Source organism: Suillus bovinus, assembly GCF_016758785.1.
Source record: "Suillus bovinus strain UH-Sbo-P2 chromosome Unknown EDB93scaffold_103, whole genome shotgun sequence".
NCBI lineage: Eukaryota > Fungi > Basidiomycota > Agaricomycetes > Boletales > Suillaceae > Suillus > Suillus bovinus.
This window is the reverse complement of record NW_024542159.1, coordinates 1-115,794: the sequence shown is the minus strand read 5'-3', so window position 1 is coordinate 115,794 and position 115,794 is coordinate 1. Positions and strand designations below refer to the sequence as shown.

At 46.5% G+C, this 115,794-nt stretch overlaps 35 protein-coding genes across 35 annotated transcripts; 16 read left to right on the top strand and 19 right to left on the bottom strand.

Moving 5' to 3' along the window:
* Positions 1-2,094: 2,094 nt before the first annotated feature.
* EDB93DRAFT_1061373 (uncharacterized protein) lies at positions 2,095-2,619 on the top strand (the record flags this gene model as incomplete). The annotated part of the gene is made up of 1 exon (XM_041444830.1): positions 2,095-2,619. A coding segment is annotated over one exon (525 nt), but the record flags the coding sequence as incomplete, so codon positions are not given.
* Positions 2,620-4,254: 1,635 nt separating this feature from the next.
* EDB93DRAFT_78851 (uncharacterized protein) lies at positions 4,255-4,843 on the bottom strand. Its single transcript, XM_041457477.1, has 2 exons — positions 4,673-4,843; positions 4,255-4,608 (listed from the first exon to the last, which is right to left on the bottom strand). Exons 1-2 carry the CDS (start codon positions 4,761-4,763, stop codon positions 4,322-4,324), a joined length of 378 nt encoding a protein of 125 aa, XP_041302169.1. The 5' UTR covers positions 4,764-4,843; the 3' UTR covers positions 4,255-4,321.
* Positions 4,844-11,895: 7,052 nt separating this feature from the next.
* Positions 11,896-12,552, top strand: EDB93DRAFT_1072793 (uncharacterized protein; the record flags this gene model as incomplete). The annotated part of the gene is made up of 1 exon (XM_041444997.1): positions 11,896-12,552. A coding segment is annotated over one exon (657 nt), but the record flags the coding sequence as incomplete, so codon positions are not given.
* Positions 12,553-13,349: 797 nt separating this feature from the next.
* On the bottom strand, positions 13,350-13,511 carry EDB93DRAFT_1053124 (uncharacterized protein; the record flags this gene model as incomplete). Its single annotated transcript, XM_041444713.1, has 1 exon — positions 13,350-13,511. A coding segment is annotated over one exon (162 nt), but the record flags the coding sequence as incomplete, so codon positions are not given.
* Positions 13,512-17,371: 3,860 nt separating this feature from the next.
* Positions 17,372-17,584, top strand: EDB93DRAFT_1053268 (uncharacterized protein; the record flags this gene model as incomplete). The annotated part of the gene is made up of 1 exon (XM_041444715.1): positions 17,372-17,584. A coding segment is annotated over one exon (213 nt), but the record flags the coding sequence as incomplete, so codon positions are not given.
* A 9,354-nt stretch (positions 17,585-26,938) lies between these two features.
* On the bottom strand, positions 26,939-28,278 carry EDB93DRAFT_1108366 (uncharacterized protein; the record flags this gene model as incomplete). Its single annotated transcript, XM_041447834.1, has 6 exons — positions 26,939-27,001; positions 27,103-27,162; positions 27,342-27,412; positions 27,492-27,596; positions 27,703-27,931; positions 28,129-28,278. 6 exons carry the CDS (start codon positions 28,276-28,278, stop codon positions 26,939-26,941), a joined length of 678 nt encoding a protein of 225 aa, XP_041302165.1.
* Positions 28,279-29,727: 1,449 nt separating this feature from the next.
* On the bottom strand, positions 29,728-31,726 carry EDB93DRAFT_1255833 (uncharacterized protein; the record flags this gene model as incomplete). The annotated part of the gene is made up of 8 exons (XM_041453851.1): positions 29,728-30,029; positions 30,091-30,346; positions 30,406-30,693; positions 30,751-31,167; positions 31,353-31,408; positions 31,468-31,521; positions 31,575-31,612; positions 31,659-31,726. The coding sequence occupies 8 exons, from the start codon at positions 31,724-31,726 to the stop codon at positions 29,728-29,730; spliced, it is 1,479 nt and encodes a 492-aa protein (XP_041302164.1).
* Positions 31,727-34,196: 2,470 nt separating this feature from the next.
* On the top strand, positions 34,197-35,371 carry EDB93DRAFT_1255832 (uncharacterized protein; the record flags this gene model as incomplete). Its single annotated transcript, XM_041453850.1, has 6 exons — positions 34,197-34,223; positions 34,343-34,528; positions 34,600-34,749; positions 34,808-35,002; positions 35,059-35,228; positions 35,284-35,371. 6 exons carry the CDS (start codon positions 34,197-34,199, stop codon positions 35,369-35,371), a joined length of 816 nt encoding a protein of 271 aa, XP_041302163.1.
* A 721-nt stretch (positions 35,372-36,092) lies between these two features.
* Positions 36,093-36,390, bottom strand: EDB93DRAFT_1255831 (uncharacterized protein; the record flags this gene model as incomplete). The annotated part of the gene is made up of 2 exons (XM_041453849.1): positions 36,093-36,235; positions 36,300-36,390. The coding sequence occupies 2 exons, from the start codon at positions 36,388-36,390 to the stop codon at positions 36,093-36,095; spliced, it is 234 nt and encodes a 77-aa protein (XP_041302162.1).
* Positions 36,391-36,739: 349 nt separating this feature from the next.
* On the bottom strand, positions 36,740-39,591 carry EDB93DRAFT_1340432 (uncharacterized protein; the record flags this gene model as incomplete). The annotated part of the gene is made up of 12 exons (XM_041455452.1): positions 36,740-36,820; positions 36,880-37,188; positions 37,427-37,501; positions 37,571-37,606; positions 37,865-37,916; positions 37,987-38,054; positions 38,113-38,265; positions 38,427-38,564; positions 38,667-38,786; positions 38,820-38,830; positions 39,251-39,311; positions 39,369-39,591. The coding sequence occupies 11 exons, from the start codon at positions 39,589-39,591 to the stop codon at positions 36,977-36,979; spliced, it is 1,149 nt and encodes a 382-aa protein (XP_041302161.1). The 3' UTR covers positions 36,740-36,820; positions 36,880-36,976.
* Positions 39,592-41,530: 1,939 nt separating this feature from the next.
* EDB93DRAFT_1255829 (uncharacterized protein) lies at positions 41,531-42,340 on the top strand (the record flags this gene model as incomplete). The annotated part of the gene is made up of 1 exon (XM_041453848.1): positions 41,531-42,340. One exon carries the CDS (start codon positions 41,531-41,533, stop codon positions 42,338-42,340), a length of 810 nt encoding a protein of 269 aa, XP_041302160.1.
* Positions 42,341-42,632: 292 nt separating this feature from the next.
* Positions 42,633-44,436, bottom strand: EDB93DRAFT_1243260 (actin-related protein Arp6; the record flags this gene model as incomplete). Its single annotated transcript, XM_041452120.1, has 10 exons — positions 42,633-42,903; positions 42,956-43,018; positions 43,065-43,200; positions 43,254-43,429; positions 43,479-43,634; positions 43,680-43,821; positions 43,871-43,994; positions 44,045-44,113; positions 44,175-44,301; positions 44,339-44,436. 10 exons carry the CDS (start codon positions 44,434-44,436, stop codon positions 42,633-42,635), a joined length of 1,362 nt encoding a protein of 453 aa, XP_041302159.1.
* A 63-nt stretch (positions 44,437-44,499) lies between these two features.
* EDB93DRAFT_78580 (NRDE protein-domain-containing protein) lies at positions 44,500-46,168 on the top strand. Its single transcript, XM_041457471.1, has 5 exons — positions 44,500-44,703; positions 44,762-44,939; positions 45,009-45,191; positions 45,246-45,653; positions 45,713-46,168. Exons 2-5 carry the CDS (start codon positions 44,896-44,898, stop codon positions 45,957-45,959), a joined length of 882 nt encoding a protein of 293 aa, XP_041302158.1. The 5' UTR covers positions 44,500-44,703; positions 44,762-44,895; the 3' UTR covers positions 45,960-46,168.
* On the bottom strand, positions 45,931-47,949 carry EDB93DRAFT_1179956 (uncharacterized protein). The gene is made up of 6 exons (XM_041450625.1): positions 47,499-47,949; positions 47,403-47,447; positions 47,308-47,348; positions 47,174-47,253; positions 46,443-47,106; positions 45,931-46,370 (listed from the first exon to the last, which is right to left on the bottom strand). Exons 1-6 carry the CDS (start codon positions 47,640-47,642, stop codon positions 46,151-46,153), a joined length of 1,194 nt encoding a protein of 397 aa, XP_041302157.1. The 5' UTR covers positions 47,643-47,949; the 3' UTR covers positions 45,931-46,150.
* Positions 47,950-51,988: 4,039 nt separating this feature from the next.
* On the top strand, positions 51,989-54,330 carry EDB93DRAFT_1179943 (phosphatidyl serine synthase-domain-containing protein). The gene is made up of 14 exons (XM_041450624.1): positions 51,989-52,277; positions 52,332-52,339; positions 52,408-52,472; positions 52,523-52,633; positions 52,693-52,954; positions 53,008-53,091; positions 53,144-53,209; positions 53,274-53,288; positions 53,339-53,384; positions 53,441-53,472; positions 53,528-53,719; positions 53,774-53,886; positions 53,940-54,111; positions 54,174-54,330. Exons 1-14 carry the CDS (start codon positions 52,154-52,156, stop codon positions 54,255-54,257), a joined length of 1,374 nt encoding a protein of 457 aa, XP_041302156.1. The 5' UTR covers positions 51,989-52,153; the 3' UTR covers positions 54,258-54,330.
* EDB93DRAFT_1179932 (uncharacterized protein) lies at positions 54,331-57,711 on the top strand. The gene is made up of 5 exons (XM_041450623.1): positions 54,331-55,159; positions 55,217-55,349; positions 55,434-56,501; positions 56,567-57,433; positions 57,493-57,711. The coding sequence occupies exons 1-4, from the start codon at positions 54,566-54,568 to the stop codon at positions 57,367-57,369; spliced, it is 2,598 nt and encodes an 865-aa protein (XP_041302155.1). The 5' UTR covers positions 54,331-54,565; the 3' UTR covers positions 57,370-57,433; positions 57,493-57,711.
* On the bottom strand, positions 57,712-59,279 carry EDB93DRAFT_1179931 (uncharacterized protein). The gene is made up of 8 exons (XM_041450622.1): positions 59,123-59,279; positions 59,042-59,064; positions 58,843-58,983; positions 58,686-58,787; positions 58,420-58,632; positions 58,223-58,363; positions 58,056-58,170; positions 57,712-58,004 (listed from the first exon to the last, which is right to left on the bottom strand). Exons 1-8 carry the CDS (start codon positions 59,271-59,273, stop codon positions 57,832-57,834), a joined length of 1,059 nt encoding a protein of 352 aa, XP_041302154.1. The 5' UTR covers positions 59,274-59,279; the 3' UTR covers positions 57,712-57,831.
* Positions 59,280-60,665, top strand: EDB93DRAFT_1179924 (uncharacterized protein). The gene is made up of 4 exons (XM_041450621.1): positions 59,280-59,625; positions 59,682-59,878; positions 59,934-60,023; positions 60,168-60,665. Exons 2-4 carry the CDS (start codon positions 59,712-59,714, stop codon positions 60,616-60,618), a joined length of 708 nt encoding a protein of 235 aa, XP_041302153.1. The 5' UTR covers positions 59,280-59,625; positions 59,682-59,711; the 3' UTR covers positions 60,619-60,665.
* Positions 60,666-62,225: 1,560 nt separating this feature from the next.
* EDB93DRAFT_77774 (uncharacterized protein) lies at positions 62,226-63,165 on the bottom strand. Its single transcript, XM_041457435.1, has 4 exons — positions 62,849-63,165; positions 62,675-62,797; positions 62,375-62,624; positions 62,226-62,317 (listed from the first exon to the last, which is right to left on the bottom strand). Exons 1-3 carry the CDS (start codon positions 63,073-63,075, stop codon positions 62,438-62,440), a joined length of 537 nt encoding a protein of 178 aa, XP_041302152.1. The 5' UTR covers positions 63,076-63,165; the 3' UTR covers positions 62,226-62,317; positions 62,375-62,437.
* A 1,809-nt stretch (positions 63,166-64,974) lies between these two features.
* Positions 64,975-65,944, bottom strand: EDB93DRAFT_1255822 (uncharacterized protein; the record flags this gene model as incomplete). Its single annotated transcript, XM_041453847.1, has 2 exons — positions 64,975-65,525; positions 65,590-65,944. 2 exons carry the CDS (start codon positions 65,942-65,944, stop codon positions 64,975-64,977), a joined length of 906 nt encoding a protein of 301 aa, XP_041302151.1.
* Positions 65,945-67,775: 1,831 nt separating this feature from the next.
* EDB93DRAFT_77612 (uncharacterized protein) lies at positions 67,776-70,763 on the top strand. The gene is made up of 4 exons (XM_041457429.1): positions 67,776-67,982; positions 68,032-68,103; positions 68,166-69,639; positions 69,692-70,763. The coding sequence occupies exons 3-4, from the start codon at positions 68,197-68,199 to the stop codon at positions 70,274-70,276; spliced, it is 2,028 nt and encodes a 675-aa protein (XP_041302150.1). The 5' UTR covers positions 67,776-67,982; positions 68,032-68,103; positions 68,166-68,196; the 3' UTR covers positions 70,277-70,763.
* On the bottom strand, positions 70,439-73,618 carry EDB93DRAFT_77605 (uncharacterized protein). The gene is made up of 5 exons (XM_041457428.1): positions 73,458-73,618; positions 73,316-73,393; positions 73,218-73,265; positions 70,822-73,162; positions 70,439-70,763 (listed from the first exon to the last, which is right to left on the bottom strand). The coding sequence occupies exons 1-5, from the start codon at positions 73,527-73,529 to the stop codon at positions 70,741-70,743; spliced, it is 2,562 nt and encodes an 853-aa protein (XP_041302149.1). The 5' UTR covers positions 73,530-73,618; the 3' UTR covers positions 70,439-70,740.
* Positions 73,619-73,648: 30 nt separating this feature from the next.
* EDB93DRAFT_1047185 (uncharacterized protein) lies at positions 73,649-74,095 on the bottom strand (the record flags this gene model as incomplete). Its single annotated transcript, XM_041444640.1, has 1 exon — positions 73,649-74,095. A coding segment is annotated over one exon (447 nt), but the record flags the coding sequence as incomplete, so codon positions are not given.
* Positions 74,096-74,933: 838 nt separating this feature from the next.
* On the top strand, positions 74,934-76,923 carry EDB93DRAFT_1234035 (uncharacterized protein). The gene is made up of 5 exons (XM_041451320.1): positions 74,934-75,180; positions 75,239-76,080; positions 76,134-76,251; positions 76,301-76,695; positions 76,747-76,923. The coding sequence occupies exons 1-5, from the start codon at positions 74,976-74,978 to the stop codon at positions 76,819-76,821; spliced, it is 1,635 nt and encodes a 544-aa protein (XP_041302147.1). The 5' UTR covers positions 74,934-74,975; the 3' UTR covers positions 76,822-76,923.
* Positions 76,924-77,221: 298 nt separating this feature from the next.
* Positions 77,222-80,664, bottom strand: EDB93DRAFT_1179909 (Sodium/hydrogen exchanger family-domain-containing protein). Its single transcript, XM_041450620.1, has 9 exons — positions 80,531-80,664; positions 80,394-80,469; positions 80,249-80,344; positions 79,537-80,193; positions 79,379-79,479; positions 79,284-79,332; positions 79,084-79,222; positions 77,931-79,032; positions 77,222-77,872 (listed from the first exon to the last, which is right to left on the bottom strand). Exons 1-9 carry the CDS (start codon positions 80,597-80,599, stop codon positions 77,447-77,449), a joined length of 2,715 nt encoding a protein of 904 aa, XP_041302146.1. The 5' UTR covers positions 80,600-80,664; the 3' UTR covers positions 77,222-77,446.
* A 284-nt stretch (positions 80,665-80,948) lies between these two features.
* On the bottom strand, positions 80,949-82,409 carry EDB93DRAFT_1179906 (uncharacterized protein). Its single transcript, XM_041450619.1, has 4 exons — positions 81,978-82,409; positions 81,833-81,922; positions 81,247-81,760; positions 80,949-81,195 (listed from the first exon to the last, which is right to left on the bottom strand). Exons 1-3 carry the CDS (start codon positions 82,087-82,089, stop codon positions 81,279-81,281), a joined length of 684 nt encoding a protein of 227 aa, XP_041302145.1. The 5' UTR covers positions 82,090-82,409; the 3' UTR covers positions 80,949-81,195; positions 81,247-81,278.
* Positions 82,410-82,725: 316 nt separating this feature from the next.
* Positions 82,726-85,423, top strand: EDB93DRAFT_1108350 (interferon-inducible GTPase-domain-containing protein; the record flags this gene model as incomplete). Its single annotated transcript, XM_041447833.1, has 7 exons — positions 82,726-82,948; positions 83,052-84,379; positions 84,632-84,660; positions 84,707-84,786; positions 84,861-84,971; positions 85,045-85,252; positions 85,333-85,423. The coding sequence occupies 7 exons, from the start codon at positions 82,726-82,728 to the stop codon at positions 85,421-85,423; spliced, it is 2,070 nt and encodes a 689-aa protein (XP_041302144.1).
* Positions 85,424-90,251: 4,828 nt separating this feature from the next.
* On the top strand, positions 90,252-92,274 carry EDB93DRAFT_1255815 (major facilitator superfamily domain-containing protein; the record flags this gene model as incomplete). Its single annotated transcript, XM_041453846.1, has 14 exons — positions 90,252-90,433; positions 90,486-90,512; positions 90,565-90,593; positions 90,647-90,695; positions 90,745-90,822; positions 90,875-90,959; positions 91,008-91,360; positions 91,409-91,505; positions 91,558-91,750; positions 91,807-91,864; positions 91,916-91,947; positions 92,010-92,027; positions 92,078-92,145; positions 92,203-92,274. 14 exons carry the CDS (start codon positions 90,252-90,254, stop codon positions 92,272-92,274), a joined length of 1,341 nt encoding a protein of 446 aa, XP_041302143.1.
* Positions 92,275-93,111: 837 nt separating this feature from the next.
* On the bottom strand, positions 93,112-96,610 carry EDB93DRAFT_1179875 (PRP1 splicing factor, N-terminal-domain-containing protein). Its single transcript, XM_041450618.1, has 10 exons — positions 96,477-96,610; positions 96,358-96,426; positions 96,136-96,309; positions 95,716-96,067; positions 95,366-95,662; positions 95,190-95,316; positions 94,516-95,140; positions 94,207-94,465; positions 93,501-94,151; positions 93,112-93,451 (listed from the first exon to the last, which is right to left on the bottom strand). The coding sequence occupies exons 1-10, from the start codon at positions 96,551-96,553 to the stop codon at positions 93,308-93,310; spliced, it is 2,775 nt and encodes a 924-aa protein (XP_041302142.1). The 5' UTR covers positions 96,554-96,610; the 3' UTR covers positions 93,112-93,307.
* A 294-nt stretch (positions 96,611-96,904) lies between these two features.
* Positions 96,905-98,193, bottom strand: EDB93DRAFT_77044 (uncharacterized protein). Its single transcript, XM_041457404.1, has 8 exons — positions 98,098-98,193; positions 97,859-98,029; positions 97,793-97,804; positions 97,433-97,739; positions 97,299-97,382; positions 97,219-97,248; positions 97,051-97,170; positions 96,905-97,001 (listed from the first exon to the last, which is right to left on the bottom strand). The coding sequence occupies exons 1-8, from the start codon at positions 98,112-98,114 to the stop codon at positions 96,954-96,956; spliced, it is 789 nt and encodes a 262-aa protein (XP_041302141.1). The 5' UTR covers positions 98,115-98,193; the 3' UTR covers positions 96,905-96,953.
* Positions 98,194-98,536: 343 nt separating this feature from the next.
* EDB93DRAFT_1094823 (uncharacterized protein) lies at positions 98,537-99,296 on the bottom strand (the record flags this gene model as incomplete). Its single annotated transcript, XM_041446638.1, has 2 exons — positions 98,537-99,094; positions 99,150-99,296. The coding sequence occupies 2 exons, from the start codon at positions 99,294-99,296 to the stop codon at positions 98,537-98,539; spliced, it is 705 nt and encodes a 234-aa protein (XP_041302140.1).
* A 1,223-nt stretch (positions 99,297-100,519) lies between these two features.
* Positions 100,520-102,839, top strand: EDB93DRAFT_1094806 (DAHP synthetase; the record flags this gene model as incomplete). Its single annotated transcript, XM_041446637.1, has 16 exons — positions 100,520-100,567; positions 100,626-100,660; positions 100,713-100,761; positions 100,816-100,914; positions 100,964-101,038; positions 101,117-101,205; positions 101,266-101,283; positions 101,330-101,374; positions 101,430-101,549; positions 101,616-101,759; positions 101,782-102,062; positions 102,123-102,184; positions 102,236-102,321; positions 102,375-102,591; positions 102,648-102,687; positions 102,739-102,839. The coding sequence occupies 16 exons, from the start codon at positions 100,520-100,522 to the stop codon at positions 102,837-102,839; spliced, it is 1,509 nt and encodes a 502-aa protein (XP_041302139.1).
* A 110-nt stretch (positions 102,840-102,949) lies between these two features.
* On the bottom strand, positions 102,950-106,712 carry EDB93DRAFT_1255810 (HECT-domain-containing protein; the record flags this gene model as incomplete). The annotated part of the gene is made up of 15 exons (XM_041453845.1): positions 102,950-103,033; positions 103,087-103,183; positions 103,249-103,325; positions 103,381-103,516; positions 103,570-103,750; positions 103,811-103,943; positions 103,997-104,100; positions 104,156-104,295; positions 104,356-104,664; positions 104,722-104,802; positions 104,863-105,148; positions 105,196-105,979; positions 106,029-106,194; positions 106,242-106,344; positions 106,397-106,712. The coding sequence occupies 15 exons, from the start codon at positions 106,710-106,712 to the stop codon at positions 102,950-102,952; spliced, it is 2,997 nt and encodes a 998-aa protein (XP_041302138.1).
* A 238-nt stretch (positions 106,713-106,950) lies between these two features.
* On the top strand, positions 106,951-108,631 carry EDB93DRAFT_1323300 (polysaccharide lyase family 14 protein). The gene is made up of 5 exons (XM_041454984.1): positions 106,951-107,501; positions 107,553-107,640; positions 107,689-107,888; positions 107,935-108,048; positions 108,128-108,631. Exons 1-5 carry the CDS (start codon positions 107,090-107,092, stop codon positions 108,202-108,204), a joined length of 891 nt encoding a protein of 296 aa, XP_041302137.1. The 5' UTR covers positions 106,951-107,089; the 3' UTR covers positions 108,205-108,631.
* On the top strand, positions 108,632-111,847 carry EDB93DRAFT_1243247 (Choline/Carnitine o-acyltransferase-domain-containing protein; the record flags this gene model as incomplete). The annotated part of the gene is made up of 14 exons (XM_041452119.1): positions 108,632-108,882; positions 108,964-108,981; positions 109,048-109,113; positions 109,169-109,349; positions 109,543-109,629; positions 109,684-109,837; positions 109,883-109,947; positions 110,039-110,118; positions 110,169-110,551; positions 110,605-110,708; positions 110,783-110,877; positions 110,931-111,194; positions 111,256-111,498; positions 111,553-111,847. 14 exons carry the CDS (start codon positions 108,632-108,634, stop codon positions 111,845-111,847), a joined length of 2,286 nt encoding a protein of 761 aa, XP_041302136.1.
* Between the last annotated feature and the right edge of the window lie 3,947 nt (positions 111,848-115,794).

Below are 115,794 nucleotides of genomic sequence, written 5' to 3'. Positions count from 1 at the left end.
CTATCTTTTCTGGTTATATCGTTTCCGCTTGTTCAATGCGTTTGTGGCGTCTTGGGCTTTGGATATTATAAGACGAATGACTATTTGTTTGTTGTGGTCTACAATGGGTTATCGACGTCGAGGGGACCAAGTCCCCTTTTTCCTTCATACGCAACGTCTTACATGACACTTGCTGACTCATCGACTCGGGCGACTCCCCACACCACCAACACACTTTCAACAGGCCTGTAGGCTACTCACATCCTACTCTTTGCCTCCTCCAACTTCCAAGTCCCACAGGCGTAGCCGACGAGGAATCCAGCAAGGACATGCTTTTGTAGAAAAATCAGCAGCATGAAAGTCAACAAGGAACTACCTAAGTCATTCGAAATGTCATCAAGACGTTTGAAGGTCATGAAAAAAAATCACATTCTCGGCAATTTTTACAGTCAGCAAGAGAATAACTTGAACATGGGTCTGACGATAATACAATCGAGGCTTGAGGATAGCACAGAATTGAAGTGGGAAGTGAAGGGGGTTAAGTTACTGTAAGCACGCCGGCTTACCTGAGTTCCCATCTATACGGTATACCGTCGCTGATACTAAAAGCTTAGCTTTCAGTATCTCACCTTTTGGTGTAACGGTTATGCGCGGGCGGCGGGCTGACCAATGTTACAGTTACCGCATTGCCATGATCATGCAAAATGGGGAACGCTTGCTGGCAGTCAGTGCTGGCGACAGAACTTTCAATCGTAAGTCCTTCAGACTATCTCACACCAACGTTTTGGATGATTTTTTTGATGCGGCGACATCTGAGTCCTGAGCAGCGGGTCCTGGGTGACAAGTCATATTATGGGATACTAACACCAGAGGAAAGGCGATTCTCTCGTGCAAAATTCATTGCATCCGATTTTCTCCAACTGATTGACTCTACCGTGACGCTGCTGATAAAGATATTTAAATAATGGGACTTGAACCAAATGGTCCCCCGATAGCGTATATCTGAGGCTATCTCGGCAGGCATCAACAATAGTGTCCTCTGCTCTTGGGATATCTCCATCTCTGAAGTCTGGACTATCATCACAAATTTATCTCAAACCCAGTTTGTCCTGGTATCTAGCGACGACAAGGTTTACTTGTTAAAGGCACAGAAGCCGCTCGATATTACTCCTCCTATGGGCTTCAGGTTGCGTTCTCGGCCAATAAACGTTCTGTAATCAGCAGCAGCTATGACACGACAATCTCACGTTAGATGAGATGCCAGAGCACATTCTCACAAGAACGTGCGATGAAAGGATGGAAGGCCGATCCTTCGTGAGGCAGCAATAATTGCGCTTTATGACCTTCATATTTCTGACGCTCAAACAGGATTTACTAGGTCTTGCGTACAAGCCATTCGCTCTAAACTGTCCCGCTGACACAGAAAGCCCTTCACAATCTCGCTTGCTCAATGTCAGCGAGTCGTCATCCGAAAAGAAGAGCAAAGAAATGGAATATTCATTGAAATGGTGGGTGCCACAATCTTGGTCACATTTGAATTTTATTTCATGTATTGTTGACGTGGAAGCTCCTCACATGTTACCGAACGTTGGCCACGTCAAGTATCGCACGATGTATAGTGTCGGTACGATACCTTGAAAATATCGACAACTCGTAATCCAAGTCCACTGGCCCTGACCTGAAAATGTCACACTTGTTTAGGGAAGAGCCGACTGAGCGGACCTACCGAAATGTATAAAACCCTCTTGGATTTTCAGTGTAGTGCACGAACAAAGTATTCACTTCTACTATCCCTCAACATGCAGTTCTCTGTGCTCTTTAGTGCGCTTATATCTTTCGTCATCCTCGCTGCGGCGTCACCCACGCCAGGAGCCATCTCGAAACGTTCCTGTGAGTATCCATGATCATCAGCAGTATCATCCTATCCACTCAGATGCCACAATGTATCACTCAGCCAAGCGAGAGAACCTTGACATCAATTTTCAACGTGATCTCCTAGAAGAGACTAAGAAGCGCGAGGAGCTTGAGACCGACCTCGTGGGATATATTGGATACACCGGAGGCGGTTCAGGCAGCGGCCCAGGGAAGCGCGAGCCCGAGTCAGAGAATGACTACGCACCTGCTGCAAAGAGGAAGGAGCTCGAGGACTACGCACCTGCTGCAAAGAGGGAGGAGCTCGAGGACTACGCACCTGCTGCAAAGAGAAAGGAGCTCGAGGACTACGCACCTGCTGCAAAGAGGGAGGAGCTCGAGGACTACGCACCTGCTGCAAAGAGGAAGGAGCTTGAGGACTACGCACCTGCTGCAAAGAGAAAGGAGCTCGAGGACTACGCACCTGCTGCAAAGAGGGAGGAGCTCGAGGACTACGCACCTGCTGCAAAGAGGAAGGAGCTTGAGGACTACGCACCTGCTGCAAAGAGAAAGGAGCTCGAGGACTACGCACCTGCTGCAAAGAGAAAGGAGCTCGAGGACTACGCACCTGCTGCAAAGAGGGAGGAGCTCGAGGACTACGCACCTGCTGCAAAGAGAAAGGAGCTCGAGGACTACGCACCTGCTGCAAAGAGGGAGGAGCTCGAGGACTACGCACCTGCTGCAAAGAGAAAGGAGCTCGAGGACTACGCACCTGCTGCAAAGAGAAAGGAGCTCGAGGACAGTCAGGATGATCATTGATTACGCAGTTGTGCCTTGATGCGATGGTTGGCATGGCTGTCTTGGAAGTATTTTCCGTTCAAACTGTCACGGGCACTCTACTTACTGAGTATCTGATCCTTACTCGTTGCAAAGTCTTGGGATTCCCTTGAAATCTAACTACTAGGCTGGTATTTGGTACTTGCGCAGGATGCATTACTTTGTGCTGCTACCTCAAGTTCATACGTTGTTTAAATTTCCCTTTGCCTTCTCTTGTAAATAATATCTTTGCTCCCTTGTCAAGTGGTCTGGCTTACCATACTCGACAGTGGCCACCTAAATCATATAACACCTCATAACAACCTATGTTCGCGCGCCCGCGAGTATCAAGAACTTCAAAGAAAGTGATGCGTTTGGAAATCTTATTGGCGCTAACCTCCGGCGGAGGCCCCGGCCTCACGGCTGCGCTTCCCAACTCTCTTGAGTTCCCTTTGACTTCAGTGGGGTGGTTCTCACTGACCGGAAACATCAGTCTGCTCGCTCGTAAGCGGCATAGTCCGTGCGAGTAGCCCTGCTACCGACCTTAGAGTCAAGTATGAAAGTTAAACGCTGTAACAAGTGTCGAACTAGAGGGCAATGTTAACACCCTTGCTGAAAGGACGACAGAGCACGTTACCTTTCAGACAGAGAATGAGCGAAGTGAGATCGCCAGTGACATTGATGACGACGATGACCGTCCATGAACCACCGTAGGCAAAAGCCGCTGTTGCAGGTATAGGTCCGAAACAGTCTTTGTGGGACTCGGCCGAAGTTACTAGTAAGTATTCACCGAGAGGAAATACTTATGCACGCAGTTAAGCAGATGGAACTCTAAGCCTCGATAAGTGATCTGACAATAACATAAACTTTGTCATACAAATCATCAAATTGATCGCATGGCTGGGATCGTCGTCGTATGCTTGGCGTTTGTCATGACACGCAATGTGCCGCACAATGAACTCGAAGGCATTTTGAGAAGTCCCATCCGCGAGTAGAACTGGATCAGAAACAAGTCAGAAAGATACCGCACCAAAAGATAACACTGAATTTACCACATGCACCAAGTGAGAACCTGAGCCAATGATACATTACCCGGACAGTCAAGGAAGATATGATGATTTGATGGTTCAACAACGGCACGTGCAAATCACCGCAAAAATTTACCACTTCACGAGGTCGCTGAGAATCTGCTAGAAATCAAATGCTGTCTCTGGGTCTTGAAGATAGAATCAGTATTGAGGTCATGTTTTCTTCCTTGGTGGAAGGCCATGACAAGAATATACAACCGCAGGAACGACTCGATTTGAACAAGACTGGTGACCCACAGGAGTGTGTAGGTGAACTTGAAGTGACTCGACGAATAACCTGACGTTTATGATACACTTTGTACCAACCCACGTGCTAATCCACAGCCATTCTACTCGAGGGTTGGAGCTGAGAAGCGGGAACGAACCTGTTGTGACGCTATGCTACCAGACATACGTATGTCGCAAGCATTTGCAAGCTGTTGAAAAAATGCTGCCGTTCTGCTCAGTGACTTGAAATAGGTTTGAACTTTGCTAGACGAATACTACCAGCCAGAAACTGCAGAGAATCAGTGAGAAGACAAATATCTGACGACAGTGCCCGTGATAGTTTGAACGGGAATTCCAAGACAGCCATACCAACCGTCGCATCAATCTACGGTATCGTAGTCTTCCTGACCATCCAAGAGCTCCTCTCTCTTATCTACGGCGTCGTAGTCTTCCTGACCGTCCAAGAGCTCCTCCCTCTTATCTACGGCGTCGTAGTCTTCCTGACCGTCCAAGAGCTCCTTCCTCTTTGCAGCAACTTCGTATTCAGAATGACCGTTATTGAGCTCCTTTCTCGTAGCAGCAGATGCGTACTCTGACTCGGGCTCGCGCTTCTTAGTCTCTTCTAGGAGATCACGTTGAAAATTGATGTCAAGGTTCTCTCGCTTGGCTGAGTGATATATTGTGACATCTGAGTGGATAGGATGATACTGCTGATGATCATGGATACTCACAGGAACGTTTCGAGATGGCTCCTGGCGTGGGTGACGCCGCAGCGAGGATGACGAAAGATATAAGCGCACTAAAGAGCACAGAGAGCTGCATGTTGAGGGATAGTAGAAGTGAATACTTTGTTCGTGCACTACACTGAAAATCCAAGAGGGTTTTTATACATTTCAGTAGGTCCGCTCAGTCGGCTTCCCTGAAGAAGTGTGACATTTTCAAGTCAAGGCCAGTGGACTTGAATTACGAGTTGTCGATATTTTCAAGGTATCGTACCGACACTATACATCGTGCGATACTTGACGTAGCCAACGTTCGGTAACATGTGAGGAGTTTCCACGTCAACCATGCATGAAATAAAATTCAAATGTGACCAACATTGCGACACCCATCGTTTCAATGAATATTCCATTCCTTTGCTCGTCTTTTCGGATGACGACTCGCTGACATTGAGCAAGCGAGATTGTGAAGGGCTTTCTGTGTCAGCGGGACAGTTTAGAGCGAATGGCTTGTACGCAAGACCTAGTAAATCCTGTTTGAGCGTCAGAATCCACATATGAAGGTCATAAAGCGCAATTATTTTTGCCTCACGAAGGATCGGCCTTCCATCCTTTCATCGCACGTTGCTGTGAGAATATGCTCTGGCATCGTCATCCAACGCGAGATTATCGTGTCATAGCTGCTGCTGGTTACAGAACGTACATTGACCGAGAATGCAATCCGAACCCCATACTAGTAGGAGGACTAATATCGAGCAACTTCTGTGCCTTCCACAAGTAAACCTTGTCGTCGCTAGATACCAGTACAAACTGGGTTCGAGATAAATCTGTGATGATAGTCCAGACTTCAGGGATGGAGGTATGAGTATCCCAAGAGCAGAGGACACTATTGTTGATGCTGCCGAGATAGGCGCTATTGGGGGACCGTTTGGTTCAATTCCCATTATTTAAATATCTTTATCAGCAGCGTCGAGTCGACCAGTTGGAGAAAATCGGATGCAACCGGGATTTTGCATGAGAGAGAATCGCCTTTCCTCTGGTGTTAGTGTCCCATAATATGACTTGCAATTGTCACCCGCTGCTCAGGACTCGGATGTCGCCGTGCGAAAAAAAAATCATCCAAATCATCCAAAACGTTGGCGTGAGATAGTCTGAAGGACTATTCTGTGGCCAGCACTGACTGCCAGCAAGCGTTTCCCATTTTGCATGACGATAGGTTACGGTCAGGCTCCTTCCCACCACTGTCTACGAGTACGGTAGTTCAATGTTTAGTAAACCGGAAACACGCGCAAATGTTTAAAACCCAGCCCAACCTTATCCACCCAACCTCTCCACCAGCGGCTGGAACAAAACGTTTACAGTGATCCCACGGTCCTTTGTACACAACCACTCTACTGTACAATTAAATTTCCTCGATGAGTTCTTCATCAAGTCCTTGCAAAAACTATATCATAATATTCAGAATATGTTCTGCTATCTAATGGTACCAAAAAATAGTCTTCAAATTTAGAAAATCATCGGAATCTGCAAAACATCACTCCAGAGCAACATGTTAGAATTTCACGAGCATCGAAAACTCATCATTGCACCCAGTTTCACCCCTTCCACTTCATCTGCAAACATTACAAGTGTATTGGAAGTAGTAGAGATGATTTTAGTCAAAGTTTCATTGGTGCTACTACATGTTGTGATCCACGAGTGATGGAACGAGTTTGTTACCCAGACTAAGCTTGGACACGAGGTGCCTTTTTGACTCGGTCTTGCTCAACATCCTTCGTTCACTGCCAGTATTCAACATATACCTTCAAACTACCCATATAGTCTTTCAACATGGTTGGGAGGCCAAAATCGTTGACGAAGAAGGCACAGGTCTAGTGATGCCAGAGTCCGGTTCGGAACTTCGGTTTGAACACGAACCCTTCCGAACCGGACTGTCCGTTCGGTCCGAGGTTCAGCCTACGGTAAGAACCGAACCTATTATTAGGTTCAGCGTTCGGCTGATGCCTCAGATTTGTGAACCCGTCTGGACCCGTTCGAACACATTCGAATGGTTCTTTCCTTCTGTCTATGATCCGCTTGAGGTCCTCAGCTTATTGCTATCCATCTATCCTAATATTTTTTCTGATCACCTGGCAACAAACTCATATGGCCATTGGCAGTTCTGGGAGCATTGATCTCCAGAATGGCTCTTACTTCACGACCAAAAGACTGAATGCATTTCTGTTAGTGACGTCTGACTTCCTCTGTGATCTATTCAACGTTTTGGTAAGCCCTATGTTAATCGTTATTAGGATTATAATTTAATCTATGTTCAGAACATATCTTTGGGATGCTCGTTCAGGTACTTGCTTTTGCTTCAACATCAATCAACTGTTGCAGTCATTGCATGGCAACAATATGTTCAAGGTGCATCGCATTTTTCTAATCTCTAACCACAAATTTTGGTATAAATGAGCTACTACAGGTACAATATTCACCCTTCTGGCTGCGAGAATGTCTTGCGCACTTGGATCCAATGGCCAACTCAAAGACGCTAGCGCCATCGATTGGTACAATGATCCCGACGATGACACCCCCATGCTTGCTCCACCTCCGCCTCCTGCATCCAATGGCAAGCTAACTGCCTTTGTGTCTCGCTCAGGCCGAGCCGTTAAACCGACAGAAAAAATCTGCAATGCTGGCAACACAGCTCCAGCCAAAGCTGCTAAACGAGTGGCTCCAGTGCCTCCCCAAGGACAGCCCACACCCAAGCGAGTGCAATGTGGGTCCCACGATGACAATGACGACGAACCCCCTGCACTAGAAGATTGCTCAGATGATGAAGAAGAGGCCGAAGAAGCTTACGAGCGGACCAAGGTATTTGGAGACAAGGATCGTGAGGATCGCAAGCATAAGAAGAAAGAGGAGCGCAGTGGGGATTTGAAGGCAGTATTTACTCAGGAGAAGGGACACATCAATCCGCACACCCAAGAACCCGAAGATGGCTGGTGGTGCGAGATCTGCAGGTACATTTTTACTTTTACTTTGAATGTCACACGCATAACTAATGTCAATTTAAGAGCCAATGATGTACCCACCAATCACTGCTTTTTCAAAGGCAGTGTTTCGACTCGCCGCACCCATATCGCTCGAAACGCGAAGTGTCACTTTCCAATATACCGCAACTGCTGCAACGAACGAGGTATCAAGATGCATGATCGGGCGATACCTCCTAACTGCAAAGCAACTGACGAAGCGCAGCAAACATTAGATGCCTCCCTTACGGCTAAAATTCCTGAATTCACCAAGACCGGTCTAATGGATTACATTGTCGAGCTTATCGTGTCTGAGGACGAGGTGAGTGTTTTTTTTTTTGTAATTGTGACTTAGGATATTCATGCCATAGATAGGCGTTCCAACTCGTTGACAAGGGACCCTTTCGTCGGCTGCTTCAATACCTCCGGCCTTCCCTTTCAGACAGGGACATTCCTCATCGCACAAAAACTCGAGACGAAATTCTTGAACGGGCGCAGCTTGCTGTTCAATGTGTGAAGGAGAAGCTTAAGGAAGTTGATAGCAAAATTTCGATCACGTTCGACTCATGGACATCCGAACCTGGTGTACCTTTCCTCTCCGTCACCGCACATTACATTGACTCCCCAGCCGGGAAACCTCACGAGTGGGAATTGAAGACAGAGCAACTTGCATTCACCATCATCAACGGCAATCACAGTGGGAGCAACATCGGAAGAATCCTGATTCAAACTATCAATAACTATGGCATCCGCACTAAGGTTGGATGGTTTACAGCTGACAATGCTACAAATAACAACACAGCAATTCAGACCGTTGCTCTTGCTATCGACCCTTCCGGCAAGAAATGGATTGCTGGTGAGCACCGCGTGTGGTAAGTGAACTATTTAATATCGTGATCTATATATGTTGATGTCTATTCAGCTGTATGGAGCATGCCTTGCACTTAGCCGCCAAACACTTTGTCGAGGAGGTCGCACCTACACCAGCAAGCGTTCTCCTCAAGAACATGGCCGATGAAGACGAAGACAAAGAATCAACTGATTTCGAGGTTGCCGACACTGCAGGAAAAGCCCTTGCGCTTGTTACGCAGGTATGTGTGTACCCTCGTCTGACTAACACTATTTAATGAACCCTTTTTTTAGATTCGGAAATCTCCCCAAGCACGCACCTTCTTCCAACAGTGCTGTGTCGAGGTCAATGAGCCGAAGCTGGAGCTTTTGAAATGGATTTGCACGCGATGGGCCTCGCTCTTTGGTATGTTGGAGCGCACCCTTAAGCTACGCAAAGTCAGTTGGTTTCTATTACCATCCCTATGCACAATACTAACTCAATTTTATCTGCTGGCAGGGGGTGAATAGATTCATACAACTGGTGGATGACAGTGACGAAGTCCCAAAGTTGCAGGGCAAGTCGTATGGAGTGTTCAAGCTTTCAGCCGAAGAATGGAAGAAGTTGGAACTGATGCATGACGTGCTTCAGGTATGTGCAAGTGTCCAGTCGAGTCTCAAATGTTGTATTAACCTACTGTATAACCAGGAACCTGCCAATGCTCAACAATCATTTTCGGCGACTCACGAACCTACCGTATGGCGAGCGATTCCAGTCCTCGAGTATCTCCAACAAACTTGGCAAAACATGGCTGGTTTGTCAAAGTTTGACGACTTTTCATCCGCGATCAACTCTGGCCTCGACAATATTCGCAAATGGTACCACAAAATCGACGAAACTGATGTTTATTTCGTTTGCCTCGGTATGTATTTTATTTATTATGATGCCCTATCTAATGTACAATGTAGCGCTCAATCCTAACTATAAGGTGGCATACGCGAAGGGTAAATGGGAGCCTCGCAACTTTGACGAGGGCATGAGAAGCTTGCGGAAGGTTTTCGACAAATATTATCATTGCAATGTCTCGCCTGCCACTGCAGAGCCAGCTGCTGTGGCTCCTTCCTTGCTTGCTCGCCAGGGGTCATACAGCCATAGCTGGATGCGCGATGCTGTCAAAACTTGTGTCGCAAATGACACCGCAAATTGAAGACCTCACCAGGAGCTCGACGAGTACCTTGCTGCCCCATTAGAAGATGTTGAGAATATAGTGGCGTGGTGGGGTGTGAGTTTTTTTGCATCGTGTTTCCTTGCAAGTTGACTTAAAATGCCTTTAGCACCATTCCATTCAATATCCCACCATCTCTCGCATTGCAAAGGATTACCTCGCTATTCAAGGCTCTGCTGTCGCATCTGAACGAGCGTTTTCGAGTGGTGGCATCACTGGGACCACGCGCCATAATCGGTTGTTGCCAACAACATTTGAGGCCCTACAGCTGTTGAAAAGTGGGTACCGTCAAGGCCATATTTCCGCAATGGTTCAAGCTGAGTTTGCTGCTGCTCACGAACACTCTGCCATGGACGAAATTTAGCTACTCATTTACTGTTCATGTATTTCTTGCAATTTTTGTCAATTTATATGTAGCGTTCAAGCGTTCGAACGCATTCTGAACTCGAACTGAATGCTTGTGAACGCGTTCATCAGCGTCCAGTCCAGCGTTCGTCCTCCTTGCCTGAACGCGACCGATGGTCCAGTTCGGCGTTCGCATTTAGAGGCCTAAGAACCGAACCGAACCGGACTTCGGCACCACTACACAGGTCTCACGTGAGGAGAAAGAGAAAGTCATGGCTTGTGCTGTGGCGAAGTACCAAGCTGAACTTGCAAAACCAAGCTCGGAGAAGAAACAAGGCCTTCGTAAAGTGTGTATGGATGTTCAGAAGGCATACCTCAAAGAAACGGGACAATTAATCAGTTTAAATCATAATACTCTGGCAAATCTCGCCAAGGGAGGGATTTGACTTAGTGAATTCAATAGCTCCACAAAAAGCTGGCTCACACCCACAGAAACAGACAAAGTTCTTGAATACATCGTCGAAATGGCTAGACGTGGCTTTCCGCTTAGCCACAAGCGTCTCAAGGAACATGTTGATGAAATCTGTCGAGCTCGACTTGGAGATGCCTTCCCAGAGTCTGGAGTGGGAAAAAACTGGACTCAGTGTTTCGTTGAGAAGCACTCCGACCATCTATGAGCTTACCGAGCACATTCACTTGATGGTGCTCGTGGCCGTGCCGTGAACCCAACAACTAACAATGCATGGTTCAAAATGTTGAAGGATGTCCTGGAGAGTGGTGACAACGGCGAGCCCATGGCACCAGAGTGTATTTGGGGTGTTGATGAGACTGGAATTCAACCAGGAGGTGGAAGCTCGCAAGAACGAGCTCTCGGTGGAGCTGGAAAACAAGTCCAGTATCAGCAGCGAAATGGCAATCGTGAAAATATTACCGTTTTGGTCACAATCTGCGCAGATGGGAGTACAATCACACCCGCAGTGATCTTCAAGGGGAAGGCATATCAATCAAAGTGGAACGAAAAAAATCCACTCAAAGCATCGTGAGTCATGTGTCATCTTATGTCATGATCACACCTATAACATGGTTCCTCGTAGTATTGGTTATTCAAAGAAGGGTTGGACTGACGGCGAGATTGGTGCACTCTGGATCAAGCAATTCGATGAGCAAACACGTGAAAAAGCGAATGGTCGTGCTCGCCTACTTCTCGTCGATGGGCATAATTCTCACTACACTCGTGCATTCCTGGAGTATGCTCGACAGCACCGAATTCATGTCCTTTGCTATCCTGCACACAGTACCCACATCTATCAGGGCCTAGATGTTGCAGTGTTCGGTGTCCTTAAACAGTGTTGGTCAGAAGAACGAGACAAATGGGAGTGCGAGAAAGGAGAGAAAGTTACGAAGAGCAACTTCCTTGCTATCTATGGTGCTGCCCATGTTCGTGCACTCATGCCAGAGACCATTAAATCTGCGTTTCGAAAAACCGGTGTATGGCCTTTCAATCCTAAAGTTGTCACAGATGAGATGTTGGCTCCCGCTCGTGAATCATCTAACCAGGGACACCTCCCAATCACTCCCGAATCACCCGTTCAAGCTGTTTTGGAGCTGTTTAGAGACCTGCAACCCAGGGCAGAAACTCGACATTGTGGTATGCAACTTGCTACAATTGCCGAAGAAGATGGTAGTAGTAATGACGAGACAACTCCAGGTAATTCTCACTGTTTGCGTTCTGAAGATTGGATCAATAATTTATCAATCAGCAGATGAGAACACTTACAAGAAAAGTAATCCTTTTCAGATTAGTGGTAGAACCATTCACAATGTCTTCGCACGACTTGAAGAAACATCTGCTCGATTCCTTATATCATCATCTCCTATCAAATCAAGTTCAAGGTTGCCTACCATGCCACTAGCAATAATCTCGCCCGTTAAACGCACGCCAAAATCAAGGTTGCACTGCAACATGTCCTCAAAGTCAACGAGGGAGAAAAAGCTCGAGGAGACAGTCAAAAATCTCACCAAGCAGGTCACAATGCTCAAAGAGCATGTAAGCGCCCTTCAAGCGACTGTAATTCTCCAGGGACGCTACTGCGATCGAGTTCGCCGTCATCTTGAGACACAAGAGAAGAAAGGCTGTCAGGACAGTGACAACATCAAGTTGAATGGAGATGGTATGCCGAGGCTACTTACCAGTGACGAGGTCTTCGAGAAAGTCGTGCAATACCAGGAGCATCAACAGGCAAAAGCAGCCGAGAAGGAAACAAGGAAAGCAGCATGGGAGGCACGAACACAAGAGATGACAGTGTGGATTCAAGAGGATGAGGCAAGAAAAAATCGAAACAAAGCCAAGACCGAGCAGTGGAAGGTAGCTGTTAAAGAGTGGGAGGCCGAGCAAGTGTTGGCAAAGCAAGAAAAGCAAAAACCACGATGGAAGAAGCCTGTCCGTGGACCACTCGAGAAGCCTTGTCCTAAGCCAAAGAATCCAAGGAGAAATGGTGGAATTGTTGACGAGGAGGATGGGCAAGATCAAGGAGAGTTCATTGACATTCACGAAGGGTCGATTGGTGATGACAGCGAGTACGAGGATGACGACGAGTAGGATGAACAGCGAAATGTGACATGTGTGACATGTTGTAACAGGGTTGTCACACCGACTGTACAAACGAATTGGGAAGGCAAGAAAATGACTTGCTCAACTGCGTGAAGTGCTGCAAACTACACAGGACTCAGGATATTTCAAAAACTTGGTAGAAAGTAGATAAAACCCTGCTCTGTCAGACGTACCAGACCATTTTTTCTATATTGAAGATTTCATACTATCACACTTGTTTCTTTATTTCACCGTCCAAAGGAGCGGTTGATCACTGTATAAACAACGTCAGCCACACTTGCAAAACCCAGAAAGAGACGGCGGAGTTGAAAAATACGCAAAAAAATACATCGTATCGCTAACAAATATATATATATATATATCAATATGTCATTATCTGACCTGGTGGACGATGTTCTTGAAACCCTGCAGTGTGTTGGCATTTCAGCTTCAGAATTTATACTGGCGCTCCTCTCGAGTGAAAAACGTAGTGCTCATCTGGCTGTAAAAGACATCCTCTCGAATGGACGAGAAATTGTTAATGCTCTTAAAAAACAAACTTCAAGTACTGCAAAATGGGCTACTGATAATACAAAGGACATCTGTGCATGGGAGATTTGTAACCTTGCTTCTAAGGGTAGCGGAACTCATTTTGATGTAACGCACACTATGGTGAAGCAACTGGAGGATGCAAGGGAGTATTTGATTTTGCGGACTCCGATTTTGATGTTTGGACGATCGGTGGAGATGTGGATGGTGACGAGATTTTCTGATCGAATGTGAAGGAGTCTGCATACGTCTCTCAGAGCATCTGATGTGAGTGTCGCTGATGCGATCATGAAAGGTACCTGGCAAGGTAGGACATAGCGCAATCGCTCTAATTCCTTGTACTCAGGCCGAAATTCTCCCCAGGTCATGATACAGTGTCCTTCGTCAAAGATGACACCAATCAATCACACCGCAAAGTCAACCTTTCGCAACAGCTTCTCGAATTCTCCACCTGGTTTCATCAGCTGTTCCGGGCTGGTGATGATTGCGCGGTAATGTGAGTCTTCTATGTCCTGCAGCAAACACATTGATTAGACATTTATAACCAACAGATGAGAGCCGACTTACACGGAAATTTGCCATGCTCACCGTCTCAGCAGAGATTTCAATACTTTGTATACCGGCCTTTTTGAAGAAACTGACACTCTGATCCCCTAGCTGGTTGAGCGGAGTCACAACGATCAAAATGCCTGTGTCATTGAGTGCTAATGGTAACCAGAAGGCAAGTGTTTTCCCCATCCCTGTCCCCACTATACAGATAATATCACGGTTATTTCTCAGGAATGCATCTGTGACTTTGAGTTGCCACAAGCAGGCTCGCTTGTTGAAACGATCCTGGACCTTCTCTCGAATGGCAGAGAAACTAGGGGCTTCAGCTGGCATATGACAAATAGGACAATACTCGTTGGGTACAACTATTTACATCTATATATTTATATTTGTTATGCAAGTGTGGCTGACATTGTTTATAAACATTTTGTTCCAGCCACTGGTGGAGAGGTTGGGTGGATAAGGTTGGACTGGGTTTTAAAAATTTGCGCATGTTTCCGGTTTACCAAACATTGAACTACCGTACTTGTAGACTACCGCCCTTACCTCTCCACCAGTGGTGGGAAGGAGCCTGGGTTACGGTTCAAATTGCCAAATTGCAGCCACTTATTTGGAAGTCTGATCAATGTTTGTTCTCGTAGTGCGACTATTTTTTTAGTAATAATATCATTGGGCCAGAGTTGCAAAATCTGACCACCACATTTTCATATCTCGTCTTTTGCTACACATTAAGACAAAATAATTATACGAAAATATAGCTATGTGTGTCACAGCTGAGCGCCAGTTTACAAAAGAACAAAATGTGTTCAAATGATGCTGCCAGAGGGATGCTGATGCAAATGTTAGAAACAGTAGAGAGTTGCAAAATTTCTCATGAGCGAGTTGGCACAGGTGTCACACCATGTCACAGCGTCAGTTCTGCAAAACTGAACTCCGACATGGCAAATGGTGCCTTGCAAGTGAATTTAGAAAATTGAGGCGCCTGAAAGTTTCGCAAGGTGTACACTACTGTACTCAAATTTAGTTCTCCATTCCAAGTTGTCACACTTGATCATTCTCTGACATCAATGTTTGCATTGTCGATAACAACAGCAACTGTGCTTTGTTCTCACTGAAAAAATTCTCAGAAGGTGAGCATAGTTGTAAAGTGTATGTAGAAGAAAAAAAATCATTTTTTGGTTGAGATTTTTGCTTTCACCTAACTATTCTATGTGAAAAAAGGCAACTTTGAATGATAGATTTGAAGCCATACACGTTCCTCATCTTTATTTTTATAAAACAAAAATACTGTACTGTGAATATATGTTAGAAGGTCCTATGTCTAACAGTAGATAGCTTACTATGTGTTGTTGCATGTGCTATGAGGCATTTTGCAACTCTCTACTATTTTGCAACTCTGGCCCAATGATAGTACCCCAAATATACTTGTAAATTTGTCACAAGTGTTATGTACTGCATGGAGGCTCGTGCATCCAGACCACTTGATAAAGGAGTAGACTACATAGGCAGAATCTCCCAACATCAGGGAAAGCCTCCTGTGCAAACTTAGGGTAAAATAGACATAAGTGAGCTAGACTACCATAAGTTAGATCTGAATAGATATAAACCTGGTAGTGTCTGGCTGTGTCTCAGGGAATCATTTGGGTCCAACTTCTGCAATAAGCTCATTATGAAGTTGATTGTGTAGGGCTGCCTTTTCTTTTGCTTTGACGATGTGGGGGTGAGGGTTTTGGCTGCTTTTAGCAGCACATCAATCTGATCCTCCTCCAGCAACCACTTTACCCCATGCAAAATGTGCTGTGCTTGCACACTGAGGATGTAGCCCTTGTGCTACTCACCCAGGCATGGATCATGATGTCTTGGATGCACTGTGCATTAGCACTAAGGAGGATTGGTGTTGTGCTTCCATTTTTAGCTGGGATCTGTTGATATTCAATGTTGTCATTGTTCATCATAGGCATCCTTTCTATTTCTGTTTTTGGACTCTTTACATACTCCTTATAATACTTTTGCCTTGTCGAACTAATACCTCAGCAGTTCTGATAACAATGCTGAGGTATGTATTGGTTTTCTCTTGCACACTGTACTCGTCTCATCATGTCATGTTCCTAGACTCTGATTCTAGATACATTTAATACAGAGCGGTTCTGATAACAATGCTGAGACTCTGATTCTAGTCAAATTCCTACAGGTTATGAGCCCCGGTTTATTCTGAACCCTCACAAAGACTATTAAACAAAATCTCTATCTGTGTCATTCCACCACTCTCATAAGTCAGTCTTGTCATATTCCTTCTCCTCAGTGGTATCACAATGGGGAAGTTTGATTACATACCCAAATTGTTAGGATTGGAAAATTACGTTGGATGCTTGACAAAGATGCAGTACACACATGCATGTGAAGACCTGTGGTGCCATGTAAATATGAACCCTGATCCTACGGACATTCTCAGGACCCCATCTTCCATGCCTGTCCCTGCAGACTCATTCAATGTCACTGCTGCTAAGCAGTGTAAAGAGTAATCCTGGGCTGGGCTCTATGGAATGTGAGTCCCAAGTCCTGAGAGATGCAAGTGTGCTTCATCCCAAGAGACAACCTAAAGAACTACCTTGATAAAATGCAAGGGAAGTCTATACAGTCAGAGAGGAGACAAGATATTGGAAAGTAAACATCTAATGTTCATCCTAAGTTCCGAGACTATGTCTGAAGTACCAAAATACTTGTCCAATGTGACTGAAGGCCATCTGAAGCTGTGAAAGTACTGTCTAAAGTAGCACAGTGCCTTCCGAGGTTTGTGAGAGCTGTCCGAGGGTCAGAATATGTCAATGTGTCAATGTGTCGGTATGTCGATGTGTTGGGAAATATAAGACTTTGTGAAATGTCTGAAGTTTGGAACAACACTAATCTATTGGAACTCGAGAATAAATATGGTGCAAAATTGGCAGCGGTCAAGCCAAACAATCGTTCTGAATGAACAAGAGATCGATTGCGCAGTTCCGAATATACCGAGGTGACTCTACTAACTATGACTCAAAGTATGGGAAGTGAAGTGAAGTACCAGTAGTAAGCGAGTGAGATTATATCCTACTTCCATGAGAGACCAGAATGCATAGGTGAAACTAGTAGTGAGATAAGCCAGTCTGAACCTATGTAATAAGCCATGAGGCATACCATTTATACATATTCTGAAGCTCCTGACAGGATGCCAATGGAATTTATCCGTGGTAGCACTATGATGTAGTCAACATATAGATAGAATAAAGGAGAATGCACCAGGGAAGTCAAAAGGATGAGGATAGGACATGGTATGGTAATCTGTGAGGTTCGGACAGGCCTCAGAATGAAAGGACTGCCTGCAGATGGTTCAGACAGGTGCGTGCGACCTTCAGAAGGTTAAGAGAGGTCAAGGAATGATATGTGACACAAGTGTTAGAATGGCTAGTTCCAAGCCCAGTGCTGTGACCATCATTACAGTGGACTCTAATGCATGAATGGCTCTTGGAGGACATTAAAGCTAAGGATCTTATCACACATTGCATCAGCTCATCCATAGAGGCATTAGTATCACGATCACACACAGTCACAGCCCACAATGCATGGAAAACACTCACTGGTGGAGCATTTCAACTGCACAGACACCAGTGCTCAATATCAACTCCATCAGCGGCTCGATGCCTTACGTATGAAAGACTCAGCTGATGCCACTGACTACATCAGACAGCACACTGTGCTTCGTGAATGTCTTCATGACTCAGGCACTGCACTTCATGACAGTGACACCATTTACAGCTTATTAATTGGACTTCCACATATGCCCATATGGCAACAGTTCAAATCAATGCTTGAACAGCGGATGCATGAGGAAGTAATAACAGTGACACTGGGGACACCTGTTACAAGAACATCTAGACGCTTGGGCCCCTACCATTTTTCTCCTTATTCTCCTTGTTTCAGCCCTTGCATCGCACCCTTACCCTGACCTTGCTCTTGTTATCCTCGTCATCCTTGCATTCTCCTTTGCTCTCTACCTGTTGCTTCAGCAGAGCCAGTACATCTAGCCGGACCCTTTCTCTGATGAAGCATACCCATGCTCCGTTTCACCCAATGACTGATCCTGTGGACAGCCCCCTCTACCCTTACCATTGTAGCGATGGTTGCGGCGTTGGGCTCAAAACCACGTATTTCCATACTCGCGCCAACACCCAAAACATATGTGCACATGTCCGACACACTTTCGCACATGTCCGAGCCACTCCATATTGGATCCGGCGCATCGGACATTCGGACATCGCATCAGCCGATCGCACTTCGCACTGTCTTAATAACCGAGGGTCTTATATAAAGTTGTGTAAATGTAATGACACCACAATTACACTTTGGATAAGACTGCTTGCCAGTCCTCGATTAACACAGTCTACGACTTTTCCTATTTCGTGGTAGACAACGTGTGAGTTCTTGGGAGGCTCGCTAAACTAATCTTTGTCAAGATCAACCTAGCCGGAGCTTTACTTTTCTTTATTGAAACTCAAATCTCTTGTCTAGGAATAAGCTTCTAGACATGTAATTCGGTTTCTGGAATGTATTTGCCTAGGAATTCTCCTTCTAGGCTCTGGACTTGGATACTGGAACTAGTGAGACGTGGTCTCAAATATACGAAATATGACCAAGATTGCTTGGTCTATGGACACTTGACTGTGAGACAAATGGTCTCAAATATACAATATATGTTCAAGATCGCTTGAACAAAGGGGACTATAACTTGACCAAGATCGCTTGGTCTATGGGACAACTAGTGAGACGTGGTCTCAACAATATGATAGATGACTAAGATCGCTTAGTCAAAGGGCACAGAGCAATGAGACAAAGGGGTCTCAAAGACAATATATGTGACCAAGAATGCTTGGTCTATAGCACTAAATAAGTTTCTAAGGTAAGAAACTTATAATCTCAAGGGAATTCTTTTCCCTGCACTTGTCTCACTTCAAAGGGACTAACTTTGCAAGTGAAATACCTGATAGGCAGATAGCTACAAATGGGAGATCATATTTTTTTTGGGGGAGAATGGGCTCTCCTTATATACATTTTGTGTGGGAAAGTAACCTAGGTTCACAAACAATAAAAAATAAGGAGGACCAATCAAAATATTGGGTCAAACCCAATAAAAGAATAAAATACAAGTGAAAGATGGAGCTATGACATCATTGTGGAGCAGAACATTCTGGAATGTGGAGTAATGACATCATAATGACATCAAGAGTGACATCATTGTGGAGCAAAAGATTCCAGAACCTTCCATGAGTGAGTCAGAGTGAGTCATTGTGGAGCAGAATATTCTAGAAGGAAATGACATCATGGATGATATCATTGTGGAGTAGAATAATCTAGAGCTTGATGACATAATATCTTTCAACAGAATACCTGCAGGAGTATCTGTGGAGTCTTATGATATCATAATGACATCATACCCTATGGGTACAATTTTATGAAGTGTCAGGTGAGTCAAAGCATCCTAATGAAAAAGTAAAGTAAAGAAACACTAGAGAAAAGTAGGTAGCAAAAATAAGACAGTTGGCAGGAATTGACACACGGTCTTTTTGGATAGGTTTTTTTATAGGCTTTGTACTTTTCTCTATGGTTTTCTCTAGCCAAAGTGAATAAGCCAAAGGCAAGGCTATACCTTAACCTTCATTTCCCTTCTCACATCAACTAGGTCTAAATGTGATTCCCATCTCACATTAGACTTTTTCCGTCAAAACATATTCAGATCATGAAACTTGGGGAAAACTGGAAATATGGACCATGATTTGAAACCAAGGTATGGGTTGACTAGTCTGAGGACTAAGCTAACAGACTTTATCTTTTGAGGGTCACCTAGTATTCATGTCCATGCATGATTCTCACATCATGCAGGACAGCACACACTTGTCCATCCCGTGTCCTGTCCATCTGAACTAGCCTCACTAGGTGCATAGTTATTCCCATGCACGTTTTCTGACATTTGTACCACATTATTACATGTCCACAGCACCTCGTGTCTCATTACATAGGACATCAGACCTGAAATATATCGCTACTATCTTCGCCTGTAGTTTTCCGAAATTCTACGTACTTACTTAAATACTCTGTAGTGACCCGTAGCAATCATCATCCAGTAGTTAGGAGCCGTTTCCTGACTCTGCGGATCACCCAGAATATTCTTGTAGTTCTTAGTTGCATTGCCAAATATTACCATTCGTTCACCGTCATACTCCGTCACTCGTTATACTCACGCATACCGCTCGCAATCCGACACTCGTTATAAAGTTTCCGACCCATTATCGTGAAGTCCGAAAGTCCGAAATCTCGGACATCGGATAAGTACCTTCGGACATCATTTCGCACCATCGGACATTTAGTTATTTGCATTACTGACACATTTTTACTACTAATACCAATTAGCAATCCCTTTAGGATAGAACACACTTGCTCTTCAAGTATAGCAGCATAGGTCATGCTAAGATCTACCTAAATATTTCTTGTCTAGGTAGTACAATTTCTGCTGAGCTCAGCGGAAATCAGCTTTCTACACTGTCCAGACGGTAACCTATGATACAATGCATGCTGCATCCCCTTTGCCCTATTTTATTTCTTGATCTATGACTCGGTGCGCAGTCGCATATTGTATTTATATTTAGCTCCGCAGTTGCACGATTGTGCCCCTGCTTGTTTCACTTCCTGTTTCTGTTCTTTGACTCATTTCTTAAGCTGCATGTTCCAGTTCACCTATGACTCGCCTCGAACATGCTCTCCTTTTATAGTATTGCCCTTTGACCAGTTCCTCTTCTGGTAGTACGAGTTATCATCCACTAATATGCTCCCTCTCCCCTATATAAACTCGCTACCATGTATCTAGTTCCTTAACTTGAATCTACTTGGTTCTTGACCTCCTACTCCTAACAAGAGTGATTCCTTCAGCCTAGCCAGCTGTCTATATTATACTTTCTTATCTGCTCATCGTGAATAAGTCTTTAGTCTCGATCTTTACTCATTGACTTTGTCGATGAGCAAAGCCCCTGTCAACTAGTTGGACTTCTGTCCTTCTATTAATGCAGATCTTACAATTAACCTTTGGGTGTCGTAAGCCTTGGCAGATACGCTTATGGTTGAGCCCTGCTTGACATAAGCTACCTGATTTGGACATAGGTGTTAAACCTTACTTACCAAAGCTTCGCCAAGTAAGACTCCTAACCTTGGACAAGCCCAAGGATGTCCTCAACTGTTGATGACACATGCTCTGTTTGAGCATCGCCAACAGATACTATCCAAGTCCATAACAACACCCTCACTCATCACAGTTGAAAGCTGTATCTCTCACAACACAGCTGAGGCTGTACAATATGTGCACACTAAGGCTATTCATTCCTGCCCAGGCTCTGAGTACGCTAATGTAGCCTCCTCCAATTCAACCAACTCCACCATCAACTTGATCACTGGTCTTCATAAGCACTGACACAAACCAGACAGCGTCTTTTGCACAACACCAGGGTGTAAAAAGGATGATCACAATCATGCGTATTGCTACAGCAAGAGAGGAGGTATGGAGGGGCAAGCACCCTGGATGCACAGGAGAAAGTTGAGTTTAAGCCTAATGTTGCAGCCGCGACCTCTACAATGACGGTAACACCACCTGTAAACACACCCGTCATTGCTGCTGCTGCAACTAATCTCAGCAGTCTCATGAACAATCTCTCATTTGCATCCATCACAAAAGTTCACAATGAGGTGGCTTGCACGGCTATGCTCCCCTTCAAGACCATTCTGGATTTGGGTACCACCATGACACTGATTAAGGATCACAAATTCTTCCATACTTACTCCACAGAAGATCCTGTGGATGTACTCACAGCCAATCATGGTGTGCTACAGACAACCGGTCGTGGAACTTGCATCACATGGTTCACAATTAATAATAAATGCCTTCGTGTATGACTATCAAACTGCCTTCATGTGCCTGGTGCCCTACTTAATCTCTTATCTGTGAGCTGCATGAATGCTAAAGGATGGGATGTCAACTTCAAGTCCAACATGACATATGAGCTTGTATACAAAGGCACACCGGTTGGCTCTATCCCTGCAACAGGGAAACTATATGCACCTGACTTCGAGTTCATCCCACTTATGGCACCTCCCACTATCATCACCCACACACCAGAATTATCAGTATTTATTGATACTCCACTGTCGCTGGACCTCTGGCACATATGAATTGGGCACATTGGCAAAGATGCCATCATGTGTCTTTGCCAAACACACACACCAGCCTTTTCATTCCTCCGAAACGGAATGAGCAAACACTTTCCTTGACCTCATCCATAGTGGTGTGTACAGCCCAATACCGACTGTCATACCCCATGGAAAGTACTATTTTATAATCTTTCTGGATGATCATATGCACATTCTGGACCTTCAGTTACTCGTGCCCAAGGATCAGGCCTTAGAAGTGTGGCATGTTGTATGGGCCAATGGGAGACCTTCTCAGGGAGACGAGTGAAAGTCTTTTGCTCTGATAATGGTGAGGAGTTCATCAGTGATGCATTCACTGTAAACCTCAAGGAAATGGGTGTCCAGCATCAACACTTCACTCCCTATTCTCATCAACAAAATGGAAAAGTGGAGAGGGTGATGCATACAATTGAAGGTCGTATGTATGTGATGCTGGACTTCATACATTTGCCTCAAGGTCTTTGGGGGGAAGCAGCCCTTACCGCATGCTATCTGTTTAACTGCACTGAGTCCCATGCCTTACCACTGAGGAAAACACCATATGAGATATTACACAATGTCCAACCAAATGTTGCTCACTTACACATCTTTGGAGCATGCTGTTTTGCATGTATTCCCCCTGAACTCCAGCAAAAGCTCGGTCCTCACTCATGGGAGGTTATTTTTCTCAGTTATCCACCTGGTGTCAAGGTGTGGCAATGTCGTGATATTATCACAGGCACATTCTTCAATTCTCATGATGTAATCTTCAATGAAAGCTTCACTAATCATCCATTTCCTAGTAGTGATGACAAGGATGACAACATCACCCCTGCACAAAAGGCTGCAAATGTACCTGCACCACCTCTCCCTACGCCTAATCAAACAGATCCTCCCCATGTTGTCACAATTCGCAGGAACAAAGTTTTAAGGTCTGTGTTGCATCAGACAAGGCTTGACTTGCTCGTCAATGGGAACTTTGTCAGGCACATCTAAATGACATGCCATCACCTACAGCTGATAAAGATGTTACTGTGGCCCCAATCATTGATGTCCCCACACTGATGCCTGAGCTTCCTGCTGAGCCTGTGACTAACCCTGATGTCATTGTCCATAACACAAAAGAGGTCAGATTTCCACAAGTGATTGCGAACCTGATTGCCATCAAAGTAGCAAACCTGTCTGTCCACAGCGACACTCATTGCAACCCACTTGCAAAAGACTACAACTTAAAGATTCCTCCTGCGACCTTTGATGAGGTCATGCAATAACCTGACTTTGACCATTGGATGGCAGCAATGAGGAAAGAAATCAGAAATCAACCTCATGTCTGAAATGAACATATATGAACTTGTACCTCTGCCAGTGGATCATTGTGCTATTGATTGCAGGTGAGTCCTTGAGTTCAAGGAGGATTAAAGGGGGGGGCCAGTATTCAAGGTGAGGTTAGTTGCACAGGGTTTTTGCAGATCCCAGGTGTCAACTTCAGCTGAATCTTCACTCTTGTCGCCAAGTCCACATCCATTCGTATCCTCTCAGCTTATGCAGCAGCTCATGACTGGGAACTTGATTGTTTCGACACAAAATGTGCCTTCCTTTGGGGCAAACTGCAGGAGAACGTCTACATGCATCAAACTCCTGGCTTTGAACATCAGGGACCTGATGGGGCACTTCTAGTCGTGCACCTTCTCTCCTCCCTCTATGGCCTTAAGCAGGCCACTTACAACTGGTATGAGTTGCTCTGCAAAGTGTTGATGCGCTTAGGGTTTTTACACTGTGAGGCAGATTACGCCGTATTTATCTTTGACCATGTCAATGGTGAGGGGGTGAGAGTGATCTGCATCATCACATGGCATGTCGACAATGGCCTGGCAGGGTCCAACAATTGCCACTTTCTTGACCAGACAAAAGTCAGATTGTAGAACATTTCGGTATCAGCAATCTCAGGCCAGTAACAAAATACCTTGGGATTCAATTCATCAGGGATCATGAGACTCGTGAACTATGGATGCACCAAGAGGATTATATCCTTTACCTTCTCAATGAACACGCAATGACTGGTTGTAATCCCATCTCGCTTTCCATGGACCCAAATTTTCCCTTCGGACGGCCAACTGACATCTTCCCTCATGTTGCCAACCTTGCCACTGAATACTGCAAGCTAGTTGGTGAATTGCTCTATCTCACCATGTATACTTGTCCCGATATCACCCTCTCTGTCATGCAACTCTCACAGTACAACGCATCACCCGAGTTGAAGCATTATGTGGCTGCCAAGCACATTCTTCATTACCTGGTGGGCACCATCACCATGTGTGCACGCTATGGGGGTGCTGGTATTAACCCATCATTGCATGGTTTTCCAACTCAGACTGGGTGTTGTGTCCTGAGGACCGCATGTCAATTTCTGGCTATGTCTGGTTTCTCAATGGAGGACCAGTATCTCATTTGGCCAAGAAACAGACAATATAGGCCTTGTTGTCTACTGAGGCCAAATACATAGCACTCACTGCAGCTATTCAAGACAGACTTTGGCTGAAGTCCTTCTTTATATGTCTCAAATTCATGATCCCTCTTCCCTTGCAACCATTCACTGACAATGCAGGTGCCATCACTTTATAAAAGGAGGCAGCCAATCACATCTGAACCAAACACATCAACCTTCAATATCTTATCCAGTGTCACATTAAAGAAAGAACTTTCATACCAGTCTGGGTCTCCATGCATAAGAATACTGCCAACATCTTCACCAAAGTGCTTCCTCATCCGGCTTTTGCACATCATCATTTAGGCTTGTCTCTAATGTCTTGTTGAAGGGGGTGTGTCAATATTCAATGTCATCATTGTTCATCATAGGCATCCTTTCTATTTCTGTTTTCAGACTCTTTATATACTCCTTATAATACTTTCGCCTTGTCGAAATAATACCTCAGTGGTTATAATAACAACACTGAGGTATGTATTGGTTTTCTCTTGCACACCGTACTCATCTCATCATATCATGTCCCTAGACTCTGATTCTAGATACATTTAATACAGAGCAGTTCTGATAACAACTCTAAGACTCTGATTCTAGTTAAATTCCTACAGGATCCATAGCTGGAGTCTGTCTCTCGCAGCACAATGGAGGTGCAGTGTGGAGTCCTGTGGTGTAAGATTGCTAGGGTAAGCTGTGATAACTGGGAGCTGTTACAGACTTGGATAGTATCTGTTGGCAATGCCTAAACAAGGCATGTGTCGTCAAGATTAAGGATGTCTGTTATGAACTTGGATAGTGTCTGTTGGCGACACTAAAACAGAGTGTGTGTTATCAAATCGGGTAGCTTATGTCAAGCGGGGCTCAACGATAAGTGTATCTGCCAAGGCTTATGACACTCAAATGTTAATCATAAGATCTGCATTAATAAAAGGACAGAAGTCCGACTAGTTAACAGGGGTTCTGCTCAACGACGAAGTTGATCAGTAGAAATTGAGACTAAAGACTTATTTGCAATGAGCAGATAAGAAAATAGAATATAGACAGCTGGCTAGGTTGAAGGAGATCACTCTGGTGAGAGTAGTATAGAATTTTCGGCAGTTGGTAGCATGGTGAATTGGTTGCAAATGTGTAAGGTATACAAAAATATCTCTACTGTATGTAATCACGGTGAAATAAGGTTTAAGCCACAATCGGCTTGTTCCGAGTCAAACTCAATAAGGAAATCTAAATCCAACAAGTAGGAGGTCAAGAACCAAGTAGATTCAAGTTAGAAAACTAGATACATGACAGTGAGTTTATATAGAGGGGAACAATGTGTATTAGTAAATGGTAACTCATACTGTCAGAAGAAGGAATGGTCAAAGGTGATACCGAAGGAGGATGCACATTCGAGGTGAGTCATAGATGAGCCAGAACGTGTGACAGTGAAATGAGTCAAAGAACAGAAAGAGAAAGTGAAACAAGCAGAGACACAATTGTACAACTGCAGAACTAAATATAAGTACAATGTGCAACTGCACACTGAGTCAGAGATTAAAAAAAGGAAACAAGGCAAAGGGATGCAGCATGCATCGTATCATAGGTTACCATCTGGATGATAAGGGTTGAGGGGACTGTCCACAGGATCAGTCATCAGGTGAAATGGAGCATGGGTATGCTTTGTCTGAGTAGTGTTTATACAATCATATTCCAAGTCTATATTGCAAAATGTATCATATCAATTTGGTGTAATTTAGACTTATGTTCAGTGTGATAAGACTTTGCGCTTTGTTTTATTAATGTAGCAACTATGAGTAATACTACTTGATACTTGTGATTTAAAAATAAAATAAGTTAATGGTGCTCTGCAATTCCCTGTGGGTCTCTGTAGGTCTGTGTGACTCTTTGAGTCTGTACACTGTAACACTGTGCACACTGTGTGGCTCTGTGCCGGTTGTAATGCTGTGAGAATCCTGTATCCAAAACAAGTAGTTTGCTGATGTGTATCCTATGACTTGCTACAATCTCATACAGTATAGGACCGGCATTTGAGCTAGTGAATTTTGTTGACCATCTCAAGTGAACACTTGTACATAAATTAAAATTTTGATTTGGCAGTCATATTTATATACATGATGACCATGCTAATGCAACACTACAGAGCAATCAAATGAGTGATGCGTGCACAGTATGTGAATCAGTAGAATGTCTTGATATCTAGTTTTTACCAGTTGAGCCAGCCCTTATATGGATTTACAGAGTGCGAGTGCATCATCATCTAAGTGACGGTGTTTGTTGAGTCCAAAAATAAAATTCTAAATTGGGTTAATTTCACTGTCCTGATAAACACTTTGATAACAGATTTTGAGACCCTCGTCCGGCATCCCAGTAGCAGCACATTGTTGTTTGTTGGACATATTTTATTGTACTGAAACTGTACTATGGATATAAATCTTTCATTTTGTAGCATTTCTGACATCAATAATTGAATGATTCCTTCTCGCTGCATTGATTGGTGCTGAGAGAGGGCATGTTTCTGACCTGTGGCATGCATGCATTTTTTTTTTAATTTCTACTCGACAGTATACAAGATCCATGTATTACCAATACATCTGCACTATTCAATAGGTTGATAAACGAACACTGAGTGTATGATAGCTGTTTGTCTCAAATGCCACATCAGGGAAAACCTCCCGTGCAAACTTAGGAAGAATTAAAGAAATTTTTAATAAGGCAGATAAACTACTATACTTTAGAGCTAGATAGACATAAATCTGCTAATGCTTCATAATTTTAGAATTATTATGCAAGATTATCAAGTACTATCTAAGGGCCGCAACACTATACCTATCTATATAACAATTAACAAAAAATGTATTACATTCTTCGAAGATAGTGTTGCTTGTCCAGTGATGAGGCACAACTGGTTCAAACTTCGGTAGAAGGTGTACACTGCGAGTGATGTTTGAAACAGGGATTATACTAGTGATTCTCTCGCCTGAACAAAGCAAACAAGAAATTTTGTACATACCATGGCGTGAGTCTGGTATCAAAGAAAATGGGGTGAACCATTCAATGTAAGCGAGGTGTTTTGGAGGTTGGTGTGTTGGAGGGAACATTAACTGCATATCTTGTTCTCAAATTGAAAAATGGTGTGAATTTGACCAACACGGTAGCCTGAAAATTTATTGTATAAGGACAACCCATTCCAACTAGTAAGACTCAGACAATATTGAGCTCACCTTCGATACCCACAGAATCACCAGTACCATCATTGATAAGCACAGTATTGAAACACGCAGGTTTAGCATGGACACTATCTACAGTGACACATGGATCACCATGCCCTCGAGCGTCGATGGAAACCCACTTGATCTTGTGGTGGACAGCCACAGAATGAAATGGCAGAACAATATTAGCAGTGAGGTCTTCAAGATGTCGATGGGAGAGCGTCTCATTGATATGATTTTGCTGTGCAATATACCGAGCAAGCGCTTCATGAAAGTAGATGGCTCCATAGTCTGATATTAATCTTTGGATCAGCACTGCTTTTACATTTGGGTGCTTCATTAAGGTTTGTGTGCGGCAAAAAGATAAGTCAGGTGGCCAAGGATGGTTGGTGAAGGGATTGTATTGAGTTGCCACTGAATGAATTTATCATGACGCACAAGCTTTTCCTTGTGCTCAAGCCACTGAGTCATCTGCATGAACTCATCCTTGTGGTTTGTGGTGCGGTAGGCATCTTTCACTAAGTCAATATGAAGGTGTTCAGTATACTCTGAGTTGTAGTTGTCCATGGTGCCATATAACTGGATCATTGATGCATAGTGTCAAGTTGCATGAAGTTTAGGAAGATTGAAATTATTCTGAATACTGAGGTCAATGAATATTTGCTTGTTGTCATGAAAGAGGGAGAGAGCTTTGTCAAGGAGAGATAAGGTCTCAGAACTGTGACATGGATACTGTGCCAGGTACAGAAAATCCAGGAGACCACGAACAGCTCGCAAAAGACAAGCTGAATTCAGATTGCCAGGAAGTCGGATGTCGATAATTAGACCGAGGAGAAAACGGCATATCTGAGCGTGTTCTGTACCACTAAGACGAGATAGACTAGTAATACCTTTCATAAATAGACAGACATGATGGTTTGGAGGAAGTCTTCAACATCGAGCATCAATCTTGGCTGGTCCACATGCCTGTGTCAGCCAACCAAGAAGGTGTTTGACAAGTCCTTGATATAATTGGTGGAGGATGTCGGGCGTAATGGCTTGAAAAATGTTAACATGGGGAAGCCATTCCCAGAAGGGGTGGATAACGGGTTTGATTCGCACGTTGCGACATGCCTGGACGAATTCTGTGAGGTCTCCAACATTGATTGTGGAAAGTGCATCAAGAACAGCGTCAAGGTCTCGTATTTCAAAGGGCGCCGTGCTACTCTCAAGTTCATCAGGTGGGATATTGCATTTTGGACATTCTGTAGTTTTGACTGCAGTTGTTACGACTTGGATGGTATCTGTTGGCGACGCTCAAACAGAGCGTGTGTCGTCAATGGTCGAGGACGTCCTTGGGCTAGCCCAAGGTTAGGGGTCTTACTTGGCGAGGCTTCAGCAAGTAAGATTTGATGCCTATGTCCAAATCGGGTAGCTTATGTTACGCAGGTGCGAGACGATAAGCTAAATCGGCCTAGGCTTACGACACCCGAAGGTTAATCGTAAGATCGTCGTTAATTAGAAGGACAGAAGTCCGACTAGTTAACAGGGGCTTTGCTCGTTGACAAAGTCGATGAGTAAAGGTCGAGACTATAGGCTTATCCGCGAAGAGCAGATAAGAAGATAGAATATAGACTGCTGGCGAGGCAGAAGGATCACTCTGGTGAGAGTAGGAGGTCAAGAACCAAGTAGATTCAAGTTAAGGAATATGTTACATGGTAGCGAGTTTATATAGAGGACAGGAAGCGTATTAGTGGATGATAACTTGTACTACCAAGAGAAGTAAATGGTAAAGGGTATGACCATAAAAGGAAGGCACGTTCGAGGTGAGACATGGGCGAGCTCTGAACGTGCAGATAAGAAAATGAGTCAAAGATCGGAATAAGAAGTGAAACACGCAGGGGCATGATCGTGCAGCTGCGGAGCTAAGTATAAGTCGCATGTGCGACTGCGCATCGAGTCAGAGATCAAGAAAGGAAACAGGGCAAAGGGGATGCGTCGTGCATCATATCATAGGTTACCGTCCAGACGGTAAGGGCAAGGGGACTGTCCACAGGATCAGTCAGGTGGTGGAACGGAGCATGGGTATGCTTTGTCAGCGAAAGGATCCGGCCAGATGTACTGGCTCTGCTGAAGCGACAGGTAGAGAGCGAAAGGGAATGCGAGAATGACAAGGATGACCAGGGTAAGGTCGGGGTGAGGGTATGATGCAAGGGCTGATACAAGGAGGATCAGGAGAAAAATGGTAGGGGCCCAAGCGTCTAGATGTTCTTGTAACAGCAGTAGCCAAGAGCTGCTCAGGATAATCACCAACAAAGCAAGCAAAGAGGGGGTGACAATAGCATGAGATACCATCCCCACTGCGCATTGCCAGACCATTGAGACCAGCTTTCTCCAGTGGTGACAAAATATGAGCCATACAAGCATGATAAAGGTTTGCAGCACTTCTGTGACGTGAGGCTTTGTTGGCAATATGTTCGAGGTGTGTTGTGGGAAGATACCCAAGAAGGATTTGCACACATCGGGATGGTTTTTGACGAATCTCTTTTAGAATGTTACCAATAGTAAGGTAGACAGGATATGCAGTTTTGTTACGGAACATGGTGACTTGTGTTTTATCAGTTGAAATGATAACAGGAATAATGGTTGCACCTGGCCACTGTTTGTCGAGCGTCTTCTGTTCAATATCAAGGTTAATTTCATTAAGCAAGCGATACAGAAACTACATGAGCTCACCTGTGTATTCCACCACCATTCACTGGTATGCATGTCACTGAACAACCAAACTGTTTCATCAGCATCTGTGTAATGGTGTTCTGGTGCAAACACGAGAAAGTCTGCGAAGTCTGGGTTGCCAAAGAGATCCTTGATACATCCGATTATGTCTCGATAGAAAATATCAAAAGCTTCGCCTGCAACAACAACTTGTTCATGATGAAACTTAGGGCAATCAGGAAGTTGTATGTCGATGATCCTATTAAGCTCCCTCACATTTTTGTAAGAAAGATGGAGGTGTTCACTAACCTGCAAATGAAGATATGTCACTTCCAAGTCCATAAATCTCTCAAAAAAGAAACCTACACCATCAATACTAAGCAAGTCCGAAAGAGCTGTTGAGCTCGGGCCACGTAACTTTGCCCATTGTGTGATCTCCCAGTCCATTTGAGAGTGGAATGGAGCATAAGGATTTTCCGTGCCATCAATATTAGAAGCATATATAGCATTCACATTTTGAACTTCGGCTTGGGCAATAGGCTGTCCTGCTCGACGATCAGGATACAATACAACATGGACACTGTCTTGATCAATAATTCGATGTTCCATCTGGTGGCGTGTTTGGTGGTCAGTGCCACCATTGTTGTTGTCCTTCAGATCATCTGCTTGTAGCTCTCCCCCGGGTATGTCCTCATCCTCCTGCACTGGCGGCTCCCACTGATACTCCTCTCTATTATCTTCCTCGTCACTACTGCTATCATCATGCTCGTCACCTGGCCAAATCTAATCTTCATCGAATGGGCCATCCTCCAGGTCCTGTGTTTCTATGTCGCCGTGTGCGGGAGGACTAGCAGGAGGACTCAGACTTGAAGTGCAGACATGATGACGAGAGGAGGCAAGCACGGCTTTACAATGTGCATCCTCAGTTTTAGCCAGATGCAGGCTCAAGCCGGTGACAGAAAACTCACGAATACATCCAGAGCATTGAACCATGCTTGCGAGTCACGGTGGTAGTGATCAATGGCTGTAGTAAACAAGCATACACATTAGCAAAAATTGGGAGCAATGACAGAATTAACTTACTTAAACAAGGGTAAGGGTGATGTCCAATTTGCAAGCGAATTAGAGAGGCTGCGTCTGCGTGACTCATGCGATCAACAAGTTACGTGGTCCGTGCATAGATAGTGTACAATCCAGAGTCAGTGCCAAACTTGAAGGCGTCAATTCACTGCCAAGGTCAGGCGCGTTAGACAGGACAATAGGCAATAACAGACCTTGTGCCCCTGTACTCCAGAATCAAAGCCAAACTTGGAAGCGTCAATTCACTGCCAAGGTCAGGCATGTTAGACAGGTGCCGCCAGGACAATAGCCAATAACAAACCTTGTGGCCCTGCACACCACAATCAACACCAAACTTGGAGGCACCAATTCACTGCCAAGGTCAGGTGCATTAGAAAAGCTCAATAACAGGACACTGGGCAATAACAGACCTCACTCCCTGGTGTACATTGCAATCAAAGCCAAACTTGGAGGCATCAATTCACTGCCAAGGACAGACCTCGGGTCTGGTGCAAGGAAAATGAGATGTGTGTCCTGGACAACGGATTATGAAAGTGCCACTGCAGTAAAAACTTCCATTCCCTGAAAAATGCTGGATACAAGTATATTAGTTAGCATATTATGGCAGTGTTGAGCAGAAAATCCTGTAGTGCCCCCCGAAAATTTGGCATTCATACCTTCAACCTATCTTCCTCTCACTTGTTGCAAAAACCATTTTCTTCCTACCCATATACCACATTAACACACTATGAGCAATTCAAATCTTCCTGGTCGGAGTATGTACTCACATGTGGCCTTATTCATGTCCGAGTCACTCATAGCTGTCGATGTCGTTCACAGTTGCCTGAACCGCAAAGAAGAAGGCTGTGGATAGAGCTAGTCAGTACAATCAAAGTCCAGGGAAGCATCAATACTCACAAAAGAACAGTCTGGTTGCCAGAGAAGACTCGGACCAAGTCTTGCAAGCAGCATCAGGCTACTAATACTAAGAAAGGCTCACAGCTGCCTGACACTGAGTCCATTATCGATACAGAACACAATGAACCACTGTGGGGCTCACAGCCATGCTCAAAGCCTAAATCAAAGAAACATAACCGTCAGTAGTATCTGTTTAAATTTTGAATCATACCCGGTACTTAACACCAACAGGTGAATTGACACCTGTCCTGGAAACAGATGACGAGGTAGAAGCTGTGAAGAAGCACAAACAAAGTGAGCTCATTAATCCTGAAAATTTTACTGGCCACTCACAATCGACTGATATCCAGCACGACTAGAGAAGAAGTTGTCAGTGTGTCACAGTGCCTACAAAAGGCCTTCCAACAATAAGCATTTGGAACAAAGCGAGAGCAAAGAAGCAGAAGACCGCAGCGATACCAATTCGACCCATTTTAGTACAGAAAAGTCTGATGACAGCAATATTGAGGATTCAAAATCTATGGCAAAACATTGTCGGGAGAGGTAAGTAGTTTTTTTTTTACTTCAAGATTCTTGAAGTCAGATACATACATACAGATTCCAACCTTCGTTTCGGGCTCCAAGGCAAAGAAATCACAAGGTCCTCCTGTAAGTTTTCAAACACACGACTTAAGTATAAGTGATGCTGAGATCAAAACACTCTTACAAGGTTGACAAACAGTCTGCTTGCGCCCGCAAACAAGCTGCAGAGGTACAAGGCTACTGCATAATAGCCATATTCTTATCTCATGTCGCAATTTTTAGACACCTGTGTGGCCCGACGACATCATTGATGAATCAGAAGAATTGTCAAGTGCTAACCACTCACTGGCATCATTCCTCGAGTCCAACGCCAGCACCTTCATCAACCCATCAACATCACTCAGTAATATCGACAACGCTGTAGAAAGCTGATTCCCGCTGGGCTCAGCAGAAATTGTACTACCTAGACAACAAATATTTAGGTGGATCTTAGCACAACCTAGTCTGCTATACTTGCAGAGTAAGTGCATTTGATCCTATAGGGGTAGCTGTTTGGTATTAGTTTAGATAGTTAGTTATCAATAATAGGGAGATAATCCGAAGCTAGGAACTACTTGTCCGAAGGGAAACTGTCAGGTCCAAAAATATCGGAGTTGGGTCGGGTGTCAGACGGTGAAGAAATGTGTTGGAAGTGTGTTGGATTGTCGGTCAAATGAGTGTCGGATGTGTCAGAATGTTTCGGAGGAGAAGAGCAGATAGATATTTCGCAATACAATGAAGTACTACTAATATCCAATGACTTCCATCCTACTACTGAGTAGGGAAAAGTAAGTAATGCAATAGGTAGGAAGTACTAGATATTAAATAGTGACTATGTAGAAATTTGGAGTGCTATAGGCGAGAGTAGTAGCGATATTTCGGGTCCGAAATCCTATGTAATAGGACATGTGGTACTGCGGACCATGAGACAACATGTAATAACGCTGTTACAATGCTTAGCAAGTCAAAAGGAGTAAATGTGCACCTAGTGGGGATAGATGTAACTGGACAGGACATAGGGAGGACTGGTCCGATGCGCGGGAATATCAGGTCAGGATCGGACATGCGTCGGACTGTTGGAAAGTGTGTTGGGTTGGGATTGGACTGTCGGACTCGGGTCGGGGTAGTCGGAAGTGCATCAGACAAATACTGTTTGACATCAGTATCAAAATAGCTGGTTCCGAGCCCAGCACCGCAACCATCATTACAACGCATCCAGTAGGGCCATCAGTCAAGTTCCCAGTACAGTTGAGAAGGCGAAATCTGAGCTAGACATGTCTGACACTGAGCTCAAGTCAGATGTCAGTATCATTGAGGATGAACATCTACACACAATTCTGGATCCCGAAATGCCTTGGAGCTCATCTTGACCAGGGATGGGAAGGTGAAACTGACGAACCAAAATATTGTAACATGGCAGGTCATCCAGGGTGCCATCCTCGAAGCGAAGGCACACATGACATTCACTTCTGGCTATCCGGAGTTAACCGAAAAGGCATCCTTCTCACACCAATCACTCCTCAAGGCAGCTCGTGACCATGGTGCCTCATCTGTCGAGAAGAAAATTCAGGTTGATGACGAGTATGCTTCAGCTCTTGCAGGCCTGGTAAGTCAATCTATCAATTTGCTCTAACAACACTCCAAGTCATCTATTAATAAATCACATGTCATCTACAGGTTGAAGCTAGAGTACCATTGTTTCATGGTGATCTGAAGGACAAGGCTTGCAATCAAGTCACTGCTTATCTCTGCTTAGGATCTAACTGTACCGCTTCTGCTTCTGCTCTCCTCGTCAACCACCACTACCACTACTTCATGAAGTTTGATGTATGTCTCGCAACTCGCATTCACCTTGTACTGACTTATTACTGACATATGATTTTAGGATGATGATGTGCCAAAACCAGTGCAAAACAAGCCCTACCTGGGTGATATTATGGTTCACCTCATGAAGGGCCATTATTTCAATGGATCAAAGTCAGTTGGTGTCGTGTTTGTGAAAAGATTTTCCAATATTTCCAAGAATAAAGCCAAAAGGCCTGAGGTCACAATTCCAATGGTTGCTTTGACAGCCACTTCGGTAATGTGTCCTGTCACTATCAACACTAAGATGATATATTGACAATGACTATATAGGTGTATGCAGCACTCTTCTGGAAGGCACACAGCGCTCCAGCCAAGTTTAACTTTACCAGAAATCAATTTAGCAAGGTCTATTTCTTCCATGTCAAATTTCTGAAAGATCTCAGCGCAAAATCACCCAAGAAATTCCACAAGTTGATGGCTGATATCTTCGCTGCAATACAGTATGTCCAGTCTTGTTCTCTCGTACACCTTAAATTCACTCAAGTCTTTTGTAAGGGATCTCATGCAGCACAAGAGTTCCGCCACTGATGCGGAAGCTGATGTGCTTGCATTCCTTGACCTCAACAGGATGGACAAGGACTAAATCTCCGTAGTAAAAAGACTAAATTTCCATAGTATTACCTCTTGAAATTGTTATATACTCGTTCTTTACTATTACATTCTTTTTAATGAAAACTTGATTTCTTTCTTGTATACGAGTCAGTTCTAGTGAGCAATAATAAATCTGAATGCAAGAAAATCTTGGCAACATTAGCGCTAAGTTTATGCTACATTCTGTACAATGCGCAAAAATATTGTCTAATTTTGAAAAAGTTAGAGGGGGGGTAAAAGAGTCTCGATAATCTGCTAAACACTGTAATTAGGAAAAAATTTCAGTGATTATTGAAGTTGGATCCAAACTTAGCTAGGTTTGCACAGGAGGTTTTCCCTGATGCTGGTCCTATACTGTACATACCATCACACTTCATGTACGAGCCTTACATTTTGTACATGTCTGCTAAGACTTGTATACATGCTACAATCTCATGCATTTCTGTGTGTTACTGTACAAGCTTCACACACTTCCGGTACAAGTTTTTACATCTTACACATGTCTGTTACTACTTGCATGTGTTACAATCTCATACAACCAGCAGCACAAAGTAATGCATCCTGTGCAAGTACCAAATACCAGCCAAGTAGTTATATTTTAAGGGAATTCTAAGGGGACTTTGCAACGAGTAAGGATCAGATACTCAGTAAGTAGAGTGCCCATGATAGTTTGAACGGAAAATACTTCCAAGACAGCCATGCCAATTGTCACATCAAGGCACAACTTCGTATTCAGAATGACCGTTATTGAGCTCCTTTCTCGTAGCAGCAGATGCGTACTCTGACTCGCGCTCGCGCTTCTTAGTCTCTTCTAGGAGATCACGTGGAAAATTGATGTCAAGGTTCTCTCGCTTGACTGAGTGATAAATTGTGGCATCTGAGTGGATAGGATGATACTGCTGATGATCATAGATACTCACAGGAACGTTTCGAGATGGCTCCTGGCGTGGGTGACGCCGCAGCGAGGATGACGAAAGATATGAGCGCACTAAAGAGCACAGAGAACTGCATGTTGAGGGATAGTAGAAGTGAATACTTTGTTCGTGCACTACACTGAAAATCCAAGAGGGTTTTATACATTTCGGTAGGTCCGCTCAGTCGGCTCTTCCCTAAACAAGTGTGACATTTTCAGGTCAGGGCCAGTGGACTTGGATTACGAGTTGTCGATATTTTCAAGGTATCGTACCGACACTATACATCGTGCGATACTTGACGTGGCCAATGTTCGGTGACATGTGAGGAGCTTCCACGTCAACCATGCATGAAATAAAATTCAAATGTGATCAACATTAGGGCACCCACATTTCAATGAATATTCCATTCCTTTGCTCTTCTTTTCGGATGACGACTCGCTGACATTGAGCAAGCGAGATTGTGAAGGGCTTTCTGTGTCAGCAGGACAGTTTAGAGTGAATGGCTTGTACGCAAGACCTAGTAAATCCTGTTTGAGTGTCAGAATCCACATATGAAGGTCAGAAAGCGCAGTTATCTTTGCCTCACAAGGATCGGCCTTTCATCCTTTCATCGCACGTTCCTGTGAAAATGTGCTCTGGCATCATCATCCAACATGAGATTGTCGTGTCATAGCTGCTGCTGATTACAGGATGTTCATCGACCGAGAACGCAACCTGAAGCCCGTAGGAGGACTAATGTCGAGCAACTTCTGTGCCTTCCACAAGTAAACCTTGTCGTCGCTAGATACCAGTACAAACCGGGTTTGAGATAAATTTGTGATGATAGTCCAGACTTCAGAGATGGAGATATCCCAAGAGCAGAGGACACTATTGTTGATGCCTACTGAGATAGGCGCTATCGGGGGACCGTTTGGTTCAATTCCCATTATTTAAATATCTTTATCAGCAGCGTCGAGTCGACCAGTTGGAGAAAATCGGATGCAACCGGGATTTTGCATGAGAGAGAATCGCCTTTCCTCTGGTGTTAGTGTCCCATAATATGACTTGCAATTGTCACCCGCTGCTCAGGACTCGGATGTCGCCGCGTCAAAAAATATCCAAAACGTTGGCATGAGATGGTCTGAAGGACTTACGATTGAAAGTTCTGTCGCCAGCACTGACTGCCAGCAAGCGTTCCCCATTTTGCATGATCATGGCAAATGCGGTAACTATAACATTGGTCAGCCCGCCGCCCGCGCATAACCATTACACCAAAAGGTGAAATACTGAAAGCTTACCTTTCAGTATCAGCGACAGTATAAGTCCCGGGATATCTGGAGAAATTTACGATTAGCTAACGTTACGTGACTAGGCGCCGTTGCCGGCGATGACATTGCTTATTTTCCGTAATTTGTGCATGTAGACGATCCGCAGAATCATCAAGTCGGTATATGATCCAGGCTCCTTCCCATCCGCTAGTTTGAGTGTGGAGGGGAGGACGATTTTACTCAGTCAGATTACGTGCTACAACAAAAAATTCAAACTCAATTCCCCTCTGTGTAAGTTACTAATTACTAATGCCCTCTACTTACTGAGCATCTGATCCTTACTCGTTGCAAAGTCCCCTTGGAATTCCCTTAAAATCTAACTACTAGGCTGGTATTTGGTACTTGCGCAGGATGCATTACTTTGTGCTGCTACCTCAAGTTCATACCGTGACGTTGTTTAACTTTCCCTTTGCCTTCTCTTGTAAATAATACATTTGTTCCCTTGTCAACTGGTCTGGCCTACCACGTTACTCGACAGTGACCACCTAAATCATATAACACCTCATTACAACCTATGTTCGCGCGCCTGCGAGTATCAAGAACTTCAAAGAAAGTGATGCGTTTGGAAACCTCGTTGGCGCTAAACCTCCGGCGGAGGCCCCGACCTCGCGGCTGCGCTTCCCAACTCTCTTGAGTTCCCTTTGACTTCGGTGGGGTGATTCTCCCTGACCGGAAACATCAGTCTGCTCGCTCGTAAGCGGCATAGTCCGTGCGAGTAGCCCTACTACCGACCTTAGAGTCGAGCAGGAAAGTTAAACGCTGTAACAAGTGTCGAACTAAAGGGCAATGTTAACACCTTTGCTGAAAGGACGACGGAGCACGTTACCTTTCAGATAGATGATGAGCGAAGTGAGATCGCCAGTGAGAGTGATGACGACGATGACCGTCCATGAACCACCGTAGGCAAAAGCCGCTATTGCAGGTATAGGTCCGAAATCATCTTTGTGGGACTCGGCCGAAGTTACTAGTAAGTATTCACCGAGAGGAAATACTTATGCACGCAGTTAAGCAGATGGAACTCTAAGCCTCGATAAGTGATCTGACAATAACATAAACTTTGTCATACAAATCATCAAATTGATCGCATTGCTGGGATCGTCGTCGTATGCTTGGCGTTTGTCATGACACGCAATGTGCCGCACAATGAACTCGAAGGCGTTTTGAGAAGTCCTATCCGCGAGTAGAACTGGATGAGAAACAAGTCAGAAAGATACCGCACCAAGTGAGGGCCTGAGCCAATGATACAGAACCTGGACAGTTCAAATTGAGGAAGATATAATGATTTGTTGATTAAACAACGGCACGTGCAAATCACCGCAAAAATTTACCACTTTACGAGGTCGCTGAGAATCTGCTAGAAATGAAAAGCTGCCTCTATGTCTTGAAGATAGAATCAGTATTGAGATCATGTTTTCTCCCTTGGTGGAAAGCCATGACAAGAATCTACAACTGCAGGAACGACTCGATTTAAACAAGACTGGTGACCCACAGGAGTGTGTAGGCGAACTTGAAGTGGCTCGATGAAGAACCTGACGTTTATGATACACCTTGTACCAACGTACGTGCTAATCCACGGCCAGTCTACTACTCAAGGGTCGGCGCCGAGAAGCGGCGGGAACGTACCTGTTGTGACGCTCTGCTACTACTTACCAGACATAGCCGTATACGTATGTCGCAAGCGTTTGCAAGCTGTTATCAAAATGCTGCCGTTCTGCTAAGTGACTTGATTTGGTAGAAAAAGTTTGAACTTTGCTAGACGAATACTTACCAGCCAGAAACTGCAGAGAATCAATGAGAAGACGAATATGTGACGACAGGGGATCATCATGACGGAGAAAAAACTTCCAATAGTAGCGCGGCTGCTGCTTGCTTAGCTTCATGATACCGCCAACCAGGCCAGTCGTAAAAACTGTAACCAATGCACCCGTGTCGAGCGAACCAGGGAATAACTTGTTCAGCTGGTGCCGTGGGAACTTTAAAGAGTGGTGCATCTCACGGAATCTCGCGGTTGCTTACATAGATTGAATCTTCAATGTTGTCAACGGTTCAATCGACTACCTGCGACGAATCGAAGTCCCGTTCATGCTGATCAATTGATCAGACATCAAACCGATCAACGGTCCCGGTCAGCTCTGTGCCGCATCAATTACAATAGACTTGCGGCCACTCTTTTTTGAAAAATATCTACATCAGGTCCGAGAAACAATTTGTAAAGATACAACACCATGTCAGTGATGCTGAAGTGCCTTTCCTGCAGCCAAGTTGTAGAGCCTCGAGATCTGCATAGTCATCCGAGTCTGTCCTGCCAATTCAACCGCCTGAATAGTCGGAACGGGGCTATTCATCCTATGGATCGGAAGAAGGGATGTTGCATAGTGAAGTACATCCACTCAATGATTTGATCGATAAAGAGAGTACTGATTGTCTTAAGCGTGACGCTAACTTGCACACACAGGCTGCCGAGCATTGTATCTACCAGAGTCGTACCAAATACCATTGCTCTTTTCCAGCCTTTGGACATTGTGCATGTATGAGGGCGGATCTGCTTGGTCGCGGACATTATGTCCGTGTTGCATACAAATACTTACCTCAACATCACTGTTCCCAGCTAGGGTACTGATGAGAGGGGCCTCGGGCTGGCTTTTATAGCTCTTTGCGCCAATAGCCTTCACCGATACAGGTCACAAGCCTAATATTTTGGATGCATGCAATAGGCACGCTGAAATGCAGGATGATCTTTATGTAGAACACTCAAGGGGGATACATGATCAGGCAGTGATTGCTATTAGAAATGTCAGCAGATGAGGCTGAGTGCCTTCATTAGTATTCAACAACGGGGAGGGTTTATTAATCTTGGACAGTGCGCAGGACAAAGATCACTAGCGACGAGGTCTGAAGTGAAGTCAGAAGTGGTCGACGGCGGAGTCGGGAACAGCTCCAAGATGCACATGATGATTTTTTTAGTTGATTCAATTGATTTGAATGAATTTTATTGTCATATACATTCTAAGAAGACACATCGGTAGAACGGAACTTTTAGAACCGACTGTCAGGATGACATGTATGCATTCGCTAGAAAACTAACGAGCTGTCTCACGGATATTTCAAAATTATTGTCTTTGAACATGCAATAACGGGAAGGTTCATAAGCGGTTACGCTGTACGTTGACAGTGGGCGTTGCTTATTCATAAGGGTACGCAATTGATGCACAATGTGTACCGCACAATGATCCAGGTCAAAATCGAAATGCCAATTAGAAGAAAGACATTGATCCCCCCAAATGTGAATGACATCATGATACCTCGTTACTGGACATTGCAGAATTTTCATATGATCGAACCCCACGTAATTGAAATAGTCAGCGGTTCCCCCGTGTGGTGTTTGATGGGCGCAGATTCGCCGTGATCCAGAAAATCCGACAAGAGTCGAGATAGGGGAGGTCCAGACCATGATCTTCCCTCGAGGTTAGTGTACAGATTTCATTTGCTTGGTACGCGAACCGAGATATCTGCAAGTGGAAATGGCACAGCTACGAATAGCACACGCACCCTAACGGTAATCGACTAGAACGGTGTGGACTAGACGGTCACGAGTCTAGGTGTGGAAGGCCACCAACGCCTAGGCAAGGTGTCGACAAACTTGGCAACGAGCATGTAAAATACTCAAAATAGAATGGTTCGGACCTCCGTGACACACAAGCGTCGAGACGCTTGTGTGGTACTCGTCAAATCACCTGCAAAATAAGTGAGACACGCTTACAAAATATCCATAGGCATTCGCATTGTCCGCAACGCTTAGACCACAACGTCAGCGCAAATGTTATTCATACCACAGCATGTCTTCCACAACGCTTCAACTTCAGAACCCTATATAAATTAGAGCGGCAGCACTGTAGAGCGCATCGCACTAACCATCATCTGTCTATCAACATGTCACGCCTCGAATCACTATCGCCACTGTCTCCTTTGAGCACCTACTTGATACCGTCTAGCGCTGACGCCTACACGACATTCGAGAACTTTCTTTCCGATCGGCACTACTCCATCACCGAGAGCCAATCAGCAGACCCATTCAGATCATCCTTCGACACATCCACGTCCCCCCAAACCAGAACGAGCGCAAAAATACGCCCAGGGACGTTCATAGTCTTCGCACTATCGACAGCAGCGCTCGCGCAAGAATATCCAGAGGACTCTGACATATACCGCAAAATCTGCCAGTATACTCCTGGGCGTTATCTCGGACTTGTCACTTCAGCGTTCGTCCGATGGAATGAAGACGATGACAGCACGGTCGAAGAAATGATCGTTCATTTCGTATCCAGATATGCGCCACAGCCCTCGGCGGTTGTAAATCACTGCATCCCCATTTTTCCTGTCAGCAGCGAAGAACCGGTAGATGCTTCTGCGCTCCATACGAGCATCTTGTTCCCGTGGATTGGCTTCAAGCAGTGGACCACATTCGGAGTTCGCATTCGCGTCCATCAGACAAACCCGTCTGCACTGGTATTCGACCTTCGCGACCAAGATTTCGAGTTCTTCGAGGATAAGGCGGGAAAAGACTATAGCCGATTGGAGTCTCTCCATGCGACATTGGACGATGAAGCCAAGAACATGCTAGGAAGGCTTTTGGTGGCGCAGTTCGCTTTGCCAGCTGAGATCTGGCTTGACATTAGGAATCATCCGGACATAATGGAACCTCAGTGTTTCGTTGGAGACGTCGACTCCCTTGAAAGGTGACTCATGTCTGTTGATCTGTTCCTGGTTTTGACTAAACGAGAAATGATTTTTAGTATCATCGCAGGATGCACGCCAAGGGATCACTAATCCAGTGCTCTTGACGAGTAGCCTAAATCGCCCGTTGGAAGTCATATGTAACATGTATCTGGATACTATGATCGATATGTAAATCAGGAAATATACAAGGTTGAAAGTTGACATTAGTGCGTGCCGACGAAAGTGCTAAGGCTTAAGTGTAAATGTACAGCATCTGGTCGTAGTTGACCCGTAAATACCGAAAGTGTGCGCGCCACTATCTGCGTCGGCCCGGTGCGGTGGTCGTGCGCATTCGTGAACGGCTAGGCTTGCGGCTGAGCTGCCCCCGATCTTCGATCATTGACTCCTGAGTGATTTTGCTAATATCGGCGTCCGCACTGGGTGCAGACGATGACTGCCACCCAGGGAATTTCCTTCGCGAAGCATTGCTACCGACCTCAAGATACTCCTCTCTCGTAACAACCTGCGTCGAGAATGTAGGATCATTCACAAACGCAATTGCGGAGCGATAGGCTTCAGTTGTGGCGCTGTTATTTTGTCAAATTGGGCATTTAGATGATCAGGGAACGTCGGACGCACTCATCTGACCTGTAGATCTGCAAATCATATTCGACCGGTGTAAGTGACAACAGTTCAGATGACCTGCGCACAGTTATTATTTGATACGACATGACATAAAAAACCTTACAATCGCTCGTAAAATCCTGGGAAGTTGGTACTACCACCGATCAATCCAATATTCGCCCAAAACATCCCTCGGAGGTCATGTGGAAGGAGCGCGATGCATGCAGCCACCGTTGCCGCCAATCCAGATTGTTCTAAGCCTAAGTAGATATACTTCATATGGCGGTGTGGTGTACAAGAGATTAGAACAGACCGATGTCATCGGGACGGAATAACAGCTCGGGAATTGTAAAACGCTCATTTTCCATGTGGAGGACTTGGTCAGTGGCGGATAACTCCTCGTTGGGAAGCTTGACATGGCCATGCCTATTGATCGAGAAATTTGGCAGTACATATTCCCGAACTATGCTATTCTTTTTAGGATTCGAGCTTTCAGGGGTGAGGTAATTGCGCCATCACTAAACGGACATAATCTTACCGACAGGTCTCCAGGTCTTCGAAGAATCTTGTGGACACATAACAACATGTCTCCTTGGCGTGATTCATGATGTAAGTTTCATCCATCATATTCCACTGGCGATATGACACGAGTTCTTTCAGCTGGTTGGTTAGTAACTTGCCGCCTACATCGAGCCTAACCATATAAGCGGTAATCTTCTAGTCGATTTATATAACTCACCTCTTCACGGCATACCACTGTATTTGATTGTTGATTATGGGTACTACATGCGTGAAGCTGAACCCAGAGTCGATAACAACAAGGCACTCGGGTGATGGTCCGCCCGCCTGAAAGAGACGGCCAAAGGGGATTGTTGCAGCCGCTTATAAAAAGCTAAATGATGCGAAGAGGGTCGGAACGATCCAACTTACGTGTACATCTGTGATAAGAATAAAATTCGTATTCCTCAAAGACAAACTGATCGTAAACATCTTGAATATTTGGTAGATTGAAGTACGGTTCTGTAATGAGCAATGACGACTCGGCGGTGTCCACCTAGATGCCAAGTCAGCGCTCGTCCAGCCAAAACCACAGGAGGCACGCACGTTCAGAACCTCGGACGAGAACACGCCGTCCCAAACAGCTTTTTGTGCATCCCAGTCCACTAGATAACCCTGCAGTGCTTCCACAGATAATGACAAATTTGTATATAAAAATGTCATTTTGATCACGAACCTTTTCAAAGGGCAGGCGGTAATGAAGAGCAGAATAATCTCGACATCGTTCCAACTGATGACCAAAATACGTTGTTTTATCACCTTTTGAGCGCACGATAGCGTTTGGGATCAATCTCGAGTTTCTTCTAGCGTCAAGTCGTTCTTAAAAGCAGACACTCTTACTTGGGCTGGTCATCATCGTCTCCCTCAGGCCCTCTGGCTAAACCAGCCTTGATTGAAGAGGCACCATTATCCAATATCACCGTGGTCCGAGGCTGCATGAGTTCAGGGCGGGGTGAAAGATCCTGCGGCAGCGCGGCTCGAGTTGTCAAGGTATGGTTTGGCCCCGACGGCGATCAAACTTTTTGCATCCGCGTGAACGTCAAGTGCACGTGAGAACGAACTAGCCTTTGGCTGGAGAGACCGAGTCCGTGAGAATCGTCATTAATCCTCGTCACTTGCAGGTTGCGCATTCTCTCTTGTTAGATTCTCAAGCTGAGGAACACTCGAATCATCGTCAGTAAGAACAGCCGACGTCGAGTTCAAAGGTTGGTATCGACTTTTCCTATATGACACATGCGTTCACAGGACCCATCATAAACCTAGACCTCATAACATCATCATCTTTAATATTGCAAGTAGCGCGCTGCGAACCATCAGATATCATTTTTGATGCTGAAGCGATAATCGCAGTCATGTCATCGCGCCTTATTGACTTGCGCCTGAAATAACCATCAAGAATGTGCGTTGGTTTTTACACGCTCGAGCACCCGGAATATGCCCTGTACGTCCCCGCCCCTTCTATCTTATACGTTATCATGACATGACCATGGCCATGCGGCAAAAATTAAAGCGTACTTTGCAGCAACCGCGACGAATTCCTCGAACGACCCACAGACCCCGCTTGTTTTCACTCCTTCGATAAGCCAAAGGAACATCATGATGACCCTCCAGAGGGAAATATTCTCTCTGGCATTGACGTTCGTGCCGGTGGAACCTGGTTGGGTGTCAATCGGTCCGGAAGACTTGCCTTTTTGTCGGTACCCGCTTCACCAGGTTGCACACCCCTGACAATTTTTTTTTCTCACAGAACAAACATCACAGAAGAGTACAAGACGTATGGTTCTTCCAGGGGTGACCTCGTTGCCAATTTTCTTTCGTCCAATTCAGAAGAGGACGTACAGAGTCTTATCTCTCCCGATACTAAATATGCAGGTTTTAATTTATTACTCTTGACACCATCTACCCGTGGCGAACACGACTTGATATTCGATGGAACGTATGTCACGAACCATGGCGGAGGAGGAACACTCATTGTCCGCCCGTTGACTGATACCGAGAGAAGACACGGCGGGATGTCAAACGGCATTGATGGTAAAGGTGCTGAAACGTGGCCGAAAATCCAACACGGGCTTCATTTGTTTAAATCAATCATGAAGGCGGTCTCGTCGACTACGCCGGAGAAGGATCTAGCCGACGACCTCTTTGAGCTATTGACGTGGGTATAAGCACGCAGCAGCCTAGCCCTTCTGCACTTACTTTGGTCGAATTTCCCAGTTGGAAGTCTTCGCAGCCGCCAAGCGCACGCTCAGAGTTGAGGAACACAGTACAAGTGGAGGCATTTAAAATACCAGGGTCGCAGGAATTCTATGGAACGCGTCTTTCGACGGTGATACTAGTGAAAAGAACCGGAGAAGTGTTGTTTATCGAGAGAGATATGTGGAAACTCGTTGATGCCAAGCCTGTATTGTCGGACCACTCTTCACAGCGTGAATTTCGTTTTATGTTGCAACCGGTTCATTAATGATGTCTATGTGGTTCGCCGCACGTTGTATGATGATAGTACAGGGCATGTAATATACAAGTGCTGTAGTTTTGCTACTCTAAGGCACAAGATACTAAAGGCATCATAGTGATCGTCACAGCCAGCATGACGAAAGTGAATATATTTGAATGGGGCTGCAAGGACTAGCTCACGATGGAACGGATGCCCGCTCATGTGATGATATTACTATACAGACCCTGTTCAGTTGGGGAAACGGGGAAGTATGGGTTATATCTCGAAGAAGCCATGGCATTCCACTCTGATACAGAAGCTGATGAGGATCCGTGGAACGGGGTACTTGAGGACGAATGCGACGACAAAATGTCGCTTTCGGTAGGTGTGGGAAGTGTTCCATATGGTGATCCCGATGCCTCATCCGGATCATTACCACTAGTTCTCACCAGAAACAAATTAGTTAATATGAACACGAGGTCGCCGCGAGGCAAGGCAGGGACAACACACCGCATGAGATCATGCAATTCGATGATGCGCCTGAACAGCTGGCACTGGGTGTTCTCGGGATGCTGAGCATACTGCCTTAAGGAGTTCAGTGTACTTTGCAGTTGATGACTCAGAGATATGAGGGCATGACCGGTGGCAGGATTTGTTCGGCACGAACAAAAAGAATGCGATACGGGGGAGTCAGCGAAATGATTGCCAAAAACTTTATCTTGTTCGGCGGAGTTCATCGGATAGACGTGACCGTTTTCTTGAAACGAGGAGTCGGTATGGTGATGGCTATACGTCATGTTCTGATTGGATGTGGGGGATGAATACGGCATGGAACGCCCATTACTAGGCAAGCTGTTGCTGTAATGATGACCATTTTGACGCTCGAATGGTGGCGATGAAGAGTTATCGGAATGAAATGCGGAGTAGGAAGCCGGAGGGGATGGTGTAAAGCGATACAGATGGGGTTGAGAGATGTCTGTTACGGGTTCAATTTTGATGGGCGCGCCAGCGGCAGAAACCAAGCCCCGGGGTTCTTGGTTGGAGCGCTCTAGTACGTCGTCAGACCGACCGCGCCGTCTGAGTTGCATGTTGTTCTTTGCTGCTCGTGAATGCCATCTTTCAGATGGATCTCCGTCTCGGAAATTGGCATCGGCCCAACGAGGATGTGGTTTCCCTGCCGTAAAACAGACATGTAAGAAATGCTGCATAGGGACTGCGAGTGCGTGAAAGGGCATACGCACCACGCAACTCCCTGACGAGACTTTCGAGTTCTGCGATTCTGTTCCTCAAACGAGTGGCTTCATCGATCGTGGGATCATCTCTGAGTTATATGAGATAAGCTCGAGGTAGTGAGACGCTACAAAAAAAGACAAACCTTAGTGCGGGGTCATCGATCTCATAGACACAAAGGCCAGTCTGAAAAAACGAGGAATGAATATGTAATCAAAGAGGCGAAAAGGACGTGCGTACTAAGCCGAGTTGTATACATCGCTGGCATGGACGTTTTCTATCACACTAATTTTTGGGTCAGAGGTTTAGAAGGTTGATGGGGGATATTGAGTGAACCTTGCGCTTTGAGGTATGACAATTAAGACATGACTGAGTTGTTCTATTGCGTCTTCTCTTGCGATGGTCAGTATCGACTGTGAATTCGAGATCCATGATTTCGCCTTTCAGTTGAAGTGGAGGTTGAAAAGAATCAGAGGACATTCAAGATAAAAAAGAGGCGAGGCGAAGCGAGGAAAGAAAGAGTTGAAACGAGTTTAAGAGAATAAAGCTAGTCTTACTTATGTGTTCACGGCGCATTAAGTAACTGATCTTGGAGATCCAGATCACCTCGGGCTGATGTAGACTTCTTCGCAAAAACTGGTCTCAGCCCTGTACAAGGTTGCCTTCCAGTGACATAAATACAACGTGTGAGCGTAGACCTGGACTACCGAATCTGGACTCAAGCGTACAAGTAGAGTCTAAATTCAAAAGCAGTACTTGTGAACCTCGGAAATCTGATTAGCCCCCCCCTCCTCATGTGAACTGAAAGTTAGATCTCAGCGAACACCGCCGTCTCCTAGTTCACCGTCAATTTGAATACATACGAAGCATAAAGATCTAGTCGCGTTTCACGGATCACTCGTGACTGCACCCGACGTCATTCACCTGAGAATTTCACCATCTTTACGGGGGAATTTTGAGGTCCCAATAACGTGAACGTCTAAATGTCGTTTCACAGGCGTTCACCTCCAAGTCTTCATGTCCTGCCATCGGAACTCCCATGACTTTAAGCGTACGACACCCCGTTCATTTTCGTTCATTGGATAGCCTTTCGGCCTGCTCCCCTATACGGAGAGTGGTATCCGGACGGACACGGTGCCCCCTTACGTCTTAGCTCGGAGAGGCATCGCCCGCCCCATTACTGAACGGTCACCGTGACTTGTCGGAGGAAAGCGACTCCACATATCCATCCATAAAGGATCCGCTATAGTCGGCAAGACAGACTTCATGAAGCCACAGAGTTGAGTTTGAACTACGAACCTTCCGCATCTTTGGCTCTGATCTTCCTTTTCGAAATACCCTGCTAACGCATATGGTCAGATTCCCTCGTCGAATCAGGTATTTGTATAAACGAGATTCCTTGCGTTTTCGAACGACGGTAAACACAACGTTGAACCGAACAGGCCAGAGTTGACACAGTAAGTCAATGGCTTGCTGTCAGGTGGACACCATCATCATAGCCTCAATTCAATCTCTGCCAGCCGTTCTCCAGATTGGAAAAACCTAGGCAAAATATTGATCACTGAGAACCAAGTCATGGAGAAGACCGAATTCGATTTCTTGTGCCCGTCGCGGAATCAGCCGACGTCACGTATTCAGTCGTCCACAAGGCAGTTTCCGAGACGCCCGGTTGAAATGAATACCACCGCAGTATCAGTACATTCTCGAGCACATGGGGTGGTCACATCAACGTCGTTAACAAGTTCGAGGTCGAGGTTCCTTAATGATCATTGATATTGATGACTTTGGTAAAATCCCGCGAGACTGGATTTCCACGCCAAGGACCCCAGATCTTGATTTCCCCCTCCGGTCCGGATAAACGCGGTTGCTCTCACTCTATGCTTCTCTCTTCAAACTTCAGAGTCCGACCACGGAGGACAATGGCCACTCCTGAAGGCCTGACCATTCAGCGACAGAGCTTTAGTCACCTGGCTGAGAAGTCTCGCGTTACATGCTACGTTGCCGCCATGTCCTTCCTACTGACCATGCCGATATTCTTGCGAATCACGCCAACTACATCTTCGAATTCGTGATCATTACATGGCTCCTGGGGTAAACTTATTGGCATTAACCCATACGCATTGCACAACCTGCGAGCTCACATGATCCGAATCAGGAGTCTCGACGTGGCGCCACATAACTCGTAATTTTCGCGTAATACTCAAGGTGCAGCAAGAATAGGCTGTTTGCAAGCCTGTTCTCTTGAACGAGCTGCTCGGGATGCCACACCCTTGCTAGAAATTCGGCTAATGCAGCCCCTGCTGACCCTTCCTTGCCATTTTTGGCAACTCGTGTCAGGTTCTACGCGACTTTGGCATCATATATGCCCCCTCAGGACTTCGAGTTGAGCATATTCCTATAGCATGATGTGATCAAATCGCAGCCCCTTGATGGAAGGAGCGGGCAAGCACGACGGGTAAGCATGGTGCCATTGCTAGCGCTCACGCCATTGCCGCTCCCTCCAATCTTTCAAAACTCACCATTAACAATTCCGCGAGGAATTTCACTCGATTCCCGCGGCAACCGCATTTCGTTGTTATCAACACGCACTTTACGGCTAAACGACTTCTATTCATGCGCACCACCCACCTCGGGTATCAAGAGACCTGCTGCTGATCAGCTGTTACTCTTGACGGGCGCAATGCCATATGAGCAAACTCAAAATCGCGGTAAAGTGTGGAGACCACTTAGGGGGTAACATAGTTTATCTTTGGGGTCTACCAAGAGCCTCCCGTGGAGTGACAAGGTTTCCAATGAAGATGAAGATGATGTGATCCCCTGAGCGAGTCTGCGCCGGACTTTTCCAGAAACGGGCCCGTACTCCGGGGCCAAGGTTCTACGGGTATTGTCCGGGGTCCTTGCCACGCACCCTCACAGTTTTTTCAGGGACGTCAATGGCGTGAGATCGCCAAAATGACGCTGGCACATCCAGGTACCTCGTTCCTGCGCCGAGGATCGTCAGGAGGAAATCCGAGGACAGCATTCGATTACCGGTTACGTGGAAAGTTCACCATGGCCAGCGGCTACTAGGCCACCTCGTATTGATGAGCTTCTAGAATTTCGAGAAGACATGGTACAAGATGAAGCAGAGAACGGCATGTCAAGATGTGCAGGGACGCTAGTACTATTGCCCAGTGATAGAAGACAAAGGTCAACCGTTTTACCAGACTGATGGGATCGCATTGGGATCGACAATCAATATTCAATTGTCTTGGCAAAACATCAACCCTACGACGATCGAATGTTTAATTTTGCTACGATGCCCGATGGATTTGTAGTTCGACCCGTCGGACGCTAGACTGGGCTGGATAGATAAGCACCGCCTAGATCGAATCCTTTGTTGTTAGCTGAGATAGTTGCGCCTTGTTGCTTTGCTCCAATTGCTTTAAGTTGCATTACATAACCAGTTTCGATACTCCTAATTCATGTACCGTTGCCTCAAATCAGGAATGGACTAAATCTACCGGGACGGATGGTAACATTGTCTGATACCACCGAAGCGAAGCACTCGGAGAATAGACCTCTCACCGATCAGGATTCAGTATCAAATAGCGTCCATTACAATATTGGTTCTGACATTAATGTGTCAAGTGTGTCATGGAACAGATATTCATCAGACTTCTCTGTTCGCCATCCCGCTTACGCAAACGGAGGTATCGAACCTCACAAGGCGTCGTCCCTCGAAACGAGGCTGGGGATGCCCCACAACATGTGGAGCAGAAGATCGCAGAGCTCGAATAACATGAAGTCATGCAATGCATAATGCGTTCAAAGTTCGCAAGGCTAGCGAAATGAAACGAGGAGCATCCGAATGATAATGGTCGTCCCGGTAGGCCCGGCCGGAGATCCGAATAATATCTAGCAACTGCTGGCACAGCGTAATGCCGTCGGAGAATTCAATTGACGCGACTGATGAGAAAATGAATTAATCTCAACAGATATGGATAAAAATGGGTCAGCCCTTGATAGTGGTTCAGTACGGTCACTCATCATCAGTTACGACTACACAGCTTGTCTGGTAATGATTGTCCTTCTGAGATGTGTATGGTTGAGAGACGATTGCAATACAGTGTACTAACCGGGGAAGGGTGAAAAATGCCGACAGTTCAAATTGGAGTTCACCGTTGCAAATGCAGCTTCGACTTATGGCAAGCGACCAGGCGCTAATCAAAGAATATTCTGTCAGCATTTACAACAAAACAGGACGAGCAGAATAAGACCCTTCATTCCTGGTCAATGCGATATTTATATCTGCGGGATGATTTGGCAGTTGGTTTGCAGGTCGGTAGCAAATCGAGGCATATTGACGTCGCATGATCATGAAGGCGCGTATTGATTGGATTTCGATGAATCAAAGTGTCTACGGCGGCGGTCGTGATGGTCGAGATCTCTCGCCAAGTATTTGTCCGTACAGTTCAGGCCATCAGTACCTGGCCTTGACCGATGACTTTATGTTCTTGTGCCTTTTCAAATGAAAACGTTCGATTGATTGATCAATGATGCAGTGACATCCCATATATCGTTGGCAGAGACCACGGAAGCCTAGGAATGATAAATTAGTTCCCGTATCGACCACAATTGCATATGTTCGTCGTTTGTTCGAATTCCGCCTGCGCACTGGATTCGTGAGATTCTTCCCCTGTTCGTCATCGATACGCCCAAGGCTGTGTGATTCGACATGGTCTGGCATTTGCGAAATAAAGGGATGACCGTCTTCCTTCTCTTTAGCAGGGTTGACAAAGTATGATAGTAGTGGGAGAGTTGCTATCACTCAGCGGTTCTGTTCGGAATTTAGTTCCATGGAAAGCGAAATTCCATCAAAATTGATCCTGATTGGTAACCTTGCTCACGTGTCAACAAAGCCAGGTAGGCCAGGCCCGGGCCAGGGTCGCCTGCCTTACAGCTAGTTCGTGCCAGCTTGTGCGTGCGTTCAAACCATCATCTACATCGTGATGGCGTCTGAAGCTGAGAATATATCGCCCACTTCTCAAGTGGAAGAATCAGATCCCGACGCGCTGCTTTCGCCGCCTCCCGATGCTCGGCCGGAACCTGGGCTTCGTGGCAAACCCGTTCGCTGTGAGTGGCTCCAGTTTTTTTTCCGGTGATCCACAGTTTGAGCGTTCTCCATAGGGTATGATGTGAGTGGACGAATTTGGAACTTGCACTTAATTTTAGAGGTTAAGTGGGAATTATTATTATGACATAGGCGGATAGGACGGAGTCGTACACGCGAATCGTGCCTTTCCAAGAGTTGCATGATACCTCTGTGGAGTGAGTGGCAAGCATTTTGATAGTCTTTCTTGCTTACGGCCTTGAGTCAGGTTCTTCTACAAGCCAATCACACTCACTGCGCTGGGCTTGGGTCTGGCTGCACTGAGCTATGTGGCCATGACTCAGGACGTCCTGGAAGAAGGCCGGGACAAACGGCGTGTGTGCGTTTCAATGATGTATTTGTGTATGGTCTGATAGTAACGCCAACATTATTCAATAGGGGCGCTTATGCTGCAGTAGTCTCATTCCTCATGTTCTCGATGATCCAATTCAGGGATGGACCCTTCATTCGCCCCCACCCTGCATTTTGGCGTGCAATACTCGGAGTTAATTTACTTTATGAGCTTGCTCTCGTCTTCCTGTTGTTCCAAGATTTAAACTCTGCGCGACGCATGATGACTCTTTTGGATCCTTCACTAAACCGGCCTTTGCCTGAGAAGAGCTATGCGGAAAACTGCGAATTAACACCGCAGAACATATGGGTGAGGTATTTTTATCATTGCTACAAGGTTTTGTGATATTGATCAGTCTACAGGATGCAATCGACATATTTTGTCTAGCGCATGCTCTGGGCTGGTTTGGCAAGGCCATGATACTGCGCGATTATTGGTTTTGTTGGGTATTCCTAATTTATCTTCCATTTCAAAAGGGTCTACATCTCAGCCCCTTAGATTCTGAGCATTGCATTTGAATTCGCAGAGTATAGCCTACAACACCAACTTGCGAACTTTGCAGAGGTGTGTCCCTTGGAACTGCCCCATGCCTATTAACATTCATTTAAACAAACTTGTTAATCGACAGTGTTGGTGGGACCATGTACGCTATCGTTTCTGTAGACTTGATACTCGATAATTTTGCCTCCGCAGTGGATACTCGATGTTCTAGTCTGCAACTGGCTAGGAACTTATCTGGGTGAGTTTCGGGAATTTCGGATGTGAAATATCGGGGATGCTGATGCGACAAAACAGGCATGAAGACTTGTCAGTATTTGGAAGTGAAGGTGAGTAACTATCTCCGTTTATCCTGCAACCGCTTGAAATACACATACGTTTCAGCCTTACGAGTGGCGTGGTCTACGGCAAACTAGGGGACTGCGATCAAAGGCTCGCCGGGTGCTTAGCCAGTTCTCCCCACATGATTGGACGGCATTCAAATGGGAGGGGACTGCATCATTCATACACTATGTGGTAGTCGTATTGCTCCTAGCAGTCTTTCTTGCTGCGGAGCTGAACCCATTCTATCTCAAGGTCAGCATGCTGATATGCTGGTTACCCTGGTTGCCATTCTCACGGAAACCGTAGAGTCTCCTTTGGATGGAGCCCGATCATCCAATTGTGATACTAAGGCTGGCAGGCGTCTTTCTTTGTGCATTGCCTGCTGTACGAGAGCTTTACCAATACATAAACAACCCGAGGTATGTATCATGTAAGTGATTATCGAATATCGCCTCACTTTTAGCGCTGTTAGGAAAGCGAAACGAATGGGGCAACATGTGTGGCTCCTTCTAGCCACGATCCTCACCGAACTTCTAGTGATTACTAAGTGGAGCAAGGGTCAGTTTACGGAGCCGCTTCCATTGTATGTTCGGTGGGCATGGATGATCGGAGGAATCTTATTGGTGTTATATCCGGCGATCAGGGTGCGTGCCCTTTGTTCATTGTGTGTTTATGTCTTTGGCGTTGGCTGAAGCCGAGAATATAGTTCGGCGTGCCGAGTGTGCGCAAGTATGTCAAAAAGCAGAAGCAGAAGCGGAAAGGGAAAGGAAAAGGAAAGAAGGCGCAGTGAGAAACCGAATTAAATTGTTCGTCTCCTCTATATAATACTTGTAGGTACCTATTGTGCATGAATGAGGTTCCCCTGTTAACTTAAGTTACTCGATGAGAAACGGAATATTCTGGTGCTTACTACTAGATGTGATTAGTCATTAACACAGCATTGGTCATCAATACGGCACTGTGCATAGATTGCCCTGGTCCAAGAGACAATCGTTCGTTCATCCTTGTTCTACAACTGCCATCACCACTGCTACCAGCACCACCACCACATTCTTTTCTGCGACTGCGTACACTGTAGGGCGCATTCTCAGATCTGCCATGGACAACAGCAACGGCGGTAACGACGATGGTCGTGGTCATCGTTTTGGTCACAACTTCCATCTACCAACGTCAATTCAGAACGTATTTCGAAATATAAATCAGGCTTTCTCCCATAATCATGGTCATCCTGCACAACAGGACTCTACACAGGAAGTCGTCATGTCTGACGCGCTCCCGCCCGAGCCTATAGACGCTCACGTGCTTGCTGTGGATCCTAACAGGACTCCACTTCCAGAAATTTCTGCTCTTCCGCTCCCCACTGAAACCTCCCAGTCTATACCATCCGCAGAAGACGTAGACATGCCACTTGCTTCCAGCACCTCATCCTCACAAGCCCAGTCCACCCACGATGACGATGAAGACTCCATGCCTGAGCTGCGCTCCGTATCAGACTCTGATGAGTCAGACGACAGCCAGTCCTCTCATTCAGAAACAATACCCAATCTCCTGGCTGTCGATGATGACCACGACAGTGACTGGACGGATGATGAAGACGATCTACCACCGCTCGAGCCTATCGCCGGGAGTAGACGTGCTCGGGTAGAGGATGATGTAGACGAAGCCCGGGATCGCAGGCATCCCTCAGAGCGTGTAGGTCGTCCTGCCTCGCCTCATTTGCCTCTTCCACAGCCGTCTGACCCCGAGCAGCACCCACCTGCCGGCAACCTGGCGTTCTTAGATGGCTTCTTGGCTCCCTTATTTGGGATGAATCCATTGCCTGGTGGTAATGCAACTCCGGGAGCTGGACCTGGCGCTGAGAATATCACGGTAGAACAGACTGGTGAGGGCATTGCCCATCCTCCGCAACCGCAAAATAATCCAATCCCTGGTCATGCTCATCATGCCATGCCTGTCTTAACTGCAGGTTTCACTTTCACCATACCTGTTGGAGGTCCTCCGAACCAGAATGGAGGTGGTCCTGCCCCACCCCCATTCGGTCCAGCGAACGTGCAACCAGATGCTGCTGGAGGTCAAAATGATTTTCTCCAAGCATTCGCAGATTTTTTGCAGCAAATGCAACAATTCGGAGGGCTTGATGATAGTCGAGAAGATCCTGAACGAGCAAAGAAACTCATTGCAGGTCTGGAGACCGTACCCGTAGGGCTCGTAAAGCGCTTGGAGAGAGTTGGTGGCGCGCCTGGTGGTCATGTAGATGGTACAGAGACTACCGACTCGTCCACTCCGGGATGCGCAATCTGTTGGGATACTTTACTGGATGCCGAGAGTGATAGCTTCAAACCGAAAGCTGCAGAGGAGCCACCTACTGGAGCGACAGATTCTGACCTACCGTCCAGTTCCAACTCTCCGTCAGAAACATCTGTCTTTGAGGCACCCAAAATCATCTCCCTTCCTTGTGCCCATGTCTTCCATGAATCATGTTTGCTCCCCTGGTTTACGAGGGCGAAGCAAGCAACGTGCCCAACATGTCGGTTCAACATTGATCCTGAGAACCTTACCAGTTCGCCGCTTCCTCATCATCCTTTCAACTTTGGAGCGCCCCGTCCAACCCCACAAGCAAACGGTGCTACTCCTGCTGCGCAAGCAGGTACCACACCTGTGCCTAATGCAGCACAACCCATACCAGCTCCTACTGCCGAGCAAGCCGCAGCCGCTCCTCCGCCTGCAGGACCCGCCGCCCCTGAAGCAGCAGTAGCAGCTGGACCAGCGCCTCAGCCTGCAGCTAACCAGATTCCCGCTAATTTCTTCAACCCTGGTCAGCAGCGCTTCAACCTGTCGAATGGCGTGCCTGTTGGACCTGGAGCCACTGTACATATCCTACAATTTCCTGGCGGGGGGAATTTCCAGGACTTACTTCGTCGTGGAACAGGAGCTGTTCCTGCTGGGGCAGGCCCCATGCCGCCACCTCCACCTCCATTTCCTCGCACCCGTACGCAGTCGCTTCCTAACATCGCGGATAACCGTCCCACCGGCGGTCCACAAGCGGGCGATTTTTAACCATCGGCCTCGATCTGTTCTTCGACGAATCGTTGCCTGGAGGTATACCACTGCCACAGCAGCAGCCTCCCACACAGGGGCAGTCCCAGTCACAAGGGGAGCCGCAGTCACAGGAACAGCCTCAGCCTCAAAACGAGGCCCAGGAGCAGCCCCAGAATCAAACTCCAGGGCCAGTTCCAGGGCAAAGGCAAGGTCAAGCACCAGCTGTCGGCGAGGTGCCCCAGGAGTTCCAAAACTTTATCAATAATCTCATTCAAAGCGCTACGCGTACCTTCATCCCCGTTCCGATCTTCACCAATGGACCCGCTGTACCACAGGGGCATTCTCAGCCTGCACAAGGGCAAGAGCCACCTGCTGATGGAGCACAGGTTCCTCCAAATGCGCCCCCTCTAAATGGTGCCCTGCCGGTGCCACCATTCAACTTCCCGCATGCGCACCCCATTCGCCCGACGCGCCCTATGCCTCCGCGCCGCGAGAGGAAGACATGGATGCTGCCCGCCGCCCCCGGTCCCTCTCTGCGGCAACGCGTGGAGCAAAAGGAGCGCGAGGCGGGCCTACGGTGCTACGATCCTTCGTGTGGTATTGGCCCGTCTGACGAAGACCCCGCCCCTGAAATACTGGCTGCGTCAATGAAACAGCTCTCGATACATCCATTGTCACATCCTGGAGAAGGATCTTTGTGCGCGCATACATTCCACCCTGCGTGCTTGGTTAGTGCGGAGCGCGTTGCTGGATGGGGCGCAGAAGATAAAGCGGAACCGTACGTGGAGGTGTCATGCCCAGTGTGCCGTGATTTGGGATCCGTCACGAGGGAGGAGTGGGAGGAGGGCGTGTCGGCTCTCTGAATGATCGATCGATATTGCGATCGTCCGTTCATTTTTGCATGCTTCTTTGAAGTGTACCTGTATGGTGAGTCATGCTGTGTAAGGTTAGGGAAGCAAAGTGTTCTGATCGTGTTTCTTGTACAGTCTTGTCTCTAGTAATGGTGTCTCATAACGCACAAAAAATGCCACTTCTCAGATTATTTTACGTCTCTAGATCGTCAATTTCATTGCCTGTTATCGCAACATAGTTACATGTATGTATGCCCCGTTCTAATTGCACACACGCAATATATGCATTCATGGATCATGTTCATGGATCATGTTCATGAACATCTGAACACTCATCGAGCCTTATCGCCGCTATATGTAATGAAACAAAAAGTCTATTGCCAAATACAATACACAACTGGCGGTGAATTTTGTTGATGTGGAACTACAGTATTATTATCACTACTCGTTGCCTTGTTATAAATCGCCCCATACTCAAGCACTCAACTTCTTGCGGAGGAGGCCCTTGAGGGTCTCGCCATCCTCAGCAAACTTCTTGATACCCTCGTGCAACTTGTCAAATGCCATCGAGTCCTGGAGAAGAGCCCAGCGGAACTCAGGCTCGTTGTCGACGAAAGACACCTTGGCCATAGGCTCGGCTTGTGCAGCTGAAGAAGAGATTTAGCCGTTTGGTACATGGAAACTAGAAGGGTACATACCAGCACGGGCGTCGAGTTTCCTGGGAACGGGCTCGGTCGAGTTCTTGAGTTCCTCGAGCAGTGCAGGGGCAATGGTGAGGAAGTCAACACCAGCGAGGGCCCTGATCTCGCCAACCTGCAAACCGAGTGAGACTCGTGCGATGCTGCATGAGCGAACAAATACGCACGTTACGGAAGGAAGCGCCCATGACGATGGTTTTGTAGCCGTGTTGCTTGTAGTAGTTGAAGATCTTCTTCACGGACTGGACACCAGGGTCTGCATCACCCTCGTAGGTCTTTCCCGTCGACTTCTTGTACCAGTCGAGGATCTGAATGAAAGATGTCAATCGGTAAAACATAGATTAGACAAGTGATGGAGACATACACGACCGACGAAGGGCGAGATGAGGGTGACACCTGCCTCAGCGCAAGCGACAGCCTGGCCGAAACCGAAAAGAAGGGTCAAGTTGCAGTGGATGTTGTCATCACGCTCGAGTTCACGAGCGGCCTGGATACCTTCCCACGTCGCTGCGATTTTGATGAGAACACGCTCCTTCTTGATACCAACAGACTCGTAGAGGGCAATGAGCTCCTTAGCCTGCGAATACATAAAATAAGAAGCCAGTCAATGTATGCGACAGAATCACTTGCCTTGGCCTTGGTACCCTCTTTGTCGAAGGAGAGACGGGCATCGACTTCCGTCGATACACGGCCAGGGATGATAGCAAGAATCTCCTTGCCGAATTCGACAAGCTGATTATAAATATTGATTAGTAAGAGCATCAGCGCAAGACTGACAAAGACAGACCAGACGGTCGATAGCAGCATCAGTTTGCTGCTCGAGGCTACCGCCCTTGCTCTTGCCGATCTTGACGGCGGCATCGATGAGGCGGGAATATCCTGGCTTGTTGGCAGCAGCCAAGATCAAGGATGGGTTTGTAGTAGCATCCTAACAGTATGCTGTTTAATTACAGGTGCATTAAACATAGATTCGTTGCAGCTATTACCTGTGGCTTGTAAACATCGATTGCTGATAAGATTAGCCAGAATATCAGGGTATGATCAACAGGATGGAATGGCGAACATACATTCGAAATCACCGGAGTCGGAGACAACAACGGTTCCGGTTTGTTTGAGAAGGTCGAGAGATGTGGTCATGATGGTCTTTGGGAGAGATAATGGGCTGGTCGAACGATGCTTGCTACCAATGATATACGCGCTCAGCCACGGTGAGATCATAGATCGGCCCGTCCCGAACGTGAGTGTTTTATTCCTCTTTGGTAATTTCTGGAACCAGTAGCCTTTTCTGGTACAACTTTCGTTGAAATAACATCACAGTTTTTGCATGATTATTCATAGGCTCTCAGATTGTTGTGGGATCCCGGTGTCGGTTTTCCACAAGCGTGTCTCCTTTGGGGGCACTCCCATCACTACTCGCTAATGGCGACAAACGTGTCTTTGACTTTTGAAGAAATCCGCCCGAAATTTGTCGACGAGAAAGGCATTGCACTCCCACAGGTGTGGCAGTCGCCCTTGCAACAGCCAGTCAGCTCTTGGGATGGCGTCCGGTTCCTAGTGCAATGTAAGATTGCTGTGCCGTCGCTCATAAGCTGATTACAACTCCATGTGAATTGTGTTTAGGCTAACCTCTCATGTCAGGTCTGAAGCCACTCAACGATGGGCTGTATGAGAGCATTTGAGCTGGAAACGAATGGGCTGTTCAATGTTGCGATAGCAATGTTTACACGGACAGACCGGTACAAAAATTTGTTTCAATCAAGGCTCTTCGACCACTCATATTCGAGCATGCGGGTTCGTGGATCGGCTCTCCTAAGAGAAACTTGGTAAGTCAAAGTCACATCCTCGACCTCGTATAAACCCACCGTAGGTATATCATAGGTACATTATTAACCATTATAGATGTAGCGGTCAAAACCATCAGGTAAGGCATGTAATACCTCCACGTTCTGCCAAAAAATTTCCTCGTCAGTTCATCCACACAAACTTGTGTCTACCATTCGTTGTCCTGAAACCAGCCATACGGGTTGTCTTCTTGGCTACCCTAAGCTAGGTTTCGTTGTGCCAGAAGCGGGCATGTAAATGTACACGAGTCTGCAACACAATAGCATCCAGGACCTGTCGCGAAAAGTTTCAAGCAGAAGCCCCCTGCCTCGAGGTTTTACGAAGTATCTATACTTCTCTGTTCCGAAGGGTCGGAGCCCATGACCTCGATGTCAAATGTTTGGCGGTGCTGGTACGCCAAAAGGGACGACTTCGCAAAATAACGCTATTGGACATACTTCTTCGCTTCCTTGGTCTCGTTAACTCGCAGACACCCTATGATATCGTCGGAGTTGACAGCCTTCACAACATGGGATCGCGATTGCCCTACGTAAATGAGACAGGCTTCGCTACGTTGGCGTGCCCAAACTGGCCTTTTGAAATGATGACGTCGGGGGGTTTCAACGATGCCGAAATACTGACAATGGCGAGAACGCCGTCCAGGATGTCACCGGATTGTGAAACTTCGCGGAGTTCCCCGGTAGCCCTAGAATTAGATGTAAGAATGCCCAGGTATGCGTGAAACTTCGAGTCTCGACAGCTCAAGTTCATAGAAGACATTAAGTGCCGTTATTTGAAACTTTCCAATGGTGGAATTGTTCCGCCCTTCTTGATGGCACTTGACAAGAGATCCCATCGCTTAAGTGCCATCAATTGCATGGCAAAGTTCTCGGAAAATAGTACCAATTATATCATTGAGTTCAACTGTTCAACGTTCTGAGAGAAGAGGAAAATCGTTGGGGGCAAAAGACAGAAAACAGATAAGTGGTGGTAAAATACCGAGTTGCAGCTCAGAACTAAACTACCCAACAGGGTGGAGATGACACCCGGTGGCTAATTACCATCAAATGATGTTGACTCATCGTTCAGCTTGGAGGGGAGACACCATGTTGTCGCACATGCTATGCTACGCTCACTCATCACTCATGATCTATCAATCCCCGTCGAACTCATTATCAGCCTTACAACTTGGAATCACGTTTTCGATTTGGTTGTCGGCTCTAGACAAATGGGACCTACGCACTCTTTTTTCGACCAACCCAATATTTGCTTCGAGATGTCAGTGGATCAAGCCAGCGGCATGAAACATCAAGCACATATACGTACGCACCCAAAGAATAACACAAGACGTTAAGCAGTAAACAGATACTCTGCGAGCTGACTACTTGCAGTAGACTCCTTAAAGTTGAAAGCTGGTATTCCCTAGTTGGAGGATAAGTAGCTGCAGGTACGAATAGTCGGGCGCATGAATCGTAGGGCGAATACCACGCTTATTGTGATGGGTATCCACAATAGGTCCCGCCAGAGATAAAGTTCCAACAGTGGATCCACGATATTGATTGGCAGTTCCTACAGGCTATGAGGAGGCTGACAGCACTGAAAATTGAATGACTCGTGAGATTGAATACGTCGAGAGTCGCAAAGCTTGTGTACAGAACTGTTTTTGGACAATATTAATGTCATGAGACATGCTGAAACGACAGTCAGAATGGCAATTGAACCAAAATCATTATGAAAAGTCTAGATAGTGGCGGCGTCGGTGTGAAAGAATCCTAAAGGCACAGATTAATGTGATTGATGGCGTCCAAATCAAGACAAGTGACTGTGGATGGGTCATTAGAGCAGAATAAAGTAAGCAGGACAACGATAGACACCTTTATTCTCGAGTTTTGAGTACAAGATCTGCCCATTGAGCAGTGACGCCGTAGCATCGGGAATGTCCCTCAGGAGTCTCTTTACAGGTCCTATGCAGTTGACATGTAACGTAAATTTACGTAGACATTGTTCAAGATGATTTCTCGGATATCGTCGAAATGAGAGCTATGCAGATTGCGATCCATAAGGGAAATTGACTTTCTCGTATGTAGTAAACACGATGGCGGCGAGAATTTGATGAGGGAGTTCCCACCTACTGGCATGGTGTCGTTTCGTAGCTGTCTTGTCACACCCCCGTGCCCGTCGCAAGGGGTGTGTCAAAGCAACCTTCCGTTTGTCGCGTTAGGCTGTAATCATTGGGCGCTTAGTGGACTGCGGACTGACGTTTGGTGACATTTCGAACTATTTCAATGTCATTTTTTTTTTTGCCCAGCTGGCATTATCACGAAAAATATATTGTCCCGCTGCGAGATTAGTATTCAGTGTCGATGTTAGCCTCGTATCTTGCTGCAAACGGCCTAATAAGAAAGTCAATGGGTTATCAAGGTATCAAAGGCCGTATTCGACTGCAAAAAATTGATGGATCAGCGAAGAGTTAACGACACCATCTGTCGATAGCCTACCCGGGTCGAACTTCATCTGCACCAGTATACCTGGTTTGTCACATTGTCGCCCCATCCGAAAGTTCAATCTCGCATAGCAATTGGCAGGATTGTTCGATCAATCAAAGCAACGTCAAGAGTGAAGGTGGTAGGGTAGGTAGGGTGTTGGGAAGATCTGTCCGCAAGGACCGTAACAGGTACAGAGACTAGGTTTACGTCCAGAACCAGTAGAAAGAAAGCGATAAGATTGCAGAGGACATAAATCATGCTACTTGGCATGATGTCAAAGGATTAGTTATATTAAGTACATACGGAACGTACATGTTGATTGCTGATTTCTTGCGAATCGGAATATCAGGCACGGATTGCCTGAGATGTGCACCGTGACTGAGCTGATAATCGGTCGTTAATTGGTTGGAAGATAGTTCTTCCCTTGATTCTGGCCTGGTACCGTCACAGTTGATCAGTTCCACACCAACGCAGTTTGTTTCTTGCCTTGATGCCATCCACAAAACAAAGCAACTGGCGGAGGCGACACTCGGTGATATGACTGGCATGCGAGGGAAACGCACTAGAGAGGACATGGTACTAGTGCATCGTGCCAAATCCGTTTCAGAGTTAAAAGGATGTCCTTGACGAACAACTTCAAGTTTTGGCCTCACACGAAGGGAAATCTTCAATGAGATTCGATTGGTGTCTGAAGATGGGCCAAAATATTGCATGCGCAGCGAATTACATTAGACTTCCCACCGTTCCAAGAGAGTCTTTATTCAGATCTCGGATCTGACTCGGAAGTCGAAGTAGTGTTGTGCTGCAGTCCAAGTGCATAGGTGGGAATTTTGAAATCAGAGGTCTGCATCGTGGTAAATTCTTGCCAGATGCAGCAGGCAACCAACCTCGGCGAAGGCCGCCACTGAACTGTGAACATGATGCATGATGAGTCGATGACTCGAAAATCGACAACGAAATCGATTGGCAGTGTGGTTCAATATCACTGCAGCTGTTATACTGGTGTCCTCGCCAGTCGTCTTATCTTTCCCGAAGATGGTAATGTGGATCAACATTGAACAGCCGCCTTACCCTGTACGGTACCACCTGTGCGTCCTCCGAGCTCGTCAATATTAATGTCATTTAAGGCGGCTGGTCACGAGTCTGGTGGTTATAGATCAATTTATCATCATCTGCTCATTGAATTCGAAATTGTACTTAGTATGATTCCATATTACGATGAGCCATCCCTTGGTTTCCTCCCATCGATCAGTCGATAGCAACAGTTTTGACCCTTCAGAGTGGGCGCTTTGCGTACCATCAAGAAAAAATAGTACCAACGGCCATTGAAAGGTTTGCATGTCAGTCTATCCGCGCAAATATGCCTTCTGACCTAGTCTTGTTCCAGTTTATCACACGTCACTTGTTCCGCTCCGTACGTGTAAGAACAGACAAGGACCAATCCTTGATAGCTGGTGCATCTTACAGCCGATTTCACATCCAGAAAAGTTCACCTGGATGAGCACCGTGGATATCCGGTCACATGCACACCAATTCAATCTTTTGGCGCTTACCTGGTGCGAGGAATTCATAGGCTGCACAACACTGATCGGCGGTGAACCGTATATATGGTAGATTTGGAACCTCCTGCGGAGGCCTGGATGTCACCATCTCTAAAAAAAGTGAGTTATTGATTGTGAGGGCGATGTAGGGAACCATCCTTCCAGATTAACACTAACCTTTCATTAAACGTTCCAATGAATTCGCCGTGCCGTGACTTCACCGTTATCACTGGAGCAAAGTTCTTGCTATCCTACCAAATTCACATCTGGTTATCTGGCGTACATCGGCACGAGGCTACAGGTCTGGAAATTTGATGGAGACATAGTTTGCGTTCATCGGGTTCTATTCAGAGTACCAGGACGCATTCGTTCATCAGCCCTACCTGTCAAACGTAAGTGATTTACGATCCAAGTTTGGTCCGCGATTCTTCTTGAGGCCTTCCATCTTATTCGCCTAGGTTCTGTAAGTCGTGAGAGTGTGCTACGTAGTCTTGATTGTGAATTCTAAGAAGTCGATAGATTCCGTCCTCCACGGATAACCGTTAGAAGGCACTATCTGTTTCGACACATAAAACCCATGTTTTATTTTTTTTTCCACTGCGAGGGAAAGTGTCTATGGGAAAGGGAATGCGAACATGATGTGTACTAATGAACTTGAACAGTAGTAACTTGATATCCTTGATCCGGACAAATTGATCCTAGCCAGAGTCCAGAAGATAAGGAAACCAGGATCGCGAGAAAGTACAGAGTAGGGAGCGTCTTCCGTCTAGGTTAAAGCTCCTATGAACCAGGCAGCGAGAAGGCTGCGACACATGAGTAGGATAAAACATAACACTTTTAGAAATATGAGCAAAATTAAAAAGGGACTGAATGTTGAGAGGTGCTGATAATCGAAGAGCGAGAGTTGATAAGATGCCATGAAGCCAAATGAGTGTGGCTGAAATGCTGGAATCCAGTTCTGCATGAAGATGGCCATCAGTTCAAAGTATGTGGTGGCGGTGGTGATAAAAGTACTCACCAAGAATAGAGTGAGAGAGAGAAAAAAATATGCAATGATCGTGAGCCTGTTCTTCAGTGGCTGTTCACGGGTACCGACCCGCTGAGATTCAATACCCAGTCTCCTCCTGACTTCGGCTGCGTCAGACCACGGAAGAGGGTCTCGTGCAGAAGCGTGTCTACGCGCTTCCAGCCTTTGCGCTGTTCGACGATAGGAAGCCCTGGCGCTAACTTGCAGCGAAGCCTGAATGCCTCTTCATATACCGCACGGCGGTGGTGCGGGATTAAGCTTTTCTCATGAGGAGTGAGCGGTACGTCGAAAGCCGCATATATCGCCTCAAAGACATCGCGGACACGAATGCCTTTATCACGCTTCACGTCGATATCCCACTCGAATGGACCTCGCTGAAAGTTGATGGTCATCTTGACCAACTTTTCATCTGCAGCCGACTTATCAAAGTCGGCATCAGACAAGCTTGTTCGTTGAACACCGTAAGACGAGTTCTGTCTGAACTCGATGTCGTGAGTTGGGAAAGCAACATCGAAGTGAAGAAATCGCTTTGATCGCTTTGGATGGTAGGGGAGCAGCTTCCAGTGAAGGTTTAGTGCGGGACCCTTCATGGGACCTTTATCGGGTCAAGATCAGATAAGGTACGTAATGGTGAAAAGAGAGCTGGACCAAGGACTCACCCAAGTGCGCATGTTGCGGAAGGGAGTTGGGCACTGTGTATACATCATTATTCCGCGAACCTTTCTTGGCGGCAGTAACTTCTCCATCGCTTTCATATGAGTCACGAGGAGGGGAAGTCTTGCCCTTCAGGATGGACTTGAGGGGCTGTGGTGTGGAAGATTTGGGCGTGTGCGCCCGTGACATTGAGCTCGAAAGAGAGAGCTTTGGCATTGTGAACGAACGATGCTCGGCCCTGCTAAAAGAACGACTCGGAGGGGGCATGAGTGGTGGCGACTGTGGAAGCGCCTTGGGGGGTATCTTGGGAGTGTTGAGATTGTAATTAGGACTCCCTAGGTCGTGCTTCGTCTTATACATGAAGGTCGTTACTGTTGAAAATGGAGGCGAAAGTCTTGTAGAGATTTCAAGATATGTGAGGGGCGAGGGCTGGAGATCATAATGCAACGTGTTATACCATGTGTACAAGGTTTGCCACTGAGGAGATGATGGAGAACTTACCTGAACAGGCCTTTGCCGAAGAGATATGCAGAGTGGCCTCTGAAGTCCCACCGGGGGCTCGCGCAGTCAGTTCCTGCGTCTTATATGGACCAAGAAAGACACAAGAAGCTAGAAAACCACGAGCGGCTTTGCATACAGCGTTCCATACCACGAGGACAGGGCGTAAGTACTTCCGAAAATGGCAATTACCCAACAAACTGTGATGGGCTCCTTAAGGGGCTTAAACAGCATGTTATCAATCTACCTGCTTACGCGTGTTGGAATCAAACAGAAGATAAACCATGTCAGCTTCGCTCAACATGTGTTGTAGGCACGTCAGCACATAACACTAGTTCAGAACTACCCAGCGAAAGTATCCAGGCCTGCCATTCCGGATCCAGGGTAAGCGCCTTAGCGCCTAATTAACACAGCAAGAAAATATTCCAAGGAAAGTGAGCAGTGCTGGGGCGGTTGCAGAACGGGTTATGAGTTTTGAAGCTGTATAACTATGCTTCTTGATCCTCAACGCCGCGATAGCATCCGTACACTGCTATCGTGATATAATGGGAGAAGCTCTGACACCAGGACTCAGATACTGGGCTCCAAAAGAAATTTCAGATTCGCCAGCTCCACGACATTTTGGGAAAGCGGAATAGACGGAACTATCCATGGGCCTTGCTCCATGTAGGATTTTCTGAACCTTATGAATGGAGTGCAGCAATGTAGCCGACCCATATCACACCCCATGGGCCTTATTAAGCCCCTCGTGACTCAAGGAGATTGGATTGACCGTAGTGAACCTTACTAGCAGGTTTCGGGGCGTAATTAAAACCTCACGTTCTTGTGACACTCGACCAAGACTCATCATTGACAAATGCATGTTGTGGAAAGAGGATCAAATTCGGTAACTGTCATGAGACCAGTAATCGCTGAGAGCTTGGTGTCATTGTCCATCATTTCGCAGGCAGGATTAGCCGGGCCGTATGCCTCCTTGCAAGAATGGAAGATTAGTTCATGGTGTAACGAGGCAATTCTGTGAATTGCCCTACCTTTCTTGGATGCCATCAGGTGCGGGGAAAATCAGAAATACCGAAAGGTCTGGAAACCCAACACTGCAGTACATTGTTCGTCAAATGAGACGCATTGCAGTTGTGTGGCATCATATCAGAGCCTTCTGTCCAAGAATGATACTAGGTGCTATAAATAATCACTGGATCTACAGCAAGGCCGCATGCCGTGAATCGTCACCGAGATGACCGCGACCAAAGGATGACGGCGATATCTGCACCGTTAGGGTAAATGAATGGTATCAGAGACATTGAACAGAAGTCTCTGACGGAGTGGTACAGCCCAGCATCGCCTGAAATTCGCCTGTCGAAATTCTGTCCGGCGACCTCGCATGATTATAGTGCCACATCATAGAATTATACGCAATTAGCGATCAACCTGTGCACAACACAAGAAGTGTGTGATGACGCGTTGTATGAACACCCACAAGTTGGTCATTTGAGTGATACTGCCATGATGTTCAGTTAAACTTCCCGAGGCATCACGGGGCTGCCGAAGCTGCTGTCAGCACTGAAAAGCTTCCCTCTCTCCAAGTGCCAGCTGCCATTCGGCCGATGACCATTTTAAGACCATCGAATCGTCTAGATTGTACCCGTAACAGGAGGATTGTCAGAGAACACAGAGGATTTGGAGAAAGTTAAGCTCAAGCCTTTTGTGCGATAGAAATTGCGTGACCGTGGTAACTCTTCACCACTTTCAGTCTACACTCGCCAATTCAGTACTCATACTCCCACGGTGTAAACGCTGGTAGCCGCCCAGGCCATTGCTGTATCAGTGCACACACCATGTATCTACGACTTCACCTACTCTGCGCACTCTTCAGAGATTCAGAAAGTGGCGAGGTACCGAGGTAACCTATCTGTTGACAAGGAAGGTCTATTGTGCTTATCATCCCATAGTTGGCAGCTCCCAAACCCCGTTTGATCCCATCAGCTGTATTACTTGTTGTTCGTGCATTGAAAATCTCTTGAGTGAGTGTTTAATCTCTATTTTGTATGACTTGAAATCTGACAATGTTGGCTGCACGATTTAGCGCCCTTCGCGAACTGGACATATCGGGCGTTATGAAATACAGCGCTGTTCGCACAGTGATAGCTGACACCAGCAGCGAAGAGAAGATATACGAATCCTTAAGTGCGGTCGTTGTCTACGATGCATTATATGATTGTCGCAAGTGGGGCCCTCGGCATAAACTCGAATGTCTAGGTGGCACCCGCACGAAGATTATAGAAGAAATCGAAACAACTCTGGATGCAACAAACCGTACCCTTATTTGGCTCTCTGGCTCCCCTGGGACAGGAAAATCTGCGATTGCTCATACAATCGCCAGCCGCCTCAAAGATAAGTCGAGATTGGCTGGCACGTTTTTCTTCAGCCGCCAACATAAAGATGTGCCAGGCATGGCCAGCCTTGATTTCTTTGCGCCTACCTTGGCCTACCAAATTTCGCAAAGTAAACACATGGCTAAAGCCTCCGTGGTTCAATCCATCAGATCCGACCCTGCTATCCTCGATCCAAGGAAGCCGCTTGCTGATCAAATCCAAGAACTACTAGTTAAGCCATTACAGAATGTGCAGGTTTCATGGGGGCATTTGGAACCAAAGGTGCTTGTAATTGATGCGATTGACGCATGCGAAGGAGAACGCATCTGCGAGCTCATTTCATGTCTGTCAAACCTCCTCCACCAGCCGCATATCCCGCACTTGCATATCGTCATCACTAGTCGCCCTCTTCACACTATCGAAGATGCATTTGAAGCTATTGGCTGCGAGGAGTCGATATGTCACATCGCTCTCGATGATGTGGATGTTACTGAAGACCTTCGTCTCCTCTTCAAGCACGCTCTGGAAAGGAGTTATAGGAATTACGGTCTCGAATGCCCTGAATCAGAGTCAGACGATGAGACAATCCTCTGTCTCACTGACAGGGCAAGCGGTCGGTTCGGGACTGCGTCAATGATGATGAGATTTCTGGAGACCCACGACGACGACGAAGTGCCATACGATTTGGGTGAAAAAATCAGCCTTATGAAGGATCCTGGTGATGCATATTTACATCCCACCCAAATATTCCGGTTCTACGAGTTCGTCATCGACTCGTCAGAAAATCTAATCCGTGCATACCGACATCTATCCACGGTAGTCAATCTCGCCAAACCATTAGCAATTCTGCACTTGCGGAGGCTCCTGGGATCTTCAGAAAGTGATTTGTCGTCCATTCTCGTGTCGTTATCCCCAATAGTCAGGGTTCCTACCGATGATTCTCTTCCTGTCGAGATTCTCCATATGGAGTCACTTCGCAAGTTTCTTTCCCAACAACCGTCTTTCTCGTGTGCATCTCAGCTCCTAGCACAGTCCAGTCTGCGGACGATGAAAAGTTCGTTCCTGCGCCAGTCCGGCCTCAAAGATGAGCTACAACAAATGGTGACACTGATGAAGATACCTATTGAAGCAAGTCCACAATCAGATCATGTTCGTGCCTATATTGCAAACACGTGGTATCTTCGCGTTAGCATCTGCACAGATTTTGATGATTTTCCTAAAATTTTGTTTGGCGCAGCCATGCAGCAAGACCGTATATGCGGCCACATGGTACCGTGAATATGCGCACTCAGGGACTGGCATTGCTTGCCGCGCTCTATCTATTGTCCAGCCCTGCAATATGTCTGAGGACGTATCGAAGGCTCGGTCGGCACTGAGGGACTTCCGAACGAGATCTGAATTTCGCGACTTACACGTCTTCGAACTCTTGTCGACATTACAAGCTCTACCAAAAACATTGATCGTCGTGATACTCTTGGCAATTCGTCACGCCCACCCTTCCACTTCTGATAATATAGATTCGACAGATGGGTCTGATAACGAGTCGGACATGCCTCCGGCGCTCAAACACTTCGTGCAATACGTACGAGAGGGAAGCGAGCGAAGTTTGTCTAGCTCACCAGCCCTTAGACATGCTTGCCAGTATTGGGGTTGGTATCTCTCTCAGGATTCGACGGTTGTAGAAGAACGTCTGCGTACATTTCTGCGTGCCTTCTGGCGGGATAAGCTACTGTCGTGGTTTGAAAGACAGTGGTACTTGGAAGGTTTAGAATCATGTATAGCCATGCTGACCATTGCACAGACCATTGATTTCAATGACTAATTCGTTTGCAATCATGCTTTACGATCACCTATATTACTTTGATAACCTTTGCAGAGCCGTCCTATGCGGTTAAATCAGTAATACACAATGCGTGACTACAAAAGTGTCACACCACTGAAACGCAAGTTTTATGATAAACCCTTGTATTCGCTTTACAGTGTGTCCAATTCCTACAATCAGTAAAAATCATTACATGTCAGTCTGTAGCGCCATATAGTACTCATACTAGCACTCTGCGAGCATGACACTTACTACGCATACACCACCTATTATTCCCACCTTTCTAACTGATCATAGCAAATGTCTAGAAATATATACCACTTGCAGGGACTTTTAATGATACAAAAGTTGAAAATTTCAGCCATGCAATAGCTCTCAGGTTTATAAAATCAAGATTCACATCTGTTGTCCTGAAAGGCATTGAAAATTTATCCATTTGTCATACCTTTCACATATTCAGATTATCAGGCGTGAGACTGCATATGACCTATTGCATTTATCTCAGCGACACCGTAAAAGAAGGTAGTTTGGCAGAAATAACTTACGCTTTAAGCTGAATACGGCTGTAAAGGTTTGCCCACATACATCGCACTTATGAGTATCGCGGCGTCGACGACGTTGTACGGCATCAGTTCTGCTCGCAACGGTGCTGGACTTCGAGTACAAGTAAATGTGCTCTGCGGTACGACCTTGGAAATGGTCGTCCTCAACCTCAATATCATCTACGACTTCTGTCACACTCAACGCTGCCAAATTAGATTTTTCGACATCCTCTTCGACCTTTGTGTCTGCAACGGTACGTTGCGCGTCAGGATCAAAGTAGATAGGCGGATTAACTGCCAAGCAAAGTTCCCGAGCCTCCCACAACATCCGGAGGCAGGACTCCAGATCCTGGAGGCACCATGCTTTCATGAGCCACTGCAGGAGCTTTTGTTCCATAAAGGCAGTGACGACGGAGCGGAGGTCATCATCCCACTCCGCCAAAGAAAGGTGATGGGCCCAGTGAGTACAAGCATAGTCGAGTGCACCCGAGTCCGCTTTGCTTTGATCCCTGAGGGCATGCACATTGGTCACAATGTCGGTCACTGCATCCAAGGTTTCTATGCGAGGGTGGTACTCCAAGGTCGATGGGCCCAGAGTTTGGCCACTTCTAGGAGATTCAAATGCCAGAAATATTGGAAAGGCCAAGAGTACAGGTAGGGATTCAATATTTGCTAGGAAGCGGAAGGCAGGCAGGGCGTCAGCTGCGGACAAGTCGAGGTGCTGTAAAATCTGCCAGGTATGGCAGAGATATAGCAGCGCTAATTTTGTGCGAGAATCAACCTGAAGTCCCGCATACTGACGTTGCATGATATGCCAGAGCATAGACAAAAATGGCAAAGGCTCTGGCGGTGAATACATTGCAAGTGACAGAACTTCCGCATTGTCGAAGGCACAGAGGGATCCAGAGCTGCTTTCCGTCGCTAACTGGGATAAACGGGAACAGAGAGCGCTGTAATTTGGTAACTCCTCTATCATGATACGCAAAGAAGAGTAAGCCAGCAGACGATGAACCGCGGCTTCAGAGATGAGCTGCTCTCTACGGCGCAGAGGGTCGGACAGGAAATTGCGAAGGGATTCGTGACAGACTTGCACAGCACTGTCGTGACCATCTGGGGTGTGAACCAGAGGTGACAATTGAGATAATGCGAAACGGATGTCAAACTTCTGGTTTGGCCCTCGGTTAAGAAGCTCATCTAGTTGACAATACGACAGCATGCCAGCAAGGTTCACAATAATTGTGAGATAAAAATATGCTTGCGCTGGGTCGTCGGCTGTGGATATAATGGATTTGTAGAGGTCATCTATTAATGACTCTGAAGGGGATGAGGGATTAAAAGAAATGTGCTCAATAAAATTCATCCTGTCCGTGGGGTCATGGTCAAGGCTTTCAATAAATTTTACGATGATGGATCCTGCAATGAAGTGGGGTCCCACTCTATCCACTAGACAACTGAGCACCTCTTCCGGTGGCCATGGCCTACGACATTGGAGACGGTGACGCTTGTGTATCTTATCAAAAGATTGGCGGAGGAATAATCTAACATTCCTAGTAATGCCAGTGAGGTCCAGGGTAATGTCCGATATCATTGGAGAGAGATGACACTTGATCGAGTCTCCATTTATATAATCACGGCTTGTGAAGAAGATGTGAAGGCCCACGTCAATCATATGAGAGAGAAGTCGAGTAAGGAGTGAAATGAGATCGGGTGCTTGGTCTTGACATTGATCTATAGCATCAATTACGAACACCCACGAAGGAGAGCGCCAATCAACTGCCTCCAGAGGTTCAATGAGGAGCCGAGCGAATTGCTCGCGCAAATCTCGAGAGGGAGAGATTATACCAGGATCACTGTCCAGGGCTTTAACGATTTTCTCCTTCGCCTGCGGTTGAGACAGCCCAAGTTGATACGCAAGTGCGAACACGAGAGAATGTGCGTTTCTGCAGTTTGCATGCCTGCGAGAGAAGAAAAAACTGCCCGCCAATCTATTTTTCTGTCTGCACCGACTGGCAAGAGTGTATGCAATGACAGATTTCCCTGTACCGGAGGGTCCGTGTAGCCATGACATAGGACTACTGGAGTTCTCGAAGTTCGCTTCGAGCCTTTCAATGAGGCGAGCACGATCGCTGCCCAGTCGAATCATTGGTAGAGATCCTCGACTAGGCGAGTCAAACGAAGTACCGAGGGGGGCAAATCTGCAAAAGAAGGCCCAGGTATAGTCTTGATTCAAAGGTTCCGTAATCAATGGGGGAATGTTGTTCAGAAGAATGCAAAAGGTCCCATGTTGAAGGATCGCACTCAACCCCGCGAAATTACAAATCCTGCAGGCACCTTGCGAGGGGAGCTTGAGGGTTTATCAACAATGATCAAGAAGAAAACCCAAGATGCGTGGCCCGTACCGCTATATTACTGCCCATACCTGTTCTAGACACAAAGGCAGCAGAAAGCTAATAATCAAAGTCAGTCAACGAAGGTGAGTGGACTACAAAGTATTTACAGGTAGATTGAACAAATAATTTTTAGAATAATTTAGTGGCGCATTCAGATTTTGGTCGGGATACGGCGGTAGGTATTCCTGTAAGAAATTGAAGACACGTTCAATGCGCAGCAAGCTCGTGTGATGGAGATCGGAAGCGTACACTAGGAAGTTCCAATACTGAAGGGGTCGGAGGAAAATGTGATGAGGTAGTTTTAAGGTCAAGCTTTGACATCAACGGCAGACTTCAGCTTCATAAATTTCGACGAGCGGATAGCAACGCGCAGTTCGATCAGCTGCAATGTGACACGATATGAGACGTCTCCTGTCAATGAATCCAGGGACCGTCCCGCTGAGATTTAACGTCCAATCTTCCCCTCGCTTCGACTGAGTCAAGCCGCGGAAGATGGTTTCATGCAGAAGTGTATCTATACGCTTCCAACCTTGGCATTGTTGCATGATCAGAGGCACCGGTGCAAGGTCGCAGCGAAGCCTAAATGCCTCCTCACACCCCGCATGGAGGCGAGGCGGCATCAAGCTCTTCTCGTAGAGCGTGATCGGTATGTCAAAAGCCGAATAGATCGCCTCGAAAACGTCACGGACACGAATGCCTTCATCACGCTTCACGTGGATATCCCATCGTAAGGGATTACGCTGGAAATTAATGGTCATATTTGTCAATTCCTCGTCTGCGGCCGGCATATCGAGATCAGCATCAGACAGAGGCGCCTTTTGGATCCCGTAAGAAAAGTCCTGCACGAACTCTATGTCGTGAGTTGGAAAAGCGATATCGAAGTGAAGGAATAGGTTGGGCCGAGCTGGATGGTATGAAAGTAGTTTCCAATTCAGATTCGGTGCGGGAATGGAGGCAGGCGACACTGAGCGCGACGGATACGGACTCATGCACATGTACTCCATGAATGCATCACCGTATGTATCTAAGATCTCAAACTCTTCACCACTTTCAGATTTGTCATGTAACGTAGGGCTCGGGCGGGATGGCTCCAGTCGTGGCGAACTGTTGAGAGGCACAGGAGACGAAGTTGTTGCACTGAGCACATTACTAGCTGCAAGTTTGTATTTGAATTATCACGATGTCCCCGAACGGCAAAACCAAGAGAGAAGACCCACTCAACATAGCACTGGGCGCTTGTGGGGTTTGTTCTTGGCTGACGGGTTTCCGCAAAGGATCGAGGAAAGGTCGGAGAGCGAGTGGCACGGATCTTGCTCGTAGCGAAGGTGGCATTGAGGAGACATAAATCGCAGGGTTGGGAGCTGGGTGAGGTAAGGCGTACGCGCCTTTCTTGGAGGGAGGAGACTCTGACTGCAATGTGGGGGATGCTTCTCGGGAAGAAAACCCCCTCTTTAACCTCCCTCCCTCGTCGACCGAGGGCGCGGTGGACGCAGAAGCAACTTTTATGTTAGAGGATGATGAAGTCTGGGGAAAGTCTGAACCTGGCCTGGGAGAAGTGCTTGTCTTTCTATCCTATATGTACTCGGGGGGCATGATGCATGTCCAGAAAACACAAGATAACGGTCAGATCGGCGTCAATACTTGACTCTGCCAAGTCATTGGCATGCCACAAATCACCGCATTTGGCAACCAGATGTTCGGGACATGCCGATCCAAAATTTCAGTCGCTGTTCGTCGACCTCAACAACGAGCTCAGCACAAGCCACGATGGCGACGCATGCACTTTTCGAGTCAGCGTCAGGATACGCCATCTTCGATATAAAACTCCATGAAAACATTGGCTCGCGTGTCAAAGCAGTCCAGGACTCCATCAATGACCTCTCAAAATTCGGCAAGATGGTTACTCTCGTCAGTTTCTCGCCATTCAAAAATGCAGCGGATGCTCTCGAAAACATAAACGATATCTCAGAAGGTACGCATGAATAGACTTATTTATTTATTGTGCTCACAGTAATTTCAATGATCCCCAGGCATCCTCAATGTCCATCTCAAATCCCTCCTCGAGCTTAATCTCTCGAAGCCTAAAAAAGGCTCCAAGATAGTTCTTGCAGTCTCAGAGGTCGTTCTCGCAAACGCCATCTTTGAAAACCTCGACATAAAATGTGACGCCTCTGACACCTCCCAGGAAATCCTTCGCGGCATTCGCTTCCATGCACCAAAGCTTCTTAAGGGCCTCGATGCTACCGACCTCATCAAAGCTCAACTTGGTCTCGGCCACTCCTACTCCCGCGCTAAATTGAAGTTCAACGTTAACCGTGTGGACAACATGATCATACAAGCCATCGCCCTCCTCGACCAGCTTGACAAGGATGTCAACTTGTTCGCTATGCGTATAAGAGAGTGGTACGGCTATCACTTCCCCGAACTCGTCAAACTTGTTCCAGACAACTACCAATATGCCCGCATCGCACAGTTCATAGGCGACAAGGACACTTTGACAGAGGAAAAATTACCTGAGCTCACTACCCTCTTGGAGGACGACTCTACCCTCGCACAAAACATCCTCGACGCCGCTCGCGGCTCAATGGGTTCATCCATATCCGAAATTGACATGCTCAACATCTCTGCATTTGCAACCCGTGTCGTTTCCATCGCTGACTACCGTAAATCCCTCGTTACCTACCTAGGCGAGAAAATGAACCTCGTCGCTCCGTCTCTTACTGCATTATTGGGAGAGCGGATAGGCGCACGCTTGATCAGCCATGCGGGTAGCTTGACAAATCTGAGCAAGTACCCTGCTAGTACCGTGCAGATCCTTGGTGCAGAGAAGGCGTTATTCCGGGCGTTAAAAACCAAGGGCAACACCCCAAAGGTTCGTAACTCCATCCCAAGCGCCAATCAAGCTAATTTTTTTTTCCAATACAGTATGGTCTATTATACCACTCCTCTTTCATCGGCCGTGCAGACCCCAAGCACAAAGGCCGGATATCCCGGTTCCTCGCAAATAAATGTTCTATTGCCTCTCGGATAGACTGCTACTCGGGTAACTCCACTCCATCTCCACATATTCACCCCTTACTAAAAATACCCAGATAATCCGTCTGCAAAATTCGGCGAGGCCCTCCGCACACAAGTCGAAGAGCGTCTTAATTTCTTCGAGACCGGCGCACCGCCGACTAAGAACGTCGATGCCATCCGCAAGGTCCTCGACAGTCTCGCACTAGACTTGGAGGATGATGAGGAGGAGGATGAGGATATGGAGGATAAGCCAGACGCTGAGACGGATGATGCAGAGCCTATATTGCCATTGATTGACGTCACACCTAAGAAGGATAAGAAAAAGAAGAGGTTGAGAGATGCTATGGATGTGGATGAGGCAGATGAAGAGCCCGCGGAGAAAAAAGTGAAGTTGTCCAAGGAGGAGAAGAAGGCTTTGAAGAAGGCAGCCAAAACAGCACGTAAGGCCGAGGCTGCTGCTGCTTCACATGTATGCTTGAGTTTGTCAAATAATCGCGGTCTTGGCTAATTTCTTCTTCAGAATGGCACCTCTGAGAAAACAGAAAAGAAGAAAGACAAGAAAGACAAGGAGAAAAAGAAGAAGAGTAAGGCATGATACAGTATGTGGTATACCTTTTCGTCCGGATGTCTTTTTTTTTGTATTTCCACTTTCATGATCGTCCTTGCCTTGATGAACGGCTAATTCTTGCGACGTCAATGTTCTGAAATACGGTGCGCTTCCGACTCGTGCGATCAACTCCAAACATCGCTGTTAGTTTTCCTTGTCCGACTATCCTCCGTTCCGTTCAACTCTAAGATGGCGGTTCTCCACTGCCACCACCTAACGATGAACTTACAACGCATCTGGTGGACATGTGCATCCACCTGCATGTGGTAAATCGATAGCGTTGAACGACACTAGAGACTGACAAATTTTCGCGTTTCACTGTAAAGAACAGAACGCGCAGTTGTACCTGTCTTGTATATCTGCTTTCATGGTTGCCCGTGTGCCCTGATAAATGTGTAAGTTCCTGTCCGTCCTTATTGATACACCCCAGTGCGCTACTACCGTCTCCCAAACATGCACATTACATCACTCCAGGTAGTAAAACCATGCGTTGAGGTATAGTTAATATGATCTCGAGTCCTGTCTTAACATGCCTACACCTCCTATGAAAATTAGTAATACCTAGGGTATACTTTATCGAGTCTCGTTCTAAACAACACCACCTACACCCCAACTACTGCATCCCCACATTCGCAGCCTGCAGCACAACCGCCGCACTCGCACACCCCGACACTACAAATGCAGTTGCCACATCCCCGATCGTCTTCCTCATTACCTCATGCCCTACTGCCCTATGCTCCTCTACAATATCTTTCAACTCAGCATGATGGTCCTCCACTGCCAGTCGCTTTGATCGTCCAGTAACAACCAATACCCGTTGGTTCGTCGATGCGCGCTGGATCGCAGCATGCAGCGGGACGGGAGACGCGAGGCTCGTGAAATTGATCCGCGAGAGCGCAGTACGCAATGGCCCAGGTATGTCCGAATCTAATAGATTGCAGCCCGCATATCGGGACCAAATGATGCTATCAGCTGTTTCGGACTGCATGCGCATTTGCGTGTTAGCCTGCCCGTAGACAGTGTCTGGAAATACTAATATCTGCATCATCGGTGATAACATGTTACTCGGTTCATGCGGAGAAGACAGTCGCACTCACGGATGATACCGCCAATCCTTCTTGATGAGGAAGTGCGAATGACTTGGCGTCGTTTTTGACATCATCAGAATGGGCCGTAGAAGGTCGTTCGATTTGCGTGTGTTCAATCTCGCGTTTTTCCATCTTCACCACCGTTGCATTAATCTTCGGGTTCGCACAGAGTTGTACCACAAATTCCAACGCAAGGCGGTCATCGGGACCGCCAAAGAATGGAAAGAAAATGTGATGCAAGCCGCCTGTCTTCGCACCCGTGTTAAGGTGATTTCCAGGATCGACAAACAGGGCGACGTCTGTCTTACTTTGTGCGAATACCCCGCGTACAAACTGCGAGTGCATGGCAGACGCAGACTTATCTCTTGATGTACCGAACATGACCTCGAAAGGGTTGTAATCAAACCTTTCTCGACGTAGCGTCACGCTATCGCTTGTTTCAGCAGTGCTAGCACAAGATGGCAACCACGGGAGTAATATGAGCTGGGATGCATCTCGCTTGGCGTGATCCACAACGCTGCAAGCAAGGTCATCGTGCGGCACGATGGTGAGCGATGTCGACACAGGCAAATCATTCAGCTCTCCAAACATGCAAAATATGGCTAGGAGGGGATCGGTATGGATAAGCGTATCCGCAGTAGATGATTTCATCACCGCCGATGTACGATCCGAGAGCTCGATGAGGCGGAGTGCACTGATGCTCACTTCGGGCGTCCTGTACTTCAGCGGGGCTGGATCAGATGTAACAGACGTGGATACAACGGTGAACGAGGAATCTGGTACAGGAGGACGGACGAGCTGCGTGAGGGCCATCATGCATGGCATATGTTCGAGTTTGTCGAGAACGACAGTAAAGCGATACCGCCAGGGCTGCTCCTCGTTCACAAGAAATTTCTTGTCTGTATCGAGATCCGCATCCTCGCCGTCACGAGTTTTGGGAGGAGCACCGCCTGAAGTGGCGATGATACGCCGTTCTGGAGGATACAATGCTGTGACAAGTGGGGTGGTCATGAACGTGAGTGTCAAAGCTTCTAGTACAAACATGGAGAAGACCCTCTGAGACAAAATGCCAGCGGAGAGGCCGATGTTAAGCACGATCAGCTCAACGAGACTGAGTAACATGATTTAGCAGACGAGAACACCAAAGTACTTAGGTGCTTACCCCTTACAGCTCATGAGTGATCCGATTGTGGCGGCTTCACGCCAGCTGAAACCAGACAACCTTGAGGCAATTGTACATCCACCAAACTTGCCCAAGAATGCAAGGCATGCGACGGCAATTGTAAAAGCCCAAGTGATACCTACGAGGTGCAAAGTTATATAAGAAAAATAGATAAGAACAAGGCGTCTCAGATGACCGACCATTATCAAGGAGTCCAAGATTGGTGTTCAGCCCTGAGATGGTAAAATACTGCAATGCGTGAATAATCAGCAGAGGAATCGCATAACGAACATACCAAAGGCAAAAATACAATGGAGACCATATCTTCCAGCTTCTCCGTTAAAGCAATGGCGAGACCGCCCTCCCTCGGTACAATAATACCGGCTAGGAATGCACCTACACGCAATGAGCGACGGCGGACTTGATAGCAGATAATAAAATACTAGCGCTCACCGAAAATAGCATTGACACCCACAATATCCGTAAAGAACGCACACGCCCAAAGCAAGATCATAACAACAGTCATGTAAAACATGGTAGGACCATCGTCTGTACTGCCTGTAGCTCTGGCAAGCCAAAGCATTACTCTCTTGACGACCAATAAAAGAAATATTGTGAATGCCACGCATGTGAGTAATACCCATAGGGCAGTAAGACCAGAACCAGCGTTGACAAGCGCTACACTGAGCGCCAGGAGAGTCCAACCTACGACATCATTGCCTACGCCAGCTGAGAGGACAATAATGCCAACAGTGGTATCCAACAGCTTGAGCTCAGTAAGAATACGACACAGTACGGGAAAGGCGGTTATGGAATATGCGACGCCGGTGAACAGCATAAAATGTGTGAACTGGACGGATGGGTCGATGAACTGGTGGTATAATGGAATAGACAATGCAGATCCGAGACCAAAGGGCAAAGCCATGCCGGCGAGCGATACAATAGCTGACATGCGAGCATTGCGCTTGATGATACTGATGTCAATTTCGAGACCTATGATGAAGAGAAACAGGCAAAGGCCAATATTAGCAACGAGAGATAGGTATGGCAGTGACTGGGAAGGGAATATATGTTGGGTAAAGCCAGGTATACGTCCAAAGGCCGTTGGACCTATGTAAATTTGTACGTGAGACAGACATTTCACACAGAAGGTAAAAATACTAACCCAGAAGGATGCCGCCGAGCACCTCTGCAATGACTTTCGGTTGCCTCATCCTGCGTAAGCCCAGAGAAAGTAGCTGGGCCATCATTATAATAACACCTAGGTTGGACTGAGATCATACCAAGTAATGAGTACACATGCCACACACCAACTTGGATGATCCATAGCCTCAGCGGGTCCGAAGCATCGAAAGCCGATGGATTAGAACCAGTAAGCAAACCACCCTATGGTACAGACGGGCTAGCAGTTCAGCGCAGTATGTCAGTTGTAGGATTAAGAACAAACCTCGCCGGTGGCTTGTCTTTTCTCGAGACCGTTGAAGAGTCTGATGATAGTGTCTGAAAATTCTGGCATGAGAGGGTCAGAGAGCGGCGAAGTGGGACTATAACTTGATTTATGGTACCATCTTTATCGGTTTGGTGGCCACTGGCCAGGTTAAGTAATCAGTACTAGTAGGCTTTTGACTGTGGGCGCCATCAGCCAGGCACATGACGTTACTAGGACGCCTGTGCCGGACCATACATTGTATATATCCAGCACTCTCTGTTCATGTTCTATATATTTCCTACCCTTTGATGTTGCAGCGGCAACTTTTAAACCGCTGGGCCACGTTAAAGTGGAGAAGTGATCAATGCACTTGAAATGATCTCATTTGTCTGACGTTCAAGCCCTGCCTTAAGATTTAGTATACCCACAGTGACCCATCCATCTTGCTTGAAGCTCTAAGAGGGTGTTATATATACACCAGCCTAGCATGGTTCTTTCGGATATGCATTCATCTTTTATAGCCGCATTAAATCCTGGCTTAGGTATACGCGCATAAGTTAGCGTGGCAGCATGCGACTGCGATCTATTTTGTCATCAACTCCTGTTGCCATATATTGCACTCTTGTTAGCGGAAGACTCAAATCATGATGCAATCAGGTGCTTCGAACACAAAAGTGGGAGTACTGTAAGAGCAACTTTATCATGGCTCCACACAAGCAACCAACTCGGCCCACCTCTGTCATCCACAAGTTCAACCTCAGGACTCTTATGCGAACTTCATGCTCGAATGGGAACTATCTGTCATAGTGTCACCGGGTACAGTTGGAGCCGCTTTGCCAAGCGATATTTCGCCACCGCCTTCAGAACACACACTATCTGGTAACCTGTTGAGCTTCTGGCTGCCTCTCCGCGTAGTTAGGGGTGCTGTACCTCCGAAGCACTGCGACTGTAACGGAGGCGGGTCCAAACATACCAAGCTGGAACGGGGAGAGGGCGACGATGGAAAGTGGCAAGAGAATGGGCGACTAGAAAAGTTGTTTCTCATCTCTGTCATTTCTTCCATGGCCGGTAGGGGGTCGAGGTGAAACTTGAGTTCGGGCAGTTGGGCCTGCGGTGACCAGAAGACGTCAGGCCCAGCTGTCTTGGCTTGCAACGGCTTGTCCGGTTCGTGCACGATACCCTTTCTCACGAGAACGGAGTTATCCAGCGAAGGCGAGACCACGTTGTAGGGATCGCAATTGGATGAAGCTAGGAGTTAACAGGTGCCACAAGAGATCAATCTCTCGAGTTTAATTATACTAGTCCCTGACGGACCCTTACCTTGTTCTTGATCAGCGACGGCATGACGGTGAACTACTCGCCATGTCCAGTATATGCACAAGAGTCCGAGAATTAAGACAATACTGATAACTGCAATACGCGTATGATGCTTGAAGCTTCTATTTCATCGCGGAGAATCACTCACCAATGATTGTAACGATGTCTCCAACACATAGGGTCGTACTGCTCGAAACCGGTTGACACCGTATGCGATCATGAATCGCACGAGCAACAGGGACGGTTTGTGGGGTGATCATGGCAGGTTACGAGACCTAGATATGTACAAACTGCGACGCTAAGGGAATAGCAAACTTGACTGCGAAAGGAGTGGATGACACGCTCTGTGTAGAGGTAGTGTGTTGGTGATAATGTGGACGGTGACTTGAGAGGTGTCTGACTTGGATTTAGCCAAGAACCACGGCGGTCAGCCTCTCTAGCATATGGAGGTCTCTTCAATGGTATGACGATCAAAATAAAGGTTCAGACCAGCTTGGCTGACCTGGCTGACCCGGACATAGGCGAATCTCTAGTGTGATTAATAGTATCTGCTTTCATTGCAGTTGAATGAAAACAAAGATAGTTGGTCAGTGTGGCAGTGCCAGGGTCACTCAGACTTATCCCATTGGCATCAACCAAACATCGTCCATCCTCGCAATAATTTCAAAGCGGCGAATATGATTAATTTTCGTGCCTGTTATCTGTGGAGCTCCATGCAGCCATCATCCGTTTCCTGTGTTGGGTCTTTGAACGGGAAACCAAGTACTCGTCGATCACCACAAGTTGTGCACTTACTCTGAATCGGTCTTACCCTCCACAGAGTCCACACTGCGCTTTCACAAATGAAGTCTTGGTTCCTTTGTACCCCAAACACGCCGTTCAGAAACGTTTGTAATATGATCCTCACTGCATCTGCAGATGATCCTGTTTCCGTTCTGGCTTTGCGACGATCCTGTCACATGAGTATCCTTCTAAAACGCGCGTGCAATGCGGTCAAGCACCCTATACCCAAGGCAAGGGTCACCAATCCGAACCATAGCCGCGAGGCCAACATGAAACCGAGTATCTGGCGAATTCGAACTATATTACACAAGCACCTTCATCCACCAGCCTTTCAAGGTATCCCATCACTCGAAGACCGTTCTCATCTACATTTCAGTGCTTGCACACCATTGTACAGACTTTCCTTTTTAATTGTTCGACTGCTGATGACTTTGCGCAGGCAAGATAATGGCATGGCTTATACCTGTGGCCTATGCGGGAGTTTGGGCAGTATCGCAGTTCCTCGGTTCCGGTCGCAGCGCTCCCAATCCAACTTATGCTGAAATCGAAGCCCGCAAGTCGGCTGAGAGAGAGCGGGATAGGGCCATTCGGGAGCTTGACAGTACGAGGGCGCAGGTGACGCAGCTCGTGCAATCAATGCAATCAATGCAAAGTAGGACCCTTCAGTTTCAGCAAGAAGCCATATCGGCTGCGGCAGCTGCGCAGCGGAAAACTCAGGAGCAAATGAGGGCTATGTTTGACGCCGAGAGAGCTGCAAATGCGGCCCGTTTCGCCGCAGAAAACGCAGCACGACTTGCAACGGAGGAGGCCAAGAAGAAGGCCCAAGAAGCTGAGGCGGAGAGGCAGCGTACTCAAGCTGCTTTCGAAAAAGTCCAGAGAACAGCGGAGGTTTTGAAACAACACGCCGAGCGTCTTCAGAGGGCAGCTGAAGAAGAAAAGCGGAAAGCTGACGAAGCCGTCGCAGAGGCAGAGGTCGTAAAACAAGCAGCCGAGAACAATGTTCGCGAGGCTACAGCTGCCAAGGAAGACGCTGAGAGGAGGCTTAGAGAGGGCATCCAGCCTATATTAACGCCCACTCCTCAAGAAATTCGTGCTGCCCAAGAAAAAATTCAGTATCAGGAGAATTTATTCCATTTCGCTGTTGCTGGGAGGGCCGGTGGCGGAAAGTCATCACTCGTAAATGCATTCCGCGGTATGAGTAACCGTGCAGCTGGTTCCGCTCGGACTGGAGTCACAGAGACCACCCTTACAATGGGAAGATATCCCGACTCTGACGAGCGGTGCCAACATATCTGGTATGACCTTCCTGGAGCAGGGACGATCAGGATCCCGGATTGGCAGTATTTTAACGCGCAGGGACTCTATGTCTTTGATTGCATTGTCGTCTTGTTCGATAATCGATTCACCCAGACCGACATCGCTATTCTCCTCAATTGCAGGCGCTTCAAAATTCCCACTTACATCGTCCGCTCAAAAGCAGACCAACATATTCGCAACATCATAAGGGAGATTGGGGAAGACAGCGATGACGAAACCGCCGATCGGTCGCAACGGTCAACCTTGTACATGACTGCGAGAGAGAAACTTGTCAACGAAACTCGCCGCAATGTGAAGGAAAATCTCGCTGAGGCGAATCTACCTGCTCAAAAGGTTTACGTCGTTTCTAGTAACTGTCTACGAGCTGTGTCCAAAGGCGAGCAGCCTTCAAAAGTCATCGATGAAATCCAACTGCTGAATGATTTATACACGGAAGCGCAAGCTAGGCGAGTCCGTCACCACTCAGGAGGGGTTTCTACCTAGGAAGTGGTGTAGAGGAAGTAATCGCTCCGCCTTGAAAGACTTGTGTCTCAATTTTGGTGGATCGTATAGGCACGTTTACCTGTGGTTCAGATTCTCGTACTCATCACGTATTGGATCTGATAGGACAAACACGTAACTTCACAGTTCCACTTTTTCTTGCTGCCACTGTGCGAGCCGTATGCAGTCCTGATAGTGATACATATCCTCTCGTCGATCTAGACTTTATCACCCTCTCTGTTGATGGTATGGTATTTTTGATTCTCTCTACTACGTTTTGCTTTCTCACCATTGGAGGGAGCATCAAAAACAGCAAGGCAAGCAAGCTACACGACTTCCTAAGGATTCTGAGATGCGGTTTCGATCGCAGACAGTTCGTGCGTTGCGACAAGAGATCATTTGGTTACTACTGTAGGAGCTTGAAAACCCCTTAATTGATTTCATGATGTAGTGCGAAGGGTTACTCACATAGCACTTCGAAAGCTTCAAATTTCATGCAGCCCGGAAACAGAAATGCCGGCCATCAGCTCCTTCAAGGCCTTACATTATGGGGATTTAGCTAGTAAGTTTTTGTAAGGATCTATTGCAGTGACGACAAAAATTGATGCACCAACTTATAGTGCAACCTCTCTAAGGTCTGACCAGGCGAGGTTTTGTGTGGCAGAAAACACCCGATCTCCCTCCTGAGCCCTCGACTGAAAACCGGTCCGATGGCTTTGCTCGGCGTCTCTGGAAGTCCACAACCCTGCTCAACGGCTCGCCATCTATCTACATCACGCTACTCGGAGGTGATTATAACTCTAATCCGAGTACGCTTGCGTGGGATTCAGGAAGACAAGTTTGGTGTGCGATCAAAATCACATCTCACTACAACCACCTGAGTATACCATATGGAGAATGTCACTGTTCTCCAATCCATGCAGTTTTGACCACCGTTCTGCGGGCCCATATCTTGTTGCGAACGTCACGAATTTGCTGGTTGTGTCGCATTTCCCCGTTTGGTTTGTTCCGTAAGATGGCGAAGACCCAATTTGAATCACGCAATCTAGGCACCATTCACAGCAGTAAAGGATCCTTGTATACGGTTCATCGAATGCCATACGCGGATTGAATTTCCAGAAGATAGGAGTTGGTCACATACTCGTCGAAACTGCGCACAGCGGATGAATGTGATGGTAACCTTCTTAATGTCGAAACTGACCTTGAAGTTGCGAACGGTATCCAAGGAGAAAGTATCCGAGTTAAGATTGTCCTTGACGGACGCGAGAAAACAATCAAATCCAATCATGGAACTGCCAGGCATATATACTTCGAAGCTGCATCATTCTAAGCCACTTCAAATCGAGGGGCTTGCAGAGCATGTCTTACCGCTGGTCCCATTAAAACGCACATTTTGAGTTGTTCAAGGACACGAAATGAAGTCTATCAGGATGCGACTTGAATTGTCTAATACCGAAGCATATTCCTTTACTGACTACAGACTGCAGGGCAGACAATGATTAGAACAGATCAAACTGAGAGGACCAACTGGCTAGCTAGGAATACCTGAGATAAAAAACCGAACTTTCGATAGCGGAGGCGAGTCAGCATCGCCATGACACCAGATCATGACGCCAGTAATGCACGTTGGTTCAATGCTATTGCAATTTGCTAGACCTACGGTATCGTGCAAGGTAGCAAATACCATCAGCCAAAATCAGCCTGATATCGTCCTGTTGCTACAGATATGAGAACCAGATTCAGTCGTAAATGATGTATTCACCGTAGCGGGATATAGTTCGGGAAACGTATTGAAACCAAAGCTGACCTAACCTTGCACCGAAAAAGGGGACAAATGGGTGAAGGGGCGACGAAGCGGGTCATAAGAATACCATTATCGGAACACAAAATTTACCCTATCATCGACCTCGGCGGGAGGCTGGGTGATCGATCTGCAGCTACCAAGGGACTGGGGGTGGCCGGTCCTGCGATTTTCAGCTAGTGGAATTTAGCGACGCCTTATCGCAGCGCTAGAAAAAATTGAACCGCCGCCTGAGAGGATATGCACCGAGGTTGGGTCTAGCTCATCGAAATTAGTCATTGCGAAGTGAGAGAAGCATTGCAAAGACACTTCTCGAAGCTTCAGAATCATTTTGCTGCTCTCTGTCCAAATGCTTGTGATAGCTGCGAAAATCAAGGCTGTCGGAATTGGGACACAAATGGAAATTTAGACGCTGTTTATGCAAAACCTTCGGGGTCAACGATTTAGCGAGAAGTGTGGACCGTAGTGCTTGGTCTCAGCAGACCATAACCACGGATTTTGTTTAAAAAAATCTAACAACCATTATAGTCTTCATCTCGCCCAGACAGTGAGCCATTCTTGAAATCTGCGGTGCTTTGCCTAGCTTCTTCCACTCGATTGCTCTTGTATCTGGTGATAGTGGGATAATATCTGAATGCTGGCATCGGAGCCGTGTATAAGCTTGTAAGGTGTGACGAGACGCCGGATATATTTACTGAAGGGTGTTGTTCGCCTGAGCTGCAGGATGTCACGATCAAAACATTGAACAAGGCATGCAACTGTAGGTCCGATAACCAGCATTTCAGGCATGAGCGTGTGATCCTGTTAACCGATGCGACCTGCGGAAAGAGTCTGGCTACCATCCCTGTTACTCGTGACAAATTCTTTCAATAGCTCCAAATTTCCTTGGTAGCAGTGAAGTACATATGAGCAATCACCGTTCAACGTACGCACCAGCACACAGCAATTCAATAAACCCAGCCACTAGTATGAACAATCTAGAAGACGTGTTACACAAAATTTGAGAACATCTTCTCCGCCGTCAACACGGTGCTCCGACTATTAGCGAGCCGTGAACATGTCAGAAATCTGGGGATCTCGAACATTCTCACATACCTTCAAGTACCCATGTATCAGTCACTCGTAGATATGTCAGACACCCGGCTTCTGGGTTTTCTATGAAGTGGATTCTTTCTGCTACCGTGTATCAGTACTGGCATACTATCACCTGATTCGGAATGCACAATCGATGGATAATGCACAATGCACTCCAGAGCTCACCACTCTACATATATTTCATTCGGAACAGCTGGTGGACAATTATTAGCATACATTCAATAATACTACCAATTCAAAATTTTAAAATCGGTGCTGTGAAGCCTTCCCGAGATGAAACATTGTGCGAGTGTGCCCAAAATGAGTGATTTTTGGACACTAAATCCAAGATCCACCCAGATCCCATTAACCTATCAACACAGAAAGTTCAAAATATGTGAAATGCACCATCCTAAATCTACTCCAGGTGTTTCTATGTCAATAGGACACCACCACAGCATGCTATTCGCGATTCATGAGCAAAGCGTGACGGTCAGGCTAGATTGGGAAATCACACTCTCGGCTTGGTTGAGTCTCCGCTTTCTTTGCATTCGGCAGAATCGGCACATATCAGCATCTGTTCCTTTGAAGACACCAGAGGACATTGTTACATTACAAGGACAGTCGACCAAGAATTGACCATACTGCTCCCATTCAAGCTACACCATCTCAGCAGCTCGTTCCAAGCATCAGTCATGGTTGTATTTCACTTACTTCCATGTTTATTTTGTTGCTGATAATGTCTGAATAGCTATGCATAGTAACGGCGCTCCCTTCTCGAGTCAAGCGGCACAGCAAATGAACGGTCCTTTACCCTTCCCCTCATTTAATCCACCACCTGCATACCCACTCCATTATCCAGGTCGCGAGACACGATTCATGCAGCCAGTGCCAGCCCCAGAAGGGGCTCGTCCTCTTCGAACTTCACAAGACCTCCCACCACAGCTACATGCTGGGCCGTCCACTGGCAGATACATGCCTTACCCCCTGCATGGCCTTCCTGCACCATTAAATAGAGTTTCAGCAAATAATGATCACTCAGCACATCCTAGTGTTTATTACTAGATATTATTCCCTCAATGAAGTTTGATTTGGAGCTCGTTATTGAAGCTTGAAGTTATGAACGGTGCGGAACACTGGACTTTCATTCGCTTTGCACGTTAGTTAGTGTGCATTTCTATTGTGTTTTCGACACCTCAACTTCCAGTGCTGCCGCTGCAACAAGCTCGCAACAAAATTAAAAAATTCTTGTTGGGCCTAATGCACAGAGACCTAAAGTATACACTACAGTAGATCCGATACGAATATGTGTTGTTGTTGTGTTGCTATTCAGCAATAAGTGTAAATTGTGCATTTCCCGTCGAATGATAGTAAGTCACTGACAGTACGAGCACACGGTCACGGTAGTGGCAAAGTCTCAGTTAACGCTGCGGAGTTTTAATTCTCTGCAGCCTGTTCAACAAGTTCAGAGCCTCAGTGAGATATCCGAGTCAAGTACTAATACTGTCTAGTACTGTCTACCATGCGGTTGTGGACAACGGTTAGGACAGTATTTCATCATCCTCACCTTCAAGTTACCACCATGTATCCCGAGTTGCAGGACACATCAATTCCAAGCCCGGATCTCTCTTTACATGTTTCGAGCCCCCGTCCTGGCCCATCGCCCATCAGTCAGCATCGTACTGACTATTGTACATCCGCCCCACTCATTGTTCACGCTCGACATTAATCCATTTAGAGCTGGGTGAGAAGGTTGTTTATTTAGCCCAGAAAGCATGTGTTCAAATTGTGCTAGGTCTACCCTGATTGGCTGTATCACGAATGAAGACGTGACGTACTGTTTCATTCAAAAAATTTCAACGGCATTCTTCCAGACTCACTTCTCGACATCCTCGTCGATGATAAGGCCTCTTACGTGCCGTAGGCTCAGCTGGGTCGTCGCCTGGTGGCACGAAAACTAACGGCGTGCATACTAGAAAAGTGACCATTAACAGAGCTGGGAGCGATACAATGTTGCAGATTAATGGTGGGATATCGATGTGTTGAAACAGAACCAGGGTAGGCTCGAGTTGTGACAGAGAACCCAACTATACAATCGTCGCGATGCTCGGCGCACCACTTGCCGACTTTCCCCGACTCGTCCAGCAAGCGCCAGCCCAGCGCGGTGCAAGAGCGCATTTATTAATTTAGTATGTTGTAGCAAACAAAGCAATCTTACCAGGCTTGTTAATTATCTCCGAATCTAGAACCCATGAATTCCAGCTTTATCTGATGCATCCTGTGGAGTGTCAAGACATCTTTTGATCCGGGGAATCGGTAGTTCACATGCACATTGCAGGAAGCCATATTCTTAATGCTCATTGTATTTAGCGTTCGAAACTCCATGGCGTGATAAATACGTACGGTATGTGAACCATGTTTTCCACGGAATAGTATCACCGTTCCTCAAGGCCTTCCTAATCGTTCGTTCCCAGAGTCAGATCATAGACCATGCAAGTCGGGGTTAGTGGACAAGTGTTTGCAAAATAGCTCAAGTGCCCCGATGGAGCGGGACATGTATAATGGGGCTATATGTATATCAACTTACAAAAACATATTATGCTCGACTTCCGAGGCAGCTTGGGATTGTGCAAGATTAATCTCCGTTAGCGCAAAACTAGCAACGCAGGAGACTGGTCATGAAGTTTTCTGTCTCCTTGTGGAAGCTCCCGTCCTTGTTATCGCTGTTGAATTATCATGCGTCCATCTACGAATCATGATATTGCGCTGTCATCTGCCGATGGGCTATTGTGGGTTTTTTCTTGGTTATTGGTTTGGCCATGATGACGTCGCACCTTCTTCAGGTGTTCTTGCTGTAAAGCTTTGAATAGACGTGTGAGTACGAAAATTCACTTATACTTAAATGTACTGCGTAATCGCGGTGTGGGTATGGCCCTGTACAACGGTGTCACCTGTCTCAGTCCACGGATGGCGGTCGAAACCAAACCTCAAATGCTTTCTACGGAACCTCCAACTACCCAAGACTCGGACAACGAGGGGTTCAAGGTGTTGGACATTGAATCATCAGTCTCCAATGACTCCGTCGTTCCTTCACGTTTGGATGAATTTCCGGAAGGCGGTCTCGCAGCTTGGTCCACTGCCTTTGGGTCGTAAGAAGATTCAATTTTGGACTGCAAACTGACTCTTACTTGAATTACTTAGGTTTCTTATACTATTCTGTGGTTGGGGGTGAGCATTTCATTGTATTATCGGTGAAAAATGGCGCTCTGAAGATTAAAAGTTACACAACCTCATTTGGTGTATACGAAGGTATTGCTGCACATGAAAGTGAGCAAGTAACTTTATTTAAATTTGTTTTGCAGACTTCTATACTCAGCATTACCTCACAAATGAGACACCATTTGCTATTTCGTGAGTTGTCCTAGCTCCTCTGTTATGAGTACCCTAAAGTCTCTTGCAGATCCATTGGGAGCTTTAATGCATTTTTAGGCACCGCTATGAGCCTTGTAGCAGGCTCACTGTATGACCGAGGTTATTTGTAGGTGTAAATCAAAGTGTGTTGAAGACGATACTCAGCAGGCTCCCACTAGTTATCATCTTGTCATCACCGGATCACTTTTGCAGAGCTTATCTATCTTTATGCTATCGTTCGCGAAGCCTGATCAGTACTACCAGGTAACGTCCTTCAGCTTTCTGACGTTTTCGTTTCATGACACCATGTAGATATTCCTTACTCAAGGCTTATGCTCTGGTGTCGCGTTGGGGCTCCTGTACGTTCCGAGCCTGGCTGTCGTCTCGCACTATTTCAAGAGAAAGCGTACGCTGGTAATGACGCTCGTTATTCCGGGTTCATCGCTGGGTGCTATCATCCATCCGATTATGCTTAACAACCTCCTGAATGGGCACCTTGGTTTTGCCAATACCGTACGTGCAAGCGCAGGGTTTCTCAGCGCGCTCCTTTTGATTGCATGCTTGTGTATGCGAACTCGCCTCGATCCACCGACGGCACCAGTGAATTACATTGCAGCAGCTAAAAAATGTCTTCAGGATGTTCCGTTTGCTTTTGCGCTGGCAGGGTAACTCACAGGCTCTCAAATTTATCCGGATGGCTGATTTGTACTCAGGGCCTTTCTTATACAGATTGGCTTCTACTACCCTTTATTCTTTCTTCAACTCGACTCTATCAAGCACGGCATAAGCACCAGCTTTTCGTTTTACTCTGTGGGATCTAGCATTATACAAGCAGTGGTTTTCCTACTGATGCGTTCACTAGCTCGTGATTTTAAATGTGTCCAGTTGTGTGGGACGAGTTACATCAGGGTACACCGCAGCGTATATAGGAGTCCCAAACTTGACCGTGATTTCGGCAATTTTATGCGGATTGGTAATTTTGGGCACTATAGGATTGAGTAGCCTGACCAGTGTCGTTATTCTTGGCGTGCTTTACGGCTATTCTTCGGGGGTGTGTAAGTAGTTTTCCGTTTCACTACTATATAGTTGAATGTGTTGATCGATCATACAGATAACGCAATGTTGGGTCCACTCGCGGCTATCTTAGCGCCGGACCCATCTGAGCTTGGGTGAGTGATAGATTAAGCTTGATCTGTGCAAACCATCTGATCTGGCCGCAGCGGGTGGATGGGAATTTTATTTTTTATTGGTGGTGAGTAGGATCAGATTCCCTTTCAGATTCTTTTGAGTTTAATTTTCACGCATTCACTACAGGATTCGGAAGTTTGATTGGTGAATGCATTCGTGATAATTCTTGTTTTAACTTCTAATTGGTTATTTAGGAACACCCATATCCGGTATTCTGCTCTCATCGAATTATACTTGGTGGAAGCCCGCCCTGTTCTCTGGGGTGAGTTGGCTGTCGTTTCTGTTTTTCCATGCATTGACCCGATTACCTGGATCACAGGTCGCTGCACTGGTTGGTGCCGTGATGTATGGCTTCACGGGTTTCATTTGCACCAGGAAAAATAAGTTCTAAGTGAGCGACTCATCGTCGAACGAGTCAATGGACGTTGATATAGGATAGATTCTAAAAGTCATTGTGCAGCTTTTTGTGTCATTAGAATTTTTAGATTTTGCATTGGGTGTAATTTTATTTATACTAAGCTAATGGGTCGCGTGATTACCAGCGTCGTTGCGAACGACGTGACAATTTTGGTTTGAGTATGACTCAAATACTTCCACGTTGAGTGGGCGTGACCTGCGCTGGTCGTTGGCAGCCGTGACCAGTGTGTTTCATTCACCCATGTTTTGGGCTCCGGTTGCTCCTATAGTGGAGTAGGGCTTACTTAGCAGGCGACTTAGGTTTAGCTGAGGATTGCCCTCTTTCTAACCTTTCCCGTCGCTTCGCTAGGTAAGCTAGTCGTACAGATTGCTCTAACAGCCCTCTTTCTAACCTTTTACGTCGCTTCGCTAGCTGGTTTTTGAACACCTACCACTCCCACCTCATCGCTTAGTTTCGCTGTCAATCCTTCGTCTTTTCGATTAGTATTTGAGGCTCTCATACTTATTCACGGCAACTGTTGTTTGTCTGCAATACTAGCTGGCTCCTCGGCACGGGAGGAGCCGTTTTGACTATACCGGTGTTCGAACGCCTTTGCGAGGACTACTTAGCTTCGGTCAGCTATATCACCGCCACTAATTTACAAAGCATCACGTGTGGGAACAATAGCAATCGAGCTGGTGAATGTGCGTGCTTGATGGGGGACACTTGACCCGTCGAAATAATAGGCAGGCTACACTACTGTCCTGATAATGCAGACAGACAGATGCCATGCCGCCTTGATTATCTTATTTATGAGCATCTGATGACGAGTACCTTCCAAGATCGTTTGATATTGGCATGCATGGTAAAAATTGGATTGGTTATGAAGCGCAGCTTACCACCCTGCTAGTCATCGATATAGACTGTTGAGTGTTCTTCAAGCTTAGTACAAAATCATAAAAATGCTCATATAATACGACCTGGAGTATGAGGAATAACTATCTCCACAAAGTCCCTGAGGAAGTATTCATTGCAACGCGTCCGCAACCATCGCGAGTAGCTCCTTGGTGCTCTTCCCAACATTCTTGTCATCCTTCGCTATGACTTGCCACACAGGCCCGTGATGTGGTTCAGCAGCAATGCACTGTCTAATAACCTCCTCCACATATTCCTGTAGAACTCAATTAGTAAGTATCTCATGTGTATGACGATCGACGCACGGGTGTGCCGTGCTGGCGCTCGAACTTGAGCCACCATCCCCAATGGTCCCCGATATCCTTATCCTGCTCTGTAGCTATGCTTCTCGAGAACCACTGCCTCGCTTTCTCGATCTTCCTTTCCGCCCAGAATAAACGCGCAACTGTACATGTGATCAGCGGATTATCCTTGCTTTTCTTCAGTGCATCAACAGAGCGGCTTTTTCTCGTTGGTCGTGGTTCAGCCCATATAGACATTGACCATAGGAGACCGGACGACGGGCATTCCTGTAAACCACGGGCGAGCATCGCTTTCGCCTGTGCAGCCCCACCAGATCGCTCTTCCACACCAACAGACTCTGCCCACAAGATTTCGTTTGCCGGATTGACGAGCCGTCCCTTTTCTAGCAATGCGCGAGCTTTGATGCTCTTTCCATCAAGCTCCTCCAGCTTGCTCGCAAGTACCCATAACGTAATCTCCTTCGGGCAAGCCTTGAGGCCTGCGGCGTATGAAGCACGTGCAGCGGAGTATTGCTTTTCCATTTGACGAATTTGCCCTTGGATCATGTACAGTTTGGCAAACTTAGGGAATTTAGATAGGGCGGTGGAGACAGTTTCAAGCGCTGCAGCATACTGCCCTTGCTGGCGTTCAAATACAGCAGACTTCATCCAGATCTGACAAGTTATGGTCAGACCGTTTGTGGATCGGGTATAAAGATGAGACACTTACTCGCTCAGTATCTGCAACTGTCCGTGCACGTACTAGTAGCTCCCTTGCGACACCCAGCTCACCATTTTCGGCTTCGAGTTTGACTGCGGCAAGCCAGATTTGTTCGCTTTCGGGATTAGCGATAAAAGCTTTTTCGAGAACCTCACGTGCCGCTGGCACGTCTCCAGCCAGCCACTTCTCTTTGGCTGACATGAGCCAGAGAACTTCTGCCTGCGGACAATAGTGCACTGCCTGAGAGAGCACTCCATCGAGCGATTCCCTAAAAAAAAGTTCAGTACATGACACACATCCTGCAAAATATTATCATACTTGGTGCCATGCGCCTTCTCCAAATCTGCAGCCTTTCTCCAGAGGTTCCGCTGATCTGGAAAAACTTTGAGCGCATACGCAAGTACGGCCCTCGCAGTCCCGACCATGCCCCTCGCCTCCGCACTCTCTGCATCGCTAACCCATGTATCCAACCTGTCCTCCTCCTCGACCTCCATACTCACTGTAGCCTTAATGATTGCCTCGCACGTCCGTGGGCTGCCGTCGCTCTCACACCGCTCTGCCTCCTTCAGCCACTGCTCGCGCGTGAGTAGCACCTGGTGCTGCCGGAGTTGCCGGACACCAAGCTCGATGGTCTTGTCCACCAGCTCTAGTTCTTTGTTTTTGGTTTCCGTGGACTTATCGGGGTCGCCTACGGCCTCTTGCTCGAGTAGGCGTCCAGCGGCAATCCAGATCTCGTGCGATGTAGGAACTGACTTGCGGGCCTTGTTGAGGACAGCTTTGGCGCGCTCAGGGGTTTCGAGACGGGCTAAGGCAAGCCAGAGCTCGACGGAAAGTGGGATCACCTCCACGGCGCGGGAGAGGAGTATGCGGGCGTCCGTAGCTGATTCTTCGAGATTAACCGTTTCTTTCCATAATCGAACGGAATTGGGAATACTCTCGAGTGCTGTTTGTAGTGTAAGTGGATTGCGGTGGATTAGATGGGAATTGTATACCTTTACGCAAGACCCGTTTCTTTGATTTACCATCATGTTCGAGGTCTGCTGCTGCAAGCCAGATTTTAACGCTCTGACCAACATGTTGAACAGCATTTGCAAGAATGACTTTTGCATCGTCGTTATTCTAGAAGGGAAGATCAGTGACAATATAAAGGGTACCATGGTTCACGTACGTGTAACCGTGCTGCCTCAAGCCATACGTCATCGCTCTTGGGACACTGTTCGCAACCTGCTTTTATGAGTTTCCTTGCAGCAACCATACGACCAGCGTGTTCCTCCAGACATGCAGCTGCAATCCAACCAGGGGCGTGTTTAGGATTTGACTTGACAAGCGAGTCAAACAACATGCGGGCACGCTTGATGTCGCCAATTTCGGCTTCAGTCTTGAGGACAACGCTATTGAGTGATGTGAGATAGCCCTTCGGATCAACAGAAGTAGCAGAACCAGAAGTAGTGGCTGTCCCAGAAATCTAAGATGCAATGAGTATGACGCAATGAGTGCTATGATAAGCAGACAACATACTTGATCGAGCTTTAAGGACAAGATTTTATCACGAGCTTGGCCAATTTCGACGAAATTGGTCATGGTGCCTGCCTCCGCAGGAGTCTCAAAGCCATTAGCTTGCTGTTGCCGAGTGTCCAAGGAATTCTCATATTCAGACTTGGACCGGTCACCGACAATGATGCTGTCAGGAACGGCAAAAGTCCTTTCGTCTTTTCGCCGCTTCTTCCTTGTAAGATTACCCACTTCTGGTATGCTCTCCCACTCCTGGTCGGTTACGACGGACAAACCACGCTTCAGGTCAGCGAATTGTTGTTGAATCTTGGGGCGCTCAGCTCGGTGCTTCGCAAGCTCAGCATTCTCTCTCGCCTCCCTGAATAGAAAAACAAAGTGAAGCAGCTGAACACGATAAAATGATATAACTAACCGGAAAGCACACACCTGCGTGCCCGACGCCGTGAGTCCATCTTCTGATCAACATCATCATATATTTTGTCAGCTTCCTCGTCATCCTGTTCATAAGTTGTGCCAGCAAAGAGGCCATATTCATTGTCGGGGTCTTGAAATTGTTCTGGATCGATTTCGGGCTCCTCACCGCGCCTAGCTTGGGCTTCACTGTGCAAAGAATGAATTGAGTTTTCCAAGAAAAATATTCAAACGCACGCAATAACTTCTGCAGACGGACCCTCTCTTGCAGGTCCAATGTCTGAACGAGTCGTGAATCCAGAAGCGCTATCGTATTGTTAGGTCGTAGCATGCATTGATATACGAGAGATACTGACCCTCGACCGAGACCAGCGACATATGATGCCGGAGCTGGCATCGATAAGAATGCAAGCTTATTTTTATTTGACGCCATCGTAGTTAATTACAACAGAGCCGTTGAAGAGAAGGCTGGGGCACGTCGACGTCGTCGATGAAGCAGGAAGTGCGGGATGACTAAGCAGTATGTCATGTGTTTATCGGCGATTCGGTGGGTCATTAATAATTATGCATAATCTACCCTATAGCCCTCCGTTCATGCATGTTGCTGGTCTTTATCAGGAGGAAAGTTGATGAACGGACGGCAGCACATCAATATTTGAAGTCCTTGAGGAATCGCCTTAGCTGTTTCGTTACATCTGGCATTCTCCATTCCAATACGTACAATGAGCCAAGATGAAAAGTACTCAAAGCATAGTTTGCATCAGTAAATAGTACATGGGATAAGAAATAGGGATCGAGTTGTTGAGTACGAGAAACGACGCTCGTCGCTTGCTTTAACAACTATAGTCGTCGATGAACCACTGTCCGTAGACGCCCCAGATCTAATAGTATGTCAGTCGACTGAGATATAAGGATGCAATATGCACATACATTATTCACGCATGAGTCTGCGCCAGAGAATGTACGGTCTAGGAAACGTGTAGGGGTTGTTGCACAAAACTCCTTATAATCTGCTCGGAAAGGCAAGTTCTCGAGACGTTGCTCGATGTGCTGCCAGAATGATCAAATTAAGTCCTAGATAATAGTGCATGCTCTCACCCTCTTCTTCGAGCCTCTAGCGGAACAGCCCTACAAAATCGAATGGTTAGAATGAGTAAAAAACGATATTATCAACTCACCATGTCCCTATATCCACTCCAGTAAGTAACGCAGTCTGGTTCGTCATGGTTAATGGCAAAATAGCCAATCGCCGTGCCTGAGCGCTATACAAAGTCAAAATGTATTATCAGGACTAACGGAAATGTCGACCAACATCTTCGCATCTGGAGGGCCAGTGAGGCCAGCCATGAACAAACACCGGAGTAGCCATGCAGATTTTCATCCTATGACGGTTCCAACGAGACGCGTTGAGCTCTGCCACGTACTCCTTTGTTGCATAAGTGGTGCAGGAATGAGATTCGATATTGGTCCAAGAAAACTCATTGAGGGGCGCAAATGAGAAGAAAGCGATGGCAAACACCCCCAAAATGATCACGGTTCCGAGAATTGTAAAGAAGCAACATCCTGGGCCATTGTTCCGTCGTCTTCCTGTTGGAAGGAGAGGGTCAACCTCATTGTACCTGAAGATGAGTATCAATAGCTGCATCATAATTTTGTGCGCTGCGCATCATGCCTTGAATGAATTCTAGGAATCACAACTATCAGCACTGAAAGGAATAGGTACGGAATGAAAGCTTACACCATCCTAGTAGACTGAGGAATCGTTGGTACTACAATATGCATCGTGGGCTGGCATTGTCCGTGATGCCTATGACAATCATGATCGTGTGTGTCTCCTTGCGAAGTATGATTAGATGTTTGCGGCATTGAAGCATGATGCTGGTACGCCGGAGGAGGGCTACTAAAGTCACTAAAGTTTTCAACGTAACCACGAGGAGCTCAGCGCTCGACATGTGCACAAGAACCTTGTAATCTCACCTAGTGTGATGCGACATCGTATCGATAAGCTATGTAAGAGACGCCAGTACTAGGCTACCTTGCTGGGCGGTGAGAAAATCCCAAAAAGGCAATCAAAGCAAGGTCCGGAGTGCAGCAACATATCCTGGTGTTACTGTTTAAGTACATTGATGCGAAAAGTGCTACCCAACAATTCAGCTGAGCAGTAAATTACATCACCGCATACATTGTGAATCGTAAATATTCAAGGCTTATGGAGAAGCGATAGTCTAGCATAAATTAAGTAAAAGCAGATGAGACTAGCGGAACCATAGAATGCACATAAGAGCTATCTGGGTGTAAATGTAAATTCTAAATCGTGAGAGATCGGTTGTCTAAAATGAGTTGCTGCTAGTGGATCGTGACAACACAAGGAAAGGTGGTAAGGTGAACTGATCTACCGATGACGCACGCCACAGGTTCACAGCAATCCTGGTACAAACCAGAACTTCACTTCCGCCGCATATGCATCCCACTCTGATGCAGATAGTTTGCGGAGCTCACCATCCTCTGCGTATGCACGGCTAACACCTACAGACAACGCCCAAACCCACCACGTAGCCCCTAACAGTGCGGAACTGACAGGCCCGAGGATACCGCATTCGTTCACCCAGCTCCCGGGAGTCAAATGAGAGAAGGCAATCCCCGCAACTAGCAATAAGGAGCCTGTGTACGCTGGGTGCCGGACATATTTGTAAAGCCCAGATGTCACAAGCTTGTGCTCAGGATACATGGTAAGATCGAAGGTGAACAGGTGACCGAGCTCGTGGAAACAGCGCACGCGGATGAACATCCCGAGAACAGCCATCGTGATTCCGAGCAAGAACACGGGAGTGACTAAATGTTGCGTGTGCCGTGCAGGACAGAATACCGAGTCGACGTGGCTTGAAATCTGCGTTGAGAGCAACGATCCACGAAAATAGTGGAATGTTGAAATCACTTCATATGCAGCGCTCAGCCATAGAATTATTGTGTGGGCCTGAATAAGACACAGTTTTTACTCAGATACAAACGCTGCAATATCACTAACTTACCTTGAAGATCAATGGGGCTATTTGCAAAACGGACGCCTCTTCAGTGTGATAGCGCCATTTTGCTGGCGTTTTATTAGGAGGGGTAAATGCGATCTGGTTGCAGAATGCTTGCAGAAGGACAAGGGAAGAGCGCAGAAGAAGAGACATTGAGAGTTCTGCTGGGCAACGAGTGAATGAGCATCAAATGCCTTTTATATTGGAGAAATGGATACTCAGTGCGGCGCGACAAGACGGATCATACATTCACGGGCTACCCGGGAAAGTGTGTCAACCAAAGTTCAAAACTGATTCAAAACTAAGGGTTCATTTCGATGGCTATCAAGCCGAGGACGTGTATTTCCAGTGCTGCAGCGTGTCGCGCTACAAACCTTATCTAGATTGCATGCATTATGGGGAAGCCCATACAGACTTACGAACACTCCATTGGAATCAACTATGCTGAAGAAAGTTTCTGCCTGGCAAATTTTTATCCGCGGAAAGAGGGCATATCTCATTTTGGGTGACAGCGCACAATGGGATGACCCTCGGGTATGGTATGTCCGGTGGAAAATCCGAAGTACCAGCTAACATATAAAACTCCAGTAGCCTGGAGCAGGCCCGGGCGCCAGGTAAAAAAAGCCCCCGGAAGCTCCCACATTATGATCCCTGTTCGGAAAATAGCAGATTTCCGAGCAAAAATTGACCAAATGTCTGTCCGAAAAATAGCGGATTTGAAACCAAGTTGGCTCGAGGTCCGTCCATAGTTAGCAGATCTTTGACGGAGGACCTGCCACCACATGGGTCCTGCCAGACTCTGTCAAACCTTTGAGCGAGCGCAAAATATAGGAATATAATGAATAGATAGCAGTGACAGTCCAGGTTCGTCTGATGCAAGACGACAAGGTCAAGCAAAAAGTGGTTGGGCTGGGTACGAATGCGTTATTGATATAATTGCGGAATTAAATGACAAGTTTATCGATATTGGGTGGGCGAAAACACGAGAATGAGCGAGGATGCCGTGTAGGGAAAGAAACGGTGAAGAGAAGCTGAAAAAACGCTTTCGCTCAGCTTGACTCGGGCGTGGTGCCGGACCCTGAGTCCGACTAGCGGAGCTCAGGCATCAGCATTCATTTTTTGTCACGTAAAATTTGAGGTTTGGTAGCCTTGAAAGTTTTGTTTGGTGTCAAAGGGCTTTGAATTTGATTGAGCGTACCGGCGTAAACCTATTTGACTAGTAGTTGAACGTTGTTGGTTCAGAGCTGCTAAAATTGTGACTGATTGACGATCTGAGTCATCCGGAATTGATCCGATCTGTTCCAGGCTTCCAGCACTACTAATACCACAAGATTATCGATTATCGAGAACACGAGTTGCACCCAACGATATCCTCAATGGCAGACTGGCATCCCTCTTCATGGAAATCGAGGTCAGCCGCTCAGGTGGGAATGTCACATCTAGGCTCACAATCGATGATCAAACGTTTGATGTATATATCAGATGGTGGATTACCCTAACCAACAGCATCTCCAAAGGTCTGTTGTACACGTGTGATTCAATACATATCCGTAACTCACGGCCAAACAGAGTCTTGACAAAAATAAATGCTCTACCCCCTCTCGTAACGCCCGCAGAGGTCGGTGTTCAGTGCTTCTACCTGCTGCTGTTCCTTACCGTAACTGTGTTCTAGATCGAGCGCCTTCGCTTCCAGTTGGCTGCTGTGCAACGGAATGAAGCCTTCTTGCTCCATGCGGGAGATTGCGCAGAAAGTTTCGACGCTTGTACTCAAGTGAGCTATCTATTTCATTATCAATGTGGCGTTCTAAAGTGCTTGGAAGCAAAACATATCAGCAAAGATCGGGTTGATACTTTCGTTTTCTCTCATACTGATTTGGGGTGGACGTCTCCCAGTGGTGCGTTGAAGATGCATGCCATAATCCATCATCAATCTGCTAGTGTGCATATTCTCACAACGGGCTTTCGCAATCCAGGTACGCATTGGACGTATTGCTGGGCAATATGCTAAACCCAGGAGCAGCGGGACAGAAATAATTGACAATAGAGAAGTTTTGAGTTTCCGGTATGCAACGGCCAATTCGGACACGAGTCAGAGATCATCTGACTCCAATTCTTATTGTAGCGGTGACAACGTTAATGGGTACAGTAAAACAATCTATCTTGACTGAGAGCTAAACTTCTAATAGCGTTGATCCTAATGATCGAACCCCGGATCCTGAAAGGCTCCTCAGGTCTGTGCTTGACTACCTCATCATAATTGACATGAACATCCTTCACCCATATTAGTGCCTACTTTCATTCCACTGCTACCCTCAATTACGTTCGTGGGCTTCTCACATCCGGATTTGCTTCATTGCATCACCCGCGGGATTGGTCACTCTCACATGTCCGTTCGCCCGCATTACGGTCAGTATATCCTCTCACATGCACATGGTCCTGCATCCCTGATTTCGGATGTTGTCTCCACCGCAGGAGCGAGTTTGAAAAGATCACTCAAGGTCTTTCTGACGCACTCGACTTCAGCCACACGATAGGCGCTGACTCTGGTAGAGAGAGTGTGCCCTTTGACCGGGGCGGTGGTCGAGGTGTTCTAGGCGAGATTGATTTCTACACGAGGTCAGCTAATGGCATGGAATAGTATGGCAGATCAAGTTAATGGGATCGGGAATTGCAGCCATGAAGGGTTAATGCTCGACTGGGAGCAAGCAATGACACGGGAAGTCGATATCGTCGGGTCAGGGCTGCCGTCTGCGAAGGAAAAGGGCTTCTACAATACTTCCGCCCACTTTTTATGGGTTGGTGACCGTACGCGACAACTTGATGGCGCCCATATCGAATATTTCCGAGGTATCCGCAATCCCATCGGCATCAAGGTCGGGCCTTCATTAGAGAATGCGGAGTTAATCAAGCTCCTACAAAGTACGTATGATTCCGGGAGTACGTTTCACAGAACGTACTTATCGCGTGCCTCTTTCATAGTCGTAAATCCAAACAAAGAGGGTGGTCGCGTGACACTCATCACTAGGTACGGGGCAGGCAAAGTGCGTTGTTCATCCTGACTGTCTTTAACAACCTTTGATCAAGCTGTCAAGATCGGGGACCACCTCGCTGGCCATATTGATGCTGTTAAGCGCGCTCAACACCCGGTCGTATGGGTGTGTGATCCTATGCACGGAAAGTACGTTTACATTCGTGATGGTGTGAAACGTAAACGCGCTGAGCCATTCCAAGCACACTTACTTCCAGCAGTGGCTTCAAAACGCGTAACTTTGGGACCATCATCAGTGAGCTGACTTCCTGCATCAGTATCCACGCTGCATGTGGTTCTCGGCTCGGCGGAGTCAGTCTTGAGTTCACAGGCGAGCTTAACGACGAAGGCTTCAGCGTGACGGAGTGTCTTGGGGGAAGTATGGAGCTCAGCGAAGAACAATTGGGGCTCAGGTACCAGGTGCGTCGGACTACATTCGTATTAGATTGCTCTTCTTACCCTCAATCTCAACGAAGTCGTTCTGTGACCCTCGACTCAATTTCGAGCAATCACTTGGTAGGGCGAGCTAAATGTAGGCAAAGAATTAACAGTTGACACATTTGACAGACGTCGCCTTTCTTATATCGAATTACTTCAAAGAGGAAAGATTTGGTGACAAAGGAGAAAACGGTATTTATGCCGCCCTTGGAGGAAGAAACACAGTCTGATAGCAATACGATGGAAGTTGTAAGGTCCATCCCGCAAGATGTTGTACAATTGTATATACCCGTGATACAGCAACAATGCAGTAGGTGAAATTGATGGTTGTAGAAGGGTACTATGAGAGATCGAAGCCAGCGCCAGAGGATATTGCCTGTAGGAGCTTATCGTGAAGCTTTTTTTCGCTCGTATATCTTGGCAGCTGATTTATGATAAGTCAGTTGCGATATAAATGCCAGCATAAGGTCATCTTACCTTTAAGAGATTCACGCAGGTGCTAGAAGTTGGTAATCGGTGCTCGTCGCTCCCTGCATCGCGTATGGCAAAGAGAGGGTTTAGCTGCTTAAAGCCTCTGAAAGACGATGAGCGCTTTCAACAGCAAGTAACAAGCAAAAATAGCAGAGGCTATGAACTCACAGAAGTGGCGGTCGACTACAGCTTGTGACAAATCTCAAGAACAACCTTCGTTGCTCCTGATCGAAATCCTCCAAAACCTGCAGATGAAAGTTAAGATTAATAATAAGATTCGCAGCCCGTGAGGATACTGACCTTCCAGAAAGTCTGTATAGTGGGTTCATCATTATCATACAAGCCCCCATATTGGGTATGTGCCCTTAAGTCCTGCACATCTACAGGTGCGTTCACGCCACCTAGCAATATCTGAAGTTCCTGCTGATTGAACATTCTAAAAGGAGCTGTATCAACGGTCCAGGCAGAGTTAATTTGACGCCAACATACCGAAGCCATTTGGGGTCTATCATATCAGAAAGACCCTCGAAGAACGCCTCGCTCTGGAGCTTGATCTGCTTGCTCAGTCTGTAGTGAGAAGTAAGGTAGATATATTGCAGTCGGTTCTCCCGGGTGACCGGAATATTGCTGCCATCTGGTATGAGGTCTACAGCTTTGGCGACCCCAAACTCTGGCGACATCCCACGTCAGAAAGAACACAATCAGAGCGCACATGTTAGCAATGACCAACCTTCGATCGCAACGGTGAAGTTCAATGCAAGGTCTTCCACATCTCCGGTGTAGTTCTTGAGAAATATCAGACCCTGATATAAATCAGGATCGAGAGAAGCAAGGTCGTCCAGAAAACTTTGTTTATCTAGCCACTTTATCGATAATCAATAAAGTGACAGCTTGTTATCAATGATACGGCAATTACCTTGGCCAGGAAAAACCCTGCGAATGCGACCTCAACGAGGATGCCCTTATAGAGCGCCTTGCCCAGGATTCGTCCGATGAAGCGATACCAATTTAAATTGTGCGCTGCATCGGAAATGAACGTGAGTGTGAGTATCGAACAGATCTGCGGGCAACATACGTTCTGTAGCGTACGAGTGGGGATTAGGGTAAATCTCATTCCTCTTATTTGCCAGCCATAGTCCACGGTCCGTGTCAAACACTTCCTTGCACAAAGAAGTAAAAAACTCCTTGAACACGCCACCGCCATCAATTCCGGCCCTAGCGAATAACCACCCATCAGTATCTATACACTGGACAAATATTATGCTGTATACATACTCGGGCTCTCCAAACTGATCGATAAATGTTATGGCGATTGGGGCCCTTAGATCTGCTTCGGCCAGCCTGTCATATCCATCTTGCGCGATATGGCCTCTGCGAATGGATACATCGATCCGCCCACGTGTGTCCCTATTGCGGTTCCATTTATCGTTTTCTACAAAGCGCCGGAAAATCAAAACGCGAGTCTCGAATTGGATAGCAAACGGAATGTTGTTGAGGACCCCGAGCCGAGGGGAAAAGTGTGAGAGCTGTCTTTTCGTCAAGGCGCGCGGCGCAGAGGACTCGTCGAGCTGCTGCTCTTCGAATCTATGAAGACGTTGCTTAGCATGGGTTAGAGATGACAGATTGACAAGTGCGACGCACACTGCAGCATCTATGAAAGAATTCATGTCAATCTGAGAGCTTATATGCCAGTGGTTCTCTGGCATGAAAGGCTTGCGAGAGCTGAGAGACACCGAGTTGGTATGAATTATTGAAAGACTACGATGGTATGCGCGGACTTACTCCCGTGCATGTATAGCTTGTAGACATTTCGTTATCTTGTCTCGTAAACCTGCCCAACGGAGACTCAGACCCGGCACACCGCCCTCCTGAATCATCGTCTGGTCATCACGCCAGTAAAGAGCAAATGCGATGTTAAACAGAGCACGGGAAAAGGCCACCAATTCGTCCAAAGTCAACGACGTCCGGGAGTTGGAGAAAAATTCATCATCACCCATCGTCAAGAGAGATTGAGTATAAAGCTCGGTGAGCAGTAGAAGAGGTGGCCACGCTGACGCTAGCGAGGGGTCTTTATTATAATCAGTATGATTCACCGCAGAAGGCACGAAGACGAACCCATCAAGGATGTCATGTTTTCATCTTTCCCGAGTGGAGAGTTCCGTACATAGTCACGATAAATCTCACGCACAAGCCCACCCCCTCCATATAGCAGCAGCGTACTCAGTATCTTACCCTTCCGGGTAGGACAGATGATGCACAAGTTAACAAGCCATGATACAAGATCTGGAAGTGCGCCATGATCATGTTGAGCTGCCTTCAGCAAGGAATTCAAGTGCGAAGGACTCGGAAGGATCTGGAGGCGCTTCTGTGTCCGAGCATCTAGTGGGGGCAGCCTTGGCGTCGGAGCAAAAGATGTAACAACTGTAACTCGCGGCTGTTCTGATTCCGAATCGCCATCGTCGGCCCAAGACATTGCGGGGGCAAGAGCATCGGATACTGATGGGGGATCGAGCACGTGCACAGGGAGGATGCTCAGTGAAGCGGTCATGAGCTGGAGATATGTTTTCAAAGACGAAAGAGGTAGAACTGTATATCTTGGGGAGGTAAAAGCGTATAGGTTGGCTATAAGATGCACATGAGACTGCAGAGGGATTGTGGAAACAAGTTCAGCAATAGAAGTTGACAGGACTGATAATGAAGATAAAGGAAGTTTTGCGGAAAGGGCTGTGAGTGACGAGATTGGGATTCGATTTGGGAGAAGAGGGGTCGTAAGTATATGGATGACGAGAGACTGAAAACACTGCAGAAATGCGTCTGACGAGCGTTCTAATGTGTTGAGCGGGCGATATATGAGTTCCACAAAGAAAGGTAGGGTTGGGGCAGTCTTTGTCTCCGGCCCCTGTGAACAATATAAGAGATATAGAGAATATGGAACCAAGGAAACTCACAATGGTTTGTATTGAACGGGCAAGGTATTGATACAAGTCATGCCTTACAGCATATTCGGTGATGTTCACAGTGAGCTGATTACCGGAAACCCCCAATGCTTCAACAGCAGACGCCGGATTCGAGAGAGTACACAAGACTTGAAGGCATGAGACAGCGCGTTCAGATCTGGACCAGGTTAGCTCAGTCAAGAGATAGATAATATGTATCAGAACCTTGGACGATCAGAGACAGAGCGTAGAAGTAGGAAGAAAACTTGTCGCATCAATACAAGCCAGTGTTCTCTATCATGGCCATGGGCAAGGCTGAACAGCGAACCTAGATGAACGATAAGCTGGTGGAAGCATGGCGTCGTACAGAAGCTGCGCACCTTGAGCAAGGACCTCCGCAGCCCATCTATCGATAAAATAGGTGTCTTGTCCGATGAGGACGAGGCATCGGAGGCCAGTGAGTCCTGTGATATCCCCTGCGAACAGTTCACGAAGTTCCTGGCGAACCCTTCTGGAGTCGGTAATGCCACGCCACCAAGCCTGTATTGTAACTGCACTCTCTTGTCGTTTGCGGACAGTTTCCCTCTCGATTCTTCGAGCTCTGGCTTGATTTAAGATGGCTGCTTGAGAGGTGACTGAGCTCGATCCCCCAAGATTGATTTCACGACGTCTTTCGTCCCCAAAGAGTGGTAGCATATCTGTGCTTGGTTTTAAAACAAATTTGGGTGCCTGAAGATTTGCCTGCGGAAAGTAATCTCGCCCGATGTCAGAGTGGAGTAACCTGGTAGTACTACAATGAGTATGTCGTACTAGTATGTAAATGTGATGGTACGCGTGCTCGCTTGGTCAGCGAATAAACCCTAACCCTAGAATGGGTTTTGAATTCCTCAAAGTTCTACTTTTAGATATATTTATTGTAAAATACATTGTGGCCAGTCACTAGAGCTGTTTAACTACGACAACATTACGCGTACGACTATCAAATATTGTAACCTTTGCTATCATTAAGCTTGGCCCTTCATATATCTTGCCAGCTCGGCGGCATTATCATATAGGACCGAGTGAGATTGAGCATGCTTTCACCTTCGTCGCAATTATTCCCAATCAGCAGCTTTCAGCTAGGATTCACGACCCTTTCGCCCTCTCCTGCATCAATTGGCGAGCTCGATGTCATCCTAGTCCCGCTCGCAGATTCTCCTCTTGGGATACACAAAATCATGCGCTCGTTGACTCACGAGGTGGTATGCCCGCCGCCCTCTCTGCATCCATCCTCGGACGACCCTCAGCTTACTTGGGAGGCCAGATATCCCAAGGGTTCCTGTAGTCCAAAAACAGAAATCCCTGGTGGATTTGGATTTTATCTTCGTGGACCCAAAGAAATTGTATCTTTGTTGGATGAAGGCGCAAAAGAAGTAGTTTTTGGATATCGGATGATGTTTGAGAAGGGTTGGGAGTGGGTCAAAGGAGGGAAGTTGCCAGGAATGTGTGCGCATCCCCGATCAGGGCCTTGAATGAATTTTTGATGTACAATTGCAGATGGCGGTATCGGCGACACTGCTTATGGATGCACCGGCGGACGGCAGAACGACCGTTGCAAGTCCTTTAATGTTCGTCTCATGTGGAGGTGAGTAGCACCCACACCTTTCTCACCTATTTCCCGATGTCTTGTTAGGCGTGATGGTAAAGGAGAAATTTACGCCTATCTACCTATAAACGAGACGAATACAAATGCACTTCTTGCGGTTCCGCCCTACTCCAAAGCCAATCCTGATTATGGGTTTTCAGTCGGAATCGGCGCATGGACATTTGTGTCAGGTATCTGGACAACTATCGCTCAACGTGTTAAACTTAACGATGTAGGCAAAGCTGATGGTAAGGCGTAGTGATTGCTAGGGTAATACTGAATCTTGCATCCTAGGAGAACTCCAGCTCTGGATTAACGGCGAATGCGTGATCCACACAAAGGGTTTGATTTTCCGAGAGGACGAGGCATCCCATATCAAGGGGATGCATTTTCAGACGTTTTTTGGAGGTGCGCGAATACTTCCGTTGCTTGTTGTCTGGCAAATGCTATTCGTTGCAAATTGGTTTCTCATATCATTATCGTTCAGGACATGAGTCTGATTGGGCATCACCAAAAGATCAACGTGCTTGGTTTTCCGACGTCTCTGGAGCCATCATCCGGTAATAGTCACCATATGTTCTCTGAACGAGTTTCGAGTTGTTTTGTATTCGTTCATACTACGTGTATCTCTACGATACATCTCCAGTGAGGCATTTAGGCATATATCGACTCAGCCCCCTTTTGATTTTCTGTCGTTTGAAATGCCACATTACGCATGCAGTATTTATATGATGCTACTACCCGAATATGTACGAGGTGGGGGTTTGAGCGCACACGCGAGATCAATGGCCGCTGTAGTCCCGGCTATCCCAATTGAGTTGATTTCAAACTTGAAGTCTTGGCTCATGTTGGGTCTCTACCGGGCTGGCCGCTGTTCCCTAGCTCCGCACTTTCAAGCCTAATCTGTCACTCAAGAAACTACAAAGGGAGCCATTCGTCAAATGACTAATTAGTGCGCGTCGTGTCTACTACTCTCCCTCTCTCTGCGCGTATGGCAACTCCAACTCCAACCTTCCGCCTAACCACTCCGCCTCCTGGACGCACCTTTGCGAACCAGCATACCTTGCCGAAGCTCCCAGTTCCATCTCTCGATGACACTTGCAAACGCTACTTGACTGCTCTTCGAGGTCTCCAGGATGACAAGGAACATGCTGCCACTCAGCATGCTGTTCGAACTTTCTTAGATAGCGAAGGTCCCGCTCTACAGAGGAGATTGAATGAGTGGGCTCAAGAGAAAGCAAGGTGAGTTTCGTGCATCGCTAATCAAACTGCCTCTTCACCACGGCTTCCGGATCTTACCTCCCACCCTTTTGTTGTTCGCAGCTATATCGAGGACTTCTGGTGAGCTTCTCTTATTTTGCCTCGAGGTACTTCTTCTAATCATGGGTTTCTCATCCTTGTGGGTAGGTATGAAAGCTACCTCTCGCACAGCGATCCTGTAGTACTTGCTCTCAACCCTTTTTTCGTCCTCGAGTACGTTCATGTGATTTTCATTTGCCTTTAACACCCTTTAACTCACTACCGGCAGGAATGATCCTAGCCCGGATCGAGGCTCTCAGCTACCCCGCGCTACGGCTCTTATCATATCTTCATTAGGCTTTGTTCATGATCTCCGCCAAGGTCTACTTGAACCCGATGCCGTACGTGGTCATGCACTAGATATGGATCAATACAGTAGATTGTTCGGGAATGCTCGTATACCAACAGAGGTATGTCTCGCAGAATTATATTTGAACTCAAATTAAATCTATTCGTTTGGTTAGTGTGGCTGCAAGATGCTCGTGAATGATGCGGCTCGTCATATAGTAGTTTTGCGCAGGGGACAGTTCTGTTAGTCGGACACACATGCCCATGCATTCAGCCGCTAATATCTCACTAGATTGATTTGATACCCTTGATGAGGGTAACCGACCACTGTTAACCGAGCGTGAGGTTCTTCGCAACCTCCAAGCCATCTGCAAGGATGCTGACAAGACTCCAATAACTGAGGTAAGGACTTACCGAACAACATTTATCTACTTCCTCTAACTGTGGCTTATAAAGGTTGCTCGTACGGCTATTGGTGTTCTCACTACTGAGAATCGGAAGACTTGGTCTTCCCTTCGACGCGAACTCGCGCAGGACAAGACTAATGCAGCTTGCCTGCGCCTGATTAACGATGCCTTGTTCGTAGTCTGCTTGGATGATGCAGCTCCAGGTCGCGATGGCATCAGCACGCTCGTTCAAAATGGCGAAAAGGGAGAAGACCTCGCTGCTCTATGCAGTAATTTCCTCTGCGGAACTTATGACTTGCGGGAAGGTGTGCAGGTTGGCACGTGTACTAACAGATGATATGACAAAGTGAGTCAGCGTTCACGATACTTGTCGGTATTTGATCTAATTTGTTATTCAATTTAAGCTGCAAATCATCGTGTGTGCAGATGGTGCCGCCGGCATCAACTTTGAACATACCGGCGTTGACGGCCACACAGTTTTGAGGTACCTCCCAGTCGAACTGTTTTCTTACTATATGCTCATGTTACCATCAGGTTTGCCGCAGATGTCTTTACTGAAGGCCTAATGCTGCTTGCGCGTTCAATCAACCCATCCGCACCTACTCTATTCCACGCATCCCTTTCGCCTCACGCTGAATCCTACAGGCCTCCGAAGTCAATAGCCAACGGAAAATTGCCAATATCCTCTCAAATCTTCTCATATGATACCTCACCATCTAAACTTATGTGGACTCTAACCCCTTCAATTCGAGTTGGCATTCGGTATGCTGAGACACGCCTGAGTGACCTTATATGTCAGAATGATTGTCAGGCGCTCGAGTTCAAGGGTTATGGAAAGAATTTTATCACGAGTCATGGTTTCAGCCCCGATGCGTTTGTGCAGATGGCTTTCCAGGCGGCATACTTCGGACTTTATGGTCAGAATGTCCTGTTCACAGGTTCTGCAATCTTAATTCTGACGTCATAATAGGCAGAACGGAGTGTACTTATGAACCTGCGATGACGAAGGCCTTCCTTCACGGGAGGACTGAAGCGATCCGGACAGTGCAACCAGAGAGCGTCGACTTCACGAAAGTAAGCGCCTACATGATAATCGGACTCTTCTTCCTTACTTGTTTCCATTCGTTTATCTAGACATTTTCTCGGAGTGTTTGCTTAATGATAAGATCCGTAAATTGCGCAAGGCGTGTGAGCGACATGTACAACTTACGAAGGAGGGCAGCCAGGGCTTGGGCCAAGACCGGTGGGTTCTTTTGTTACCTGTACTTCTATTTCAGTATTGATGGCATCTTGTAGACACTTGTATACCTTATACTGCTTGCATCAGCGCCAGGTGACGGGGAACCTTGATCCCTCTCCTGATGACCCGATCCCGAACAGAAATATTCAGAAGAATGTCCTCCCATCAATATTCGCTGACCCGGGCTGGAATCTATTGAGTACGTCTATCTTGTCCACTTCAAACTGTGGAAATCCTGCATTGCGCCTGTTTGGATTTGGGCCCGTTGCGGCTGATGGGTATGGTATTGGGTATATCATTAAAGAGAACGGGATTAGCGTGTACGTCACAATTTTCATTATCAAACAGACGTGTCATCGACACTGACTAATGGTCCTATAGTGTCGCTTCATCAAAGCATCTACAGACGCGCCAATTTCTAAACACCCTTCGGGGATATCTGTTAGAAGTCCAGAGGATCTTAATTCAGCTCCACCGCTTCGCAAATGAACGCCCTGCACCATTTGTTGATCACGCTGGTATCCTCCGTGACTCTAAGACTGGTCGGCCAATCAACGGCCACGGTTACGGGTCAGACGAATCGGGGAGTGACTACGAGGACATAATCCAAGCAGCGTACTACTGGTACGTATGCGGCCCACCCCGGGCGTTGATAAAATAAACGACAACTCGAGTCAGTCTCCTATTGGCATATTTCCACTCTCTCGACCTTGATTACCACCCACTCTCTCTGATATACGTCGAAGCCACCATGTCCGCCGCCCACACTCTCCCTGATCTTCCATACGCCTATGATGGTCTCGAGCCTTTCATCTCGAGGCAGATCATGGAGCTTCACCACAAGAAGCACCACCAAACCTATGTGAACGCTCTCAATGCTGCCGAGGCTAGCTACGCAAAAAGCTCCACCCCCAAGGAGCGCATCGCCCTCCAGGCAGCACTCAAGTTCAACGGTGGTGGTAAGTCTTTATAGGCACCAAATGATCGCGTCATTGGTGTTGTTATCTTATTAATCGCTCGTCATCGATCGCTATCTCACGTTATTCATTACATGTACTTATGTCATTCTACCCATGATTTTGCAAGTCCATTAGAGTTAAGGCTGGGTTATGGTATATCTAAAACAGCCATATTGCGCAAATATGCACATGTCAGATTTGCGCAAAATTGACCCCTCATATTGCGCAAATATACAAATGTCAGATTTGTGCACAATTGACCCCTCATATTGTGCAAATATACAAATGTCAGATTTGCGTGACATGGACCCTTCATATTGCGCAAATATACAAATGTCAGATTTGCGTGAAATGGACCCCCCATATTGCGCAAATATGCACATGTCAGATTTGCGCAAAATTGACCCCTCATATTGCGCAAATATACAAATGTCAGATTTGCGCACAATTGACCCCTCATATTGTGCAAATATGCAAATGTCAGATTTGCGTGACATGGACCCTTCATATTGCGCAAATATACAAATGTCAGATTTGCGTGAAATGGACCCCCCATATTGCGCAAATATACAAATGTCAGATTTGCGTGAAATGGACCCCCCATATTGCGCAAATATACAAATGTCAGATTTGCGTGAAATGGACCCCCCATATTGCGCAAAAATACAAATGTCAGATTTGCGCACAATTGACCCCTCATATTGCGCAAATATACAAATGTCAGATTTGCGCACAATTGACCCCTCATATTGCGCAAATATACAAATGTCAGATTTGCGTGACATGGACCCTTCATATTGCGCAAATATGCAAATGTCAGATTTGCGTGAAATGGACCCCCCATATTGCGCAAATATGCACATGTCAGATTTGCGTGAAATGGACCCCCCATATTGCGCAAATATGCACATGTCAGATTTGCGTGACATGGACCCTTCATATTGCGCAAATATGCAAATGTCAGATTTGCGTGAAATGGACCCCCCATATTGCGCAAATATGCAAATGTCAGATTTGTGCAAACTTGACCCCTCATATTGCGCAAATATGCAAGTGTCAGATTTGCGCAAAATCGACCCCTCATATTGCGCAAATATGCAAATGTCAGATTTGCGTGAAATCAACCCCTATGTTGCACAAATATACAAATGTCAGACTTTTTGAAATCAACCTCTCATATTTTGCAATTTGGAATTAGAATGGAGTCACTGGAATCAGTTCAGACATGGTGTGATATATGAGTGTATTATTATGTAAGCTTGCTATTGTGATATGAGTCAAACTGGTATCCTACAGTGAGGTCTTGAGATTTGGTTAGAATTAAAACTTATATGGTCAAAACAGAAATAGGTTTCAAACTTTGGAAAAAATATCTTTTCCTGGGCTGGTACATCATTTAGAGGCATCTTCCAGGAATCATATGAACCAAGAATTAAGAAAAACGGCGGTTGGAATATGGAGATATGGTCGAAATACTGACTTTTTTGCCCCTCCACCAAACCGCAATATTGGCGACCTCTATACACCCTGGGACCATCTCCAATCGATTTGTACGACTGAAAAACAGTAGGAACACTATTTTCAGTATCGGCCTTGAGTCAGATTTGAGTGTGGTGCGATATAGGGGGTAGGGGGGGGGAGGAGGACATTCTATATCTCGACAACCTGATTTTTCCTGACATATTGGGCTTTACCATCGTGTTCAGGGACATTGAGAGCCCCCTGGAAAAATGCTTTTGGAGGGCATGCAAGTCATGGGAAGGCTAGAAAAATCGATCTTTGAGGGGGGTATGTGACAAATTCGCACATGTCACTTTGTATGGTCTCAAATCGCTCTGGTATTATTTTCAATCGATTTATATCATTGGAAAACAGTAGGGACACCCTTTTACATACCGGTATTTACATAATAGGAAGATATGTGAGTTTGGGGGGGGAGGAGGACCTTCTGTATCTCGACCACCTGATTTTTTCTGACAATTCGGGCTTGACCATCTTGTTCGCAGCTATCAAGAGCCCCCAGGAAAAATGGATTTGGAGTCATGGCAAGTCATGGGAAGGCCAGAAAAATCGATCTTTGAGGGGGGGTATGAGGTCAACTTACACATTACATTTCATATTGGCCAAAAACACTTTGAACACATCTTCAATCTATTTTTATGATCCAAAAACACTATTCAAATCCTTTTTACATCAGTATATACATGAAATCATGCTTCATGGTGGAGTAGGTAGGGGGAGGGGGTAGCATGACTCTGAAACATGATTTTTTCGGACAAAATAAGCATTGCCATCGCATCCAGGGTGGTTAATAACCTTAGAATCAAGTTTCATTTGAAGCCAGGCAAGTCATTCTAAGCACATTTTGTTAAATAGGATGGGGTTAGCCCAAGGTTATGCCTAACTCACATGTGCAATTTCACACATTTCTGGCATTTCTCAAAATGTGCAAACCAAGTGGTATCCATTTTACACATTTTGAGATAGGTCAAAAATGTGTGAAACAAAGGGTGTCCATTTTGCACATTTTGAGAAATGTCAAAAATGTGCGAAACAAAGGGTGTCCATTTTGCACATTTTGAGAAATGTCAAAAATGTGCAAAACAAGGGGTGGTCCATTTGCACATTTCTGGCATTTCTCAAAATGTGCGAAACAAAGGGTGTCCATTTTGCACATTTTGAGAAATGTCAAAAATGTGCAAAACAAGGGGTGGTCCATTTTGCACATTTTGAGAAATGTCAAAAATGTGCGAAACAAAGGGTGTCACTTTTGCACATTTTGAGAAATGTCAAAAATGTGCAAAACAAGGGGTGGTCCATTTGCACATTTCTGGCATTTCTCAAAATGTGCGAAACAAAGGGTGTCCATTTTGCACATTTTGAGAAATGTCAAAAATGTGCAAAACAAGGGGTGGTCCATTTGCACATTTCTGGCATTTCTCAAAATGTGCGAAACAAAGGGTGTCCATTTTGCACATTTTGAGAAATGTCAAAATGTGCAAAACAAGGGGTGGTCCATTTTGCACATTTTGAGAAATGTCAAAAATGTGCGAAACAAAGGGTGTCCATTTTGCACATTTTGAGAAATGTCAAAAATGTGCAAAACAAGGGGTGGTCCATTTGCACATTTCTGGCATTTCTCAAAATGTGCGAAACAAAGGGTGGTCATTTTACACATTTTGAGAAATGTCAAAAATGTGCGAAACAAAGGGTGTCCATTTTGCACATTTTGAGAAATGTCAAAAATGTGCGAAACAAGGGGTGGTCCATTTTGCACATTTTGAGAAATGTCAAAAATGTGCGAAACAAAGGGTGTCACTTTTGCACATTTTGAGAAATGTCAAAAATGTGCAAAACAAGGGGTGGTCCATTTTGCACATTTTGAGAAATGTCAAAAATGTGCGAAACAAAAGGGGTCCATTTTGCACATTTTGAGAAATGTCAAAAAGTGCAAAACAAGGGGTGGTCCATTTTGCACATTTTGAGAAATGTCAAAAATGTGCAAAACAAGGGGTGGTCCATTTGCACATTTCTGGCATTTCTCAAAATGTGCGAAACAAAGGGTGGTCATTTTACACATTTTGAGAAATGTCAAAAATGTGCGAAACAAAGGGTGTCCATTTTGCACATTTTGAGAAATGTCAAAAATGTGCGAAACAAGGGGTGGTCCATTTTGCACATTTTGAGAAATGTCAAAAATGTGCGAAACAAAGGGTGTCACTTATATGGTCAAAACAGAAATAGGTTTCAAACTTTGGAAAAAATATCTTTTCCTGGGCTGGTACATCATTTAGAGGCATCTTCCAGGAATCATATGAACCAAGAATTAAGAAAAACGGCGGTTGGAATATGGAGATATGGTCGAAATACTGACTTTTTTGCCCCTCCACCAAACCGCAATATTGGCGACCTCTATACACCCTGGGACCATCTCCAATCGATTTGTATGACTGAAAAACAG

Excerpts from the sequence above, each read along its gene's own strand:
- EDB93DRAFT_78851 (XM_041457477.1), bottom strand. The coding sequence starts at position 4,763 with ATGCAGCTCTCTGTGCTCTTTAGTGCGCTTATATCTTTCGTCATCCTC. Across the intron at positions 4,609-4,672 it reads AGCCATCTCGAAACGTTCCT|CCAAGCGAGAGAACCTTGAC; the intron begins GTGAGTATCCAT and ends TATATCACTCAG.
- EDB93DRAFT_78580 (XM_041457471.1), top strand. The coding sequence starts at position 44,896 with ATGTGCGTTGGTTTTTACACGCTCGAGCACCCGGAATATGCCCT. Across the intron at positions 44,940-45,008 it reads GAGCACCCGGAATATGCCCT|CGTACTTTGCAGCAACCGCG; the intron begins GTACGTCCCCGC and ends CAAAAATTAAAG. Across the intron at positions 45,654-45,712 it reads GACCTCTTTGAGCTATTGAC|TTGGAAGTCTTCGCAGCCGC; the intron begins GTGGGTATAAGC and ends CGAATTTCCCAG.
- EDB93DRAFT_1179956 (XM_041450625.1), bottom strand. The coding sequence starts at position 47,642 with ATGTCCTCTGATTCTTTTCAACCTCCACTTCAACTGAAAGGCGAAATC. Across the intron at positions 47,448-47,498 it reads GTCATACCTCAAAGCGCAAG|TGTGATAGAAAACGTCCATG; the intron begins GTTCACTCAATA and ends CCCAAAAATTAG. Across the intron at positions 46,371-46,442 it reads GAATTGCATGATCTCATGCG|TGGTAATGATCCGGATGAGG; the intron begins GTGTGTTGTCCC and ends GGTGAGAACTAG.
- EDB93DRAFT_1179943 (XM_041450624.1), top strand. The coding sequence starts at position 52,154 with ATGGCGTCTGAAGCTGAGAATATATCGCCCACTTCTCAAGTGGAAGAA. Across the intron at positions 52,634-52,692 it reads GGCCGGGACAAACGGCGTGT|GGGCGCTTATGCTGCAGTAG; the intron begins GTGCGTTTCAAT and ends ATTATTCAATAG. Across the intron at positions 54,112-54,173 it reads TGTTATATCCGGCGATCAGG|TTCGGCGTGCCGAGTGTGCG; the intron begins GTGCGTGCCCTT and ends CCGAGAATATAG.
- EDB93DRAFT_1179932 (XM_041450623.1), top strand. The coding sequence starts at position 54,566 with ATGGACAACAGCAACGGCGGTAACGACGATGGTCGTGGTCATCGTTTT. Across the intron at positions 55,350-55,433 it reads TATCACGGTAGAACAGACTG|GTTTCACTTTCACCATACCT; the intron begins GTGAGGGCATTG and ends TCTTAACTGCAG. Across the intron at positions 56,502-56,566 it reads GGATAACCGTCCCACCGGCG|GTATACCACTGCCACAGCAG; the intron begins GTCCACAAGCGG and ends CGTTGCCTGGAG.
- EDB93DRAFT_1179931 (XM_041450622.1), bottom strand. The coding sequence starts at position 59,273 with ATGATCTCACCGTGGCTGAGCGCGTATATCATTGGTAGCAAGCATCGT. Across the intron at positions 58,984-59,041 it reads TCGATGTTTACAAGCCACAG|GATGCTACTACAAACCCATC; the intron begins GTAATAGCTGCA and ends GCATACTGTTAG. Across the intron at positions 58,171-58,222 it reads TGGGCGCTTCCTTCCGTAAC|GTTGGCGAGATCAGGGCCCT; the intron begins GTGCGTATTTGT and ends CTCGGTTTGCAG.
- EDB93DRAFT_1179924 (XM_041450621.1), top strand. The coding sequence starts at position 59,712 with ATGGGCTGTATGAGAGCATTTGAGCTGGAAACGAATGGGCTGTTCAAT. Across the intron at positions 59,879-59,933 it reads GCTCTCCTAAGAGAAACTTG|GTACATTATTAACCATTATA; the intron begins GTAAGTCAAAGT and ends GGTATATCATAG. Across the intron at positions 60,024-60,167 it reads GCCAAAAAATTTCCTCGTCA|GACCTGTCGCGAAAAGTTTC; the intron begins GTTCATCCACAC and ends AATAGCATCCAG.
- EDB93DRAFT_77774 (XM_041457435.1), bottom strand. The coding sequence starts at position 63,075 with ATGCAATATTTTGGCCCATCTTCAGACACCAATCGAATCTCATTGAAG. Across the intron at positions 62,798-62,848 it reads GTTTTGTGGATGGCATCAAG|GCCAGAATCAAGGGAAGAAC; the intron begins GCAAGAAACAAA and ends TGACGGTACCAG. Across the intron at positions 62,625-62,674 it reads AAGAAATCAGCAATCAACAT|TAGCATGATTTATGTCCTCT; the intron begins GTACGTTCCGTA and ends CATCATGCCAAG.
- EDB93DRAFT_77612 (XM_041457429.1), top strand. The coding sequence starts at position 68,197 with ATGAAATACAGCGCTGTTCGCACAGTGATAGCTGACACCAGCAGCGAA. Across the intron at positions 69,640-69,691 it reads CAAACACGTGGTATCTTCGC|CCATGCAGCAAGACCGTATA; the intron begins GTTAGCATCTGC and ends TGTTTGGCGCAG.
- EDB93DRAFT_77605 (XM_041457428.1), bottom strand. The coding sequence starts at position 73,529 with ATGTCAAAGCTTGACCTTAAAACTACCTCATCACATTTTCCTCCGACC. Across the intron at positions 73,394-73,457 it reads CAGTATTGGAACTTCCTAGT|GAATACCTACCGCCGTATCC; the intron begins GTACGCTTCCGA and ends AATTTCTTACAG. Across the intron at positions 73,163-73,217 it reads GTATGGGCAGTAATATAGCG|CTCCCCTCGCAAGGTGCCTG; the intron begins GTACGGGCCACG and ends TAAACCCTCAAG.
- EDB93DRAFT_1234035 (XM_041451320.1), top strand. The coding sequence starts at position 74,976 with ATGGCGACGCATGCACTTTTCGAGTCAGCGTCAGGATACGCCATCTTC. Across the intron at positions 76,081-76,133 it reads CCAAGGGCAACACCCCAAAG|TATGGTCTATTATACCACTC; the intron begins GTTCGTAACTCC and ends TTTCCAATACAG. Across the intron at positions 76,696-76,746 it reads AGGCTGCTGCTGCTTCACAT|AATGGCACCTCTGAGAAAAC; the intron begins GTATGCTTGAGT and ends TTTCTTCTTCAG.
- EDB93DRAFT_1179909 (XM_041450620.1), bottom strand. The coding sequence starts at position 80,599 with ATGCCAGAATTTTCAGACACTATCATCAGACTCTTCAACGGTCTCGAG. Across the intron at positions 79,223-79,283 it reads TCTTGGACTCCTTGATAATG|GTATCACTTGGGCTTTTACA; the intron begins GTCGGTCATCTG and ends TGCACCTCGTAG. Across the intron at positions 79,033-79,083 it reads TCACTCATGAGCTGTAAGGG|TCTCGTTGAGCTGATCGTGC; the intron begins GTAAGCACCTAA and ends CATGTTACTCAG.
- EDB93DRAFT_1179906 (XM_041450619.1), bottom strand. The coding sequence starts at position 82,089 with ATGATCACCCCACAAACCGTCCCTGTTGCTCGTGCGATTCATGATCGC. Across the intron at positions 81,923-81,977 it reads AGACATCGTTACAATCATTG|TTATCAGTATTGTCTTAATT; the intron begins GTGAGTGATTCT and ends CGCGTATTGCAG. Across the intron at positions 81,761-81,832 it reads CGTCGCTGATCAAGAACAAG|CTTCATCCAATTGCGATCCC; the intron begins GTAAGGGTCCGT and ends GTTAACTCCTAG.
- EDB93DRAFT_1179875 (XM_041450618.1), bottom strand. The coding sequence starts at position 96,553 with ATGGCGTCAAATAAAAATAAGCTTGCATTCTTATCGATGCCAGCTCCG. Across the intron at positions 96,427-96,476 it reads GTCGCTGGTCTCGGTCGAGG|CGCTTCTGGATTCACGACTC; the intron begins GTCAGTATCTCT and ends ACAATACGATAG. Across the intron at positions 95,663-95,715 it reads TGTCCTTAAAGCTCGATCAA|ATTTCTGGGACAGCCACTAC; the intron begins GTATGTTGTCTG and ends ATTGCATCTTAG.
- EDB93DRAFT_77044 (XM_041457404.1), bottom strand. Across the intron at positions 97,171-97,218 it reads CTAGAGGCTCGAAGAAGAGG|CACATCGAGCAACGTCTCGA; the intron begins GTGAGAGCATGC and ends TCATTCTGGCAG. Across the intron at positions 97,002-97,050 it reads CAGACTCATGCGTGAATAAT|ATCTGGGGCGTCTACGGACA; the intron begins GTATGTGCATAT and ends ACATACTATTAG.
- EDB93DRAFT_1323300 (XM_041454984.1), top strand. The coding sequence starts at position 107,090 with ATGCTTTCACCTTCGTCGCAATTATTCCCAATCAGCAGCTTTCAGCTA. Across the intron at positions 107,502-107,552 it reads AGGGAAGTTGCCAGGAATGT|ATGGCGGTATCGGCGACACT; the intron begins GTGCGCATCCCC and ends GTACAATTGCAG. Across the intron at positions 107,889-107,934 it reads CGATGTAGGCAAAGCTGATG|GAGAACTCCAGCTCTGGATT; the intron begins GTAAGGCGTAGT and ends CTTGCATCCTAG.